The sequence below is a fragment of the Fistularia commersonii genome, chromosome 3 (assembly GCF_037954325.1).
Source record: "Fistularia commersonii isolate RoL2024-O1a breed Wild chromosome 3, RoL_Fcom_v1.0, whole genome shotgun sequence".
In the NCBI taxonomy this organism is placed as follows: domain Eukaryota; kingdom Metazoa; phylum Chordata; class Actinopteri; order Syngnathiformes; family Fistulariidae; genus Fistularia; species Fistularia commersonii.
This window is the reverse complement of record NC_141286.1, coordinates 3,928,642-4,072,820: the sequence shown is the minus strand read 5'-3', so window position 1 is coordinate 4,072,820 and position 144,179 is coordinate 3,928,642. Positions and strand designations below refer to the sequence as shown.

At 37.6% G+C, this 144,179-nt stretch overlaps 5 protein-coding genes across 6 annotated transcripts; 4 read left to right on the top strand and 1 right to left on the bottom strand.

Annotated features, from left to right (window-relative positions):
* Window positions 1-31,803: 31,803 nt before the first annotated feature.
* vps53 (VPS53 subunit of GARP complex) lies at window positions 31,804-69,625 on the top strand. 2 transcript variants are annotated; one of them, XM_086142011.1, is made up of 22 exons: window positions 31,804-31,969; window positions 32,330-32,410; window positions 33,323-33,372; window positions 33,487-33,553; window positions 41,101-41,187; window positions 41,678-41,793; window positions 42,876-42,995; window positions 47,148-47,226; window positions 47,352-47,495; window positions 47,617-47,759; window positions 50,191-50,332; window positions 52,279-52,374; window positions 54,270-54,364; window positions 55,319-55,561; window positions 58,342-58,489; window positions 58,643-58,725; window positions 58,846-58,924; window positions 59,414-59,562; window positions 59,640-59,709; window positions 61,075-61,212; window positions 66,267-66,371; window positions 67,762-69,625. In XM_086142011.1, exons 1-22 carry the CDS (start codon window positions 31,883-31,885, stop codon window positions 67,930-67,932), a joined length of 2,493 nt encoding a protein of 830 aa, XP_085998137.1. In that variant the 5' UTR covers window positions 31,804-31,882; the 3' UTR covers window positions 67,933-69,625. The 2 variants fall into 2 exon arrangements, with proteins under 2 accessions (XP_085998137.1, XP_085998128.1); XM_086142002.1 differs by having other exon boundaries at window positions 31,806-31,969; window positions 52,276-52,374.
* Window positions 69,626-70,626: 1,001 nt separating this feature from the next.
* On the top strand, window positions 70,627-73,818 carry rflnb (refilin B). Its single transcript, XM_086141988.1, has 3 exons — window positions 70,627-70,962; window positions 71,429-71,523; window positions 72,304-73,818. The coding sequence occupies exons 1-3, from the start codon at window positions 70,765-70,767 to the stop codon at window positions 72,620-72,622; spliced, it is 612 nt and encodes a 203-aa protein (XP_085998114.1). The 5' UTR covers window positions 70,627-70,764; the 3' UTR covers window positions 72,623-73,818.
* An 802-nt stretch (window positions 73,819-74,620) lies between these two features.
* Window positions 74,621-79,218, top strand: dus4l (dihydrouridine synthase 4-like (S. cerevisiae)). The gene is made up of 6 exons (XM_086178385.1): window positions 74,621-74,938; window positions 75,313-75,434; window positions 75,947-76,064; window positions 76,232-76,354; window positions 78,554-78,780; window positions 78,870-79,218. The coding sequence occupies exons 1-6, from the start codon at window positions 74,853-74,855 to the stop codon at window positions 79,133-79,135; spliced, it is 942 nt and encodes a 313-aa protein (XP_086034511.1). The 5' UTR covers window positions 74,621-74,852; the 3' UTR covers window positions 79,136-79,218.
* Window positions 79,219-79,697: 479 nt separating this feature from the next.
* On the top strand, window positions 79,698-86,275 carry bcap29 (B cell receptor associated protein 29). The gene is made up of 8 exons (XM_086141976.1): window positions 79,698-79,793; window positions 80,282-80,406; window positions 81,548-81,648; window positions 82,462-82,609; window positions 82,736-82,871; window positions 83,151-83,253; window positions 83,891-83,991; window positions 84,399-86,275. Exons 2-8 carry the CDS (start codon window positions 80,315-80,317, stop codon window positions 84,432-84,434), a joined length of 717 nt encoding a protein of 238 aa, XP_085998102.1. The 5' UTR covers window positions 79,698-79,793; window positions 80,282-80,314; the 3' UTR covers window positions 84,435-86,275.
* An 823-nt stretch (window positions 86,276-87,098) lies between these two features.
* Window positions 87,099-142,641, bottom strand: slco1c1 (solute carrier organic anion transporter family, member 1C1). The gene is made up of 15 exons (XM_086141964.1): window positions 142,312-142,641; window positions 131,639-131,811; window positions 116,192-116,333; window positions 111,117-111,249; window positions 110,121-110,242; window positions 109,829-109,975; window positions 109,165-109,263; window positions 100,126-100,362; window positions 98,568-98,732; window positions 95,375-95,570; window positions 93,079-93,244; window positions 90,637-90,809; window positions 89,014-89,078; window positions 88,738-88,855; window positions 87,099-88,310 (listed from the first exon to the last, which is right to left on the bottom strand). Exons 2-15 carry the CDS (start codon window positions 131,732-131,734, stop codon window positions 88,073-88,075), a joined length of 2,097 nt encoding a protein of 698 aa, XP_085998090.1. The 5' UTR covers window positions 131,735-131,811; window positions 142,312-142,641; the 3' UTR covers window positions 87,099-88,072.
* Window positions 142,642-144,179: the final 1,538 nt, after the last annotated feature.

The following is a 144,179-nucleotide window of genomic DNA, read 5'->3' as shown; positions in this document are numbered from 1 at the left end:
GCGGAAGCAAGAACACGCCGAGCAAAAGCCATGCACATATGTGAAGAACGTGCCAACTTAAAAAAAAAAAAACATGCCAGCTGGCTCCAGACCCCCCCATCCCCACCCGCTGCAACCCATTTGCTGTTAGGCTGCGGTATTACTCACCGCAGCTCCTCACCGCCGTCTTCCATTTTTAACCGGTGTACAATTAACTATGATCGCAAATGGCTTCTGTGTTATTACACCTAAAAATTGTGTGGCTTGATAGGAATTATCTGAGGGGGTGAAAGGCCCGGAAAATATTTTAATGGGCTTATTTGTAAAGGGAAAAAATAGGGTACCAAATAGACCTGCCAACCATTTTAAGCCCGACGGGAACCGATTAGGTGAATGTAGTGAACTATTGAACCTTGTTCTAAAAAAATAAAACAGGTCAGATACTTTTATTTTTTTACCGGTGAATCCTAAATAGGATTACTCATTACAATTTGTTTTCACATGTTCATTTAAGAATAAGAATAAAAACAACTTTATTTATCCCGAAGGAAATTGTTGTGCCAGAGTTACAAGAAAAATATAACAATAATAGATAATAGTAGAAAAATTGTATAAACAGTAGAAAAAAAGAATAAGAGAATAAGGGAGGATAAGAAATTGAAAAATACTCTAAATAAAAATAAATTAAACTAACCCTAAGGAAGGAATATGTGTCATTTGTAGCACACCCAATTTACTTTTGTCACGCTATGGCTACTCGAGAAAAAAATTAAAAATGAATACGCCTTTAAAAATAATTGCAAGTGTTTTCAATTGCCCGTTTAAAGTGTTAAGACAGCAGTTTTCCTTTTTAAATTCTTATATGGGGCAGGAAGAGGCGCGGCGGTTAGCGCTTCTGCCCAACAGCAAGAATGTCCCCGGTGCAATTCCGGCAGTTGGCCTTTCTGTGCAGAGTTTGCATGTTCTCCCCGTGTCGCCATGGGTTTCCTCCTGGTTCTCCAGTTTCCAAAAACATGCAGCATTTTAAGCGGCGACCCGTAATAGCCAAGACGCGTAAATGAGCGAGTGAATGATGGTATGTCTCTCGATGTGGCCCTGAGTGCAGGATAGTCAGTGCAGATCATGAATGAATGAGTGCTGACACGTCTTATTTGCGTATCTTTGATCAGGGCTGGAAAAAAAAAAGGTTACAGTTGCATCAGCATAAAATATCTGAAGCAGTTCACCGCTTAAAGTATTCAATTCAAGGTGAATTTAGTCAGTTAAGAAAAAAAATATATGTTTATTAGCAGTGAATGGATATCAAATATTCAGTGTTATCTCACTGAACCCACAAATGCACTTTTACAATATGGAGTGTAATGATCCTTTAAATTTTTATTTTCGTTTATCATTAATAGACTTACTAGCCCCATATTACTGGATACCAGTTGTGACCAAGTTTATTTTCAAATTTAACCTTTCTTCATCCTCATTAACATAATCTCCTCTCTGGGGTTCGATCAATCCTTTTCATGTTTTTTTTTTTGTTTTTTTGCCTCTCTTGCTCTATCTTTCCTTTCTTTCCCACTTGTGAAATAAACATGTCCACCCCCTTCTCTGTGCCTTTGGCTCGCTTTCACGACTTTATTTTCAACCGTGTGCAATTGTTTCTTTAGAAACCAAGCGTACCTCTAGGGAAAGAAACAACGGAAAGCCAGTCGGGATGACAGGTTATGGTGAAGAGGACGAATGTCTGGAGTACAAGGTGGAAAAATCGATATCGACGGAAAAAGGGTTAGTGGGGACGGGAGAGGGAGGGTGGGAAAAAAAAATTCAAAAGCGAAAAAAGGGAAAGGTGAGAGGAAGACACACGGGAGAAAATGAGAGGCGGGGAAAAAAAATTAGTTTGTTTTATGAATTCAATACCCGGAGCGCTGGGGTTTAGTCTTCGATTATTAAAACTTGCCCCTAGCGTATGTTTTCAGGGTAAGACTGAGCAAGTTAAACTAATCCAAGCTACATAGCATGGAATCAAACCTCTTTTTTTTTTTTATTTCTGAGTTTGCAAAATTATAGTATGCTGGTGGCTATGCAAGGCTTTTATTACATCTGCCTCTCTGCAGGGAAGTAATTTTTTTTTTTTTTTTTTTTTACAAATCTATCTTTTTTTTTCCCCAGTTTCAGTGAGCTACACCGTGTGCACTGTATCAGACACCTGAGTAGCATTTGACAGAAAGGCAGCAGCGAAGCATGTTCAATTTATTTTAATAGTCCCTCATCCTGCACAGGCAATTCAAAGAGTATCACGGTGAAAGTAAAGGAGAGAAACACTTCAAAAATAACAGTGTAGGAAATCACACGAGGCGGGTCGGTTACACAAACATGCTCGATTGGAAGTCCGGAAACCGGGAACTATTAGCTGATGCTTGGAAATCTTCAATTACATTCCACATTTAAAGATGCTTATTATTATTTATTGACCCTTTTTTTCAAACAATTTCAAGTTTTGGGATCGGAAATAATCTTGTCACTTCATCTTTAACGTTGCATCACAGCAAGTAGTCTTGAACCAGCTGACTTGGAAATTTTGGAGGGTGAATTAGACCCCAGGAGCCCCGGGGTACTGAGGCATTTGGCAGCCAGAACCCCCTACTAATAGGTTTGTGTGTGTGTGTGTGTGTGTGTGTGTGTGTGTGCGCGCACATGGACACACCTAAACATCTTAATATAAACATGACTTTCATCAGCATCAACATACCTCAAGTGTTCAAAGTTACAGTAATGCAGTGTTTCCCGACTTTTTTTGAGCCACGGCACATATTTTACATTAGGAAAATCACACGGCACACCACCAAATAAATATGTTAAAAACATTTTTTAACAAATTAGAATGAAAACGTACTCTCAGTTTACTCAGTGTGAAATCTGATATATCTAATATCTGTAGATTCGTCAAGTTGCAATGCAAATTTCCCACTGATGTGCAACTTTTCCAGAACACTTTGTTCAATGTCCGAAGACATGTCATCAATATGTCTGAAAATGGTATTATTTGAGAGAACTGGCTATTTCTTTATCAACGCCAGAGCCGAGCATTTCTTCTACAATGATTTTGCCGGCAGGTAGTATTAATGTTTTGCTACGGTGTGTGGCTGTTTGGATTTAGAGATGAGTTCAGCAACTTTGTAGCAGCTTTCACTGCTTTCTCACTGGTCTTGGTAGTTTTCAACAACACTGCCTGTTTGTTTACGCACATACAAGTACTTTTTATCTTAAAAATGTGTATCTTATACACAGGTTAATTCACTACCCGTTGCCATGGAGTGGAGGAGCATTTAATTGTTCTGCCTGTCACTGCACGCTGCCCACATAGACATAGGAAGACACATTATTTGCGTTGGATAAATACATTCCGGACCAATCAGGTGAAAGTGGGCATTTTACCACGGCACACTAATGTGCCGCGGCACAGTGGTCGGGAAACACTGCAGTAATGTAGCTTTTGTACACAGTATATGCTGTGCTATTATTGCAAACAAAAGCTTACGAGTGCATTTAAATGTAATGCGGAGAGCGGTACGTTCTTTCTGGGAAGTAGTGGAGAAGTCATATAAATCAAGTCATACACACCGCAAGGTCAAAAGAGGAATGAGTGCAGTCTGAGCAGGGTTCAGGTGGGATTTTGCATTTCAATTCACTTGGTGTTATTTTTTTGATGAACACCATAGTTTCTTCACTGTAGGACTGATTGAAAGAAATTCCTTTCTATTCTATTCTAAAGATAAGGAAACTTTGTTCTTTGTTCAAAATGATGGCCATAATAATCCCGAACAAACACCTCCCTCTGTAAAAAAAAGCAGATGTAAACAAGATATCATCGATATTGACTTCACTGATGGACAATGAAAAGCTCAGATTACGTGCATACTTAATACACAGTGGGCCAATAGCATACTGGAAATTGTTTCTTCATTATTTCATATTTGTTTAAAAGTTCTCAAATTCAGAGAGAACTCCCGAACTCCGTCTGGAGCATCAAAGAGACGCCGAAAGCCTCGTCTGACCTGCTGGTGTCCCGAGTTTCTGTTTATCCTATTTAAGTTACAAAACCCTACACTTCAGTTTCAGCTGAAATCAATTTTCTGAGCAACTTTTGTCAAGTTCTTATTACACTTTCTCCTTTCCCTTCTTTCCCCGTCCTCCTCATATTTGGCAGCCTTAATCCTGAGCCTGTTTTTTTCCCCACTCAAGGTCACCATCATCCGTATTCACCATTAACAAAACAACACATTGCATAGAAGCCAGATGTCAAGTGAATTTTCTGGCAATCTGACCGACCATCTCTTAATCTTAAATTATTTATAAATGTATTTATTTTTTGAATTACACTGAATGATATGAGACGTATTGAAATTGTTTTTTAATTTTATTTTATTTTTATTATCCTTTTTTATTATTATTATTTTATTTTATTTTATTTTATTAATTTAGTATTTCTCCCCATCAATATAACAGGTACATGTACAGTATATAATGAGATTACATGGCAATAGATAAATAAGTGGGAAATAGAAACAGATAAAAATCCACTCCACATAGGTCTCTAAAAGCATGTACAATGTGCAAAAAAATAAACACTTAAACAACACAATGCAACTTCAAGTGTTCCCTTTATTTTATTTGAGCAGTATAATACCTCATTGTATTATTAAAAAACAAGTAAAAATAGGCTTCTGAAGTCTTAATAAATATAGAATTTACTCCATCCGGTATGGGTCCCATATTTTTTGGATCCATATATTATATGCAGGGGGATTCGGTTTTAACTGCCTGATAGTTATGCCTTGTAATGCTGCTGTTTGCAATATATTTAGGTGGTATTTGTCATCCTTTCTGTGTATACCCACAGGGGTTGCTCCTAATAATGCACTTGCAGGGCTTTGTGGAATATCCCGATTGAAAAACGCTTTGAGGGCGTCAAAAACCTCCGGCCAAAATATACTTAGTTTAGGGCAAAGCATGAATATATGTGTGTGGTTGGTAGAATCTTTACCGCAATTCCTCCAACGTGCCGGCTCCATCTTAACTGTTATTTCTGGTCTTCTGAAAAACCTAGTAAATAATTTCCACTTGAATTCCCTCCGGGAGTTTGCCTGAATGCGTATCTCCTCCCAGGTGTCCACTGCTGCGTCAATGTTCATTTCCGCCGTCCATCTCTGTCTTATCTGTTATTTTTAGCAAAAAATATACTATACGACTTATATACTTATTAGTGCCATCTAGAGGGGTAGGTCTTCTGAGTTTTTCCCACAAGATGTTGACGGTAGGTACCTAAAAAAGTCTGTCTTCCCTCCCACAACCTTGACCAGTTGATGCAAATAGGTCAGACTATATTCTGGCCATTTTCTAAAGCCAGTATGTAAGTTTTTAGGGGTAAAGGTCTTCATAAGTGCGATGTTTGTTTGTGATGAGAATAGTTTTGGTGGCCAAAAGGCTGTTGTTTCTGTCCAGGCCGCCGCTTCTTTTACAAGAACCTGAAAAAAGGTAAGATTTCCAAGGTTATTTATTGCTTTTCTGCTTTTCTCAGTGTGAAGCGACGGATCATTCTGGACCAGTGAGATCGTCGGCTTCATTTGTGCAGCCCAGAATAATATTTTCTACTCAACCCAGTAGGGAGAGTGGGAGCAAGGGCCGTCTATCCAGGTCACTACAATATGCCGAATTAATATTTTTGTAGTTTATGTTATAGAGGCTATGTAGAGCTGGGGGAATGTAAATGCCTTATTTGGGCCATTTGAATCTAAACTGTAGCTCAACTGTTTCTGAAACCAGATCATTTACATCTATAGCTTCCGTTTTATCTACATTTACTTTATATCCAGAATAATATCCATAATTGAATATGAGCTCCTTTAGATATGGGATTGCTGAGCTTGATTTTGTTAAATATAATAAAGCACCATCTGCTGCGTACAACAAAATTTGTGTTCTTTTTTATTTATTATAATCCCTTTTATGATAATGTCATCTCTAACGACAGTCTGCTAACAGATTGCTTGCCCTGTTTCCATAGTCCTAATATTTTTGGTTTGTAAATCATAAACTTCCCCTCAATCTCATCCGATAATAAGCAGTTCAGTTGCTTACGAGCCGTATTTAAATCATTTGTGACCTTAATTGTTGTAGATTGTTTATGTTTATCTTCCAACTCTTTCATTTTATCTTCCAATTATCACTCTTCGGCCTCCCTCTCTCATTTCCTTGCAGTTGTGAATGAAATAATACACCCCAAGATATATTCTTAAGCATAATTCCACAGTGTCAGAGGATTCCTTTCCGGTGAGGTGTTGGAAATTTATCATTCAGAAGAGATTTATCAAGATTCTTTTGTTTAGTTGTTGGTCTCTGTCCTATATCCCATTTCCATAATGCAGGTGCATGATCAGAAATAGTGATAGGCAGTATCCCAATGTCTGTTATCCTATATAAATCTACTTTTGGAGAAAAGAAAAAAATATATTCTCGATTATGATGCACACTTGCTTGAATAAAAGGTAAAATCCCTCTCTCTTAGAAAAACTACTTCTTCACGTGTCTACCACGCCTGCTTCTATAATTTGGTATCTGAGCATTTTACTCATTCTATATCTTAATGCAAGTGATTTGCCTCTGTATAAGTTTAGAGACACGTTTCTTTCTCCCTGAGCGGTGAGAGGAATAGTACACTTTATCTGTCCATAACTTTAATTTCTCGTATTCCGCATCAGATCAACGGGTTTCTTGCAGGGACGCGATCTGACGCTTAACTTGTCTCAGCTGGTGCGATTTTTTTTTTTCTTAATTGGGTTATGAAGACCCTTAACTTTATGGCTTATGACTTTTAATGTATTTATTACGCAGAGATAGCTGTACTTTAATTCTCCGATACTGAAAACAAGGGAGACAGAGGCAAATACAGCATATGAATCATGTCCTATTCTGAAGGTTTTTGGGAGTGGGACCAGAGAGAGTGGAGCAAAATAACACTAAACTAACACTCTTACTGCAGCTGTACCAGGGTTTTTTAGCTTTGACAAAAAAGGATGTACCTGACAAAAGAAAATAATGTCAATGTTCTCATGCTTAGCACAGGATCCCCGGGGAACAGAGGGATCAAATCAAGGAAAACACAAAAACAGCTAAGACTATCAGTAACAAACATCTCAGATGGACGTTGTGGCCGAGTCCCAAGCTGTCAAACAAGCAGCAAAAGTGCACAGCCTAGATTGAAGTTAACTGTGCTTAAGTGAGCTGAGAAAAAGCCGTTGAAATTGAATAAAAAGAAAGCAGTCAACATTCTGGCTCCTGCAGAACCAACTTATGAGGTTTGTCAAATCAAACTAGTGTGTTCACGAAACTTAACTTTGTAAGACAATTATATCTTCTCTCATAATATTTGCAATATAAATGAGCATAACAAATAATAAGGGCGGGAGTCGTAAAGTGCTGGAACTTATCTGGCTCGGGGAGTATATTAGATCAGCTTATGTTCATCGTGAAAAATAGTTTGTTCCTCCTAATGTCCCGTCATGTGATTTCACCTATTAACCGGGATTGATACATAAGAACATAATGGAGATAACTTGTAATACAAAAGTCACAAGTCATAATCATTACTAGTTCTTTCTATTTTTGTTACATATGGATAAGGATACACTCTGTCTCTGAGGATCTTCTGGGATAAAAGTATTGACAAACTCAAAGGCTTTTTGGGGGTCCACAAATTCCTTATCTTATCTCCCTGACCCGGAGTCTGGCTGGGTAAAGGAGACCGCAGTGGATTTCTTTCCAACTTCGTAGCTCTTTTTGTACATCTGGGAATGCAGCTCTCGCCTGAGCTGCATTGGCGGCGTGGGCGGGGAAGGTAAGGTAAGGTAAGGTAAGGTAAGGTAAGGTAAGGTAAGGTAAGGTAAGGTAAGGTAAGGTAAGGTAAGGTAAGACAAGACAAGACAAGACAAGACAAGACAAGACAAGACAAGACAAGACAAGACAAGACAAGACAAGACAAGACAAGACAAGACAAGACAAGACAAGACAAGACAAGACAAGACAAGACAAGACAAGACAAGACAAGACAAGACAAGACAAGACAAGACAAGACAAGACATCCATGGATAAATAGACAGCATATAAATAGACAGCTGACAACAACAACATCAGGGATGAAAATGGGCAAAATCTAGGAACAGTGAGGGTGAAAAATACACAACTAGTTATGAACCACAGTATAAATAGAGCTACAAAAATTTTAGCAATGGATAAAATAAATAAACAAAAATAGTCAGGATGTGTGCAGGCTGGGACAAACAGAGTTAGGAGATGGAGTAGGAGAGGGACCTAATATGGCTATCTTTTGTCCTTTGATCGCAGTTTCTCACGATCTCCTTGGTTCCTGGTAGCAAACTCTCAGCGTGAACGGTCCGGCTGTAGGACTTCTCTTATAACTTGGGCGACCTATTTTTGGAGAGCTGGCGTTCAATCACTCGGCAACGCCAGCTATCCTGATGTTGCTCCGTCTCATCCTCCCTCCAGAGGCCGGTAGCAAGGTCACTTTGTCGGATCATGTTGAAAATCGGCCTTTTATATCATATTCATGTCTGCCTTCATGTGGCCGACTTCTGCCCGGACAGCTTACGCGTTATTGCCGACTTCAAATCTCATTCCTTGCTGTTCCGCTTTAAGTGCCCTGAAGTCCTCCGTCGGTGCACTTTTAAGTTCGTCTCTCATGATTTTAGAGATCTCCCCTCCCAAGGAGGATAAGATCTCTGCTTTAATATCTGCAGCTGCCATACTTGGGCATCCGGTCCCGGTAGGAGGATGCTGGTCCAGAGCGTCAGGTGCGGCGCTACGCTGCCCCGTCGTTCTTGTAGGCCCCGGAGAGTTAGCTTAGCCGCATTGCTTATATTTTCGGAGCTTTTCCGCCATTCAAATCGACGCTGTGCGTGCAGCTTGTTTGTTCGTCTCCTCGTATTATCTTTTGTTAACTACTGGGCTTGTTTTCATACATATGTAGCTGTTTTATGGAATAAATGTTACTGGCTCCGCAGGAGCTCTGGAAATGAGACCTACTCCGTTTTTGTCTGTTCTGAAACAATGTTCCCTCTAAGCTGCACAAGTGCGCAATTGCGCACTGCTCGCACACTCTCAGCGCAAAAAAAACCTAGCAAATGAATTAGATATAAAACATTTTTTTGTACTATTTTGCTGTGTAACTCAGTGACAGGTGTCCAGCCAATCATACGATACGATGCAATTACACGCTATATAACAATAATAACAGTGTGGCGGGGTTAAGTGATGCTAATGCTAACATGCTAACCCCTTATCATGGCGAAACGAGCAGTGAATGTGAAACGTCCACTCACCAAACCAAAGTAAAAAAGAAATACGGTTCTTTTAAGTTGGAAAGGCTGTCAGAATATGTGCAAATAAAAGAACTAGCGGCGAGATTTTTTTTCTTTTTCGAGCGAGAAAGGTCTGCTCTGCAAAACATGCGACGAAGCTAAGCTATGATGGAAAAATATGGACTAAATGGAAGCTATGATACCAGGTGTGATGCTGATGTGCGGCCACGGCGTGCACATCTAATGTTGCTCACAGTGGTCCTCAGTGCGCTCAGCAAGGTTGCCTGTATGCCCAGACATATGAAAAATTAGAGGGAACATTGTTCTGAACCCATTAAGTCAAGAACAAAACTTCAGTTATTCATGACCGGCATCTTCACATGGTTGACTCCCATGAACCAAATTGAAAAAAACATTATAATTTGATGATGCACATGCAGTTATTTCTCACATCAACATTTCTCATTATTTGCTGGAAGGACAAGCTGTAAGTCAGTCGGTTCAACCGACGGGGCTCCCCAACTCCCACACTCTAAATGGGTTTGGCTGCAAAACAACCTCAGTGAGCAGGTTCTGAGCACAAAGCCCGGAGCCTGAAATAAGTTTTCCAGAGATCCATGCAGTGAGCAACTTTTGCGGGGGTCGATGAGGCAATCGGACGAGAGGGTTTTTATTAGTCTTTCAGTGAAACAAATCAAAGGGAATTTGATCTACTATTTGATCTGTATACAGACTATCTTCTGTTCAGCCGACACTGTTTATTTCAACTTTTTTTTTACATATCCACTGAATAACTTTAGTTACCGGGATGAGTATGCCTGAAAAAACAATTGCTAATGTAAATATACCAAGAACCTGTGAGGGTGAAGCTAGTGGACAGAAGAGATGACGATACTGGCCTTCTCTACATTATTACTTTTACACCAAAAATATGTAAGTTTTATCAACTCTCCAATGAGCAGATGCACTCCGTTCAAAATGGGCTTGAAAAATTCTGATGTTACACGTAGGATTTTATATTTTATTTAACACGAGCATCTGAATGTTTGCTTGAAAACTAACAAAATATTGCAACCTATAGATTAACTCAAATGCATTTTGCCGTGCAACTCCCAAAAGTCTGACATTTATAGGTTAGACAGCAGGAGCAACATCAAAGTTGTTATGACTAATTGATGGGGTTTTTTTTTGCCAGAGGATGATCTACATTTAGTGAATGTTGCTCTGTGGAAATTAATCATAACTTTGCCAATAAAGGAATATGGTTTTTAGAGTTCCCCATTACAGACCCACTCATTTTTGATGAAAAGCCATGTTTCATCTTAAAGCACCGCTGCAAATCCAATCTTGTTAAAGTTAAATTTTCACCTAATGTAATATAGAAATAAATATTTTGTCTTAACCTTATCTCATATTCTAAGCAACTGTCGGACATCGACCGTCAACGACGATCGCTCACCCAATACCCAAAGTCACCGTCATCTTAATAAATTGCCAAATATGATGCTAAACGTACATCATTTCATATCAAGTGTCGAAGTTGTATTAACATATCACAAATTAGATTAACGGATAATATTATTAGCTTTATACATAATCGTATTACCTTGTATCAACTACTTAACTCCACGCATGACATCCAGACAAATAAGGGGCCACTGATTAGCGAAAAAAAAAAAAGAAATCATCAGGACAAGGCTGATTTGGATAGATGCTGATAGCGAAGGTCAAGCACATGGAGGACAAATTCATGATGTCGCCAGGGAGCAGGGCAGTGTGTTTTTATTTGCTGCAGAAGTGGAGGGTGACTCACAAGAGGGATAGCTTATATGTTGTGTGTGTGTGTGTGTGTGTGTGTGTGTGTGACAGTGATTATGCACTTATGCATGTGTACATGTGTGCAAGAGTGAGAGCATTTGAACATTTTGAAAGCAAAGTTGCTGTATTATTGTGGATACACCCTCTATAATAACCTTGATAATCACCTCCCGAATTTGCATGTTGTAGATTGATTCTAGGACCGTGTGTGTGTGCGCTGGTGTGTGGCACATGTGTATACACCTAAGCATCTAAATATAAAAAGGCCAATGCTGCATTTTCTGAGTTCAGTTATTGCATCACTGGCCTGGAAAGTAACAGAGAACTACTTTTTCAGCATACTCAACACAGGAAATATGAGCCTGCCATGCTATTGCAAGCACACACACACACATCCCCACAAAAACATTGGGTAGTAAATGTGCCATGATTAGTCTTTTTCTTCTTTATGGGTCTGATAAAACTGTGTTGTTGTTGCGGAAAGTAAACATCAGCACCATACCGCCTGTAAAGGAGGCCGCTGTTTCTCTCTGCACTAAAAACTTAATATTTTATGAGTTGAGCCTGACTGAAAGGGTAGTGCAAATTCGGGACAGTGACCAAATAATTCCTAGCATTCAAGATTGTTTTTCAGACTATTTGAATACGGGAATGGAATTTATACCAAAAATATATAACATTATTTTTTCGATGCATCTGCTGCGCGAAGCTTCATAAAACAAGCACTCCTGTTGCACCTTGGAGTATAAGTAACACTGTGTTTATTTTGGACTTCTTTTACAATCAAGCATGCTCACAATAAAAAAAAAAAAAAAAAAAAACATTTTAAAGGAGCAGCAGCAGCTGCCATGCATCATTGAACAGGGAGGTATCTAAAAAGAAACGGTATATTCAATGGCAGCGCAGCCACGCGGAGGTTAATGCCGCTGCCTCACAGCAAGACTGTCTAAAGCTTGATTCTGACTGAGAAGGTCTTGTGTTGACTTTGAATGTAGAGCCCATGTCCGGGTCCAAAAGCATTTAATAGCTTAACTGGAGACCCTAAATTGCCGAGACGTGAATCGGAGTAAATGTTTTTACAGGCGACCTGAACAGAGTATACCCTTCCTCTCGCCCGGTGACAGCCTGGATCAGCATCAACCCAGAGGGAGCCTGAGGACCGGATAAGTGATATAAACAATGATGGAAATTCCGCGTATTCGGCATTTAATTCGGCATATTCTGCAAATTAAATCTCGAAAGGGTAAAGGTTGAAAATTATAGATCTGTCCGAGGAAATATATGGTTTCAATATTTACAAAAGACCTGTGATGATGAAGGATCTTTGCCAAAGAAAAAGAGTTTTTCAAGCTGTCTCCTTGTCGAGTGAGGTGAAAATGTAAAACCCTAATTCGTGCACAGAATAGAGAACCGATGTGCTTTGCTTCACATACAGAATGGTAAATTCCACAGTGACATTTAAAGTTTAAATTCCAATAGTGGATTGATTCGTTGAATAGCCGAGGTAGACGTGGTTTGCTACGAATAATGTAATCTACAACCCATTAATTCAAGACTTTTCACCTTAATTGTATTAGCATTGCAGCGATAAAGGTAAAAGTAATTGAATTTCCATCCAAATTCAATCCACATTTGAAAAGAATTTTCAGACAAACAAGGCACTTTTTGTGATTCAACCCAGAACTGTTTTGCTGAGTTGTTTCATCAGTAAAAAAAATCCTTTGCAGATATTTCAGATGACGGTCCACTGTTATTTTTAAAGCAACATTGGTAATCTATTTGCACGTTGTATTACTCTAAAAAACATTATACCCTCTCACGTGCTCTTGAAATACCATATGTATTACACGTACATCCGTAGAGGTTATTTTTCATGCGTCGAGGGAGGACGTAACAAGCTGTTTCATTGCACTTCCATTTATATCACTTGAAAATCATAGCATGTCACCATTAAATGTGGGGCTGATAGTTGTCTATTTCAGGTCAGGTTGTTCTGTGCAAAAAGTGTTCATGCGAACAGGGGAAGAAGGGAAAAAGATCTTTTCTTGCTGATGTCTTTCTAAACAGTTCCAACCATGAAACACAAGGTAAGAAAACTGAAAATATAGAAATTCTCTTTTTACATCAATTTATCTTCACTGGGGTTATCTTCCCATTGCAGTATGTCTCTGAGCGAGATTATTCAAACACTGCCAAGCTGATTTCCATTTAACTGGGTTTGCCCAGGAAAGAACACATCCAATTTTGGGTCATATCCAAATCTTTTATTTTTCACATCCTCCAAAGTGTTGTGAACATTTTTTTTTTTTTTTTTTCACATTGAACTGCATTGAAATATTCCTTTGTATGACATGCTATATATCAAGGAAAACGTCGAGGATTTCAATTAGAGGATTGCTGGAATTACTCAAAGTGTGCTGCCTTCAAGTATCCTTTCTGGAAAAAGTGCATGATCTGTAATTTATAGAGTAAAAGGGTTCATTTGTTTTGGGACATCCGTATTTCGGAGAATGCATATATAGTCAAGTTCCAATCTGGGGCCCTGTTGAGACGCATTTTGTAATAACAGTGCAATTTGTAATAAACGTCCAAAATGTAATAACTTTTTCATTTCATTTTGTAATAAAGCCGCATTTTGTTATAAACTGCCCCAATGCATTTTGTAATAAATTTTGCCGCATTATGTAATACGTTATTACATTTTGAGGAGATTATTACAAAATGCACTTGCAACTTTTTTATTCTCTAGGAAATGTAATAACATGGAATTTATAGAATATCCTCTGTTAATGCAACCTTTGAATAGTGTACTGATAGTTATTGCTAAGTATTACTACTAGGCTAATACAGTGATACTAATAATAGGCCTAGCTTTTACAAATACTTTAAAGTAAAATAAAAAACAATTAACAAACAAATAAACTATGCTTTAGAATTGTCATTACATAATGCACCATGTTATTACATTTCCTAGAGAATAAAAAAGTTGCAAGTTGAGTTGTAATAATCCTCTCAATATGTAATAACTTATTACATAATACGGTAAATTAATCACAAAATGCGTTGGGGCAGTTTATTACAAAATGCAACAGGCCCTTTTATCTGTAAAAATGTATTTTCCCATTTTCCTGTTTTCCCCCTTGATGAGAGTTACACTGGTGGCTCTTGAGTAGCATTTACTATCTTTTCCAAACAACAAGCTTCCGTCTCTCAAGCCCAAATTTCCTGCGGAGGCCAAACATTTAACACGTTGCGGCATCAACTCAAGACTGTCTATTGAATTCATGGGGACAAACAGAATGTGTGATCCAGTCATCACAAAACTCTGGTATTTTCTGTATTTTAAAACAAATTTCTGGCTGAATGACAAGGGCAGTTTCTTTTATCTCATCCTTTTAATTCCAACACTAATTGAATCAATGTCAAGATGATAACTTGTTAACCGACATTGCCGTCAGACAGTCTTTTTGTTAAGTAAAACGACATAGTCACTTCTATTCTTTCTTTTGCTTATGGTTTTCAATGAAACTAAGAACTTTATGTTTAAATATCCTCTTTATTAATTGATATGCTGGATTATTAGATACACAGCAATGCTGGTCTGCAAAGGGTTCCTCCGTATGACCCCTTGAAACATCACTGGTTAAACTTTAATATTGATTTTTTTTTTTTTTAAACTGTAAGGTTGAACGGTGCTGAGAATAATAAGACTTTGGTAAAATCCATCAATTTATTCAAGGCTTTGAGGAGCGCAGGGTCACATCAACCCTTGGGTGTCCGTTGGAGACTTAATCCCAAGGCTGTCGGGGAATGGAATATAAAAACGTATGGGCCTTGTAAAATGATGCCGCGCCGCATGCATTGACTGTTTTCTCCCTCGGGGAAACGGTAGTTAATACTTTCTCACCTCCTGTCACGACACCAATGACGGCGCGATATTACAGCTCGGGGACGGACAGCGGCGCAGGAACCGTCTCGGACGGGCGAGAGTTAGCTGAAGCCAACAAATGAGCCTAATCTCTGGCGGACCTTTGGTACCTGATCATAATATGACAGACTCTAATATCAGGTGGTATCTTTTTGCCGCATTTTCATTCATAAGTTCATTATAAATACCCGGCAGTCTTGCACTCAGGGTCGCTGTGTCATGCAAAAGGGAGAGAATTTGCCAACTGTCCACGGTGCTACACGTTGAAGCAAACAACCATCGGACCATTGAACCGATGGGCAATTTAAAGTTCTCCATTTACACACACAATTAGCAACAAACTTGTAGAAAACGCTGGAACTACACACAAAAAGCCCCGGGACAGAATTCAAACAGGAAACCTTCTGTGTCGGGGTGTTATCATCACTTCGGTTAGTATAATCACATGCGAGCAAGAGTAGTAAACAAACTTTTCCGATTTCATTGGATTAGCAATAACTAGAACAAAAATGTAGTTGTCATCTGTGTTGAAAAAATGATGACGCTTTGATTGATTAGAAATGTTTTTGTCCATCGATTTTGTTTGGCTGAGCTCAGCTTTTTGAGGCAGCGGAGTGTGAGACTCTCTGCCGCGGAGAATCCGAACATTTTGCAATTCATAAAACGTTTTAAAAACCGGTTTGAAGAGATGACTGAAGAATGGCGTTTAATGGCGTTTCATGTTTGAAGGAAAAGACCCTTTTTCTGATATCTGGTTTGTCAGGTTTTCATGTAGGGATCACAGATGCTGCACTCCCATTTGGGACTCTAGTTTTGTTCTTTTGCGCTTTTAGGTTTTCATTTTGTCTCGTTTCTTTTATCATGGATGTTATCACGATTTTTAAACCGTTTTTAGTCAACAACCATCTTTTCCATCTCAAGCCTGCATATCAGTAATGCCTTCTACCTGGGAACGACGGTGGAAGTTAACTTTTAGCCCAATCGGGTTTGATAAATGCCAAGTTCTGTGACCTTTCCTCATGTGTCCTTGTTTGGTTTTGCCAAGGACCCAAGAGTTGTTTGCTGATTTTGCATGCTATAACGCTCCGCTTGCCAGATTTTCAAAAACGGCTCATTTGTCCCTCGGGCTGCTCCTGTCAGCCATGACATCTTTGGCCTTGTATTCATCCTTTCCTTGTTTGATCAACTTCAGTAATTAGGTGATAAACATTCCTTGAGATTGTTCCTCCCGAAGGTTGACTTACTGTAGGCACGCTTGATGTTTCCCCACATTTCCTCCACTCCTTGGCCTTCCCCCATCGCTTGTGCCGGCAGTTCTTCAGACTCGTATGCTTCGCCTCAATAATTGGGGCACGCCGCCGAAAGATCATTTAACTGCTTTACTTGGAACAGAATCTGGTCCTCAGCAGTATTCATCTGGATAGATTCCCTCCACGGGCACTGCAATCCAGGACATTATTAGGGAAATTTTGCGAGCGTCTTTCCTTGCCAGAAAAAAAAGTGCAATTCGACGCTCACTCGTCATCATGCGTTCTGAACCAGTCCACCTGCATTCAGACATGGAATATCCTGTTTGAACTGTTTGATTGGAATTGATAGCTCAATCTCTGTTGAGACGCATTTTGTAATAACAGTGCATTTTGTAATAAACGTCCAAAATGTAATGACTTTTTCATTTCATTTCGTAATAAAGCCGCATTTTGTTATAAACTGCCCCAATGCTTTTTGTAATAAATTTTGCCCCATTATGTAATAAGTTATTACATTTTGAGGAGATTATTACAAAATGCACTTGCAACTTTTTTATTCTCTAGGAAATGTAATAACATGGAATTTATAGAATATTCTCTGTTAATGCAACCTTTGAATAGTGTACTGATAGTGATTGCTAAGTATTGCTACTAGGCTAATACAGTGATACTAATAATAGGCCTAGCTTTTACAAATACTTTAAAGTAAAATAGAAAATACAATTAAGAAACAAATAAACTATGCTTCAGAATTGTTATCAATAATGCACCATGTCATTACATTTCCTAGAGAATAAAAAAGTTGCAAGTGCATTTTGTAATAATCTTCTCAATATGTAATAACATAATGCGACAAAATTTATTACAAAATGCGTTGGGGCAGTTTATCACAAAATGCGGCAGTTTATTACAAAATGCGGCAGTTTATTACAAAATGAAATGAAAAAGTTATTATATTTTGGACATTTATTACAAAACGCACTGTTATTACTGTATTAGCCTAGTAGCAGTACTTAGCAATTACTATCAGTACACTATTCAAAGGTTGCATTAACAGAGAATATTCTGTGAATCCCATGTTATTACATTTCCTAGGGAATATGCAATTGCATTTTGTAATAATCTTCTCAAAATGTAATAACTTATTATATAATGCGGCAAAATTTAGTAAAAAATGCATTGGGGCAGTTTATTACAAAATGCGGCTCAACAAGCTCTCTCCAGGTGTTTCCTCCATGATGTGCATATTACACACTCCAAGGTGGATGATTCATACACACTCCAAGGTGGATGATTCATTTGGGTTCTAAACTCCCAATGATGGTAATCTTGGGTTCGATATTGGCGCCCTACTCAACCCCCAGCCAATAGAGAACAGGTGTTGATTTTCATCTGGCCTTTTCCCCTTTGAGCCGCCCTGCTTAGTTAGGACTTGCCGGTAAACGGAGCTCTGCTGATATATTACTCAGGAGTCATTAAGATATTCAATTGACTCCATTACAGCTAAACACAGGGGGGCTATTTTGTCTTAGGACAACTTTGATTTAATGTCCTGTTTGGTTTCTTCATGGATTCTTTGAGATTTCAGTCATCAGACAGAAAAGGTCTTACAATTTGGGGAAGTATTTTATTCATCGGGCCTCGGGAACAGCAGATACCCAAACTGTACAAAGGTCATTCAATTTTTATACATCTAAATGCTGAAGGAAGAGTATTACGTTCAAAAAGCTGAGAAAACATATAATGGATTGTGAAAAAACAGAAAAAGTGAGTCAATGCTGATTAGAAGCAGAGAGTTAAAGGAGTTACGAATGAAAATAAAAGGAGAAGGAAATAAAGGTGACTTACAGAAACATTCAATTAATCTACCGAGATACAAGCTTTTCCTTGTTTTTAATCCTCTTGTTTTAAATGGGTAATAGTAAATCGGTAGTAGTTTTGTTTAAAAGTGTCATCATGTGTGCAGGTTGGGCTTATTTAAGTCCCGAAATCCTCAAAAAAGAGCTTCTTCTCCAACAGCAGGGTGCTTGTAGTTCTGTTTATTTGTAATTGGCATTTATATCAAAATACAAATACATTTAAACGACAAAGGATGATGAGTATTTGTACCTTTTCCGCCATTCGGCCAATGGGTTCTGCTGTTATCCGTGGTTTCTGCATTCATCTGTGAGAGTTACTTTTGGTGCCGCAAGCGGACAAAAAGGAAATCTACGAATATGACGGAACCAAGTTAGACTTAGTTTGAGTTGTTTACCTACTAATGTAACATCCTCCTCCTGATCTCAATGCAGAAGCCTAATGAATAACTGCATTTGATATATTAAATATGAGGAAACAGTGAACCCTCTCGCTTTCGAGTTGTTCTGTTTTCCTCAATATGTTGGCCTCCGATTACAAGTTATTTTATAAGTTGGGTCTTTAAATTTGAGTAGCTTGCGGATACAAACAATCTATGGATTAAACACCACCCTCTCTCCTTCGCTCTCTCCTTCATCCCCCCTTTTTGTCTTTCAGCTCGTCTTTACACGGGGTTGATATTTTGCTCCTCTTCATACTCTCGCTCCTGTTCTGCGGTGATTTCTCGGTCTCTCCCTGATTTAATAAAAGTGCCAGAATAAAGGGTTTGCTCCCAAAAGGAAATCATTCACGGGACCAGGAAAATAGAAATAGCCCGTCTTAATCACCTCGCGCACAATCATAATCACAAACGCATGCGCCTCTTCGAAAAGCACCCACACAGAAACCCATACCCCATATATCATTATCACCGGATTCCAGGCGGCAGATAATCCGGTAACAGTTGACATTTAGCACCCTGTTGTTCACATGGACACATTCAGTAAAAACCCTGATTAACACTGGGCATTAGCTCATTTTATGAAGGCGAGATTAACAGCAACTAGCAGAAGACATGCCCTCAAGAGTCGCAACAACACAGGGCACCAAACAATACAGAGTGTGTCCTTTGTTTCCCATGGAATAATTTGACAGTAATGCGTTGCAACAATGGTGACAAAAAGGACGGTGGCAATACGGAGAAAATTGGTTAAGAGGGAGAAAGTGGTACAGAAAGTGTTGGCGATATCGAAAGATGAGGGTCGAAAGGCATTAAAAATGCTATGCCGGTTACGGCACGTCTCGGTGAATTATAGTGTGATCGCTGATAGTAAAGGAAGCCCAAAAGAGTTATGCGAAAAGAAAAATGAAAATAGTATTTCATGATATGATTATGCACATGAATGTGAGGGTGTTGAAGGAGGGAGATAAACCCAGCCCTAAATAGGATTTTTTTTTCTCAAAAAAGGCAATATTAAATTTGTTATAAATTTATTTGAACTACTATATCAGCTCATACAAAATCTCTATCACTTTTAAAAGCTCGTACATTTTTTTTTTAAAGCATTGAGAAATGTTGACCACATTCTCAGAATTGTAAAATTAAAGCGTCATATATCGACAAATAATGTTTGCGTGTGCACGTGAGTATAGTTGATATAAACGATTTTAAACGAACCCGTCTTTGCTTTGTATTTATGTACATATGTATACACAATTTAGAATCCACAAACACAAACTATTCGGTTTTAGACAGAGCAAAGTAATTCTATATTATTCAAGGTCTGTCTTTATTGAACATGGCAGACTTAAATTAAAGTGGTAAGACGTTGGACTTTTTAGGGGACATATGCAGATCATTCCGACAATATTCTTTTAGTGCTGCATTTTACTTGGACAACACAAGGATATGCAAAAATAAGGTCACCTGGGAAAGTGGAATTATGTACTTATTATTATACTCAGCGGTGACATGCTAAAGATTTAAAACATCAAAAACCCTGCATAAATATTCCAACTTCATCAAATACCTCGAGTGATTCTTAATGCAGAATTCCGGGAAAGAGACTTCATCTTTATCTTATGATCCCTCTTCTTTTCTTTCCAATTGCTCGGGCGTCAAACTTCTTCTCCTTTTAAATTTCCGACAACAGTGCACGGATGTCTCCTTTGTTAAAGTCATTCTCGTGCATCCTCCCTGTCTCACTGCAATAATCTTAAACAAATAATAATCCTCCCAGCAAATGGAAAACAAGATGATATTGGGTTCTCACAACAGCTCGCTATAGCAAGCAGGTTAACGCGACCGTCTAATATCCGAAGGTGTGTTATTACTCGTTTTTTTTTGTTTTTTTTTTTTTTGGCCTTGTTCTCGATACGTAGAAAAACATGCATGATAGGAGCGTAACTAGACTCATAACAAATAACAAGAGACCACTGAGAAAGCAGCCCACACAGTCGCAAGCTGCCAGGATAACAAGCTGAAAACAGGCTCCGCTCTTCCCCCGGACCCCCATTCTCTTCTCCGGTGAGCTCGTACCCACAACAGGCTTTTTCAGATTTTTTGGCACATACATCAATAACACTCATGGAATATTAGCAGAGGCTACATCACAAAAAAAAAAAAAAAAAAAAAAAAAACAGCTTATCAAAGCTCACATCTAAGACAGCTTTTTTTTTTTTACCCAAGACACTGCACTTTAGATCATTAAAAAGTAGCACACAGAGTCAAGTTACTTCTATACTTTACCCAAAACAGTGTCTGTTAACCCTTCTGTTAGTGATTTTGTTAATACAGAAAGCCTATTTGTCTTTTCAGATGTAGAAAGCTTATTCTGAAGGACACTGAATCATGTAACTCTGTTTTTTGTGCAGTATTAGTATTATATAGAATACAATTTGTGTGTGTGTGTGTGTGTGTGTGTTAGTTTAAGAATACCACTCCACTGCACATGAGATGAGATGATGAGATGAGATGAGAACAACTTTATTAATCCCGAAGGAAATTGTTGTGCCAGAGTTTCAAGTAAAAAAAAAAACATAACAGTAATAGATAATAGTAGAAAGGAGGAAGAATAAGAAATATAATGAAATATGAATTGTCTTAACTGTTAGCAGTAACTACAAAGATTGAAGATTCCCTGCGGCTGAGGGAAGAGGAATTAAAAAATACATACAGAACAACTTGTAAATTTGATCAACTGCAGCCAATATAAGGCCAACTGGGAATATTATCTGCTAATCTTAATCACAGAATTTGTCTGAATATCTTGTATTGATTTGATTTTCAAAAAAAAAAAAAAAAAAAAAAAAATTATTTGAATTGCAAAGCAAGCATTCAGCCCTGTGTATTATTTTTTTTCTACTTCTCATCGGACTTAAAAAAAAATCTTCGTTCACGTTTGTGTAAGCAATCAAAAAAAAGTTCCATCGTCGGGCAAAGTTCAACTCTTTACGACCAGTTATGTCTGACAGCACCTTAAAAGTGCTTTCAGCTCGCAAAGAGTCCCACTGTGGTCGTTTGTATTTCATTCCAGAAATGGACTTTCTTTAAAAAATCCCAGATAACGGTCTGGTGAACTGTGCATTTGCCTGTGCTGCAGTGCGCTCGTGTGTTCGTGCATCAGCTTGAAGGCACATTTATCTGGCAACTGAAATGGATGAGTCCTGTGAACTAATTACACTGCTGTAATACACACATCAATATTTAAGGTTAATCACAGTCTTTACAGTCAGTGAGCAGGGGAGAGGTGAGGACAAGAGATAAGTCCCCCTTTTTCCATCACCGGGATTAAACAAAAAATTTTTATAGCAACTTTAAACGGCTTCTCCGATTTCCTCCCACGGTCCAAAAATCATGCATAAGGTTAATTGGAGACGCTAAATTGCTGAGAGGTGTGAATGAGAAAATGGATTTGTCTTCTTTATCTTCTTTCATGCAATTACAAAAACAAATATGACATACATTCTGAATTCATTACAAATCAACTGAAATATTGCAAGCCTTTTATTATTTTAATATTGCTGATTATGGCTTACATCTTCAGAAAACTCAAAATTCCTATCTCAAAATATTAGAATATTATCAAAAAGTAATTTTTGTTTTTTTTAATTGCATTACAGAAGATAAAGAACTTTATCACAATCTTCTAATTTTCTTAGACAGTCCTTTATGCTGATCTTTTTGTGAATATTGAGTTTGTCTATGTGATATTGCATACTGGTGTAATCTTATTTGTTTGTTTATCTCTGGTTTTGTTAACAGCTTATTGTACATATTGAACATTAACAGCAATCTCCAGTTTTTGTCTCGGAGCAAGATTTTTCCAAATATAATGAAATTGTTATATTTGTTTCACAGTTTGAAAGAGATAACTGTGGATTGTTTATTTTTTATTTTTTTTAATAGCACTTTATTAATCCCTTGCTGGCAATTCCTCTCTGCATTTACCCCATCATGGACGATGGCCCCTGAAAGTCAGGTAAGTGAGATACTGCTTGCACTGGTTACGTTTGAGACACAGATGAATTCATTATGTTTTTCAACTTCCCGAGCCAGCTTGCAAATTTGGATATTTTGGATAACAGAAAACAATACAGTTAAAATGACATATTACTCTTCGCAGGAGAAAATCCCATCTCAAAAATCCTATCTCAAAATATAAGAATATCATGAAAAAAAAAAAAAAAATTTTTTTCATTGCATTACAGGAGATAAAGAACTACTTTACCACAATATTCTGATTTTCTGAGACAGTCCTGTATATGTTGTCTTGTGTTCAACTGGCGACCGGTACCCCGCTTTTCTCCCGATGACAGCTGGGATAGGCTCCCCGGCGACACTGAGAGCAGGATGAGTGTGAAAGGTAATGAATGTATGAATAAATTACACAGTTTAACTCACCAACAGTAACGGGGCCATCAATTCAAAATGAAAGCATCAACTCGCCCCGGTTGGTAACGGAATACGAAGCACCCCCGACTGCCCGAACAGAAATGAAGTCCCCCAGGTGGTCACTTAATGTACAGTAATTATTTCAAGTGTGTCTGAATTAGTGCTTTGAAACCAGACACTGGAGTCGGGAGTCTATTTCTTTCGGGTCGGTAAAATGGCCATTTTGACAGAACCGGATAATAAAAACTCAACAGGCGTGTTACGTCCTTACTCTGCTGGACAAAACATAAACATATGTTTATAGGACTGTCTCAGAAAATTAGAATATTGTGACAAAGTTCTTTATCTTCTGTAATGCAATTAAAAAAAAAAAAACTTTTTCATGATATTCTAATATTTTGAGATAGAATTTTTGAGTTTTCTTAAGATGTAAGCCATAATCAGCAATATTAAAGTAATAAAAGGCTTGCAATATTACAGTTGATTTGTAATGAATCCAGAATGTATGACATATTTGTTTTTGTAATCGCATTACAGAAGATTAAAAAACTTTATCACAATATTCAAATTTTCTGAGACAGTCCTGTAGAACATGGGTGTAAAACTCATTTTGGTCCGGGGGCCAAATACGGCCTAATTTATGAACACTGAAATTCTCACCTAGAAGTAACACTAAGTCCAAGTTTTTCCTTTGTTTTAGTGTAAAGGAGCTGAAAAGATCAATTATAAAAATCTTTATATTTAATGAACTGTTCCTCTAAAAAATGCATGATGAATTAATATTAAAAATGAATATTAAAAAAGAATTGATGAAATGACACCCTAAAAATATTGTTGAGTTAAAAGAGAAAATCTTGTCACTGTGGGTTTGCCACTAGAATTTATTAGAAATTGATCGGTAGCATGTATAAGAGAAGGTATAATGTTTACAAGGTTAAGGGTGGCTATTCTGGTTGTTAAATCAATCTTTTTAATTCTGCCGTTTTATCTTTGGTTTTTTTTTGCTATCGTTTTTGTGGTTTTTATAGAAATAAGAAAAGGAAAGATTGTTTTAACAATGTCCCTAGATGTTTTTTCATCAAAAAATCATTTTGTTTTTGAATTTTGAAGCAAAAAAAATACATTGCAAAGTTACAATTTTTCCTCGCCCGTTTTTTTTTTTTTTTTTTTTTTTTTAAACCCACTGTATAAAACCTCCAGATGCATGTGAGAAAAAAACGCACGTGCCTCACTAACGCAAAGATTTGATTTCAGGCAGGAGGCCACAAAATATTGTGCCGAGGGCCGCCAGTCTGAGACCCCTGATATACAGAAGGTCAAGGTAACCGCAAGACCGAGAAGCAAACAAACAAAGGAAGTATGTTCAGCATCACCTGGTAACCCCAGAACTGAAGAGTTCCACCTGTCTATTTGTAGCTATTAGTACTAGTGCTGTCTGGTTAAGTTCCTGAGAGGTTAAGTTCCTCTCAGCTCCTCTTTGGGGGCAGTTTCTCTCAAAGAAGGCCCTGCAGGAGATACCCGGGGCTCTCTTTTTCCCTGCTCCCAAGACGGTCCAAAGTCCACATTTCTGCAGAATCGGTGATAACTCTGCCTCCGGGTAATTCCAAACAGGGCACTCGCTTCTGCTGAGCAACTGCTCCTCCAACGGGGGGAAAAAAAAGAAAGGGAATTCGGAACGTGGGTGCCGTCGAACTTGAGAAACAAAGACCCAACCGGGGTTCGCTTTACCTTCTCCTGGTAAAAGGTGCTCTGGTAAAACCTCTTCTCTTGCGGCAAGGAGTCAGCGGGGGGAATCTGCGCCTGCGCTCAGTGCTTCTTCAATTATTTAGTTTTCAAGGTTTTAAATTTCCGTTTTGTTCCGACAAAGATGATGGATAATGCTGGCAGAACACAAGGATATCTATGCTTTGCTGACTTCCCAGCGTAAGTTTATAGCGTGTAACATCCAGTTTTCAAGAAGAGAAGAAAATACCAGAGAAACCGGGAAAATAAACAGCAAGAAGATGTGGGAAAACAGAAGTGGTACTTGACCATGTTATTTTATAGTCCTTCTTGCATTTTCTCCTGAGAAGAGTAATATGTCATTTTAACCGTATTGTTTTCTGTCATCCAAAATATCCAAATTTGCAATCTGGCTCGGGAAGTTGAAAAACATAATGAATTCATCTGTGTCCCAAACCCAACCAGTGCAAGCAGTATCTCACTTACCTGACTTTCAGGGGCCATCATCCATGATGGGGTAAATGCAGAGAGGAATTGCCAGCAAGGGATTAATAAAGTGCAATAAAAAAAATAAAAAAAATAAGAAAAAAAAACTCCACAGTTATCTCTTTCAAATTGTGAAACAAATATAACAATTTCATTATATTTGGAAAAATCTTGCTCTGAGACAAAAACTGGAGATGGCTGTTAATGTTCAATATGTACAATAAGCTGTTAACAAAACCAGAGATAAACAAACAAATAAGATTACATCAGTATGCAATATTACATTGACAAACTCAATATTCACAAAAAGATCAGCGTACAGGACTGTCTCAGAAAATTAGAATATTGTGATAAAGTTCTTTATCTTCTGTAATGCAATTAAAAAAACAAAAATTACTTTTTCATGATATTCTAATATTTGAGATAGGATTTTTGAGTTTTCTTAAGATGTAAGCCATTATCAGCAATATTAAAGTAATAAAAGGCTTGCAATATTTCAGTTGATTTGTAATGAATCCAGGATGTTTTGTTTTTGTAATTTGCATTACAGAAGATAAATAACTTTATCACAATATTCAAATTTTCTGAGACAGTCCTGTATTTCCCTGGTCAATGAGTACAATCACCTTCTGTTTTCTAAAATGACACATTTCAAAACTGGATATAAATAATGTAATAGTTCACCTTTTTGTCACCCTGCTACTTATTCTAGTTTTTAAGTTGTTTTTTTTTACTTTGTTTAGGATTCTTTTCTGGTCCTCGAAGTATTAAATCTGCAGAATCTTATTGTACTTGTTGCAAAAGAGTATTTGCTTTCCTCAACATATGATTTGTTGATGTATCAAGCTCATCGTTCCCCCTTATCGCACAAAGCCTTCAAAAGATATGAATAAAGAGACGTAGTTTATTTAACGAAAGACAAACGATGGCATTAAGGGCAAAAGGAAGATAACAAAATTACCAGATATCACTTTTTTACGCTAATCAGAGAAAGGGGAAGAGCAGCGAAGGCAGTATACAGTTATCTAAAATCTAAAAAAACTATCAAAATTATAAGCTTGAGAATGAAAAAAAAAATTAATTAGGGCAAATAATCAATTTGCATTTTAGAAGTACAGTAGGAAAAAGCTGTAATCTGGAAGCATTTCATCACGTAATTTCACTAAGATTACATATCTTAAGAGTTAATCATGATGTAATTCATTTTGTGATGACAGACACACACACACACACACACACACACACATATATATGCATATGCGCAAGTCCAAGTTGTAACAGGTTGCTCTCTGTGTGGTCATGAAAAACAAGGTCACTCCCTACGTCTTGGGTAGCCCAAGAGCACAGATGACCATGCTAGCAAGGTTATTAAACAGCCCATCTGTCATCACAAAACAAACACACACACACATAAAAACACACACACACACATACAAACACACAAACACACACACACCAGTCTACATACATCTCATGCAGATACATGGATAGTCGTGAAGATATGAGCAAATTAAACTTGTCTTTGAACTTGTCTCACAAGTAATTATTCCCTGTTGGTATCGTTTTGTTCTTTTTCTTTTTCATTTTTATATCTCTATTTCATGATACAATTTGTCTATTCTATTTTCATCTATTTTTTTTTTCTGCACAATATTGTGTGCTGCAGTAGCTAAGCAAGTGTACAGTGGCATCATCAAGGACATCGAGGTTGTGTGTCAGCGGTGTTCACAGGAAATGTTAAGAGGCCTGTCCTCCAGTGGATATGTGGTGAATAATTCACACACCCTGATGCTTTGCATTTGAAGATCTGCTGTCACGGCGATATGTCATTCCATAAACATTATAGAACCTTTTATTTAAAAAAAAAAAAAAAAAAAAACAGCAGAAAAATAATAACTCAGTGATCCATAAAATGATTTTTTGTTTGTTCCAATTTAGCGCCGTTTAATTATTTGCTACCTTCAAAAGATTTGTTCATAAACCACCACTTGTTGACATGGAAAAGTGTGAGGAATCCAAAGGTTGATATAATCTATACTAATCCCACAGCAAGGGGCAGCATAGAGGTGTAGCGGTTGCACTAATACTCGTGCCTCACAGCACTAAGGTTCGATTCCAACAGTAAATATTACATTAGGCCACGTGTAAAATAGTGATAAAAATGATATACATAAGGGCAAGAGAAGACTATTGCACAATAGATGAACAAAACAACATTAGTTAATTCCTGTGTGAATCTTACATACCATTTTCTTTTAATATTTGAGATAAGAGGCTAAACATCTTGCCAAAACAATCTAAATAAATATAATTCAAAATGATCTAATCTTTATTTTGTGTTAAAAATTCAAAACCTTATTTTTCCATTGAACTTGCATGATTAAATTATTATGAAATCATCCTCCTGCTCCCCTTATAAATATGTTCTGAATTTACCTGCTACACTGTGATAATTGCCTTCCTTAAATCCCTTTGGTAGAATTTATTTTTGAGTGGAAATTAAACCGTTGTTCTGATTATTACCCTGTTCCCATAGCGTCAAACAAATAGAGCTCTAAATCCACCGTAACATATAATCTTGCCCAAAAAAATATGATTGCAGTGCTTCATTTAATATTCCTATTAAATTTAACCTTGACATTTAAATCTGCATGTTTATATTAACAGATAAGCAGGGTTAAAACCATTTGCAGCTGATATGCTTGGTGTTGCACAGGAGTATATAGACTCGTTTTTGTTCAAAAAGGCATTCAGGTTTGCTTAACTCTGTCAAAGCTGAATGCTTTGTGGAAGTATGATTTTAAATGTTTTTTCATGCAAAAAAAAAAAAAAATAGCTTACAAAGTATTTATTTCATCTATATGATTTTTCTTTAATGTGACAATCTCTGAAAATATACTGCATGTTAAAATGGTCTGATCAACTGAAGGATCACAGAGGGGTTGTGGGTAATCTTGACCAGAAAGTAATATAGACATGACTTGAGGATTTTGCAGCTTTTCCATATACTCTTGGATCCCTGCCCTCTTAGTTTTTCTCCACAGCAGCAGTTTCTCACCTGCAGTCATACCAGTGGTGGGATGCTATTTGTTCCACACCGTTAGCCACTTCTTTTTGCATTGTGTTCAACTCGAAGAGGCCAGGCGTTGGAAGGAGACAGCTGGAAGCATCTCATTTGACATTCAACAGGGGTGTCTCATGGGTCTGGTCCCAAAAAAAAAACACTTCTGAGGAAGTCTTATGTTCACGAATAGTATTAGCTCTTCTTACAAGTGTGTTCAGATGGTGTGTTTATCTCGGTCCCTCCTGAAGGCAAAATTCAGGGCATGAGAGGATGCAGTAAATGCTATTTATTTATGCAGTCTTGCTTCTATGTAGTGAGCTAATTATGGGCCAAATCTTCCAAATCCATCCCAATCTTTTTGCTGTGGGTCAGGTTTTCTTAAAACACAGATGCAAAATTTAAAAAAAAAAAAAAAAAGTTGGGGGTTGGCTATTTCAAATAGTAATGCTACAATGAGGATGGCACAGTAAGAACAACTTTGGTTTGATTCCTTTCTATATGGAGTTTGGGGATTCTTCACATGTCTCCCGGTTTCTCTGGTTTCCTCCAAACAACCCAAAAACATGCAGAGGGTTAATTTGAAAATTATAAAAATTGGTCTGTCTCAGTATGTGGCCCTGCGATCAGCTGGCGACCACTGTACCTCGCCTCTCGCCTGATGACAGCTTGGATATCCCCGCGACCCTGAGTGTAGGATAAGCGGTAGATCAAAAGTCAAAGTCAATTTTATTATCAATACTGCCATACGTTCACACATACAGAGCATTGAAATAGGATAACTCTGAGACCCACGTTGCAAAAGTACAAAAATTATAAATAATTTGTCATAGACAAGTTATGCTGAGGAACATATGGTTAGAATGCAATATTCTTTTGATTTGTTTTTAAAGTGAAAGAGATACGAAGGTGCAGATACAAGAAAAAAAAAACAGCAGTATGGAAGTGAAGTTGCATCAACAGTTTTTACTGTGCATTTTCTTTGTTGCATTTAAATGAACAAGTTAGTCCATGAAACAGTTAATGGTACTTGATGGCCTTCTTTTTTTAATCTTCTCAGCCATTTTCACTATGCACTGGAGGCTCTTGCGGCAGGATACAGCGCAGGCGGCGTAGCACGCTGGATGCATCTGGTCAGGACGCTCTCGATGGTGCCCCTGTAGAAGGCGGTCATGATGGGGGTTGGGGAAGTAGAGACGCTGGTGTGCTCTTGGTCCTTTGACACATGCACACCCAGGAACTTGGTGCTGCTCACCCTCTCCACCAGAACACGCTCTTTCCTGAAATCCACAACAGTCTCCTTCATCCCCATCGCCCCACACGGCAAGGTGGCTCACCTCGCTCCTGCAGTTGATCTCCTCTCCATCGTTGATGAGACCAACCACGGTTATATTGTCCGCGTACTTGATGTAGGTGTATGAGTTATGCGTCGGTGTGCAGTCGTGTATCAGCAGTCGTGAACAGAAGGGGGCTCGGCACACATCCTTGGGCTGATCCGTACCGCCTGTGGTCCAACGGCCGGTTGCACGTCGAGGCATCGAGCCCCAGCTGGTCCAGTTTGTGGGCGAGCTTCTGGGGGGTGATGGTGTCGAGCGCTGAGCCGAAGTCGATGAACAGCATTCTGACTTACGAGCCCTCGGTGTCGGTTTGACCGATATGCAAACTGGCAGGGATCCATGGAAGGGGGGGAGGGCCGACTTGCTCCATGACGAGACGCTCAAAGCGGGGGTGAGAACGAGAATGGGTGCAACTGGCCGGTGATCGAGGAGGCAGGAAGGGAACGACTTCGTCAATGAATGTTTTGATGCTTTAAAATAACTCAGCTTAGAGTGTGTTTGTGTGCGGCAGGGGTTTTAGATGCACAGAGGTCAATAAGAAAAAAGTTGATTTGTTCTATTTGAAATCAATCAATCAATGAATCAATCAATCGATAATCATATGAACTGCATAACATCCTCAATTTACCAGTCAGGAAACTGTTCCAGTCTACCAATCAATCAAACAAACTATGTATTGTTCATGTAAAACACCCGAGGAACCTTCAAAAGAAAAGACGATGCCAAAAGGGAATTTTTGACCACGGTAAAGCTGGGATCAAAATTTTAGAAAAACAGTCAAAATGATATAGAAATAAAACATAAAAAGATTATTGTATGCCAGAAACACAATCCAAGCATGCAGAGATTATAGTAATGATAAGCAAAAGGTAAATGAAAGTGGATTTTTTTTTTGCTTGAAAGGCTTTAAAGATTTCAAAAATAGATTGGGTTGAGATGTATTTTTCCTCACAGAATAGCTGTGATAATGGAGAGATGGTATTAGAACATGCTGCTTTTCATGTTGTACTGGATAAGATGCTGAGAGGTGAATCATGGACAGATTGTTAGACTTGAGAAAATTACCTAGGATGCCTTGTTTTTTTTGCATCCCATGGTGCCTCATAATGCTATCAAAGGACGGTTACATAACATAAGTAGACGCTTAATGAATGTGCTTCATCTCCCATTAGCTGTAATGTATAGAGATATGAACAAAGAACATTCTAGACACAAGACACAGATGTATTATGGGAGCAACCATATGAGGAAATCATGTCATGCGTGACATCTTGGATTTGATGGTTAGGCAAACTGGTTTTGCTTACATCCCCTCTTCTCTTCCAGAACTAGATAAACCCCTGGGCCACACTCTGAAATTTGACTGCAGCATCCACTCTGTAATTCATTCCCAAATTGTGAATCTTTGCCTGAAGCTGCTGATTTTGGATGAAAGGCACTCGTCTCGGCACATGTGGAAGGCAGTGGCGAACGGCGTCACACAGCACAGCTCCCACGTCAGCGCCCCACTTTCATCACAAAATGCAGACATAGAGCGTGGATGTCCTGAAGTGATGTGGTAACATGTGCTTTAACTTTCCAGGTTCATATTCACTGTAGAGCTACGGAAATAATAATAATAATAATAATAATAATAATAATAACAATGATAATAATAATAATTTTATTATTATAATAATAATTTACGATAATAGAATATAATTGATCATTAGATATAATAATAATAATAATAATAATAATAATAATAATAATAATAATCACACATTTGTTATTATTGTGATGATTGTTCTTCTTATTATTATTATTATTATTATTATTAATAATGTTAACTTCAAATATAGAAACAAAACAAACACATATACATATACAAACACATATACATATACATATACATATACATTCCCTAATTAATCCATAATTGTTTCAGGGATTCTGGGATAAAGTCTAGAAATAATTTCAAATTAGGAGGGAATTATCTTTCTGAGATAAATAAAAAATCCATACTATTTATTTTTATACCCCCCCCCCTAAAAAAGAAAAGAAATCATGTCAAAATAATTGGGAAATTTGTCAATACGCTGCGTTTTTGATTAAGTTTTATTTTTCCGATAAGCCTTGAATGCACCATTCTGTTACGTCATTGGTTCACCCGGAAGTTCTATAACCAGGAAGTGATATGCCTTAGTTTTCTGTGGTTTTGTTGACAATGATGGAAGAGGAGGAATTTGAATTTGCCGAGGATTTAGAGGCTATATTGCATCTCACCCCGGAGGTGCAACTGGCCATTGAGCAGGTAGAACATTGAAATCTTTAAAATCTTTAGTGCTTTCCAGGGCTTGTCGTTATCGCTCTTGCAGACATGCACTAGCATTATGAGACAACGCTATCTTGCAAACATTCACGTTAGCCAAACAATTTCGATAAACCTCGCGTTTGTCAAGAGCGGAGATTTACGGAACAACTTTATTAAAAAAGCGACATGAATATTGTTGTCAGTTGTAGACGTCTTATCCTGTTGTTAAGCTAACTTTAGTCTATAATTCCACCTGCAATGTCACAAGACTCAGTTCGAAATATGTAGCACTGATCTGACGCTTATAGAAGCCGTTAAGTGAAAGTGCACAACTCGTATGACTAAATATTGTTTTTCAAGGTTTTTCCGAGTGAAGACCCGCTTGACAGAGCAGATTTCAATGCAGTGGAGTATATCAACACTCTGTTTCCCACAGAACAGGTAAAGACACACTGTTAATATTTGTTCCTAACTGTTCGTGTTTGTGGGTTGTTTGGATATTCTTAACATTAATACAAATATTAATCACCTACATGATGTCTTTGCATCGCTACGAAGTTCATCCTCATTGCTTGTAAACTAAAACCTTGAAGTTTATATGTCGTGCTTTCTTGCACAACTTCCTATGCAAACTTCCCGGCAGTACTCTAGTAAAGGGTGAATTTACTCATTTCAACAAGTCAAATCTTCAAAGGGGAAGTATAGCACATTTTCACCAAGAAGAACACAGCTAAAGAAAAAGAAAATAAGTTAATGGATAATATCTATCGGAACTGATTGTCAGACCATTGCTTAAATTATTTCTTTTACATTGCACAAACATTGAAGTGCAGATTTGCGGTATTGCATGTTTTAGTCACAGATCTCCGACAATTTTGTCACATCCAGATGATTTACCACTCAAAAGCAGTATTAGTCACCACGTAGTTTGCATATTTTATGTCCACTTGGGGGTGCTATAAGCCCATCATCGCACATGTGGTGGCAAAGATCGAATTCATCCAAGATGTATGTAATATAAATAATATAATTTATTATTTGAATAATAATTGAAATCTAATTGTACAAATTTGAGATTTGTCTTGTGTTTTTTTTATCTTAAAATATAATGTTTAAAAACGTTAGAAACAAAAATATCCCCAAATCATGCATCCCTGTTTTTTAGTATTTTCCTTTCTTCAAGTAAAAGCTGGAAAAAGATCATGAAAATCTTGCAGTATAATCAAAGATAATATTGAATAGTTTAGACAGGACATCCTCACAGTGCTCCTAAATGTTTTAAGGGAAGGCAGAAATTGAAATCAAAACTTTTAGACAAAATAATTTTGAGTTTTTTATGTATTTCCCCCATAGTCTTTGGCTAATATTGATGATGTCGTCAACAAGATTCGTCTGAAAATTCGGTGGGTATAAGCTCGTTTACCTTTTTTTTTTTTTTTGATAGCCTTTTTTTTTTTTTTTTTTTACATAAATGCACAAATAGCATGACAAAGTGCCATGTTGTGTCATCTCTTCAGTCGTCTAGATGACAACATCAGGACTGTGGTGCGAGGCCAGACCAATGTGGGCCAGGATGGCCGGCAGGTGAGCTAAGCTAAATATTCCGAATGACCAAAAAAAAAGGCACGCCATAATTATTTTTTTGACATTGAGCAGCTTTCTCTAAATGATAAAAGAGATTTGAGCTGCACTTGGAATAGGTGGTAAAGTGTGACAGTAAATTATGATTGGAAATTTAAATGATGGATTGATGTCAATTGGGTGAAATGGGTTTTGTGTCTTCTGCAGTCTTTCACAAATGTAACCCTCCCTGCATTGCAAGGAGGGTTACATTACAGCACGACATTGCTCAGCGGTTATATCGTGATTTTGTTCCGCTCTCTCAAATTAGGATGTAAAGTTTTTCAATGTTGAATTTCTGACTAGAATCACTGTTTAATGACATTGAAAAATCTTTGAATTCAATATCTCCCCTTTTTTGTTAAAAACTTTCAAACATTTAACTCTTATATGACTCATTTGATCATTTGAACTCATTTGATATATTTATATGTAAAGAGGTATGATGATTACTGATGGTACCGTCTGTTAATGCGTTGTATATTTTGTATCTTTTTCTGCCATACATGAAGAGTTACTGTGATAAGTATCACTATCAAAAAGGCTTCAGAATATTTCTTTATTTTTCTCAAAGCTCAAAGTCTGCTTTCTCTGCATGTACTGGACATGCAGATGAATCAAGAAGACGTTTCTTACCATCCTGATTTTGTTTTTCAAGTCAGTTCTTCATTTTGTAGTTAATCACCATCATCATGCATCTTTCTCTTGAAGTTAGAGTGCAGACAATTGTTCCTCCCACTCCAGCATATTTCTCCCCCTCTCCTGCTCTTTTCTCTCCACACTGCTGTCCATGGAAAAGGACAAGATGACTCAGATTTGTCCCCAGCGCTCTCACTGCCCCTCTTTACGGAAAACATGTCTGGGAAATAGATTCCCGTATGTAAAACCTTTTTTTTTTTTAAGCCTGGGCTTTTACAATTTAGCCTTTTCTTCTGTGATCACGACGGAAAAGAACAGCCTTGTGTTGATTTATTCCAGGTCCTTCCTCTATCAAGCACTTGTGTTATAACGGGAACATGACACCCCATGGGTGAACCACGTACGTTCTGACAAGTTGACTTGATGAGGTGTGTGTTGTTTTTAGGGTGTCTGGCTTGGTGGCCCCGTCTCTGCCTGCTTGCTACCGTTTGGTTTCTGGAACACTCTAAATCCCCTCCAGACCAATAACATTATAGAGTTGCACACAATCATTTCAGTTTGTTTTTCCAACGCCACAGAGTCATTCCAACATTTCCAGAGGGAAAATCCTTTCTGCAGACGGAAAGAGGGAGAGGTGTTCATTTCAAGATGGTGATTGAGACATAACGACAGCAATAGAATAAAACCAACAAGATCAGCAGTTTAGTCCCTCTTGCGTTTGACTGAACTCACTGAGTGGGGCTAAATACAATCCCAAGGTTGAAAGCGAAGTACTTAACACTTTGGGCGAATGATGGAGAGATGTGGGTAGTGAAGAGTGGTGAGTGGAGAAGGCGATAACGCTCCTTTTTCCCTCATAGGGAGTCAGCCGATAAAAAGCTGCAGGACTGAGGGTGGAGCTTTAAGATTCCCTCTGGTAATGCACGGATATTTGCTTGTTTTTGATGGTTCTATTACAGATAATGTGCTGCAATTTCGCTCTTCTGGACTCTGTAGGATGAGGCGTAAACATAGTCGAGATTTCATCCTTATTCTTTGATAACGCTGGTGGAAAAAAGGTCAAGCTGAAATACCTATTGTCATACTGAGGATTGTCCCCTTACATTTGCAAAATAGCACTTTTTTTCCACTTAGCATGCTTGCCTGAATGTATACTGCATTTAGCATACTGTGTGTTTCTAGCCTGGTCTGCAGTAAACTGGTACCCATGCTATTGTCTTTTTCTAGGTTCTTGTTTTTCTATATAATTTGTAGATTTCCTTAATGTATGTTTGTCTCCCCTGTCAACACCTTGAGTTCCAGAGACTTGAATTGTATTGTTTCGTTTTGCATTAACATTCAGATACTTATCAACAGCAGCAATTGCAAAACTAAAATACTGCCTTCTACATTTCATAAAAGTCTTGGTATTGGTCGATTGCATACTTGAATACTTAGGACAGAGCTGGTTGTTATTGGATCTCACGTACACATGCACACAGGACTAGCAAAACTGACAAGAACAGTTGTCTATAACACATAGTTTTCATTGGCAAAGTTGGCTTATCTCTGAATGTTCCACACCAAATTATTCTTACCTGAACTTTGATTCATTTGAGTAACTTTAAGTATTATTTTTTAATCCATAAACCAAGTTATTGAATATGTATGGGTAAAAACATTTCAGATGTTGTTGTTTTTTTCTCTACAACAATAACCAATATTTAGTGTGTGTATTTTTTGGGGGGGGGCTGTGAAAAAAGATAAAGAAGAAGAAAGGATTGGCCTAATAATAATAATACATTTTATATAAATGATATCTATATAAATATAATTTATTATTATTATTGTCCTTATTATTATTATTATTATTATTTTCTTCCTCTTCATAATCAATCGTAGTCAGGGTACCTCCTACTAACCATACAATTTTATAGGCAACTATGTAAGATTAGTGTTAAAATCGATCATTGTTAGACCTATTAACGGATGAATATCTGTCAAAATGTTCAATTGTAATTTGGTGTGGATCTTACATTTTTACATTTTAAAGACATTGGATTTTGGTTACTTAACAACAAATCTTAAATGCAACTTAATATCAGTATCAGCAGCCATCAATATGTCAATCACATTATTATATTAAACGCTTTCATAGTGATTTCACAAACTACATTAAAACCACAATTTGAACATTTAGAGAGTATTCGTGTCTTTACTGGGTGTGTCATAAAAACATATATATGTGTATAATGTTACTATGCATTTACCTTTAATTTAGCTAGAAAGCACTTTAAATGGTGATAGCTCCACCTAGTGTTCAAGTGTTGTTTCCACCACTGATCAAATAAAAAGCAAAATTAAACTGGGCCACCAAAGACAACACTATTGCTGCAACCACCGTCAAAAAAACCCCACTATCATTCCTGATAATATTGGAGGGCTGAATGTGAGACACGACTGGCCGTTCCTGGCTGACACACACACACACACACACACACACACACACACACACACACACACACACACACACAAACAAACATGCTGAATCTGATGGTGAGGCTCAGGTCTGTCTTCCAAAGTTTTCCCTCTAATCACAGCTGCTGTTCCACATGTTGCCAGCTAATCGTGTGGATCCTGTGCGCACACCTGCCCCTCAGTCAGCCACAGAATATCATACTGCTAATGAAGAAGGTTTATTTGCCTTTTTCCCCCTATTAAAATAAGGGCTGTAAAAATATTTTTGTTGGAATTCATGAGAGGAAATTGTAAATTGGAAACACGCAAAAAAACAATGCTACCCATTTGTTATCAATCATCGTTTGCTGTAAACATTGCTGTTGTGTTGCGTTTCTCGGCAGCCATTTGCCTTGGAGAAATGCTTTGAACACAAGCTCCTCTTTCAGGCTGTGCCTGGTCCTTGCAGTGATCTCTGTCTTTGTGCGTGCCTATGCCTATGCCTGTGTGTGTGTGTGTGTGTGTGTGTTTGTTTCCTTCCATGACTGCAGCCAGGTACGGTATCAGAAACACAGCAGTTTGGTGGTCATCCTATAGAAGCTTCTTATGGAAATGTTAAATTAAATCTCAGAAAAGGCCATGAATGGTTTGCGATTTTCTCTTTTTTTGTTTAGATGGCTGATTGTTTGTTCTGTTTATTTCTGCCTCCACCCCTGATTGTTTCTATGTAGTATTTATCTGTCTTTTTGTGTTCTTTTCTTTAAAAAAAGTAGATCACACTACATCATGTCATTTAGGGGTTTGATTATTTGTAATATATGCAGAACTGTTATTCATAAATTAACAGTACAATTAAAGGAAAGAATCATTAAGAATAATCATTAGCTTTCCAGCACATAAAGTGAAAAAGGTGTATGGTGTATTTAGGGCAAACTCAATATGATTTTTGAAATAAAGGATTTATTAGAACAAGGTTTGGCTGCATTTTCCATGAAGCAAAACAGTCTGAAGTGTTGTTTTTTTTGCTCCAACCTCAAAAATAACGCTGCAAGGTTGATTTGAGTTATTGTTTTTGGCTTAACCTCAAAGGTACTACTTTCTATATGCCTCAGTTCAGAAAGCTAAAGTCATTTACGCAAGGAAGCGGTGTTGATTGTCTCGAGCATGTCGAAACATTGCAAAGACGAGTCTGAGGCTTTTATTTTTAAAACCTTCGGTACCGTCCCGATACCCTCTGTCTTGCAACATGTGCTGTTTATTGCATATTATAAACAGGCACATGCATTTGTGTGAATACAGATAATATCTCGGGCATGAAGGCGCCTGCCGGGCAGTGGTCTTTGCGCTTTCCTCACGGCTAAATACAGGAAACATGCACATGGATGCACGCCAGCTTGACTCAGCTGAGTCTGCAGGAACAATTGCAGTCTTGGAGGTTTTGCCTCCACTGGAGGTAGTTGGTTTGTGTCCTCCAGGGAGCCTCTTGAAAGATTCAGTGGCACTCTCCTCCTCTCTCCTCAGATCAAAGAGTGGGCACGTAACCTGGCCTCAATTTATTTCTTTACTCACCTGACAAGTAAAGTGCTGCATAAAGCATCAAAGAAAATCTAGTTGCATCTCTAGGCCAGCTTGATCAAGTGCTAGGCAGAATATTAGCCAATCAGAGCCCCACTGCCAAAGTCCCTGTAGTTTTAGCTGAGAAACGGAAGAAAATGTCTGTTATTTTTGTTTAGGGGTTGTTAACCGTACGGTGTTTTAAATCTGCACCCTATGGATCCGGAGTTAACTCTCTGAATCTTGCACTCTTTATCCTCTGCTGTGAATTTTATAATCGAGCAGGAGCAGTGTGACCTCCACCGGGAGCAAAGCTGTTCTTTCGAGATCTTTTCACTCAGGTTTCTTTTCATGCACAAATGAAACAAGCAGAAACATCTTCTCTCTACAAGGGTAAGAACTACCTTCTTTTCGACTCTCCCGCAAAGAGTGCTGTGTCCAGAAATCATGTGAAATGTATCCTACTTTGAGAAAATGCAGTTAGAAAATGCGAGTTATCTCGTGAATCGCTCATGTTTGACCGTCTTCAGTTGGATCCTGGCTCAGCAACGCTGCCGCCAACAAGCGTTGCCCTTTCGGGCTGCGCTGGATGGAAAAGAAATTCCTTGCCAACAAACAATGCCGTATTTGTGTACATTAGCGTTTGTTTGTGTCTGTGTGGCACTGGAAGGCTTCCAAAGTTTGGAGTTTTACTTACCCACTGTCCACTTGTTTCTTGTAGAATTAATGAATTCCTTGTACAGCTGCTGTCATTCCATTCATGCATGTATGTGTGTGTGTGTGTGTATGTGTGTGTTCCTGTATGGCTTGTTTTTTTTTAGAACCAATTTGAGGTTTCAAGCACATTAGTGAGGCCATTTAACCCTCTGAGATGGTTTCAAAGGACAGCTTGAAAGTTAAGAATTAGTAGTTGAAAGAGTGAGGGTAACAGTCTCAGAAATAAATGCCATGAATAGCAACTGGCCGTTTGTGTGTGTGTGTGTGTGTGTGTGTGTGTGTGTGTGTGTAATTTTGGGCTGAAGTTGTGTCTGTGGCAATGCCAGTACAGCACATGTAGTAGTAAAATCCCTGTGTAGGACACTCAAAGAACAGCTGCCATATCAGATTTGAAATATTAGCGTCGCACTTCAATTGGCCTGTGGAGTTGGAACTTCTAATGTCATCTAATCTGGCTTGTCTCTTGCGGCTGTTAAACTGCTAATTATCTCTTTACCCTTTTAAGTGACAACCTTTATGCAGAACGTAGACTTGCATCTTGCCACAACCAAAGACCTGCCAGTGGTAGATTTCTTGATTGTTTTTCAATAAGACGGCCAATTAGCAAGTGCCTGACTCGTAGCTGGATTAGCGGGATCATTTTTCACACACACACGAGGCCAGTGGCAAGACTAAATAAAGAATATATGCTGAAATTTAACCCAGAGAGGCAAAAAAAAAAATGAAAAGAAAAACAGCTGACAGATATTCAACCCGCAACGACAGTACTATTAGAATCCAAGAATTTTCTCGAACACCACTCAAGTCCATTAATATTATATTGTGTATATGATGTTACACTATAATTATACTTGGAAGTAGTTTTTGTTTAACAATCAGCTCTTCACCAGCTTTCTCGGGTTCATGCCTCCGAACTTGTAAACAGATTAAACATCAGGCTCATATTATTCCCAATCATTCTTTTCCTCCACCCTTGTCTAGTTTGATTTCTTGGTATCTCTTATTGCATCAAATCATCGTTACGCCAAACGTGAGAGCACCAACAAACAGAAGATTCCAATGCACTTGACATTATCTCACGGAAACAGAGTAGATTTTGTTACGTGAAGAGTCAAGTCACAGCAAAGATGGCCAGTATGGTCAAGCCCGATGAGAACAGAATGTGGGAGCCTTGTGACTCGGCTCGGACTCGACTTTCAGTCAGTTTCAAGTGTCTTCAAAAGTCTGGACGGCAAGGTGAGGGTGTTGGTACTGGTGTGAAAAGCCCTCACGCCATATTCTTTGCAGCCAATTTAAATATGACCTGGCATTGGATCAATTGATGTCCTCCAAAATAGATTGTGATCTAAAGTCCAATGGCAGAGTTGATACTCGTAAAAATTTTTGTGTGTTTGTCACGATACCGTTTCACAGAGACGCACATTTGTAAGGGGGGGGCGGTCGTGGCTCCGTTGGTAAAGCGGGAGGGCCGTGTTTGATTCCTGGCTCCTTCAGACACTGAATCCCCTGTTGTTCCTGATGGATCATCTTTGTTTTTGATTGCTTTTATTTTTCTTTTTGACTAATCTCTTCCATAGTTGCCAATTTTGACATCCTTTTATTCACCCCGAACACTAAATTGATGATTTTTAACGTCACAGAAATGCCATGGCAAAATGTAAAATGAGTTACAAGCAAATCACTTACCTGCAAGGAAATGATCAAGTTATTTTCTTGAGATAATTATCGGGGAAAAACTGCTGATTAATTAAAAAACGACCGTAAATCTTAGTTTCACATGAAGTCAATCTTAGTCTCTTTTTCTCTCCCCAATCATATTAAAACTTATACTAAAAATGATTATTTGGACCACTGAGACCGGATGTTCTCCACAAATACGATGAAAAAAATCTGTGATCCAAGTGAGTGGATACATTTATCATTAAGATGCAATATTTTGTTTTGCACAAGTTGAGAGTTTATCTCTTCCAAGTCCAGGCTTTTTAAAGATTTGCAATCTATCCAGAGTGGATGCAATGGTTTAAAGCAGCAAAATAATTTGACTCTGTTTTCACTCATTTCCAAGATCGACAAACGTATGAAAGAAACCGAGATGATGATCAGATTTTCTACCCTTCTTTTCAAGGGTTGTTGCAATAAAACACTGCTGTATTTGATTTATGCAGGCACTGGAAGAGGCCCAGATTGCCATTCAGCAGCTTTTTGGCAAAATCAAAGACATCAAGGACAAGGCAGAGAAGTCTGAACAAATGGTATGTAAAGGTAGAAACACCCCGACACAAAAGTGGCATTGCAAAGATTATAAGCAAGATTCATTTATCACAAGAGGTTCTTGTCTGTCTTTGTCTTCCTTTTGTTGCAAAAGAAGGGGCGAGGAAAGCGATTTCAAGTAGGGGTAATACTTCTTCCATCTGCCGCTGTGCTGAACAGCAGTACATGTGTGAGAATCAAAGGAAATTAGTGGGCGGGGTAAGCAAAGAAATTGTAATAGGAGAGATTGGCGAGCAGACCCTCCCTAAAAAGGCATGTCAAAGCAATTAATTCTCAAAACAGTGGGCGTATGTTGCACATTTCGCTCCCGTCCTCAAGGTAATCCAGTGTAATATTCACAGTTTGTTAGATCACCGCTTCAATTCTCGCTTCCTCCTTTCCTCAACCCCCCCCCCCCCCCCCCCCCTCTTCCCATAGTCATCTTCTTTCATTTGCACAACCTGTGTAACGTATTTGTCCTCCTTTTTAAAGGTCAAGGAGATTACAAGAGACATAAAGCAGCTGGATCATGCCAAGCGTCACCTAACGACATCCATCACAACTCTAAACCACCTTCATATGTTGGCTGGAGGCGTGGACTCTTTAGAGTGGGTTCACTTACATATAACACATAAATACTGCCAGTGTTTGGCATGAAAAAGTCCCTGTTCAAAATTAGGTTAAACTTATAGGTGGAATTATGATGACTATATAAATGCATTCACATCATTTTTCATGTGGAAAAAATACCAAAAAAAAAAACCTCAGTTTTCATAGTACTCATGGAAGGAAATTAGTAGAAGCTACTTTAAATGTCAGCAACAAACAACATTTAGTGGAACAATAACAAGTATTCAGTTTGTGACTATATTTAAAGGATGAAATCTTTACCCATCGACAGCCCTGTAACCTCTGGTCTTCAAAATATTGGTCGCAGCTGTTGGAGGAAAATTCTTCCACGAGGTTTTCATCTGTTCCAATTTTAAAAGCTGCAGATCTGTTGTTAATGTCAAAATATCAAATCAAAAGGCCTAACTGAGGACCGTGGCTGTCTATAGAGTAGCAAACCAGGTGTTCAACACAAGCAGTGGATCTGAAGATGACCAAAAAATGTCAAATCGACTCGAGTTAACTCTCTAACCTAATATTGTTTTTTTAAGCATGCTTTCAAATAAGGGAGCAGTGAATGATGGCAAACCATACAGGACTGTCTCGGAAAATTAGAAGATTGTGATAAAGTTCTTTATCTTCTGTCATGCAATTAAAAGAAAAAAAAAAACTTTTTCATGATATTCTGATATTTTGAGATAGTATTTTTGGGTTTCCCCAAGATGTAAGCCATAATCAGCAATATTAAAATAATAAAAGGCTTGCAATATTTCAATTTATTTGTAATGAATGCAGAATGTATGACATTTTTGTTTTTGTAATTGCATGACAGAAGATAAAGAACTTTATCACAATATTCTAATTTTCTGAGACAGTCCTGTATTTCATGAGTATAACGAAATGCCAGAAATGGATATATATCGTCTATAATTGCCATTGCATTGGACCACCCGATCTTCTCAGTATTAAACATATGTATATTTGTGAAAAGAGACGTTCAGAAAGATCTTCTCCATTAAACTATCTGAACTTCAAATGAGAGAGAAGATGTATATCAGTATGTCATGTATGTTTGTTCCAGGGCGATGACCAGAAAAAGACAGTACGGCGAGGTGGCCAACCTCTTGCAGGGAGTGGTCAATGTCCTCGAACATTTTCAAAAGTACATGGGCATCCCGCAGATCAGGCAGCTTGCCGAGAGGTAACTCGCAATTCGTATACCGCTACACGAACGCACACATCATGCTCACCGGGACGTCTGTCACAGAATGCTTTGGGGTTCAGTGTTGTGTCCGTGTGCACAAGGACTGTTTTTCAAGCAGCCGGTTTAAAAGAGCGGCTCATTTCCAGGAGCCGGTTCAAAGCCAGGTCTCTCCTTACAGCAGAAATGTTCCACAGCTTGTCAGCTGAACTGCTGAAAAGTGGTTACAGGATTTGACTAGAGGTACTTTGCGTACTACATCCTGCTTATGCACATTTTTACGCACGTACAGGAACACAGGAAGGAAACCCAGTGAATAGCATTGTATTATGCCTGAATGTCTTTCATTGTGTTAACTAGGGGTGTGCTTTTATAGGGGTGTGTTTGCACGTCAATGCGTGTCCCTGTTTTTTTTTTCTTTCTTGGAACATGCCGAATATTGATCGGCATTAAATTGATTTGCCCTGTGCTCGGAAGATGCAAGCAATATTATTGATACGGCAATCTTTTGTTAATTAAAGTATCATTTGCCTTTCAGCACTCAGAGAAAAAAAAAAAAAAGCGAAATAGATGAAAGTTACTTTAAGTCCGTGTTTGGCCACAAATCTATGAACCAATTTTATCATACTACAGTGAAATGACCAACTGATTGAGGGTTTCGTTATTGTCCGTAAAATATGTATTGCCGACAATATTTAGCGGGTATTATCACAGGGATAAAGACATCATGACAAAGATTGTGGTATTTAAACTCCAGAGCCCAGCATGACCAGTGCAGTTTCCTTCCCTGTATCGAAGTAGAAGACAACCCAGTGCCTGCAACTCAACCTGAAAGGTTGCCATGACAGCAAGGGCATTGACTTGTGTTGAAAGAGTTAAAAGCACTGGAAAATTGGCATTAGAAAATGCAGTTGAGGGATCTCCTTCATGAAATTAGTCACCTTAGACTAATTGGCCATCAGAAGTGGTTAGTCATCAGATGTTAGAAACATCACATGCTCTTTTTAAATCAAACCAATCCAGTCAAATCACACGACTCGGTCGTTGTTGATTCATCATCGAATTACAAATTTGATGACTTGCGACTATTGTTGGACTGGAGCCTTTTGATTGTTAAGACTTATTAGTCCTGGAGCCCAAGCTATTAAAGATAATTAGAACATTAAAATGTTAATGAATCAGCGCATTTCCTTTTGGAGCGACCAGAGTGTTCTGCAAAGAACAAAATAATAAGGTTTAACAAACATGTAATTTTACAAAACATTCCAGTTATTTTTGCTGTGGCAATGCTGAAAAAAAATTGTGCTTATAACAAACATCTCAGGGTATGTCACATTTTTTTGGGACTTGTTATGTCTCAACTTTGGACTTGCAAAACACTGACTGTGTTCCTCTTAAAAAAAAAAAAAAAACAACAAAAAAATGTATCAAGTCTTGTCATGTGTTGGTTCCCGCAACACTGCAGCTCTACTATGATGTATTTTTGCTTTTAATAATTTTTTTTCTTAAATAACTCCCAGCTCAGTTGGGAGCTGTAAGCTGGTGTTCAGGGTCAATATGGTGTTGAGCCCCTAAAACAACAGGGAATGACCATCTGTTCCGTTATGACCGAGGTGTGATCGTCTGTACTTGCAGCAAGCAACAGCTGCGTGGAAGAAGTGACTCTGCAAGAGAAACACATGAAAGGGGAAAAAAAAAAAAGATTAGGATGGAAATGTATGAGGAATGGCAGAGCAGCTGGACACAAACAGTCAATACAATTGAATCAAGAATACTCGAAGAAGACGTTGATAAGAAACAGATGCACAGAAAAGAAAAAGATCCGGGGGAAAAAAAAAAACATGTAGCAACGGACAAAAAGACAGGATAAAAGATGAGTTTGGGAAATCCCATTTATATTACTTTAAACAACTCTTAGGGAGAAATGAAATATAAAAGTGGTCCAATATAAAAGATAAGAGAATTTTCCCACGCTTGCTGTAGCTCTTTCCAAAGAAAAACATTTAACATTTAAAAAAAATATTTCAAATGTTTTATGCCTCCACCATTCCCTCAAATACCCAGGTGTGGTCTGTAGAAAAAAATCCAGATGTTATTGTTCATTATCTAATATGCATATCCGAATTTTAGGCGTGAAATTTTGGCACAACTTGAAGTACAGATACTTTCTAAAATGAAGAAACAGGAGTTTGTGATGGACCACCTCTGAGTTACTGGCACGTTTAAGCCTGAACTGGATCCTGGGAGAACCAATGCTGAAATCATGGCGTAAACTAATATTAATACATTAGTTAATATGAACATACATTAAGTACAGACATTTGCAGTAAGCTATAAAAACAGTAAAAATCTTTATCATGCAGAATGTCCACATCAGTGTTACATTTATGTTTGATAATAATTTGAAGGCAGAAGCCAATCTTGACAAAAAATCTGTTTTGACACTAAACCAACCACATGAACCAAACATCAATTCCCAATCTGACAAGGCATCAATTTAAGGTCATCACAATATCATCGGTTTTTGTCTGCATTTAAATTTCATGGCTAACATTCGATGCCAGTATTGTTAAAACCTCAATTCACCCCAAAAAATAACTTGCACAAAAAAATATTAAACTATTTGTAGCCTTCTGGGAAAAATCATACCTTATTAATGAATGAGGTGTTGTATTTCAAATCACGTAACAATGTGCAGGTCTCTCAAAAAAAAAGTCTCAAACCTTTACCTCAGTGTGTCAGCTTCTTGTATCAAGAGAGAAAAAATTAGAGTTGAAGTGCATGAATCATCTTTATCTCAGATTCCCTCTGATGTTTTTTAATTTCAGTGTTTAATTTTCCGATTTCATTAGCACAATTACCCTTTTGTCCTGACAGTAATTTGAACCATGGCTCAACATATGCAGTGCAGCTGTCATCTTTGAACAGGCTGGAGTTTGATTATTTTTTAATCAGCTCTTTCTTAGTCATCATGAAACGTTATTCTGCTGCCCCAGTTCAGCTGTCACAGAAAGATGCAGTCCTTGATTTAAAAAAAAAAAAAAAAGAAAAAAAAATTCTCTTTGCTCGCCATTTATATGCGAAACAAACACACAGCTGGACAAGACTCAGTAAAGGAAGTGACCTTCGGCTAACCGGCTGCAGACAGCTCGGGCTCAGTCAAGCAAAACATCCAAAGGCGTGGTTCCAGACCTAATAAAACATTTTGACATCAACCTGTAAGCGTGAGATACACAGTCAAAACAGGAGCTGCGGAGTCTGTGATTTGCAGCCTCGTACGGCTGCTGGCCAAGCGTAGGTGGGTGGTCGGGTGTTTGTCCAGCAGCAGGTGCTTGAAATAAAGGCTGCATAGATTAGTTGGCATCCATTTGTGATGGTATCTGTCCACTGTCTGCCGTTTATTCTTGGAATATAATTGCTTCGGATGCTGTCCTTGATCGACCCAGCCTGTGGGGTCTCTGGATGAACACTGGCAGTCTGAGGACTGGTCTCGCACTGTCGAGTAGACTGTGTTACATAAAAGCGCGTCTGTCCCATTTCTTTCTGGTTTCTTTATTGACCGGAAGGGTTTTCTTTCACATTCATGGATGTTTTTTTCACTATTCTTCTTGAACACTGTCAGATGCAACTATAACTGACAGTATAAAAAAAAATGTATGTGTATATATGTATGTGTGTGTGTGTGTATATATATATATGAAAATATATATATGAAAATATATATATGAAAATATCAAATATACAATATATATGAAATATCATATAAAATATATATGAAAATATAAAAAATATGTATTGAGATAGATAGATGTTTTATATATATATATATATACATATATATATATATGAAAATATCACATATACAATATATATGAATATATGTGAAAAATAAAATATATATATGAAAATATAAAAAATATGTATTTAGATAGATAGATAGATGTTTTATATGTATATGTATATATATATATATATATATATATATATATATATATATATATATATTAGATTTTTCTATATATAGATATAGAAAAAATTATATATATTATAGAGAGCAAGAGAGAGAGAGCGGTTATAGTGGCTTTATAATGAAATAAGGTGAAAATATTAAAATCATAGAGAAAGACTGTCTTTGCTCTTGTGTTTGTCTAGAGTAAAAGCAGCACAGAGTGAGTTGGGTACTCAGATCTTGGCAGACTTTGAAGAGGCATTCCCCTCTCAGGGCTCTAAGGTAGATAATTAATCTTTTTAATCTATTTTTTAATTATTTTAATATTTTTTCTATTTTTCTACATTACCTTTCTGGCATTTTATATTCATAAAAGCTCAGCTGCTATCTTCTGTTGATTTGCACAGAGACCAGGTGGACCGAGTAATGTGTTAAGAGACGCCTGCCTGGTGGCAAATGTTCTTGATCCACGCATCAAACAGGAGATTATTAAAAAGTTCATCCGGCAGCATCTCTCTGAGTACCTGGTGCTCTTCCAGGAAAACCAAGATGTGGGTAAAAAAAATGAATGAATAAAACTGGCTCCGACCTTGCTTTCTGTTTGTTATTGATGAGATCACACACACACACACTCCTAAATTAATGAACGAGCATCCCTCCGTACTTTTTCAGGTAGCCTGGTTAGACAAGATTGATCGTCGCTACGCCTGGATCAAGCGGCAGCTTGTAGATTATGAAGAAAAATATGGACGCATGTTTCCCGAGGAGTGGTGCATGACCGAGCGAATTGCAGTGGAGTTTTGTCACATCACGAGGTAAACCAGAGGGCCAAACTACCATCTATCAACCTATTCTGTTTGAGCTATCTATGTTTGTCATCTAATTTATGGAATTGCATTTACTCATTGATTTGAATTTTGCCTTTTTTATTTTTTTTAATCTGTTGTCTTTCCCTCTTTTCAAAGGTTTCGCTCTGTACCCCTACAGATCGAGAATCTTTGAAAAACGTGCAGAATATGTCCAAATAGTTATCAGATTATTGAGCATCAAATAAGTTTAGGTTTTTTTCCCTTAATTGTTGAAAATGATATTTCAGCATCCCATCAATAATAATGCATTTTGTTCAAAACCTAGTCAAAGGCTATCTATCTATCTATCTATCTATCTATCTATCTATCTATCTATCTATCTATCTATCTCTCTCTCTCTCTCTCTCTCTCTCTCTCTCTCTCTCTCTCTCTCTCTCTCTCTCTCTCTCTCTCTCTCTCTCTCTCTCTCTCTCTCTCTCTATCCTTTTTGATGTCTACCATTACAAAAACATTGGACCATTTTGGCATTTCATAGCTTTAATTACTTCTTTTTCATTTTACTATAAACAATATTGGTGTGGTTTTTTTCTTTTTTTAACAAAAAAAAAATTGATGCTATCATTATCACATTATACTAAATGGGGACTTTTCTATATGCTTTTATACTGAATGTTTATACTGATATACATATAGCAGTATATATTATATATTTATATATATTATTATATATTTATTCTGAATGCGTTAAAGGAAAAAAAAAAAACAGCCTGTGAATTGCAGAGTAATCCATGTGAAGTAGAACTACAAGAATACAACAACACTTTCTCACAAGCGTTCTAGTGTCCTCATAGGAAGGGATCATGTGTGATTCAAGACCAGACTCAGTATTCTGAAAAGCCTGCACTGGCTTCATGCCACTGGAAAGGCTCATGGGGGTGAGGGATTCTACGCGTCCACATTCTCCTCTATCTATTATTTTCTCCTGCACTCAAGGATGAGCCCAGGTATAATTGGGCAAGAGGCTGAGGTGCCAGCCGATTGCAGCGCCACGTAGAGAAACAAACAACCATTCATACATCTGGGCAATTGAGTCTTTGCTACATGTTTTTTTCCTGTGGGAGGAAATCCGAGAACCTGGAAGAAAAAAACGGCAGGCACAGGGAGAATGCACCCCCTGGACACACACACACACACACACACACACACACACACACACACACACACACACACACAGAAGGCCCTCCCACTTTGTTTTGTGGAATTGAACCAGGGACCTCATTGTTGTGATGCAGAAGCTACGACAGTTGTCATAAGGGTCAACGTGAGAATCAAATTTCTCAGTCAGAAAAGTTTTTATTACAACCATGATATGTCGCAAGAACTTGCTTTCTAAAATTCCTCTGGAATATGAACAATAAATCTTAGCAAATACATGTTGCTTTGTCCTTGAAATAGGCCTATTGCCTGTAATTGCCTTAAATACCTTATTTAAGGGGATTGTGAAAGGCTGCAATGCCCTTCTGTTTAGTTTTAGCAGCTGTGCAATCAATTTCTGCACAATTTCTACTGTATCTGCCTTTGAGCTGTAAAGAACACACATACACACACATGCTGTTTATTTGCAGGCATGAAGGCTAGAAACCAATTCAGTCTAAAAAGAGAAGATTAGACATGCAGTCTTTTCATTAAAATGTAATTTCACTTTTGCTCTTTAGCCCCCCTTCCTGTGCAGTAAAACATTAAGCCTTGAGTTCCTTATTCCTGCTCTATATCAGCACATTAAACACTGATGAAAAATCCATACTTTGAATTATTAAATATGATAGACATCTAGAAAAATAAACAAAATAGCTTGGGCCCCACCAACATACACACACATGCAAATTCTAGTTGGAAAGCTTAGTACAAAGTACGAAGTACAAATGCTACAAATGACCTTATTTATATATAATAAACATTTTTGTTTAGTAATGGAAAAATGGTAGTTTTGATTCGATTCATTGGACCATACAAGTCAATCGGAAGTGAACTTTAAGGCCAATTGACGTAGGCGGCCCACATGAACGCTGACCTGTTGGTGAAATGTGTCAGTCTTTTCTTACCAGCAAGATGAGGGACAAAACAACCGAACAAAAGCCGCCCCTATTTAGAGTTACTGGGACACCTGATAAGAGCAATGCTGTTTATATTTTGTTTTGTATTTATCATTTTTTTCAGGTTGGTGCGATTGGACATCCATCCATCTACAGATTTTTTTTTTCTTTATTACGTCAACTCAAAAAGATCTACCCTTATCGTCATTCTAGAAACAAATCCCCATATTTATTTTTTTATCCTAGAGTTACCTGTGCCTTTGAAAATGTGTGTGGGTGTGAGATTTACAAAACAGAACATCATAGTTTACACTTTTACACATGTTATACATCTATTTTCTTAGGGTGGAGCTTGCCAAAGTAATGCGTACACGGGCAAAGGAGATTGAGGTGAAACTGCTGCTGTTTGCTATCCAGAGGACCACAAACTTCGAAGGTCTGCTGGCCAAACGCTTCAGTGGATGCACTTTGACCGACACTCCCGGAGTGAGTACAAGCAAAAAAAAAAAAAAGATGTTTAATGATGACAGAACTCAAATTTGCCTGCTAAGATCCTCTGCCAACTGACTTAATCTCCCGAGATGAAATGTTCCACCTAAGAAAAAGCAGTAATGGAGTGACACTACTTTTATTTTCTTCCAAGCTACCCTTGATTTCTAAAACAATGCGCCTAGCCACCTTTAAAAATGACCAAAAACAGTACCTAAAGAACACTTTGTCACAGATGTTTATATATTCAAAGAAGCACATCAGTCTTTTATATCAGATCTATAATCACTTAATTATAACATTTTGATAAAACAAATTAAAACTACTTCTTAATATACAAAGGACGCAAAGGTCTTTTATAGTTATGATTCTTACACATGCTATTCATCACCTAATCAGTATAACCAAACATACTGGCTTATTTCTCAATCACCATTATTGAAGTCCTCTTTTATTTGGCATCCGAAAGTGAATGAAGTAAACCAGGAAGGGACACAAGTTTTGTTGTGCGACTCCAAGGTCGATTTAAATGCCCGGCTGATAATGTTTTTGCTGGACAGGCCCTTTTGTCGTTCCCGTCTTCGTTATTGCTCTGTACAATCAGGGAATTGTGTTGGTAGAATATTATAATTGGCAATGTAGTTTTATGACACATCTCTAGAGATGTGTGGTGCAAAGATGAAATGGGATTTTTGGGGGGAAATTATCCAGAATCTATTCTTGAGGAAAACAAATTGTCAGTGAGCCAGAAGGTTATCTTATTATTATTAAACAATTTAAGACAAAGATTTTGGGTCAACCATCTAAATGTTGTGTGATCTAAACTGGAGCAGCATACATTTAAAAAGGTTGATTAGTTATTCAGGTAACATTTTGGGAAATACAACTGATGAACTTTGCTTAATTTGTTAAGCTGTAATTATTTTTTTGTAATTATTTACTGGCTGGAATTGGTGAGATTCACTGGGATTCACTAACTTAAGTTAACATAAAATCAGCCACCACATCATGAAAAGTTATTTCATTCCCAAGAGAGTGTTTTTGTCAACCCCAGATCCACATTTCTCAGACACATTTGACTGGTTTCATAGTTTTCAACTTTTCCTGAAAATAAACATTGTACTGTTCATAACGGTCATATCGACATGGAACCTGGGTCCATTTACAAAATGTTATTATTCGGCATTCTCCTGCCACTGTCTTGTCAGTAAAGTTAAGGATTGACCGACGCGATGAGTCGCAAAAAGCAATTTATACCATAAATTAGTTTTGCTTTCTTGTATTTGTCTGTCATTTAACAGTTAAAGGTTTTCTGTTGTTTACTATACTGTGTTACTTTAATTTCTTACTAAAAATGTATTACAGTGTCAGTTGATGGGTATAAATATATCTATATGTTTGTATGTGTGTGTGTATATATATGTATGTATATGTATTTATATATGTACACACACATATATGCACTACACAGCAATCAAGAATATTATACATGTGTGTGTATTTTATATATATATATATACATATTTATATATATATAATATATAATATATAATATATATATAAATAAATATAATTATAATTAATATAATTATTATTAAATATAATAAATATATATAATATATATATATATATATATATAAAATATGCGATATATAAAATATATATATATATATCCAGAATGAAGATTGATGGGGCCTTTACCTGTGCTAATTCAAAACAACTGTCACTTACAAAACCAAGATTAATCGTCATAGAGCCAAAAGAGAAAATAATGAGGTATCATTTTCGCAAATAAATCATGGGGAAAATTTGTTGAATGAAACCCATTCTATTCAACAAATTAAAAAAAAAAAAGAAAATAACCCTACACAAGCACTATTGTTCACATAAGCTGTAAGAGCTGTAGCAAAAGTACTCTAGTTATGTCCGTCCCTATACAGCAGAAAAAGCCAGAAACCCCTCTGGATTCCACTAATCCTTTCCTGGAGGATGAGCCAGGTGAAGATGTGGGTATTGAGAAGGATGAAGATCTGGCCAAGGTGAGATGACTTCTAGCGATTAGAACGAAATGTGTCTCTTCCGCCTCTCTATGCTAACCAATATCTGTATCTTTCAAAATGTAAATGCTGTTTTTTAAGGTAATACTAAATTGCTCATGACCATTCAGTGGCAAGCTAACAAAAAGAGCAGGCTGATTTGCTTACAGTGCACAAAATCTAACATTTCATACTTGGCAAAGCTCTTCAATATTAAGAAATGAGTAGCATATTACTGGAATAACCAATAATAAGACGATCCATTTTTAGGTTTTGGACAAAATATTGTGCAGCTGCATCACTGTTAAATGTCACATGCTGTGCATGTTACCACTTACGTTTGATTGTTAACAGGCTGACACAAAACCTCAGGACTGCCCCTGCCTATTGGCTTTTCTTTTTTTTTCAGACAAGTTCTTAAAAGTTTGCTTTTTGTCATAAGGGATTTGATAATGGGATTACGACAACCCCCCCCCAATAAAAAAAAAATACTGCAAACGTTACCTTTACCAATCATATAGATGATAGGAATATGTTACTTACGCCATAATATGAATATGACCATATGAATGGTCCCTGCAAACGTCAGTGCCGACATGGGGGATTGTCATTTCAGGTCACCGCAAGATCCGTGAACGTTTGCTCGCAGAGTCACCTTCTTTTTATTGTTCCCTCTCTTCTTGAAATGGTGTCACACAGTAAAACCGTACTTCTTCCACCCTCCGAAATCGAAATAGCTCTTTGACTCAGTGAAAGAATGACTAAATGGTCATCCGATATCGCCTCAAACCAACCTGTCTCTGAGCTGTCATTTTAAAGTATCATCCTCCTTGCATTTGGAAAACAGTGACCACTATTTTGACAAGGCACACGGTGATGGTGAACCAGTTAATAGTCGGGAGACGAACACAAATTCTATTGTAAATTATTGATAGACAAAGCTAATCAACTAAACAAAACACTGAACTGAAAAGGGAAAACAAAAACAAAGGAACAGAGGCAAATCAACAGCGAGCCGAGGGGAAAACCGGTGATCCAACAAGATCAGAAGCAAGATGCAAATGAAATATGAATATCACAATAGAAGAAAGGTGATTGGACAAGAGACAGGAGGAGAGAAGCCAGCCCGAGACAGAGTGATTACTAACAAGACCCAAGCGCTCTCTAGACAAAGAAGAGAAAACATGAGGGAGGCCAAAGAAACAGATGAGAACTAAAGCACTTTGTGAAAGACAATAAACAACTTTGAAAGTCAAACAGGAAATCACAAGAATGTGACTTGACAGAAACACAGGGGCAATGAGCTAAAAGCTAAAATTGAAAAGTTATGGAAAATCACAACAAAAGGGACATGAAGTGGTCAGGGGGAAGCGGACTACATTACCACAGAAGACTTACAGCAAGGTCAGAAAACAAGGGGCATAGAGAGTAACAAAGTTAAATATGAAGCCAACCAAGGTAGTCAAAACTCAAGAAATACAAATGATCAAAACTCAAATATACCAGACCTGTTTATGACATTTTTTTTATTGACCTGTGACATTTTGGTGCAATGAAAACTGGGTCAACCAGTGTTTGGTCCACTGTCCGGGGGCTGAGCCACATATCTGACTGGGGGATCTTTGTGAAACTTAGTTAAAGGGTAAGGCACAAGTGAAGAAAGAAAAAAACACATTAAATGTCAGTATTTTTATTTGACCTTCAATACAGACTCCTTTTGATTTTGTAACTGCTTTAAACATCAAACTTGATGCTTGTTTTATCAAATATATGCTCTTTAGGATGCTTTTAATTTCTATTCTTAGATTGAATGTCGCCGATTGGTATTTAATCGCGAACTACCAAAATGTCAAATGAACCTTTTTTTTTTTTTTCTTTTGCTTCTTCCATTCTCCTAGCCCAAGAAGCCCAAAGTTCCTGACAACCCTTTCCATGGTATTGTCTCCAAGTGCTTTGAACCTCATCTATATGTCTACATTGAATCTCAAGACAAGTGAGCAGCAAACATACACACTCAGACCCCGAATCATGAACAGAAAACAGGTTGTGTGTGACGTTGGTCGTGCATCTTTTCCATCTTAAATTCATCAATCATGTCTCTCGCCTCCCATTCAACTTCCCCGCTTCTTCTGTCTGTCCTTCTTTCTTTCGTACATGCCTCCGTCTCCACTGTGGGAGAAATGTTTCCCATTAGCTGTACAACCACAGACGCAGAGAAAGAAAGAGAGGTTGAATAAGGGCTGCCTCAGCAGATCTGCTTTTTTTCATTCCTCTCTTCATTACTTATTTGCTTTTGGTGCCCCTTCTTAAGTCTTCGCTTTCTCTGTCATTTTACGTTCTTGTTATTTTTTCCCTGTTTAACGTCTGTATTTTTCTCTCAGTGTTTTCCTCCCGCTTGATTTTTCACCACCTTTTGTCCGTCATTACCGTCATACCGCAATTCTCCCCGCACCCCCAGTCACTGGGGATTGCTCCAGAAACTGAATACACTTTTTGCAGCACCGCGCTTACCCGGTGCCACTGGCTTATGGTTCTCTGGGGCGTTAAATGCTGTTTGTCCACTGAAGGGAATAAATCTGACCTATTCTGCAGCTACAACCTCATTACAGTTCAATCCAAAAGCTCTCAACAGGCAGTGGCCAGATCAGCACGTCCCCAGTGCAAAACAGGAGAAGACAGTGACCTGCTTGTTCTGTCTTTGGCAGCGCTTCCGAAATTCAGTAGGTCTGACCCACAGACCAACTGACTGAGGATTCTAACTTGGGGGATTCAGATGCATTTATCCGTCTGTTTGTTATTTTATTTATTCATCGCAGTAGGGCACCGACACGCGTTTCAGATGTCGTATTTAATCAATTTCATCTCGTCATTGCGGCGCGGTCCAACAACCACCCCCCCTTCTTTCTCTTTGTGTTTCGTGTGTGTTTCCCGATAAAAAATCCCGCAGGAACCTGGGCGAACTGATTGACAGATTCGTGGCTGACTTCCGGGCGCAGGGGCCACCCAAGGCAGGCACAGAGGAGGGAGGAGCAGTTCTTCCCAGCTGCGCTGACCTCTTTGTCTACTACAAGAAGTGCATGGTGCAGTGTTCCCAACTAAGCACTGGGGAGCCCATGATCACCCTAACAACTATTTTTCAGAAGTTCCTCCGAGAGTATGCCTGGAAGATTCTCTCCGGCAATCTGCCGAAGTAGGTTTTGTCCTGGAACTTTCATATCATTTCTGCTTTACTGTTTGTTTGGTTTTTTTTTTTAAACCAGGGTTTGAATCTAAAATTCAATTTGCTGGCTGGCTAATAACTTTCAGCCCATTATAACAATTGTCGCGTTAAAGTAACGACAAATGACGTGGAAAAAATGACAGTTTAACACCTATCCAATATTTTTTTAATGAAGTTGTGCATCACTGTAAACCAGAGGTTTTAAACTATTTTTAAAGAGTGGGAAACAACAAATAGAAAAAAATTAAATAACACTGAATTTCTTCGGGCCCTGCATTCAGGAGTCTTTCGAAAAAAGAAAAGAAAAAAAAAAGAAAAAGGGTCATTTACTCGGGTGTTTCCAACATGTACTCAGCAGATATTCTTTTGGAATTTAGTGAAACATCAGGAGGTGGAAAAAGATCATTCAGATCGTGCGTGCTTCGATGAGGAATGTTTTTTTTTTTCAGCTGAGAATCCTAACCAACTTGCCCTTGCCTTTAATTCTGCATACGTATGTCTCGTGCAGTGTCGTGAAGACCACATCAATCAAACAGGCCACAGCGAAAATGTTTTAATAACCTAGATTAATATGTGGGCATGATCGAAATATAAAAGGGGCTGAATTTAACTCGTGCCTTAAGCATGGCACGTGCTGTAGGTATCTGTTGTCCACGGTTTTCAACGGCACTGCTTTTATATCAATATAATTGCATTTTGACTCGCTAGCTGCAACTTCTGTGGCCTTTGTAGGGTTTCAACACACTCTTGGGGGAAAAAAAAGAAGAACTAAGCACATACCGATCATTACTGTCAACATAATATGTATCATTTACCCAACTTTCTGTTGTGATGAACTCTTTAGTAAGCCAAGAAGATTAATGGCCCATCTCAGTGTGCGTCACATAACCAGAGACCCCCATCCCACAACAATGAATAGAACCCTGTTCTGTAAATGCGCATCTCAAAAATGTAGAACATTTCATGTTATAACTCACACACTCGTACACTGAGCTGTGAAACTGCAATGGAAAGGCTCAGACAATGTGATCTTCCAACTATTCATCGATAATGAAAGCCCTCTACGTTTTCTTAAAATGGTATATAATGACATATAACATTTCAGTGGTACTGATATAGACAACGTCATGAATATCAGAATATTATTTCCAGCTTTTTCATGTGAATAATATTATAGGCAAGCAGCTTTTTAAAATAGATGTTCTCTGAATGGGGTTCAGGACCAGTGAGTCTGTGTATGAGCATAGAAATGTTTGAGTTGATTCAGGATTGAAAGAACTGTCATCTTGGAACTTCATCATTTCTCAACAGCTCATTGAAATGTGCATTCAATTTCATTTGACTGAATTATGCCGTCAAGTGTCAAAGGCTATCATTCATTGTGCTAAGCTAACTATCCGGAGCTTGTTTTCAAGCTCGCCCGTGTTTGATATAGGCGTTATCCCAATAGTTTGCGTATTTTGCATTAACTTTACTATCGCCATAACACTTATTGCTTTCATCAAACTAATTAAAAAAAATATTTAAAGTCTTTTACAATATATATTTTTTTGTAACAGAAATGGTAATTACTAAAATACCTCTTTTGATTGTACATCATAGTTCTAATAACCAAATCTGCCAGCAGACTGCTTACTGGCTAAATGCTAGTAAAGCCGCGTGTCTGTCAGATGATCCAGACCTCTAAAGCATCAACTCTGTACCGATAATTTCATACTTGATTGGTTTTGCAACCTTTTATTATCATTATCCTTCCAAATGTTGCTGGACGCGGTAAATGGGCTTTTTTCAAGGCTTTAACTCTGCTTGCCTTTCACTTGAGCAAAAATTATCATTCGCTCATCATTGGCGCTTTTATGTTTCTCCACTTTGTTTATTGTAAACACTGCTCTATATATAATTTACAGTTCCATTTATATTTCGTGCCCACATGTGTTCATTCTTCTGGTAAAGTGATGGGGCTGTTTGTGACCGAATGTCTCCAGGCCCCGTGTGTGGGATCGATTCGGGTGGCAGATTCTGTGGAATCTGGAGCTGGTTACATTGTGGCAAAAAAACGAATATACTTGCAAGTCCTCTTTGGCTCATTGGCCACATCAGAACTCATCCCTGAGTGTGGTGCACGTATGCACACACACACACACACACACACACACACACACCCACACCCACACACAGGCGTGTTCTATTTCCTTTTCAGACATGCATACTTGTTAATTACACACTTTCACCACCAGCTGCTATATTATCTGCCATACAAATGCACAACCTTGCAGTCTTGCGTACTTATGTACATGCACACACATGTCCGGTATGATATTGCTTTGAATCGGACTTGCAAAGTTTAAAAGAGACTCCTGAAAGTAACTTGAATAGTGCTCCTGTTGTAATCGTGTTCTTAATGTTTATTAATGACTCGCAGTATATTCGCCTGAGGCTCCACAGTTTTTTCTGAAAGATCAATAGCAAAGACGTACACCTCAAACAAAAAAATCAGAGGGTCTCTTTGGGTTCATCTTTGCCTCTGTTCCCCATTACTGGTTTACAGTGAATAAGCATTCACTATCTTGACCTTATAAACAAGGAGGGGGCCCGCCTCAAACTTTTATTTATTTTTTTATTTTTTTATTTGTTTGGAATCAGTTCTCATGCAAAAGCACACTTTTTTTTTTTTTACCTGTCCGTTCCTTTTTTTTCCCTCCTTTTTTCATTTGACCACCCCCCCTCCCTTGTTCTTTCTCCTTGTCTAGATCTAGCAGTAACAGCGGGGGTCTCACCATCAGCAGTCTCCTGAAGGAGAAGGAGGTTTCAGAAACAGCCAAGTTCACTGTTGATGAGCTCTGTCTCATCTGCAGCATCCTCAGCACTGCAGAGTACTGCTTGGCTACCACGCAACAGGTAACAATACAAGTTTGTGTAAGCAAGCGGAAAGGCAAACTCAGACATGTGTCAGTACACGTGAAGAATATTAACATCCTCATCAATGCATTTTGCAAAATGCACATTCAGGGGAACGGTGTGCACGAATTATCTTATTTGTTTGTGTTACAGCTGGAGGACAAGCTCAAGGAGAAAGTCGATAAAGTCCTGGTGGAGAGAATCAATCTAACTGGGGAAATGGATACATTCAGCACGTAAATGACTCATGCGAATACAAATTCTTCTACTTATATATGATTTTGCTCAAAAGTCTATCTGACAGTTATGTGTTTCGTCTTTGACTTTTTTTTTTTTTTTTTTAACATCTTGCTCAGTGTGATCTCAAACAGCATCCAGCTTTTGGTGCAAGATCTTGATGCAGCTTGTGATCCTGCACTCACCGCAATGAGCAAGGTCAGGCACGCAGTGACGTCATGATCCACTGCCATTCAGCCACATTGTTAATCCGCACTTTTAGACCCAGAGATGATGACTGACTGGGGTAACTCCCTAAAATTAAATTGTTACTAAACCTAAATCACGCTCATATAAGCAGAAGCATTTTAAGCATTTTATAAATACTTGAATTAGGTGACATACTGTTTACTATAGTGTGCACTTGTCTTTGTTACCATGAAAAATACTTTTTTTTTGTCAGTTTTATTTATAAGACACGAGGAGGAAACACCAGAAAGCTCTTATGTGCATTAGAAGGCATACATTTGAAAACTGAAATATGAATAAAATATTCACGATAGTAAGAAATGAATAAGTTAAAGAAGACATGCACCCCGAATGCCTTCGGTGGCTTTTATAAATGTACCTGTATGTGGAACATATTGACAGCAGTTGTGTCCCATTTTCGAGTCAACCTTTTCTTGTTGGCTTACCTGTCCTCCTTAGATGCCGTGGCAGAGTGTGGAGCACGTGGGTGACCAGAGTCCTTATGTGACCTCCATCATCATGCACATAAAACAAAACGTTCCCATCATCAGAGACAACCTCGCCTCCACACGCAAATACTTCACACAATTCTGCATCAAGTTCACAAAGTAACAAACGTCGGCAGACCTTTAATTTCTCTGTACCTGTAAATTCAACTAAATCAGTGTCTGCTCTTTCTTTCAAGCTCTTTTATCCCCAAGTTTATCAATCACCTGTTCAGATGCAAGCCGATCAGCATGGTGGGAGCTGAACAAGTGAGTTTAATTTCCAATTGTATGTCTAAAAGCTCCAAATTAGTTTCCTGAAAGGAATTCATTTTGTTTTTTTAAGTTTCATTTCTGCACCTCAGATGCAGTTGAAATAAACTTTCAATTGCACATTTACATACCATTTCAAAGTCTTTGGTGGTACAACAACATAGAACACAGTTTGTTCCAAAAATATTTTTTATAACAACATGTGTATTGGAAGATGGCAAAGGAAATAACAGAAGAAGATGTCATGGAAATTTGTCTGCCTTAAAATTTACCATATGTTTCTTAAAATAGATAGCATTACAATCCATGCAAGGTTGAGTTATTTAATGCAAAGAATTAACAAATAATGAAAGTTCAAAGGTTATCTTGGTAAACATTAATAATTATGATGAAAATAATAATCATCAATAATATTTTTCATTATTATTGATTTTTTAAGTGTTATTTCTGAAGATTTATGACAGCTAATTAATTGAGAAGACTGATGTATTTTCAATTTCTTAATTATTCGACACAATGAATCTCCAATAGTAAATAACGGTTAAATGCTGGTTGGACAAGTACAGAAGATCCTGGACTATAGATTATCTATCAGTTTTCTGTCAGTCTAAACCTGGTATTACCAGAAACAGAGCATCTGAGGATCTCAGAAATGCCCCAACAGATCTGTTAAATGAGCAATACTTTAAGCAAACTAATAAGATCCAAACAAATATTTCATCTCAATATTTAATATACATATTAAAAGGTTGGGTTTCTGGCTACCTGTCATAATGCTCATTTTCAATTGAAATTCAAAAGTTAAATAGGTGGGCTGTAAAATTGAATTAATCAGAACATTTGAAGGTTTTTTTTTTTTTTTTTAGTAAGGGCTGAGTAGCTTAATTAGTTTAGGTGGACATGATTGAGAGCAGAAGAAACATTTCAGTATTTAACAAATTTAACAAATAGAAATAACCTCATTTGTCATTACACTTTAAATCGAAAAAAAAAAAAGCCACTGACAAAAACAGATTGTACTATATCCGTAATTGCAATATTGCCACGATATTCTGATTTTACATTTTCATCATTTTTATGAGAGCACCCCAAATTTTTTGTTTGGGGTAAATTTGGTTATTACGGCTGCTTATTCAAGCATTGGTGCGACCCTATGCTGTCCTGGAGAAGCCAACCCTTGCATAACTTAATCGGATGGAAATAAACACATATTATTTCATACATTTATTTAGTATATATATATATATATATATATATATATATATATATTTTTTTTTATTTTTTTTTTTTTTTTGCGGGGGTTAAAATGAATGACATTATGGTTTGCACACAATCTAATGCTCCTGTCTCACGTCCTGCCAGCTCCTCCTTGATACCCACTCACTGAAGACAGTCTTGCTGGACCTGCCGTCCATCGGCTCACAGGTGCTCCGGAAGGCCCCTGCCAGCTACACCAAAATTGTGGTGAAAGGCATGACCCGAGCAGAGATGATTCTCAAGGTAAGGAGTTTTGGGGACGTTGTGTAACTAAAAAAAAAAATGTGAAAGGACCATTCTTCTCCAGATGGATGCAGGGTTGAAAACCACTCAACCCTGCTCCCACCGGCCAATTGAGATAAACCTAAACAGTTTATATTCCAGACGTAGACAAAAGGGTACTGCATGACTGATTTTAATGCCCTCTTAGTAAAGTCAAGTTTAAACATCCTTATCAGAGCTGTTGGGTCTTTATGAGACACTTTGGGTTTTATGGCAATTATCTGGTGTAATTACATTCATGCTTGGCATTTTCACAACCAGGGTTCACTTTTTACCCTTTAAAGGCTCGCAGCTTCAGGTAGACCCTCCCCTTGGATGCATGGTTGGACCGAGAACACTTCATCATTTGTTTACCTTTTAACAAATTTAATGTTGAAACTCTGACATGTCAAATGTGACCCAGCCTGCAGCTAACTGCTTTTTCCACCACTGCAAGAACAACAATGACATTTTTTTTTTTTCTTTTAAAAGTAAGTTTGCCTGACTAGTCTATGTTTATATTGAGTCAAGTCAGCACATTATCTAGTCTGTGTTTTTGGCAGAAACGCCCCTTAATTGTGTCTTTAACCTCTAAATAGCACCTCCCTGCCTAATACGAAAGGGGGGGATAGGCAATACACACACACACACACACACACACACACACACACACATACCTTTGCAGAATATGCTGTGTGGTTTTTATAAATAAGAAAATTGATGCAAAGTTGCATCCACTCATGAAAACACACAGTGCCTCAGGTGTGTATGTGGGCTTGGGGGTGTTTTAAATGTTGTTTTTTCAAAGATAGAGCAAATACCAAAGTGAGGACCTTGTCTTGCAAATTACCTCATGAGACCCTGGAGGACACTGGTATGAGATAGCCATAGATTGACCCCACCCTAATTATGAGACCCTGGAGTGTAGAAAAATGCACACACACACACACACACACACACACACACACACACACACACACACACACACACACACACACATACACTGACACACTTAGTAACAAAAACAGTTTGCTGTAAAAATGTTCACAGTAAGATACATGATGGGCTCCCGGCCACACCAAGTATTATCTCAGTCTTTTCTCACAACCCAGCAAAAGCATGTGTGATAATGGAGACATCAAGCAGTCATCTGATTAAGGGGTCATTATGTTATATATAGATTTTAAAATAGAATGATTCAACTGCACAAACATTAGCACTAACAAAATATTCAATTTATTTCTTCTTTAAGTCTTTCCCTTGAATTTTGCTGAAGTGTTTCCAAATTGTCTTTTTTTTCCCAAAATGTTGAAATTAACAAATGTATGTAGTGTATGAAATTAGCCAGCTTTCACGGCACGCCTTCTAAGGAGATGACATTAACTTACACTCCTTACGGACGTCAGCTCACTCCTAACCTTAGATGGGACACTTTCGCTGCTTAAGAAAATGGAAAAAAAGGCCCAGTGAGCACAAAATATTGGTCCTCAAATGTTTGGGACTTGACACAATGACCAGTCCCAAGTGATAGTAAAAACATGCACACATGTGCGCATTCACAAACACACTTGCATGTACACACACGCCCTACTGGACTCCCAGGAGCACTTCTTTCCTGAAGTGAAGTTATCACAGTTCTGCTGTTTGTGATGTTAATAGCAGTTAGCGTGACCAGCTTTAATCAAGCTATCCCAGCCCTGCCCTCGCCGTGAGACACAATGTGTCCCCATTAACCAGAGAAACATCCTGGGTTTAATGCGAAAATGCTGCATTCCAACATCGTGCACAGAAACCGAACAAAACCCTCTCCGTCATCTCATATTTGGTCATCTCTCTCCGGTTTGGGAATGCACCGTGTTCCATATGGCCTGTGTAAAAACCTGTTCCTTGGAAAAAAAAAAAATCCCTCTAATGTACTGTATATACAGGAATTCCCAATCATCTGCCTCACATTAAAGGTACTTTCACAGTGAGGAATTGTAGAATGCATTCAGATCATCTCTCTGTCTACTTTACAGATTTAACTGCCAGCAGGGCCTTTCAGCTGAAATATGATCTATGTGGCTTCAGCGAAACTCTCAGACTAAGCTGACACTGTGTGAAGGCTCGCAATTCATGCACGACAGTGACAGCAGGAGATGCATAATAATTGCTCGGTATAGAAATTTGATACCAGGAAAAGCACGCACAGGAAATCCCACATAACAGAAATCAAACAGAACTTAAGTCTAACTTGTATCCAGCAGTTTTTTTTTTTTCATCAGGCAATATCCTTTTTATTTATCAGTGTCGTATAAACCTTGTGACATTCACATGTCAATGTTGATTGTGATTGGTTAAATGGGTTTGAAAGTCAACCTCATTTTCTGTCCCAATTTATTTATTAGCAGTTGCTTGAAGACTCTCTAATAGCATGTGATGACATTCGCTAAATGAAGAACATTTGAATGCAGCTCCAATAGCAGCAAATGTAATAATGTCCGACCTTTTTATGTATTTTGATACACTGCTGTCTACTGTATCAAAAATGCTCTTTTGGTAAGGCTTCATTTATTTTCATATGTTTTCCAAAATAGCTATAATGCTATTGTTTCTATAATGCTATTGTTTCCTTTAATTGTTTCTATAAAATAACCATTTTTGTTTCTGAACAAACAAATCCCTTGCTACAATATCCCCAAAAGGTTAAGACTGCAGCCCTGAGAAAATATGAAATGTAATAACCTATCCTTGACACTGTCCTGAGTCAAAATGACCAGCTTCCCTTCCATCTCCTTGCCAAAACATGCAAAAAGCTTGCACTTAGTTCTCCACTGTTACTGTTAGTCAGCCAAAACATCAAATGTCAACATTTATTTAAGTTAATATTTTAATAGAATTTTTTTCTGACAGGTTGTTTAAAGTCTAATATTTGATTATTGCGCAAAAACAATGTCTGTACAACTTTGAATGTTTGTACGAAGCTCAAAAGATATTACTGTGAGGTTAAATTACAAGTACAGTGTATTGTGTGTTTACAAGAAAAAAAAAAGCTAGACATTGACTTTAAAATGCTGATGAAAAATCAATTGAACTACTAGACATCAATACATGATCAATAAAACAATTATAGCAAAATTCACATTAACGAGTATTTGTATATTTTATAATTATATGTTGCTTACATTACCCATGTATTTAATATCAAGAATACCAATATATTTTCTGATGTTTGATAGTACCTTTAGGACAACAAATGGAACAGGTTTCATCGTAATTGTATTAAAGATCTCATCCTGGCACTAATAAGGCATTATTTTTCTGGACCAGACTTTGATTGCCCTTTTAAAACTTCTTTTCTGTGAGATACACAGTGATTTTCTCTTTCCTCAACCTTGGACAGAGAAAGCAGTAACAGTAAAGGCTTTTCTAATGTGGCTAGAATTTTAGCCATTGACTTAATGCAACATCAAGGTTCTTCACAGGTAATTGCTTCCATCTTGGGCTGAAACTGAAGCCCTTGAAAGACAAAACCTGTAGAAAGGAAGGTCAATGCAAGAATTCATCAAAATTTGCCTCAACAGTAGTTTTGAATTACACTCTTTGATGCCATGACTGGAAATTAAATCTGACTCTGGCTTTTTCCTTCTAGAAAACACAGCTTTGGACAATTGGACTGCTTAAAGTTTTAATGCTTATTTTTAGATATTGTGCTGTGGAATTCCTTAAGTGAGATTGTTATGGGTGTTTTTTTTAACTTTGGAAAAATGTGCATCTAGCATTTTCCTTTTTTTTTTTCTTTTTTCCACACAATATAAATATACCGGTTTGTAATTGTTGTTCTTTAAAACTAATCTTTATTAGTTGGCTTTAGGTTTCTGTGGGCATATTCTTCAGTTCACAGGCAAAGAATAGCCACTGTATTTTTCACCTTTTTTCCCTCCGGTCTCATATCTTAACTGTTTGTTGCTCTCATTGTTACTGGTGTTTGAGTAAATAAGAGTGAAGGCTAAGCAATGTGAGCCAGTTTCCCATTAAGTTTAACGTAAACGGGATTCTTTGTGTGTCTGAGTCTCCTGTCCGGGACGATGCCTGTGAGACGTGGCTGTTTTCCACACTCCTCCACGCCAGGCCGCCATTACTGCTGCTCCCAATCCCACCTCTGGAGTTCTGTGGAGTAGTTAGAAAGCAGCCCCCTCCCACCAACCTACCCCCTTTTCTGTGCCCTAAAAGTCCCCCCCCCTCCTCATTCTATTGCTCTCTCCCAGTTTTATGCCCATTCTCATTCTTAAACTCCCTCTTCCCCATTTTACAAGGTCCCCACAGGCCTTTCCCTTGGCCGGGCTCCAGGACAGTTGCTAAGTAAATCACTCAGTCTGCAGTCAGAAAGCACAGAATTCCACACAATCCTGAGCCTTTCATGCCTGCTCATCTCTCAAACCCTCGGCCGTTTGCGCCTCCGTAACTGTTTCCTCCTGAATCTCACCTTCTCGTGCATTTGTGTGCAATTAACAAAACCATACTTGGAGGTTTTTGGAAAGTGGGAAAAAGTCGAGAAAATATTGTCCCTGTTTGCATGCTTGGGATGAGAGAGAGGTCTCTATCAGCCATGTGTTGGTCTGCCTGCTCTGTAGTGGCAATAAGAAATGTTATCTGGGCCACATTTTCCACAGTTTTATTGTTTAGAAAAACAATAGAATCCAGAAGATTTTTACTGCCACATTGATTTTTTTTTTTTTTCCCTGTTTCCTGTTTTTTGACCGATGCTGATTTTTGCCAAGACTCATTACGCTCTGAAATAATTACCAGTGAAACTAATTTTTAGCCGGTCATGCATGAAATAATTGCCATGCTAAAGGAAAAGAAAGTTTGCAGTACGGTTCTAAATTTGGATCTGTCAAATGGAGCACCCCCCTTCACCTCATTTGGGTCGTAGCTGCACCATGTGGGATCATTTAAAGATCTCTCGACTTGTCCCATGATGGTTCGCAGGAAAGGGGGTGGTGAGGAACAGTAATGGGGGTGGTTGCAACCAACATTAAACTGTTTTTCCGCAGGTGGTGATGGCCCCACATGAACATCCAGTGGTGTTCGTCGATAACTACATCAAGCTACTGGCTGATTGCAATCCCGAGACCTTTCAGAAAATTCTAGATATGAAGGTCAGTAGGTTTTATTTTCAATATGGTTTCAAGGAAAATTTTGCATTTTTTTTTTTTGCTTTCTTTTTTGCTTGTATGTTGAGTTTGCAGCCCTTGAGGTAAGGTATCTGTGTCATGGTAGTAAGATGTTTCCACATCACTCATATGGAAGCAGAAAGTCAAGTTTAAAAAGTAAAATGCTGTTATTGTTTGTTTGTTGAGTTATATTTTGGGGCGCAGAGCAGAGTGCATGTAACAGTACTTGCTATGCAGATACTTTTAAACCAGCTGTTGCAAATCATGGTCAAAGGCTTAACTTTTATTTAAGTGCAACAATAACTTAAAAAAAATAAATAAATGAAAAATACACGGCATATTTTGGCAGCATTCACGTAGCAAGCCTCTATGCTCAATTTTGATTTATTAATCAGAACGTTTTTTGGACTAGGCTGTTCCTACCATTATTTTTCAAGTATATCCAGACTCATATTCAAGTGAGAACTGGTTACAGTCCTGATGTGACCCTCAACGTCACTTGCACAACAGAGGCCTCCTTCATCTAACACCACCATTTTTGGAACAAATAACTGCACAGGATCTTTGGAAATATGGACAGGATATATTTATTTGGCCAAAATCACCATTAAAACGTAAGATTCTATAATATCAGATTGGATGGATGGATGGATGGATGGATGGATGGATGGATGGATGGATGGATGGATGGAGTGTGAATATAATAATGTAACCTTTGAGCTCAGGTCTATTTAAATGCATGTCTCATTGAAGAATTGGCTTCCACTGCAGGTACAAACCCACATTTACATTGACTCTCCTCATTTTATAGGAATTAACTTATTTTATAATAACGCTGAATATGGATTGCTGTAATGCAGCCTTCTATAATCACATCTTCTCCTATTGGCCCTAAAAGAACTGTCCTTTCCTTGTCTATGTCTATGTTTAACCAACAGCCACACAAACACTTTTAAAAAAAAATTAAGATAAATGTTAGATCATCAAAGGGCAGCCGGTGTGCCAAGTCACTGCCAAAAATGAATTTTAATGGTGTCTAATATACTGTAAACTTTGGGATAACCCACTCTTTGGTTATTTCCCTGTTTGTAGTTAAAGCCAGTGTCATCGGTTGGAATGTACTCCAGTGAATTTAGCTGCAATAATCTACACCTCATGTTTTATAAACAGCCAAAGTTGACAGGTTCATTTTGCCCCCCCAGGACAGATTGTCAACAAATGTAGAAAATAGGAGTTTTTTGGTTTTTTTTTTAGTTTCTAATGTTGATCCTCCTCATTTTCAACTTTTGGACACTTCACGTGTATCCGACCCATGTACAATTTGACCAGGATATTGCATGAGAAAGCTTTTAATGTGTTGTAATCTTGTGTGTAGGGTTTGAAACGGAGCGAACAGAGCAGCATGCTGGAACTCTTCAGGCAGAGGTTACCTACACCACCCTCTGGGGGCGATGGTGGCCCCTCTCTGTCTTTTAGTGCCCCCACCCCAGAGCAAGAATCCTCCCGCATACGCAAACTCGAGAAACTCATTAAGAAGAGACTGTGAAGAAGATCACACGCTGAAAAAGCTGCATACTGGAATAACGTTCAAGTTAAAGACTCAATTCTAGAACTACCGACTCTCAACAATTCAAGACGATGCTGGAATATGAAGAAACTTCCTCAACTGCTTCTAACGGTTCAGATGTTATTTGTGTTGTGCTGCAATTTCCTATGTTTCATTCCCCAAGTCTGTTTGCACTCAAAGAAGGAATGCAGTACTCTAACTAGATTCTGTGCTGAGAGCAGCTAACTGCTTTTCTGGGATGCCCCTAATCCTAGATGATTACAGGCAGCTTGGCTTTAATTAACGGTGACGTTTTCAAAATCTGATGTATTTCATGGGTAGTCAGTTGATTTAACTTAAGATAGGCAACGCTAGGTTGAAATGTGTGCTCTTCTATGGCATCCATTACAGGGTACAGCACAGCCTAGCCTGATATGGGTGTTTGTTAAATTTGCTAACTCTTACCTCCTAATTTTGATAAGAGTTCAAATTTGTCTTTATGATCTAAGCTTCTCTTTTGTGCTGTGCTCTCGCAAACCCACAAAATACTAACAAAATGACGAGATTACTACGTTGTTCTCGGTGTTTACTGTAAATGATCTGTTGCATTTAAACTCAAAAAAAAAAAATCAAGAAACTGGAAGTTCGGTTAATCTCAGCACTTTTGGCAATGGCTCGACCTCTGTGGAGCTACTCTGTCACAAAATCTTAACTAAGGCTGGGTAATTTATATGACATTGGCTCACTCCAATATCTTCTCATGTCTTTAATTTATTCTTTTTGTGATATTCGGTTTTACCCTTTGTCTTTAACCAGACAGGGATCATCTCTGACAACTCGAATTGTTGATTGTGGGGAAAATGCCAAGAGTAAATTCACATGTCGCGTTCAGAAATAACCTAAAAAATTGCCATTAGTTACCTGAAAGTCAAAATGACAGGATGTAAAATGCTCAAGATATTAGTCAAACAATATCAGTAACTTATTTGAAAGTATGTATGGAAATTACAAGAGATTTAGCTTCAGATACCCGTAAAAGATAAGAACTCACCCGGAAAGTAGCAAGAAATGTGTGAGAAATCACTTGAAAGTTAGAAATGCATTATCTAACAAATATTTAGAAGATACAAGCTGAAATTGGCAAAAAAGTACCTGGAGTTAGGCCAAAAAAAAAAAGGAAAGATGGAAAACAGCAACAAATTCCCCAATGGCTTGGAAATTAGCAAGAATACACCTCTTTTTTTCCAAATGGTTGATATAATAGATATTTAATATCAGATCGGTGATAGCTACGGAGTTAGTTTTCATTTGTCCAAATACTTGGGAAGAATTATGAATCATTTGGCTACTTTCAAACTTTTTCACAAACATTTAAAAAGAGAAAATTGCAATCAAACTTTAATGGAGACGCTAAAGGCTTTGCGTTGTATATCCCATGCATGCTTTTCACAACCTGAGCCGTTTATGTGATGCATATCAATCTTGAAAAGACAAGACGTTTCCATTTTCCAGGCTGTTTTGTTCATCTAAAGTCTGAAAAACTATTTCCGATGAGACATTCCCGTTGTCAGGGTCCAAAAGGGTCAGTTGTCCATATTTTCTGAATTGTATTGTATGGAGGCGGTTGTTGAACACTATTAAAAGATCATCACAATCTCTTGGTCTTCATTAAACACCTCCAGGAGGAAAAAAATAGGTATAATTATTAATTCAGAAATGTAAATAAAATGTATCCACATGTTTCAGGAACCATTGTGACAGTAAATAAAACGAGGTTTTACCATTTTTGTTTTAAGATCACCGAAGTACATATCAATTGGGTAATTAACTAAATTTTCTGTTTTTATTGTGCCATTACATGTTTGTCTTTAAGGAAAAACCTTAACAAAGGGACATGGCCATATTGAAGTATTTATATTATCCAAATGGCCAGTAAAGGAATATTTCATCTTAAGTAGCATCAGTACAAAAATTTTGCAATTTTTTGTTTTAATGTCACTGATGTAAATATCAGTTGGTTGAATTAAATTAAATTGAATTTCATTTTTATATCTTCCAATATAACAGCTCATTCAAATCTAACATCCAGCTCTCATTAAAAAGCATATTTTAGTTCCCTAATTACAGTTTATAACTCCCAAAAAAATAAATAAAAAAAAACTAACACGGCAAAAAAATTTAAAAAAAGTAAACTATTATTTTTTACGTCGTTCGACGGATCTGGGAAGTTCGGTTAGTCGCATTAATTTTTATTTTATTTTTTTCTTAATTATTCTCGTAAGAATTATTTTTGTTGTCTTTAAGCGATGGAAGTTGAGAATGAGATCAAAGCTGGAAAGGATCCCATATTTGGCCTGAGTCTCCGGTTGCCGCTCGCCTCTCATCCAATCACCGGCAAGCCACTCGTCTGTCATCCAATCAGCAATCGAGATCGGCTTCAAAGGCGTTTCTTCGGGCTTTAAAGCGTCTGAAGGCTCCATGAAGGAAAAGTTTGGAGGAGCTGCGGTCGGGGGTCGACCCTCATCCAGACTCCACATACACGTCTGGAATAAGTATTTTGACGCTGTGTCAAAGAGGTATTATATGAGCTAGAAAGGCTTTTTTTTAAGAGGTTTTTTTTTCCCCCTCTCTCACGGTGTTTGAAACGATAACACCGTGGCGTCTAGGAGTTAAACCGCCCCCCCTGGTAGAGGACGCTCGACGCGGGCAGCTTTGTATGCTGTCCGGAAAGAAGTAAGCAATAACAACGAAGACGAGGAATCACAATTTGGAAATAGTTGTCTGGTGCAATAAGGCTCTCGCACGCCGGAGTTTGGTAACTGTTAACCAGAAATGGTCGGCAGGTTGAACTTGCCCAATGTGTGTGAAGAGGATTCACTGGATATGAGCTGCAGGGCTGACAGAGGACTTGACAGCCCGGACTCCGGGTTACCCCCTAGCCCAAGCCCCAGCGCCTGGCTGCTGCCTGCGCCTTCGGATAAAACCGGAGGGGTGAGCCCGGTATCCGAGGACGAGGAAAGGGGCTCCCTGGTAGGTAATTGCTTCGCTTGTGATTGCAACAGTAAAATACTTTGCAGAAATCAGTGCGTCAACATACTGCAGGGAATGTTCTGCAAAGGATGTACCCCACAGTCCAGTGTGGGGAGTGCAAAGTAGAACAGACTCCTGCATAATGTATAAAACACAATTTTTAATCCAATCTTGCTTGTAATGATTGAGCATCTGATAATGCATCAATGATCAGATATTAAAAATGCCTATATTTCAAATTTACAGGTAGTTCCACGGTGACTTTCAGATAATCCCTTATTTTAGGCCTTTTTAAACAACTGTTGACAACAACAACAAAAAAAAAAAAACACTGTATTAACTTGCACATGAGAACGGTTAAACTTGGACATCCTTAGCTGGCTACCTGTTGTGATAAAGGGAAGTGGGTCAGTTCAACTGTAAACAGGGTCAAGGAGGGGCTACCAGATTTTCTTTTTCTTTGCAGGTTCCAGTTCAACCCCAAAGGTCTCTCCTGGGGCTCCAACCGTCATCCTATGGAGAGGGTATATCACTTGATCCGTTACCTCCGAAGGAAATTCGGTGGGTAAACAATTTAACCGAGAACCGTCAAGCATCATGGATTTCCGAATAGGATGATTCTATGAAACGCAAGGAATTATTTCCATCTGACAGATACTGATTCAATTCACATTTGTTATCAAAAGACATCAGATCCTGTTAAATCTGCAGCTACCATATCTGCATAAAGTTGAGCACACCTCAGTACATCATATTGGATACTCTGTAACAACAAAATGCATCAAACATCAATTCAGCAAAGAGCTATCAAGTAACAGATTTAACACAGAAATCTGTGCACTTAATATCAGACAGACGTTACATTTTAAGTTGGGAATGGTCAGGTTGAGTTTGAAAAACAAACCAAAATTCAATAATATAAACTTGTCCGGTGGTGTGGACAACAAATTTAGGATGTTTGGGATTTTGATTAATCAAGAGCACACTTGAAGGAAGGAAAAAAAAAAAAAAAAGATAATAAGTATCAGCTGTTGTCGCCATGCCCAGTTTGACTTGTTGCATCAGAAGTCCTGACACTGACCTCACAACTTGCATTCAACCAAATCAGCTCCACAGCATTGGTGGCCTTTAGATTGACTGGTAAAAATGTAGAAAAAAACAAGTTGATCAAATGTTTCCTCATGCATGTTAATTGTAAAGTTTTCTTCATTGTCAATAATCTATTCCGAAAAGGCTGATATCGCTATAAACAACTTATCTGCAACATAAGAGAAAAGACTAGTGTGAAGTTCCATGCCAACGTTGCTTTTCAATTAAAGCAAGATTACACTCACTTTGCAGATACACGTCATCTGTGCACTACGACGCAGACCGTCACTTCATTCAGAATGTGGCTCTTCAGCCATGGGGTCAGGGTCTTGAACTCTGCAGGCAGACCATCATGGCCGTATCCCACAGTACCTGGCGCCACTATAAGACACAGTTGGATTTCCAACCTCGCCATCGGCCGCAGCGCTTCAAGAGCACCACCATCATCTACCCCAAAAAAACCAGCACGGTGTACTCCACAGAGCTGAGCTATGACTGCCACCGACTAGCCAGACGCTTCCTCTCGAGCGTGGAGCTTGAGGCAACCGGCAACAGAAAGCTACCTCAGTGAGTGGTGGGGGGCAGGTGGCTGGGGACATGTCCATGATTCCTATACTGTAGCTCCCCAGGCTGGTTGCCATTGACCTGCTGTGTTGTTTTTGCAGTTGCAATGTAGCCTGTTATGTTCATTAATAACAACCCTGCACGATTTATAGACTGGGAGCTGCTGTGCCGTGATGTTACCCATAGCAATAATGAAAAGATATGGAATAAGTCCGAAATAAAAGTCACTCCATGCCTTTTAATTGTGACCTAATTGATACAGAATTATCGTAACCGTCAGTAGATGTTAAAATGCCTTGCTGTATGAATGCTGACATTTTAACAATGTTTTAATTCAGTGAGCACCTCAATTTCCAACTATACCAGATCGACGTCAGCGTACATCAGTATCAAAACAAAATGGTAGGAAAGGGACAAGACACGAGCTAATACCGAGGTGCGTTTTGTAAAAGACCAATTTACAATGATGAAATCAGCTGAAGAATAAAGTGATTGGCCTCCGGTTTAATGGCTGATTCATACTTAGTATTTTTTTTAAATTCCTGCATTAATAAATCGACTTTAGATTCATCGCCCATGGATCGAGATGTGGAAAATGCCCAATTGTATTTGTCATATGTCAGCTTGGTCAACCGCAGAGACTTGCTTTATTTTTACTGATGCATTTGATACAAACTTAAATAAGAGGAATTATTTGCTCACATAGGATACTATTAAAGGCAACTAGTTGACCAGTCGAAGAGCAATGAGGTTTTGGTGTATTCAGCAAAACTACAAAAAATGATTCACACTGTAGAAGATAGGGTGAAAATAATCTTACACTTGTTTGTTTCCACAGGGTATTGTGTATTCTTGCACAAATGAGGTGCCTTTCAAGATTTTGGTCATGATTCCTTTTGTGTTTTGCAAATTAAGCTCACACAGGCCAGTTTTATGTAAACATAACAAGTTTTTTTTTTTTTATATGTATCACTGACTGATTTCATAGTGAAAGTAACAAGCTGCATTCCACTGCTATCACTTTCTATGGCTTGATTTGGATTGCAAATTATATTTATTCTCTTGACGTTTTGAAGCCTGAGATTTTATCTGATTAACGGGTCTCTTCGTTATTATTTTTTTTTTTTGTGCCTGATTGATACATCTGTTGATGTCTCTCTTCAATCTTTTGTGCCAGTTTGAAATAAAGTGTTAGTTCAAAAATCTTGCACCATTGTTTATTTTTCTGAAGTTTGCATTCAAGGAAGAGCGTTATTTTGAGCATGAAATAACTACTTTTTTTTTCTTTTATTTTTTTCTTTGTCAACCGATGGTTTTATCATTCTCGTGGTATTTGAGCGCTCTCCAGTGGTCAGATAATAAAATACACCTGCAATGGTCTATAACACGACTACGCTGGGCAGTTTGCATTATGTTTACTGAACCCCACGGTGACCATAACACATTCCCTTCAACAATACCCGTATAATATGATAAAGGAATTAACTGAGGTTTGTTGAATTTATTCATACAAATAATGAGAAGTAAAGAAATGAGCTATAATGACAATTTGTGCAAGGATCCCAAACCATTTACCATTTAGAGTTTGAGGAAAAAGAAATAGACTGTTCAATCGTTCAACATATTTAAAGCTGCATGGGGATTTTTTTATATATATATATATATATTTTTTTTTTTACTTTACATCGAGACAATTATGGTCTTGGCTCTCGTTGGGTAAAGAAACTGAAAATCATTGCACTGCGGACACTTGCGTGTCAATCTACACTTTTCGACCGAACGTGAACGCAGCATTGATAAAACCTCTCAATTTGGTGGTCTTATGCGGTTTTTTGGCCCTTTCCCCCGTGAATTTTAATCACAAATAAAAACTGCCAATTCATCGTGGTAGTCACTCATTGTTGGATTAATTTAAATTCAATTTGAACAAACGTTTTGCTTTGTATGACGTAGAAGTTCAAAGGTTATGAGCAGTACTACATCATTTTTTTGCTTCCCGTGTTAACCGGCGCGTTGGCAACTATATTGTGCGATGGTGTTTCCAAAGCAAAAGCTCAAATATCTATCCGTTCTCTCAAAAGTCAGTGTTAATCCCAGACATTTACGGTAAATGCTTTGTTTATCCTATTTGAAGTTAAAACGTATGTGTTTATACTAGGGCGGCACAGGCTACCTCTTGACTGTGGGTATTTTAGCTTGTTATGCTAGCAGCTAACATTAGCTACCTGTGAGGAAAAATGAAGACAAACGGGAGCAGCGTTGTGGAGATGTTTCAAAGTGGCAAAACTGTGAAGATTTGCGCCCCAATGGTCCGATATTCAAAGTAAGTTTAACCGTCTGTATGATTTTTGCTTTGTAAAATTACATTGACTCAATCGCACTATTGCCATTTACTGTAGGAGATCTGATCACAGCTAATCAATGATAATTTTTTACTAGTCCCTTGACAAACAACGATAAAAAAGGTTAAACCAGTATATAATAGAGATATATGAAAAACCAGAAAAAAAAGAAAAAAGTATATATCTTGGTGTAGATTGTGATATCAGATCATTAGGCATAACATTAGGCAGAAGATAGAAGATAACAAGACAGAAAAAATCCACAAATAGACAATAAACAACAACAACATCAGGGATGTTGTCCACTCCTCAATATTTAAGTATGATACAATAATGTGAAATGTTTTCTCCGAAGGCTGGCTTTCAGATCTCTGGTGAGGAAATACAATTGTGATATTTGCTTCACTCCGATGATCGTTGCTGCTGACTTTATGCGATCAGTCAAAGCCAGAGACAGTGAATTCACCACAAATGAATGTGAGTATCAAGATTTCCCTTGAAGACGTTGTAATACAGATTTCTAACACTGCCTGAAAAAATGAGGAAATGGTGGAAAGAATATGTCGTAAAGCTTAACAGCTTGGGAAAATGAATGTGTTGTTCTGGAATGGCTTTTAATCTTTATTCTATTTTACGTTCAGATATCTGGATACCATCGTTATTACATTCTCAAATGAGAACGATAATATACTTTTATGATACCATGATTAAAACTAGATTATTTAAAGTTCTTGAATGACAGGATAATTTATTGAATATTAGTTTTTAAATATAAAATCGTCAATACCTTGAACTGTTATTAACAGTGACCACTTTGCTCTTCCCAAACAAGGAATTGGATTATTGTTGCCAATATTCTTTAAAGTCTTGGAAAACTATCTCTAACTGCTGAAACACTATTTGCAATGAAAATGAGTGTTAGAGTGGACATATCTTTTTAATATATGCTTTTTACCCTGTGATAATGCCACGATGTTTCATTTTATTAGGTGATAGACCTCTGATAGTGCAATTTGCTGCCCATGATGCTCAGACCCTGGCTGATGCTGCCTGTGCTGTGGCCCCTTTCTCAGATGGAGTTGACCTCAACTGTGGCTGCCCCCAGAGGTGCAGCTACTAACAGTAGGCCCTGATCAATTTTGGCCTCCACTCTTGCACAGTCTCTTAATTATTTCACATTTTGTTAATTTCAAAACACATTTTGTCAAGCTATGCGTTCATCACTACATGTGTTTGTTTGGTTGTCTTTATGATGCATTTTGTTGTGTTTTCAGGTGGGCCATGTCAGCAGGGTATGGGGCATGCCTTATCAACAAGCCTGAACTAGTCAAAGACATGGTTAGACATGTCAGGAACCAAGTGGACAACCCCAACTACACAGCTTCGATTAAAATCAGGTAGATGAACTCTGTCATAGTTGAATTATTTAAGCTATGGGTCCTCAAATAGACGATTGCAGAATCTGAGGCGATGCGTCAAGTATAACATGAGGATGTGAAGCTACTAATACCATGGTGGTGCAGTGGTTTCCACTCCCAGCTCAGAACAAGAAGGCTTGCTCAATTCTGAACCGGGGGCCTTTCTGTGCACATGTTCTTACTTTAGCAGCACGGGTATTTTCCAGGCCCTTTGGTTTCCTCCCACAGTCCAAAAATATGCTCTATATGTGGTCAGTGATTGGCTGACAACCGTTGCTGAATGAAGCCCACTGGATTGGCTCCAGTACCCTCCAACACTGTGTGCAGGCTATACAGTACCTTGTAGACAATGAACAAATGACAAATAGTCAACAGTCTGTAGTCATACTTCCCTTTACAATGAAATTCTTATTTGCTGTTGACAGTGAAGCCAGATAGGTATCAAAAAAAGCAATGAACAATAAATGTATTTTTGCAATTAAATGGTGCAGAGAAATGTGAACAGTATTAGTTTGATGTGCAAGCTGGAGAAAAAGTGCAAATTCAAATACAAACAGTTGTGTTCACAAGATGTGTAAGTTTGTGTAAGATTGAGCGTGCAAACTCACAAAGTCCAGGTTTTATAAAGAAAGTTAGATGAACAGTTAAACTAAATGAATAGTTGAGTACAGCACTGTCTATGCTGAATGTAGTGTAGAGAATTGAACAGTCAAATGCATCTAATTGTTCTGAGGTAGAACATGGTTATTGATTCCTGTCAGTTGTTCAGCCCTTTTCAAGACGGACCTTCCAAGAAAAACTGGAAATTGTTAAGAAAGGTTGGGTAATTCCAAAGCTAGCGGGCCTGTTACAGCAAAGAAAAAGATGTGTTCGTCACTTTCAGTCTGCTAACTATGAGCGGCACCCCTTGCTTGTTTCGCTGGGAGTGCTTTTTATTTGCCACTGATCAACATGGTGTTCGGAGCCACACTGGGTTTCTAAATTTGACTTTGCCAAACCAAGGCAGCAATGAGACCTCAGAGCGCTGCCGGACACTTAAAAGCAACAGTGCTGACCAAAACTTTTGGGGAAACCAGAGAGCTGCTGTACAAATTTGGTGTTTGGCGCTGACCATCCCTGTGTCCACAGCCTCTGTCAAGCAAATTAAAACTTAATATGACAGGGCAGGCTCGACTTTCAACGCTAACTTTGATGGCGATAGAAAAGGACTGCTTGATGGAGCTGAGGGGCATGGATAATCTATACAATAGAGTAATTGAACTCTGAGTAAAGAAGGGCGGATAGATTTTGTGTACAAATAATCTGAATTTTTGGCGAGTAAAATGTTTCTGTTTTTCTAAATAATATTGCAATTGTAGGAGGGTATTATTGTTGGTTGTTTATGTGTGTTGCAGTTGTAGCTTCAGTAGAAGGAGACGTGCACTCCCGCTTTGTTTCCTCAGCAGCAGCATTTATTGTGGTTATCTCTGATGTAACGGCTCTTTATACTGTATTTCTGCAAAATAAGATGTTTTTGATAGCCATAAAATGGTTATTGTGGAGTGGTTTGAAAAATGGAGCATGACTGAAGGCTTAGGGGTGAAAAGCATGGGTCTGCCATTGTTAAAACTTCTCACCCTCTCTACTTCGAGATCCACGGATAAACATCGGCTGATGAGGTCTTCTCTCCCTCTCATGTCCATGATTATATCCTTCATATTGTCTGTATTGAGGGTGAGGTTGTTGTCATCACACCATGACCCCAGACTGGCCACCGTCATCCTGTAGGCCATTTTATCCCCACCAGCGATGCGTCCTATCACTGCGGTGTCATCTGCAAATTTCACGATGTTGTCCTTGTGGGAGGGGACACAGCCGTGGGTAAACAGGGCTTAGAGGATGGGGCTCCACCCTGTTCACCCACGTTTGCTTTTTTTAGGTAATGTAGGCCCGCTCCATGTCATCGTAAATAAATCCTGTTATTTAAAAAGAAGGATGGGCTTCACTGGACCCTAGAACTAAAACACTAGTTTAGATTTGGTGGTTTAAGGCCTAATTGCAAAAGTAATGAATTTAACCTCATGCAGGGTATACACTGTTATTTTTTTTCATGATACATCTGTTTAAAGCATTTCATTTTGAATTAGTAAGCACAATTATTAGAAATATAATTGCAAAGTTTACATATTTTCTTCATAGAATCCATAAGGACCTCAGACGGACCGTTGATCTGTGTCAGAAGGCTGAGTCAGCGGGTGTATCATGGATAACTGTTCATGGCCGCACCTCAGAGGAACGTCACCAACCAGTCCACTATAATGCCATTAAGACAGTCAAAGATAGTGTGTCCATTCCTGTCATTGCCAATGGCGACATAAGGTATCTACGTGATATTGAATCCACCTACCAGCTCACGGGTGTTGACGGTAGGTTTGATTCCATCCACCTCAAATCCATGTAATGATGAAACCATTATGTTGAAAGTTAAACATATCTGTTTTGATTCATTTTGAAGGCGTAATGGCTGCCCGGGGGCTGCTTGCTAATCCTGCCATGTTTGCCGGCTATGAAGACACACCGTTGGAGTGTGTTTGGGACTGGGTGGACATCTCTATTGAGCAAGGCACTCCATTTACCTGCTTCCACCACCACCTCATTTACATGCTGGAGAGAGTTAGCTCCCAGCCTGAAAGAAAAGTCTTTAATTCTCTGTCCAGCACCTCAGCTGTTATAGACTACCTCCAGAACACGTATGGGTCAAATCCTGATCTGGGGACATGAACATGTTTACTAGAGGTTCATTAAATTTTATCTGTAGTTTTATGTTGTTTTTATGCTCAATAAATAATTCTTTTATCACTGTATCCCACCAGATGTTTTATTTAATCCTTATCTCAATTTTGCATGACACAACTACAGCCAACAAAATCCTGCAATATTTGTCGATCATTTAATCACAGTCAGGGGGCAAGGAGTAAAGAAAATTGCATGGGGAAAAGGAAAACATTAAAAAAAAGTTCACTGCGTGCAATGATCACCCACAAACATTTGGAGACGAACAAAATAAATGCTTATGGTTGCAAAAAGGCCAATATCTGTATTTCAACCTAAAAAGGTGTTTCCTTCTTACAGACCGCTTTACAGGAAGTACATTTATATTTACCTCTTGACACTCACAATGCCACTAAAGGAACTGAACCGTCACGTTTAGGTTTACATATTTTATGAAAACTATATTTATCTGAATATTTATCAGTTTTGAAGCGGATATTAATTGAAATCGTTCACGCATGAATATTATTTTGTATAGAAAGACCGGAAGTGAAAGTACTTCACAGCAGGATATTGACAAACTTAACAGCAGGAATTCAGTAAAACTTTGGGTTTGTCTGATGTCACAAGCCGCCAGCAGAATATCTTTTGAAAGTGTTTATTATCGGTAAGTTTATCTTTAACATACTGACTGGTACAGTAATATCGCATTTTATCTCCGTTTACGAGACAAAATAAAAGACGGCAACGTGTTTTGAAAATACCTTTGTTACATTAGCTCTGTGGTTCACGCACTAACACAAATTAACGTACGTCTGGATTTATTATGCACAGAAAGTTTTATCAAAAGTTAAAGAAAACAACAACAAAACAAACAAGAATCGATTCAATTATCAAATTTAGTAAAACTTTATTCACGTCTGTCACATTATTGCTGACATCACCTGTGACAACGGAGCTTTAGCTAACGTTAACGTTTGGCTGACGCCAGTTCAAGCCGTATTTGCGCCAAGAAATGGAAACGTCGCAGCCCGCAGCTTTAACTTGTTGTTCTTTTCTAAGGAGTCGTCTCGTTGCCAAAAACTAGCCACGCTTTCTACTTGAAGGTCCTATTTATATCCCTTAAAAGTCCCTTTTGACATCTGTCGTTACTAGGTTTTCATTTCTGCATCTTCGTCCCCTCCCACGATGACTCTCCAGTGGACTGCCGTGGCCCTCTTTCTCTATGTGGAAATTGGCATTCTGGTCATTCTTTGCTTGCCATTCATCTCTGCAAAAAGGTAACAGTACTGTGTCGGAACCAAGTTTATTTAGATTTATGTTACTTCATTCATTCATTCATTATCTATACCACTTGTAAACCATTATATTGTTGCCAGCTGGGGGTTTGCAACATGTCAGGGATGTATTGTTCTTTGGATAATGCTCTTTAGAAGAAAGTTTTAATTCGACAACCAACAAACAGGGGGTGTATCTCATAATGCAAACTCTTAAATTAAGGGTGCACCCCCTGGTACAACAACTAATGGTGCAGATTAGTGTAACACATCAACAACAAGATTGTACAACTATTTATATGACGGAGTTCATTAACTCAGAACCATGAGAAGCTCCCAAAGGTCACTGTTGGCGCTAGTAATTCTGGGGTTCTGCCAGCCAGCCCCCCAACCACACGCTACAATATATACGACACCAGGGGTACATTCTGCACCGCTTGCCATTCGAACTCTGGGCCACGTTAAGAGAAATAAAACTTTGCACTCTCGAGTCCACACGTCTGGATGATTTAGGGTCTCCAGCAGAAAGTAAAAGCAGAGAACGCAGAAGAATCCCACACAGATGCAGTGAACAAACCACCAATCACACAGAAAAAACACCTGTCAGAATCAAATCGTAGACCTTGTCACCGATAGATGGAAGCGCTTACCACATTGGCGCAGTGCTGAGAGCTTTCCTTTTTAGAGTAAGAAGGTTCATGTGTCATTTGCCTCCCACTGGTTTATTTGTTTATTTATTTTTTAATTTCTATTGTTTCAATGATCAAGAAAGTACCAAAATACTACCATGAGTTCACCAAAAAATCCCTAAAATAGAATGAAATTATCCACAGATAGCAAAAGAATTGTCTAAAATATATCAAGAAACTGTGTAACAAGCAGTGATCAAAAAATGAATTGAAGAATTTTGTTAATTAATGTCATGTTTGTCAGATGCATGTATTTTCTCTCTGTAAAGTATGTAAATACAAACAAAATCCTACAAATGTTTTCTTTTTCTACATATGAAGCAAAAGGGGGTTGGATGTTTCCAAATCCTATCTACCAACATTTCAAATTTGGATGATTTTTACACGTAAGATATGTCTGACCTACCAAATACTTCGTACATTTTAAATGTATGTATGTATGCATGTGCTTGCAGGTGGTGGAGCATCTTCCAGTGGAGGATCTGGAGCAGTCTGGCTACAGTCTGGAACAAAGTTTTTCTCACAATGATCATAGTACTTATAATTCTTTTCCTTGGTAAGTGAAATTACAATTCCAGCCTAATCTCAAGTGCAAAGTAACTACTTTGTTCCAATCAGAACTACTTTAGCTCTTGTGTTATGTAATAATGTTGCACCATACTAATCGCTGTGTGCTTGGCTAGTCACCATATGAGATGAGTGTACTTTCTTTTGCAGTATCCAAGGTTGTCTTAACAAATTTGAACGAAATTAATAAAAACACCACTGAATAACCAACAAGTAGCAATAACCAATAAGTCTGTCTTTAAAAGACATATATAATATCTTTGTTTCAAGGGAAGTGCTCATATTTTTTAGATATTGACTTATTTAACATGATCCTTCAAGTCAAATAGGTTTGTTTTGTTTCTGCCTTCAATGGGTAAATGTAGACCTACCTTTTAGTTCGTAGAGCATGATGAATGATAGTCTATGGAAGTTGCTGACTTCACATTGAAATACTGAAATGCACGTGCCAGCAACTCAAAATACTATGTTAATACACCATCTCACCATTCTCATGAAATAATATGAAACTTTTCCTCCCAGATCATAAACTATCCGAACTACGTATCTGTAAAAAGAGGGTTACGTGTGGGAAAATATAATCTCTTCAGTGTCAAAATAATAATAGTGTCATATGAATTCATACTTTGTCATGTGGATATGTTGATTTCTGGGACATAATTATATTTTATAACTTTTAAACAATCTGTAATTTGCCATAAGGTCCACAGCCTATGAATAAAATTGTAGATATGAATGATGTGATTAGCAGAGGGTTAAAAGGTTTCTCACTCTGCAATCCCTTGTACTTCTTTCAAATCAGACGCAGTCCGGGAAGTGAGGAAGTACTCCGTTCAAGAGTTTAGCAGTAATTCCAAGCTGCAACCCAACATGTTTGACCACTTGCACATGAAACTGTTCAGAGCCCAGCGGAATATCTACATTTCTGGCTTTGCTGTCTTCCTCTGGCTGTGAGTCTCCATTCCCTTTTACTAATGCAGAAAAAGGCAAAAAAAAATTACATGAAAAAGAATATTTTTAGCTGTGATTCTGAATTCGTTTTTTAGTTATCCTCTGTCCGTCTTAATTTAATGCAGGGTGATGAAACGAATGGTTACTTTGATCAACCAGCTGGCTGCTGTGTCTGACACCACTGCCGCCCTGCAGCTGCAGGCTGACTGTGCTAATGATGCAGCCAAGCAATCCATGGAGAAGAATGAGCGGCTGAAACAGGTAGGATCCACTGATGTAAAATTAAAGATGATGAATTGTGTGGAAAACCCTGCACAATTCAATAGGGATTGTAAAATTCTTCAAGCACATCTAAAATCTTTTAATTAGTTGAATATCTCTCCATTGTTACATATGTCCTAATACACTCGTACTTCATTACTGTATATTATATTCATTTTGTGTGTTTCCCTCATTTGCCAGCCTGAAAGAGCAATAAAAATATATATATGTGTGTATATAATTTCTCTGCACTTCAGTATCTTGTCATTTGGTTTTCAGACTCTGATTGAAGGGAAGACAGATGTAGCTACCAAAGTGGGTGTGGAGCTGTTGAGGAAAGAGTCAGAGAAACTGAAAGAAGAGCTGGACACTGTCAAAAATGGTTGGTTTTCATTGAGCGAAATCAATGGCTGGTTGCTTAGCTTTGTTTTTTTTTTTTTTTTTTTTTTTTTCTTGGAAGAAAAGAGAATTCTGCCAGGCAGCAAACAGATTTGGTCATTTCAGATTAAACCCGGATACCTGAAGAGCATCAGGCTCGGATGAGATTTTTTTCCCGCGTGGACAATCTGCACAAGTACCATTCACAGCACCCAAAAAGTCTCCTTATAGACTTTGACCACCAAAAAATGCAGTTTCAAAAGTCTGTACTTTTTTTTGAAGTGTCGCAAACTATGACCTTTTGACCTTACGACTAACTTTTTCAACTCTAATAATTTTTCTATTATTTTTAAGTCTCGAAGCGCTGCATACTTAAATAAATTCAAGCACCTTAGAATGAAAAATAATCTTTGAGGCTGAGGTCTCTTCTCCCTCTCTTTATCCTATACTGTGCAAATACAAATACAAATGCAAATAGTCATAGCATTGGTTGACTCAGAAAATGCAAGAGCCATTAAAGACACTTATATTTTTATTGTTTGTTTTTTTTTGTTTTTTTTTTTCTTTTAATTTGTATTTCAGTAGACTTTTGTGCGAATATTCTGATTGAGTTTGTTTTCTATGTTTTTGACCAATTCTAGCCTTGAAGAATTCCCAGTCTGAAGCAGACGTGATGAAGAAGCAGATGGACGGCCTCGCCAGAGAGTACGACCTATTGTTAAAGGAACATCAGGAGCTACAGGTGATGCTTCCTCTTACAGGCAGTAGGACTTTATCTCTGCTTTCCTTCAGTATTATCTAAGGCTTGATTCTCAGAGCCCTCTGTAATTATGGCGTCTCATGGTAGCCTTCAACCCGTGAAAATCAAATTATTCAGGACAATTCAAAAAAGTCGTTATGCAAATTGATTACAATTAGTGAAATATACTTGCTTATGTAAAGCTAAATTAAATGGATAATGCTATTTTTTTAATTTCTCATACATTCAATTATTATTTTGCTTACTTATTTGGTAATGTACCCCCAAAAATTAAACAAAACATTGTCCTTTTTGTAGAAACCCAACTATCCTCACACACTTGAAATTATCTACATGAATGAAAACAGTGCTCGGTGTTCAAGTTTCTCTTTATTTTCTTTTATTTCCAGAACCTTCACGATGGTTTAGACAAGAAGGTTGACTAACTCTTATGCAATTTCTGGAGCAGCTCAGCCCCACAAGAAAGCCATAGAAGCACCTCCATGTAACACCGTTTATCACCGCAAATTATGCGGCCTGTCCAGACTCTCTGCTATCAGTAATGCTTTTTTTGTGCACTTCACTGGTCTCCTGCTTCTGCCCCAAAAAGTCTAACTAAGGTTAGTGGTTGATTGTGTGCTGTTACTGATTTAGTTTGGCATTGCTTTGACTGAATTCAGTCAGTGATCAAATCCAGTTTAATCACAGATATGTTGAAAATGCTCCACAGGGGAGGATTTTTATTGTTTTTGAATGATCTCTTGGGCAGACAAATACGGTGTTGAGAGTAAAGTTCCATTTTTGATCCTAAGATTGAAAGTCAGTTTTTGATGGTTCCTCTGGGTTCATTGTTCATGGTTAAAAACAAACTGCTCCATTTACTCCCGTGCTTTGCGTTCCCTCATTTTTCCTCCGCTCTGAAAGTGCTTGGCTCTTTAAGAACACCCCCAGTCTCCCTGTATTAAGACGTCTGAATCCTAATCAGGTCCACAGCAAAGCTGGAAGCCTGCTGTGTTACAAATTGTACTGTACTAAACAGCTATGAATGTATTTTGATACGCTTGCATTAGTTTGTAGTTGAAACACCAGCTGAATTCAAAAAGTCCGATTCATCTTGTAAGTTGTGTTAGTTAAATTAATCATCTATGTTTTTATATTTTTCCATAATTGAATATGTTTTTCAAGTTTCAGATTTACAGCAACATGACATGCCCATTTGATCCACCCCTTATCCACAACATCCAAAATGAAAATATTGATTCCAAAATTTTATTCTGAGTCTTAATATTGATTTAAGTGTGGGTGTGTTGAAGCCATTTGTAATAACCACTGATAACACCATACAACACATTGGATACCAGTAGCATAATTTTCCTGTGCATGTGTGTGTTTTCGTGTTTGTTTTTTAAGCTAATTTGAAGGAAGTAGTTTGTCATGGATGAGACTGAGACATAAATTGAATGAAACATTTCATTATTCATATTACAGTATTTAATGTAGTTGATACATTTTAGATATAAATGTATCACATTTATATTACGTTGCAAATCATTAATCAACACCAATAATTCTGTGCATAATGTTTTGGTTGCTTTCATTGTTGTCTTATATTGCATTAAGAACAAAAAGAGGTAGTACTACATATGTCGGTTTTAGATTATCAGTAGTTATCACATAGTTGGCTTCTGCAAGGTGAAAAAAGTAAAATGGCTCTCTTGTATTTGAGAGTAACGGCTAATAATAACAGCACTGAGTTGCACTGAATGCATCACATTGTTGATGCTTTTTTTTTTTCCACTTTTTTTTTTCACTTTTTTTCACAATTCTTATATAATTTAATGTGGAATTATTGGGTTTACAACATATGTATATTCACAAATGCCATTATGTTTTATATATATAAAAAGAAAAAGCTTTTTATAAGGTTTTCTATGTCTGCACCGGGAGGCCAGTCGGATCTTTAGTCTCAGTTGTTAATGTACAAGGGAATTCGTTCCAGTTTGATACTAATGGTTGTTTGGGGCTGGTTGAATGATCAGAAGTCACACCAAAAAGTCCAAAACCTTTAATATCCAAGGTGAAGTTCCATCAAGACAAATAACTGTTCCTGTCATTGTTTCACATGTAGTGTACATATTATGATGCTGGAAAAGTAAGCGCATTAGCTGCCGTTGGATTGTCGGGCGGCGCAGGCAACCAGGGTGGTGCTTCCACATAAACATTTAAAAATTGATGAACTGAAAGTGCCTTGTTGTTCACTTAAATAAAAACAAAATTGTTTGTTCAAGTTTGTCCCGTAATATTTTGAACCAATTAAAATAATGCCCACACGAAACTTGATTGGATATTAAAAGATTTATTTTCGTATCACATTTAAGACGCTCTTTTAAATTTTACAAAAATAATCCATGAAAACTCTATGCATTCTGATTTCTTAAATGCAAGTAAATGTCTTACATTATTGAGATCACAACTTCCTCCCAGCATACCTGCTCCTTTCTGAGTCTGAACGTGGCCACCAGTGCCGAAAACAACCCGAGGTTTTAAAAGACAGTACAGTCACAACTTACGCCTACTTGCCAAAATGATACATAACCACTTTTGGAAATAAAGACTTACAAACAGTAATATTTTATACATTTATAACGACAAAAGTCTTCTTTTAAACGATTTTCTTGAAATACAGTAGCAGATTTGATTCATTGTTTACCTTCAGAAATCAGTGGCAGATTTCAAGGAAAGGCTGATTTTGGAATGCAGCTCTTCACATGATATTGGTTTTGTCTAAAACCCATGAGCAAAAAGAACTGATCCGTGCTACAGTTAAGTAATTTGAGAACAACAGATACCTGGGTCTTAGTGAGGGTTTGCCAAAAAAAGAACATTCAAATCTATTTTGCACATAAAACAGATGATCCATATGTTCCTCAAAGATTGAAGTGCTGTATTGAAATTAGCTCCGTAACAGCAATAAAATCCCCTGTCAATTCTAAGGAGGCAACGACTATTACCTTCAGCCATTTTGGAATACAAGTATAATAATTAATCATACCTAAAATACATTTTACAGCCAGTACTTCAGATATAATGTTGACATGTATACTTCTTGAAATTTTTTTTTTTACTCATTATATCTACTTCATCCTTGAACAGTTCAGTTCAACTTCAAAGCTTGACTCATCCGGGTCAAGGAGTGACCTCAATTCATATAAGAAGCCAGAGGATTAAACATTTAAGGGATATTTCAGTGGAATTCTTGTCTCGTCTTGTGTCGCACAAGCAGACAAAACATGGCTCTGCCCCCGTGTGGGCATGAGGGGTAGTAAAACCTTCGACGAGCAGGCTTATTTATAAAAAAATAAATAAACCTGAGTGTGATCACTTAAATCCAGCCACTACTTATGGTAACTGATTAGAAATGAGGCACATGAATCAACCCTGCCAAGGCCCCCGAAGGTCACAGTTTAAAAATTATTTCTAAAATAATCTGCTTTTCCATTTATTTTAAAAGTCCTCTCTATTCGCAGGTCTATTTTTTTTTCTACCTACCCATGATTTTTTTTTCTTTTTCTTTTTTTTTTTTTTTTTTTTTTTGTGTTTCAATATTCAGCGCCTCTTCTTTGTAAGGCCACTTCTGTCTACTAAGGAACCAGAAAATAAATATTATTTAGAAAGAAAATCCCTAAAGAGGCAGCTTAGTCAGTGCTGGTGTTCGGAATGATACTATTCTTGCAGTCACTTTCCCCATTGAATCATTCGTATCACCAATATAAGGAAAAAAAAATTGTTATACTTTGTAAGGAAAATATCAGCATGTACATTCAAGAAAAAAACATTTCTGTTATTACAAATTCCTGTTCACAAAGCCTTCTCTTGTCCAGTAGTACAAATATAGAATTTTTAATAATCAGATATATGTGATTCCCTGCAACTCTTATGAAGCTGTGTGCGTGGCTGTATATGTGAATGGATGCGTTTGTTCGTCTGTGTGTGTGTGTGTGTGTGTGTGTGTGGGTGTGTGTGTGTGTGTGTGCGTGTGTGTGTGCGCAAGGGAGACGTGGGGTCTGCACTGTCACAGTTTCTGTCACAGCCGTGTCTCGCGGTCTGTGCCGTTGTCTGCCGTTCGCTGCAACTGGTCAGAATTGGAGATCACAAACTCTTCCTTTCGAAGCGCCTCCAGCTCTGTTCCCCCATTGTCCAGGGATCCATGGATGTTGTTTCTTTCCTCCATCTTCAGTTGCCTGCTGAGCAGGATGAAGCCCGGGATGCAAATAAGGAAGGAGATAGTCCGCAGGCTCAGTGTCAAGCCCAAATATGCTATCCTGAGAAGCATAAATGTAAAAAAAAAATAAAAAAAAATCAAAGTTTTAGTCGAAATGTGTTGAATAGATTTCAACATGGCGCAACAACAAAACAAAAAAATAAACATCTGGCCACCAAATTGCAGCTGATTTTTTTTTAATTTTTTTTTTTATAATTTTATTTTTTATAAAAAAATTGATATGCGTGATACTTTCATACTTTAATAACCACACTCCTAGTGATAAAACCAAAATAGAATTGAAAAGCAACACTATTTAAATGACAGTTAGGTCCTCAAACCAAATCAAACAAATGCATTTGTAGTCTGACTGACATCACAACGTACATGCAACAGAGTATACACATCTAATATGCATTTGTACATTAAATACACGTAAATCATATGGAAGTTAAGTATTTAAAATGAGGAGGTGACTGTTCTGCTACCTGTAGGCAGTTGTATTGTAGATTCTGCAGGCGCCGATGCCTCCGCATCGCTTCTGACCCCATTTTAGACAAGTGGTGTCAATGATCGCTCCAAAATAGATAGGGGCCGGGATTCCTGCTGCAAAAACCAGAAGCATCTTGTAAAAAGTCACCTCCTCTAGAGCACAGCATCCAAACACATTCCATAGTGGTCTTTATTTAAATTATTTTTTACAGTGAACAGTTGTTGTAGCAAGTATGTATATTATATCGTACTTAAAAAAAAAAAAGACTTACCCAGAGTACGTGTTGCCAGAGCATGGAACCCCAAGGCAAAAGATTTTAATTGCGGTTTAATACACCTGAGGAGAAAAAAAATAAAACACATATTTTGTTAAGAAATGCAGCTTCAGACAGAACACATTCAATGTCATGCAGAATCAATTGGATAGTAGTTACAAAAATGATGAATCCAATGAATAAATAAAATCATATATATATATCTATATATATATATATATACAATCATACATATCGAGAAAAATCATATATATATATATATATATTTATATATGCACATTTTCCCCTTCATCTTACCAGTGCTTGTCTGAAACGTAATAGTTGGAAAGGACTCTTTAGAATTGCGAGTTATTTAATTTGTTAAAACTATTACTGTCTTGTTGCCTTACGACTTAAAGTCTCCAACTAAGAGTTTTCCTAAAAAAAAACTCTTGACCGCTTGTTATTAACGAAAGATGCAAGCAAGTACTTTCAGTTGCATTCTATAGAAACATTAGTTTTTCCCTTCATCCGTGTGTTTCATCCTTTAGAAATGAGCACTGAATGCAGATACGGTTCTATATTTAGATCTTGAGTCAAAAATAGCAAATTGTTCTGAGAAACAGAGACTTAACTAAAACTATTTATTAGTTTTGACAATATCATAGGGGTAGAATGACTATGTTGTGTTGCACGAGTACCTTAAATCACTATAAGATCATTATCAAGGACTTTCTACTGACAAAGGGTAACCATGGAGGGCATCTACATGTGTAATCGCAGAATTCATTATCTCACATTAATAAGAGCTTAAAAGCAAAAAAAAAAAAAAAAATGGTGCTGTAGATTTAACTAGATTTAAAAGTTAGAACTGGCAAAAGGAAAAAATATTGAATCATTTAACACACAGATGCACATCAAATATTCCATCTGAAATACATGAAAACCCGATGCCATAGTTGATATGAATTTATACCACAAACGTCTTGGTTCACTTTCTCTCCAGACTTAATGGTTTATAACTTAATTACGCACAGTTTCCGACGAGACAGAAGGTAACTAAACGTTGTTTCCTGTGCTGAGAATCCTTAAACTGTGCAGCCTCCCTGACCCTAATTTCGAACAACGGGGTTTTAAGCGACCTTTAAAGATCTAACTGAGAGCATATGATAGGAAAGAGACCATTTTAGTAATTACTTATTACAAACCCCGTTGCCACTAACAATTCCAGTAAGTCTATAAACGTCTCATTTCATTGTTTCATTGTCTGGCTGTTTTGATCCTGAAGGCAACAATACAAACATTCACTTCCCACCATTCAAAATCGAATTAAATCTCAACAATGTGGTACAATTTCTTTCCTGTCCAAAAACCATACCTATGATTCATTTGAAACTAGTTATACGAGAAATTTCTCCTGAGAAAAAAAAAAAAAGTGTCTCAAAAGGTGTTAACTTATACTCAACACACTTTTTGGGTCACTTTTTGCTTTAACTAACTCGGCCAGAACTGTTTAAAATGTCAAGTGGTTGAATTGATTCAATTCCGATCAAATGTCAGGCGGTGTGCAAACGTATGTAAAAGTTCGAGCCAAATTGATTATTTTATCTTTATTTTTTATTTTTTTTACACAAATCTGACCTGATGAGGAGCATGTAGCCCGGCGTTCCCCCGAGGGAGATGATAAAGGAAGTGATGACAGACAGAGCCAGGAAGTACGGGAACATTTTGTCGCAGTCGTCCGTGTTGGGGCACTGGCCCGTGCTGGCTGTAAAGTTACCGGCCACGCCGACGCAGCTGCAATTTGAGAAGACCTGGAGAGACACGTGGAATAACAATTACCGTCAGAGTTGAAATTTAAAGTCCTCTCAGTCGGGAGAGTCAACTGTGCATTTATGACATTTCTTGCCATTTTGAACTCTTGTGTCCTGAGCTGATTTCTATACAGACCATGCTGTTTGGGATCAGAAGGATCAAAATAGGTGTAAACATTTTTTTTTGCTTTGTTTTGGAAGAAATCGCAGAGTGTTTTCGGCGACAAAGAGGATGAAACAGTTATACCAAAATATGAAATACATCCATTTTCTACCCCTTATCCTCATCCTATCCAGACAACCTTTCGCCCGCTCGGTCGCACATTCGGGCAATTTTTCAAATAATCTGATGCATGTTTTTGGACTGTTGAGCAAACTTGATTGAAAGCTGGTTCCTTTGTGGTGTGTGGCTGAAGCACAAACCGCTGCGCCACCCTGCCGCCCAATATAGATAGATAGATGAATCAATAGGGTGATTTAGTAAAACTAATAAGATTACACAACATATTGTGGGGTAACGGAAGGGGCCTGCGGGATATGATTGGCCAGAGGTTGGATATGTAAATCAAGGACTGTGAGATGTGACCTGGGCTGCTCCATGCAGGACTGTTAGAACTGTTTACATGTGGTTGTGTCTCTGTTGTGTTGTCATAATCAAAACATTAACATGAAATAGAATTTGAAATGGTCAAATTGGGCTTATAGAAACTGACTTTACAACTATTATTATTATTACCGCTATTATTATTGTTATTAGCAGTAGTAGTAAGATAAGATAAGCTTTATTGATCGCCATATGGGTTATTCTTTTGTCACTGCAGCGTGATATACAGGACTGTCTCAGAAAATTTGAATATTGAGATAAAGTTCTTTATCTTTTGTAATGCAATTACAAAAACAAAAATTTCATACATTCTGATTCATTACAAATCAACTGAAATATTGTAAGCCTTTTATTATTCTAATATTGCTGATTATGGCTTACATCTTCGGAAAACTCAAAAATCCTATATCAAAATATTAGAATATCATGAAAAAGTAATTTTTGTTTTTTGTCCTGTATACACACACAGGACAAACACACACACACACATATACATATATATATATATTATAATATACAGAGAAAGACAGTTAAAAGATAGCAAAAGACATCCACAAATAAATCGACAGGAGAGTGAACAACAGCATCAAGGATAAGAATAGACAATAGAATGGAAAAAAAAAACAGTAAGGGTGAGAATAGACAACCAAAACAAAAACAACAAGGATAGGAACGTAAACAGAGTGACAAGAGCGATAGATAAAACAAATATAAGCAGGATGCCAATAGGCAGGGACCAACAAAGATAAAAAAAATAGACAACGGAGCTAGGGGGGGGGATGACGTGAGAATTGTTGGTTGTGGTAGCACAGGTGCACCTCCGGCCGGTCAGAGTTGTGTGGCGTCCAAACTGCTGTTCCACAGTCTGATGGTCGCGGGCTCAAAAGAGCGTTTAAAGCGCTCAGTTCTGCAACGAGCCGTGGGCTGAATGAGCTGCCCGTCGTGCAGCTCGTCGTGCAGGACGTGGGAGGGATTGTCATTCGCTCTCCCCACAGGAGTAGTAGTAGTAGTAGTAATAATAAAAATGTTTTTTTTATTATTATGATTGGCAGTAGTATTAACCTTATTATTATTTTTATACAACAACCAAGCATTATCTTTTGACGTGACGCACTTTTACATATATACATATATACATATATACAGTATAGAGTATACATATATACATATATATATACACATAGTTGTTGTGGCCTGTATTGTCTGGTGGCTGGATTGTTTACAGCATTCAGTTTTTCAATGGGGAGAATGAATGCACACAAACATTTGCAGCAGTGTTATACATGTATAACAGTTGAGAAAAATGCCATGTTGTTTTTTTTTGTTTTTTTTTACTCTCGCCACTATTTCCTCTTTAGAGAAAGCGTAACTAATAACATTGACAGTGTCTGCCCCAGTTCACCATGACATGTGACAGTGAGCCTGCATTCGCAAAACCAATAACTTGCAGTCGGAGCCACTGAGCAGACTAACGTTGTCATTCATTTCATTATTTGCAGATACCTTGTCTTCTTGCTGTGGAAAAATCCTTACTTTTCCAAGTGGTATGCTAGATTATGCTAGATCACTGCAAGTACCAGTGCCACCTGGACTAATAAGGTATTAACAACCAATTCATTTTGAATTTATACAGTATTTTTTTTAACAAGTTTGAGTACAACTTACTGTGTTTTTCCCTGAACCAGTGGAGCTGGTGCAGCCAGCAAGACAGGGAGAAACATATGTGATGCCGTTCTCTCCGCAAACCGGGTCCCAATTATTCCCTGAACAGAAGCATTCGGAGTTGCAAGCTGTAAACACCGATTGTTTATCATAAGAAATCCCTTCCATGCTGAAAGACAGAGAACGAGATAAAAACACAAATGAGGGAAAAGTGTTTTTTGTGCATGCACTCTCTGAGAGTTGGCGTGTTGGTTGCGTATGTGTGTGTAGCCGCTCGTAAAACATCAGTATAACCAAATAATGATCTTTAGGATTATTATGGTTGATGTCACATCACTTGCCTTCTATCCAAATGCTGGAAGGTATCTTCTTTAGTTTCCAAAATCACAAATGTTCCCTAAATATCTGGGATTTGGTTAAACCTGAACATGGGGAGTAGGACCTTAAACATTGCCCAGTCATTTTTCATTTTTTTTCCACACCAAACCTCAATTTCAGGGAATTTGGAGGTTGATGGACCTTCTATGATGCGGATTCTCAAATCAATGGAAAGCTGTCGAATTAAAATTCCAAAAGACTTGGAAAAAAAAAAAAAAATCACCAGCCAACTTTTTTTAAGACTATTTTCTATTTCTTAGGGTATTCATCACACGAATTTTCACATTGCATGAGACAGAGCAGGTAAATGGTCTTGACTTGTATTGCACTTTCACACCTTGTGGTTTCAGAGCGTTTTACACTAGATTGTAGTTCTCCATTCAAACCGATGGCAGCAGGGTGACCATGCAGGGTGCTAACAAGAGCTACTTGAGTCACCACTGCCCAAAAGTACTTTAACCACCTAGGACTCAAGCTTTTATGGTCAGCATTTTAAAACTTTGCTATTTGGGCTTATTCGGACCCGATAAGCATGAAAAAGTTTTTTCTCTCACAAGCCTATGAACATTTCAGTCCCATATTAATAGCCTCACCTGGTCTTCATAGTCCCAGTCCCCCAATATCAGTTGATCCCTCTCAGCCACGTCACATCCCGTACCGGATTACCGAGAGGACTTGGTTTTCCTCACAAATCCCTCCATTAATTGCATGTGGTCCAAAATTCAGATTTTGTTTCCTATTTTTACCTTTGTAAAGCCTCCTTGAGTGTTTAGAAAGGTGTTGATACATCTAATGCAGGGGCGGGCAAACTACGGCCCGCGGGCCACATCTGACCCGTTGGTCTTTTTAATCCAACCCTCTCAATATTGGTACACAATTCATACTTAATGTGAATGATTGGATTGCAATGAATGTTGGAGCTCAAACAGCAGATTATTTCATTTTTGAGGCTACTGGAGAATTTTACTGAGCTGAATGACACGGATTGGTTTTGTGATTTAGCCTTTACGGTCGACATACTGACACACATGAACAAACTGGACAAAAACGGTTTGTGTAAGAAATGCAAGCAAACGTCAGAGCCTTCAAAACCGAGCTGGTTTTATTTTAGAACTGTTAACAAATGCGTTTTTTTTTTTTTTTTTTATATATGTATCGTATTTTGTGCTGACCCGGCCCGTCTGTCAAATTTTAAAAGGCAGTGCAGCCCCTGAACCAAACCGTTTGCCCAGCCCTGATCTAATGCATATTATTATTATTATTATCATTATTATTATTATTATTATTATTATTATTATTATTATCATCATTATTATTACAAGAACTGAGTATCATCTTTTGACATGATCCCGCATTTGAGAAAAATAATGTTCACGTAGGGGTCTTAATTTCCATACAACACAAAATGTCAATTGATGTTGATACTAGTACTTAGAATGTTATTTTTTTTTTATTTCTTTAAGTTCTGTTATCCAACCTTAATGTATGTTGATAATGTGCCATTTTTAAAATATGTTTTGTTTTGTTTTTTTCCTTCACAACAATAGCAAGTGCGTGCAGTTAATATTGAAAAATACATATAATACCGGTTGACCTCAGACAGGAAATATGCAGTTACATCACTAAGCTGACATCTTGTTAGTATTTCCACACTTACTTGAACGTTCCACCTTAAAAACCATTTTGCTGCACCACCAGGGCATGAGAAGGTCTCCAGAAATATTAGACCAGTGCGGATACACCACGTATAGTTTTGTTTATCATCAAAATTCATTTTCAACTCACCTAATTTATGATGCTTCTCTTAACTTTGTCTTTTTTTTTTAAATTTTAAAACATTTTTTTTATCCCGCCAACAAACATCCCCTCCATTCCTCATATCATTTTTTTTTATTTCATTGTAATATTCAAATTTGCTCACCTGTTGTATGAAAGAGTCACACCGGCGACTTTGGCATTCTCACAGCTCATGGCAAAGAAGAAGAGTGAAAGGATGTAGCCGATCAGGGATGTGCCAAAAGCAAACTTTGCTGCTCCCATAATGTTCAGTTTCAATCTCTTCATCAGCAGACCACCGGAAAAGATCCCCAAGGCAACGGCCGGGATGTTAATCACACCTAAAAGAAATCAGAAATATGAACGCAAAAGATCGATATCTCCTGAAATCACATTCTGGATTAAAGTAATGACTTGAAGGAACACTGTAAATTTAAAAATCAAAACTGCGTTTGCTGTGTGTAAATAAACACAAGAGGGAAAAAAAAAAAGTCACTACCATAAATTACTATTTGCCTCCCACAGTGTGTTTATATGCCATGCATCAACGTTCGCCGTCAGTCTGTGGGTAAATACTTACTTACGCTTTCGTTTACTTGCAGCTGAACTGTTTTAAATTTCGCTGGCAAATTGACAATCATATAATTGCACACAGGAAATGGTAGTCAAGGCTGCAATGAGCGATTAATTGATTATCAACCGTTTCAACAACTTGCAAACATATTCCTTTTTGTAGTAAAATGTCAGATGGTGAGGACAATAATTCAGAAAATGCCCAAATTGACATTGGTTTTGTCTGACCTACTGGAAAAAAAACAAACAATACAGTTATTAGTCTGTGTCTGTTCGAGGTGAAAACAGCGTTTTTTACAATTAATGACTCAAAATTGTGTATCATGAGGTCACAATGTTGTTTTTGCGTGCACAGACATCGAAAAAGGAAGTGACGTGCTGGGCAAGGAATGATGTTTAATGTACAAATGTTCCTTCCGATGACTAGAACTACAGTCACTGCATAGGTAAAGGGTTGCGAGGGTCATAAATGGAAAATAATCCTTGTGTTTTTCACAGAAAAATGCTGAGACATGCTGAAACAAATACTTTCCCAATAACTGCAAAAAGATATTATGTGCAATACTGATGATATGAATATGTGGCAAAGATGCATTATCAACAAACTGACCACCTTCCATCTTAGTCAACAAATGTGAAAAACATGGAAAATGGAAAGAAAGGACAGAAATGTAACAGTTAACATCAACTTTGAGAACTCTCTGTACTCCCTTTGAGAGAATCTATTGTTATTTTTCAAGGAGAGACGCATCCATCCCAAAAGTCTCATCTCAAACATCGGATTAAGCCAAATGTTTTTATTGTGAATTTGAGAACGTTAGAATAATTCCTAAAACAGGAAGGATTTTCTGGGCAAGAGATCATGCGACTTCCCCTGAGTTTTCCTCACCACTAAATACTGCGTTATAATCTCTGACGTCAAGCGCATCTTTTCCAAGAACTTGGATATCCTGTCTTGTGTTTTTCCAGCTTCAGCTTGTAACTTTTTACGACGGAACCTACATTGTTTCGGATGCTGCCAGAAAGACTGTCTAAACAGGAGACGTGGCCCATTTTCATGGCCATGTCCTTGCCTGAGATAAGAGAGGATATGGATTGGTTTTTGTTACATCCACATTTCAAAAAAACGGTCATCCACATCACTGGCGGCGAGGTAATAACAATAAGTGATTGTGGTTTTCGACGAAAGAAGCAACTTGTAGCTCCGGAGCCAAATTCTAATATTTTGTTCTTTTCCCATGACTCTTTTTATATTTTAACATTTTCTTTTTAATCTGATTTACCTTCACCTTTACTGAGAATCTGCACGTTCTTTCTGTGTCCGCATGGGTTTCATTCAGTTTCCTCCGACAGCCCGAAAACATGCAGGTTAATTGGAATAAAATGGAAAAAAAATTGCCCAGGGGTTTGAATGAAGGAGGTTGTTTGTCTCTATATGCCGCCTGGCGGTGCAGAAGTTCCCCGCCTCTTGCCTAATGACGGCTGGGATAAACTCCGGCATCCCCCTGGCTCTAAGTGCAGGAAAAGCAGCAGATTATGGATGGATGGAATAGCTGAAAAATATCACTTTCTAACGCCACCATTTGGCAAAAAATATCTTTTTAACAAGTCGTGATCTCATGAATGACTTGAGCAACCCACTGTTTCTTTGGGTTTGTTGTGCTTTATGCTATGAGACTTACATTGAGATTTATATTGAGAATTTCACTGAAAACTGAGAGATAAGGAGAGAGAAAGAGAGAAAGGCATGACGTGACACCAAACTAAACCGTAAATAAAAGCATGCCAACGCAATCGCACTCAAAGTAAACCATATATTCATGTTCAACATAATTATTCACATGCGTTCTTAACACTGGCTTATTATGACTACTACACTATGATTTTGATATGAGATGAGATGAGATGAGATGAGAACAACTTTATTAATCCCGAAGGAAATTGTTGTGCCAGAGTTTCAAGTAAAAAACATAACAGTAATAGATAATAGTAGAAAGGAGGAAGAATAAGAAATACAATGAAATATGAATTGTCTTAACTGTTAGCTGTAACTACAAAGATTGAAGATCTGCGGCTGAGGGAAGAGGAATTAAAAAGTATATAATATATAAATATTAATATTATATTAATATTAATTCTCAATATAATATGAATTAATTAACTAGGTGATACATATTTTTAATGGTGCCTCATTTCTATACAAATATATCAAATATGATTATATTTTCCTTCACTCATTTATTGTTGATCCTGCACTCAGAGCTAATCCCAGCTGACCTTTGACCCGAGGCTCCAGAGCCAGTCACATAAAGAGACATACAGAACCACCCGTCACTGTCTCATTCACACCTATAGACAATTTGATGCTACCGCATATTTTTGCTGTGGGAGCAAGACAGAGAACCATAAAAACATGCTTTTATATGCATTTATATGCTTTTATTTCACCCCATTTTTGCATGGTTGGGGATGGCAGTAGTTGTATGTTGCCCGGTCACATGTCTCTGCAACCTGACCACAAAGTTAAGAGTGTTTTGTACATAATGGACTTTCATCATCTGTCTGCCGGACCATCTTTGACTAATAACGTGGACAAAATGAAAATGTAAATTATGTACATTAGGACTGTTAGGAAAGTCCCAAACCTCTCCATTTCACGCAGCATCAAAAGCAGGAAAGCCTTCCCCGTGTAAATTATGTACTGATTTCTCATCTTGTACTACATCAATAATTTACGTGAAAGTGCAATATTCATAACTTCTTACCCATCAGAAAGTTGGCCTTGGACGCAGACTGCCTGAAGTGCTGCTCGATGTACTTGGGTTTGTATGTGACCATGCCAATGAGAGAGTTCAGCTGGATGATTGTCACGCACAAGTAGATCAAATACACCGGGTGTCCCAGCAGATTTCGTAGAGTGGGAATAAAGTCTGTGAAGGCACAGGAACATCAATAAAACAGAACATTTTAATAAGCAATGTACTGATGCGGGGATAAAGAATGACATGATCTCGAAATACTGCTTTACCGCTACCATCTGATGCCGTCTAGCTTCTTCTCTCCATATAAAGACTAACGTTTGACGATTGAAAACAAAATTAACGCTGTCATTTGGAAAACACGGCACTGTCCGATTGGTGGTTCTTGGAGTTAAGCCATTGCGACGGCGTATCACAAGAATGACAAGTCCCGATGGTATTTACGTATAATCAAAATTGATATTCCCCTTCCTTATTGTACCGGTACTCCGATGCCGTGTTGAGACGTTTAGGTTGTGCGATGTAATGCGGGACACGTGCCACCAGGGGTCACGATGTATTCTCCACTATATTAAGTCGCTCAAGGTGATACAAGAGCAGCGGTTTGCACTTCTGCGTAGGAAATACGAAAGGGAAGGATAGCAGCTCGACTTGAGGCTAAAGAAGCCTCTCGGTTGGCAGGTCAAACGTCTTCGAGGGAAGAAAATCAAGTTCAGTTGCGTCAAGAAGGAGACTTTGACAAGTATTGACCCTGACCTGGATGGTGGTTTTTAACCAATGATGAAACAATCGGCACTATGTTCTTTCCGTCTTATCTCAGAGAATCCAAAGTTTGTTTTTAGCAAGTCATGATCAAAATTAACAACAGTTGTGAGTCACAAACAAAGAAAGTCCTGTCTGAAGATGGTAATACGTCAAATCTCCATTTACTCCACATATAATATCAACCGACACCTGTTGTTGAAAGTAAGAAAGAGGTAATACTTTCAAGTCGTGGAAATGAAAACAATAATGAGGCAACTTCAGTGAACCCATGTCTGGAAAAAAGGCCTTTTTGGGTTTGGTTATCTGCAGATTTCTGCTCTTGATCAAACAACCACATATCAGCACCAAAAGGTTTATCTCTGCAATATTTTTCTCTCTTAATCTCAATAGCATTCCAGGAACATGAATGTGGTCCCCTGATGTCTAATGGGGATCATTTTAATATAATAATAATAATAATAATAATAATACATAGGATTTGTATAGCGCTTTTCATGGTACTCAAAGACACTTTACAAGTGAATATATTTAAGAAATGTGCTGGATTCTGAATTAAAAAAAAAAAAGAATTATATATGTTGTTTACTAGGAATGCTTTGTCGTTATTCATTACAAATATTGGTGCGAGACAAGGAATATGAGCGAATAAAATACAAATTAGTTGAAATTATAGGCTAGATTTATATATTTTCTGAATATATTCCCTAAAATTAAAATTATGTTTTTTTCAATACTTATTTCAACAGCGATATCCACATCTTCTCCACACACATTCATCCATTCTGCGCATTAGTCTTACCTTTGGCCATTTCTATGAAACTAGTTGGTTCATCCACTGGATACTTGTGCTTCTTAAGGGGAGAGTCTTTAATAAAACCTGTCTGCTCTGGCTTTTCAGGGCTTTGGGCAACGGGCAAAGAGCGAGGTAGAAACCAGAATGGAATTGCAGATAGTAGGGTGATGACCCCTGCGATGAGGTAGCCGAGCCACCAGGCCCCAACCCAGCGGGAATCCGCGGGGGTGATGGTGATGGTTTCTAAATTAGTAATACAAAAGAAAAACAGCAAACGCTTATAAAACAAAGAAAGTAACACAAGTGGAATCGGTTACATCTTTCTTAAATGAAATGCTTCTGCATGTGTTTTAAATATATTAATGCAAACAATTACAGCATAAGGGACAATGCTATATACACTGCTCAAAAAAAATAAAGGGAACACTTAAAAAAACACATCCTAGATCTAAATGAATGAAATATTCTTATGAAATACTTTGCTCTTTACACAGTTGAATGTGCTGACAACAAAATCACACAAAAATGATCGATGGAAATCAATTGTATCAACCCATGGAGGTCTGGATTAGGAATCGCACTCAAAATTAAAGTGTAAAAACAAACTCCAGGCTGATCCAACTTTGATGTAATGTCCTTAAAACAAGTCAAAATGAATCTGTGTTGCTTCCTGAGTGGAAACTATGATTTCACAGAAGTGTGATTGACTTGGAGTTACATTGTGTTGTTTAAGTGTTCCCATTATTTTTTAGAGCAGTAAATATTATCATTGTTACTATCATATATATGTTGTGATCATTATCATTGAGTCTTACATTGTGTGTTTAATTGGTTTGTAAAATATATGGTTAAAACATCCAGCAAAATTGACCCACTTGCAACCCGCTTTAGCTCGAATGACCCAATTCTTTCAACCAGCCGCTCGTCTTTTAAGGTAGAATCTAGAAACTGCACATTTTGCCGCTCGCTGCTTCTTCCCACCATGTAAGGGAAGAGCAGCCGCCCTGCAGCCTGCTGCCGCAGAAACAATGAATGCCGGTATGGCTTTGCAAATCCTCGCCTGCTCTCGGGGGAAGCATTGAACAAGTAACTTATGTCAACACTTCACATTTAATATCGATCGTGCTTGTGTACTCTTGAAATGTACGGGATGTTTTATTAAACCGAATGTATTTCCGTGCAGTTTCACCCTCCTTCTATCCATCCATTTTCATCCAAAGCTGCCAGATAATGAGAGGCACGACACCCCGTTTCTCAAGCCAGCTGAAGTGAATAAACACACCTTTACCGGCCGTACCGAAAAGGGATTCGGGCTAAGCTACCACTCTGCTGGCAAAAGCTGCTGAAATCCAGATCGGCTAAGATTGCTGACCTTCTGGGCGCAAGATGACGGAGCGAAGGCCGTTCCTTTAGTAAATGAACACAGGGGCCACGAGACTAATCCTTTTTTTGCCACGTCAAGCCGAGGGGTTTGGTAGCTGACCGGGATACGTGATGCTACTCATTAGAGATCAGGTACACACGTATGTATTTGATACACTTTTTATTTACACCGTGACTTCGACAAATGCATTGTTCTGCATCACATTTTTTTTGGAAGCTGGAAAAGACGAGGTCTTTGTCAAACTTTGAACTCACTTGATCTTCTTTTCCTTTCGGCTTTTCGCTTCAGAAATCGCGAATCAACCTTGTTGAGACGCATTTTGTAATAACGGTGCATTTTGTAATAAACGTCCAAAATGTAATCACTTTTTCATCTCATTTTGTAATAAAGCCGCATTTTGTAATAAACTGCCACATTTTGTAATAAACTGCCCCAACGCATTTTGTAATAAATTTTGCCTCATTATGTAATAAGTTATTACATATTGAGAAGATTATTACAAAATGCACTTGCAACTTTCTTATTCTCTAGGAAATGTAATAACATGGAATTTATATAATATTCTCTGTTAATGCAACCTTTGAATAGTGTACTGATAGTAGTTGCCAAGTACTGCTGCTAGGTTAATACAGTGATACTAATAATAGGCCTCGCTTTTACAAATACTTTGAAGTAAAATAAAATACAATTAACAAACAAATAAACTATGCTTTAGAATTGTTATTACATAATGCACCATGTTATTACATTTCCTAGAGAATAAAAAAGTTGCAAGTGCATTTTGTAATAATTTTCTCAGTATGTAATAACTTATTACATGATGCGGCAAAATTTTTTACAAAATGCGTTGGGGCAGTTTATTACAAAATGCGGCAGTTTATTTCAAAATGCGGCTTTATTACAAAATGAAATGAAAAAGTTATTACATTTTGGACGTTTATTACAAAATGCACTGTTATTACAAAATGCGGCTCAATAAAACCTTCTCCATCTAACCCTATTCTCTGTATCCTCCTCTCTCACACCAACTACCTTCATATCTTCTCTCCCTACGCCCATAAATCTTCTCTTTGGTTTCCTCTAGACTTCCAACCTGGAAGCTCCAATTCCAGCATCCGTCTACCAATACATCCTCTATCCGTCCACTGTACATGACCCAACCATCTCAATCTGGCTTCTTTGACCTTCTCTCCAAAACATCCAACACGTTCTGTCCCTCTGATGGACTCATTCCTGATCCTCTCCATCCTGGTCGCTCCCAAATAGAACCTCAGCATCTCCGTCTCTGCGACCTGTAGCTCTGGCTCCTGTCTTTTCGTCATTGTCAGTGTTTCTAGTCCACAAAGCATCGCTGGTCTCACCACTGTCTTGTCCGCCTTTCCTTTCATTCTGGCTGATGGTCGTCTATCTCATAGCAGCCCTGACACTTTCCTCCATCTGCTTGAACCAATTTCATTATCTCTTTTCCACACTCTTCCTTGCTCTGGACTGTTGACCCTTAGTACTTGTAGCCTCACCGTTCCACCCGAGTTCCTCTCCTTCACACACAGATCAGCAATAAGTTGAGGAGGGATCCTTTAATACAGATGTCAATAAAACACACTTCTACTTTTTATTGTTATTCACTTTTTTTAGCTGTTTACTGAGTACCAGATGTAGCGTACGGAGATCTTTTAGTTAGATGACACCGTCTTTGGTGCAGCAAAAATGATGCTCAACTTGGAGACACACGATGAAACGCGCACAATTTTTATTATTTATCTCCTTTATTATCATTATCTTATATGTATCTGTCTCTCCAATGCCTACTACTAATGTGGGAGCCTGGTTTCTTCGCACAAGGAATTTTAAATCAACAAACAAGATGTATAAAGAATGTCAGCATGGATATATATGAAGGAATATTTGGTGTTAAGTTCACAAGTTAATAAGCTTAATTTTGGGGCAAATATTCATTCATTTTTTAATCATTTTAATCATCAAGTAGCCTTATTGGTACACAAGCACCAACATATGCACCACTAATCTTGTGTATTTTCTTTGACTAGATACTACTTTGTAGTCTACATGTCAATATGTAGAGTGAATTATGTTATTTAGAATGAGTGTCATGCAAAGTCATAAGAGGCTAGCATACTTTTCTACGCAATGCCGCCATACAAAAGACACACAGGACAGTCTTTTCAGACAAGATACTAAATAAAAATTTGGCTGGGTGCATAATAAGGTATTTGAAATGTTTCCCCCCCTGAATGGGGCTTGTGTTCAATTTCAAGCGTTTATATGTGATAGGTACAGCTGATTATCACCGGGACAAAAATGCTTTTAACATTTGCCACATTTAATACAAGCTATCACACACCAGATCCAAAAATAGCTGATCCTCAGAAATGAATAGCTCTTCTGAATTAAGTTATGTGTCCTGATGCAAAATATACACAACTGTATCATCTGCAAATGTGGGACGACTGCACTTTTCTCTCCAAAACATGAAGTCTTTAATAAATGTTAATTGCAAAAACAACAACACTGGGGGAATTCATCCTGATTCTGAGAGGTTGGGACACGTTATCTTAATAGTTTTCAGTCTCCAAGGTGGAAATTACTTTCCATACCTTCGGGCAGGATGTCACCTGTGCTCGTTTTGGTGGCAAGAACTTGTTGCCACTCGGATTGAGATCAAAATGTCGGTGGTTGAAAAAGCAGGGGGGGAATGGAAGGAGTTGGAAAATGCCTTTTAGAAGGGCACTTAAGTTGGCCTCGAATAAGTCTTGGAAAACTGTTGGATGATTGAGGAAATGCTGCAGGATTTGGCGCAAGGTGTTTACAGCGCGGTGGGAGAGCCGGGGAGCTTGCGGATGCGGTTGAAAGAGAAATTCAAGGATCTCCTGAACTCATGTGACATAATCTCTATGCTGTTGGGAAGGATGTGAATTTTTTTTTTTCATGACATGTTCCTCTGATTTAGTGGTGGAGAACCAGGGTGAACAACCAGGGTCAAGGAAAGTACATGTTTACACAGAAATTTCATTTGCTTGGTTTAACTCAGGTTAACAGGCGCAATAGGCGGCATGCATTCTTCTTTACAGTCCCCTTATTTTACCTTCTGCTGCTGTGGCCTTCGGCTTTCCTCTATGAGGTGCATTTTACTCTTGTGGCTTGTTAAAAGACAGTTAAATAAAGCCCAGAAACCTGTTTTCGCCATGCACACTTAGATTTTGCGGTGCAGACACTTCCAAATACAGTGATCCCTCGCTAGAACGCGGTTTACTTTTCACGGTTTCGCTACCTCACGGATTTGCATCGTGCGTTGTGTTCTGCATTCTGATTGGCTAAAAAGTCACTCCGCTTCTTCTCTACCTGAGCGTCAATAACGTTGCAGTTTAATATGTACACGTACGTAAAACAGCTTGCCAAATTTACATTACGTACGTGCAAATTCTCTTGCGATTTCGAGTTTCTCTAAAACCCATAACGTTGACAAAACGCTCTGGACCGACAAAAGGGCCCAAAAGGCAGCGGAAGATGCTATCTATCGCAGATAAAGTTAAACTTCTGGACATGCTACGGGAAGGTAAAAGCTATGCGGCTGTAGGTCGGCATTACGGAATGAATGAATCGTCCGTTCGTTCCATAAAGAAGTATTGTATAATAATTGTAAAAAAAAGTAAAAGTTTCTACTTCACGGATTTTGCCTATCACTGGTTCTTTTTGGAACGTAACCCCGCGCGAAAAACAAGGGTATACTGTACGGCCAACCAAACTAAGGGTCTATTAAAAGGGTTACTTGATATTAAATAATTCTCACATGCTTGGTAAATCTGGCATTATACGTCTGCTGTTCCTAAAGCTTGAAAACTGCTGATATCAAACTTTGTATGGCACTTTGGCAAACAGAGGTTTAACATTTGAAGATCCCATTGAAATACAGAAAAATTCCCTTTTACTGCTTAAGTTTGATGGGAAACCATGACGATATATTTCCAATTCGGTCTTTCCAATTGACATTTAAACTCAATACCAAAGCTTAACAATATCTCCTATGTGCATCTATCTCCAATCAAGGAAGGTCCAGCCCCAAAGCAGAATCTACTTTTACCAAAGACAGTTTTGTTGTACATTGCATGTTTAAGAACCCTCAAAATGATAATTATGTTGGGTATTTTAATGGTTAAAAAATTAATGGTACCTTTTACCTGTACCTTTTGGGTAGATAAGAGTAATGTTGTTTCTGAACAAGCAAAATAGGTAATTTCATTTGGCGTCTAGATGTCAAGCTGAATTGGATCTAGCGTGAGTTTTCGGATTTTTTTCCAGGACATCCTTTGGCTGAAAACAAGTTGATTTGCGTCGCTTGCAGGGTTTGACAATCCGCAAATTCAGGACTACCTCATAATTTTCATAAATCATTGAATCAAACTACAGTTTAAGTTCCACTTGCTGATCAACATGAATGCATTACAAAAAAAAAAAAAAAAAAATCAGTGCCACTTTTTATTTTTACTATCTCAGAACCAATTGGCTAACTGTCAGACATTTAGCCTCTTGTAAGATACAGTATTGCTTGTGTTCTGGGGTCGCCTGTGGATTTCTGTTAGTTGCCTTGTTTAGGCTCAGAGTTTACAGTCCGACTCGGAGCATGTGATGGCCAAACGGAGATGGAGTTGACAAATAACACACACCAGGATTGTTTCATAAATAGCCAGCCTACACTTAGTAAGCAGTTTAAAAACCCCTGCAGCCGCTAGGAAATAGATAAATGAATAGGGAAAAAAAAAAAACGATAAAATTAAGTCGAGGAAGCTGACTATGTTGCTGCAGCAATTCCGACCCTCGGTTCTGGCTTGGATGCTGTATATCTGCTGCCAAGTCAAAGTGAGTCAGTGATATTTAGTTGGCAAAGTAAAACCTAAGAGCTTTTAGTACATCATCCTTCTCCTGCATCTGCAGATTCTGATGTTATCAGTGATAAGTTCGTTCAAAAATGTCCATCATGTTCTTAACAGATCACAAATTGTGTTGAGTTGCCCTCACACTTAAAACTCTGATTGAGGTGTGAATCCAAAAATAATAATCCTTCCATAGAGCGTCTATATTAGTATAAATTCTCATCTGAGTAATTTATTTTTTTTTGTTATACCTGTTTTAAATTGGTTCCACTTGCCCCGTTTCCTTTTTAAATGTTCTTCTAACATCATATTGTTTATAAGACTAAAAAAATTACAGCTATGCATTCAATTTTTTTACAAAATTGCGAACTAAATTTAAAAAATTAATGCATAGCTGTAATTTTTTTTTTTTTTTACCATACTATAAACATCCTCTTTCGAGTTGTCAAAGCTTTTTCGAAGAAAACATTCTGACTTGGGAAATTGGGGGGGGAAGTACAGCTTTTGGCCTGCAGAGGCCCGAGTCTGAAAAGACAACAACTTAACAGGGCCGTCTTTTAGTGCAAAGAAGTCCACCTGTTCTCTCCTGGTTCGGTGTATCAAAATATCTGCAGCCCAATTTCGTCTCCAATCATTCTCCCTCCGTTACGCACCTTATTCTTTTGCTACCGGTATTTTTCGGTCCTTTCAGCCGGTCTACGATGGTATATTTACGTTATATTTGGCTTCTCCGTGTTCTGCAGCACTCTATTTAATCGCAATATGTCCTTCTTCATTAGCTAATTGATACTAATCCTGAACACCTGTTCCAACTCACTCATCTCTTTATGTATGTCTTTTAATTTTACTTATAGTATCGGATGACATCGCGCCTCAGTTTTATGAAATAGGTCTTTAACTAACAGTATTCCGCTTTATTTTTAGGTCAAACTCTGTTCATGACTTACATCTGGCAACACGATATGACACGGAATACGGAATACGATGACAGTCAAAGTATTAGCGGCTCTACTGACACAGCAGACAAATAACATTATGTATAAAATGAGGTTAAAACGTAACAACAGGGCGGCACTTGTTTTTGGTTTGTCTAAGGCTCTCTATAATCTATCAAATGATAAATCTTGGATTTTTTTTCAATCTGGAGTCTTTTCAGCTGCATGTGTATAAGAATGACATTTGGCACATAATTACTGAAACTGGTCCAAAATGTGTGTGTGTGTGGGGCCTATCAAGACAAATTATCTCCTTAAAAAGATCATGCACAGCTCCTATAAATTTTATGGGACTAAAAGAGCAGAGCAGAGATTTGTAGTTGTATTTGCCCCCCCCCCCAAAGAAAAATCTAAAAAAAAAAAAACAAACAATTATATATATATATATATATGTGTGTGTGTGTGTGTATATCCAGGACTGTCTCAGAAAATTAGAATATTGTGATAAAGTTCTTTATCTTCTGTAATGCAATTACAAAAACAAAATATTCTGGATTCATTACAAATCAACTGAAATATCGCAAGCCTTTTATTATTTTAATATTGCTGATTATGGTTACATCTTAAGAAAACTCAAAAATCCTATCTCAAAATATTAGAATATCATGAAAAAGTGATTTTTGTTTTTTTTGATTGCATTACAAAGGATAAAGAACTTTATCACAATATTCTAATTTTCTGAGACAGTCCTGTATATATATATATATATATATATATATATAACTGATAGTGCCATAGCAGTTTGGTAAGGACAGAAAAATAATAAAATCAAACAGGCATATTTGCTTGTGAACTGTGTTTACACAGTGCTGTTAGTTCAATTGCTCACAAAACTATATTTAAAAGACAGAAACACTGAGACACTCTTACACGTGCATAAATATGTTTGTGCGTCAGTCGTTCATGACATTGTACAGAGATACCGCACAATTATTTGGCTCATGTAACAGAAATTCACATGTATCATGTGTATGCATGTATTACCACAAGAAGTCTACTGTGTTTTGTAAAATTAAGGTGTTGTTAACTCATCACAAAATCAAAAATGGAAGAGTTTCCCTCCTTATCTATAAAAATCCTACTCTTAGACCGTATCCTTTGGAAGACTCTGCAGACAACCTTGAGCTGCAGTCTTGCAAGAATAATACACACACAAAGCGGAGTGATCCTCCGGTCTCGCTACTCAGTTCATCGGGAACATTTCCACGACGACAATGAATCATGATGACACTTATTCGCTGAGTTCCTGCTTATCAAAATGTTTCCTTTCACAGACGGTATCTATATGCAGAAGGGAGTGGAAGCCTGGCAGTAAACTGTGTAGATGTGTGTGAGGGCGTGGGTAGATTTGGCACATTGAAACGTCTGTATTATAATATTATAATATTATTATAAAAAAAAGGAATCACACTTTTGTGACAAGTATGTCTTTATATAGGACATGGACTAAGACATCAATATCAATTAATTGGAAAACAAGTGTCGAACAGCAGCTCATTGTATTTGTAATTATGTATATTCATCTTAACTAAACAATGTGATATCTCAGGCCTGATGGCTCAAAAGTTCATTGTTTTCTACATTTTGAATGTTACAAATAATTGTTACAAATAACATGTATCAGCTTTTAAGTTAAATATTTTACCGACATAATCTGTTCACATCACAAGATCAACACCAAGATAATTGTTATCTTTATTTAGGTTAAGTCCCTGAGGGCTGCCAAAGCTACAACTAGAACTAATGTGCATACATGTGCAGTCGAGTGCTGACTTACCCATTTTTACAAATCCAATATCCACATAAATTTTGGCACAGAGGGAGCCCAAGAGGTACCCGAATACTGGGCCAACTACCGAAATGGTCTGCACACAGCCTAGGGTACATGCAAAGAAAAACAATGCACGAACACACACACACACACACACACATATACACATACACATACAGATGACAGGAGAAAGAGAGAGAGAAGTGACTTAAATGATCTATAAGCCAGTGCCTTAAACTACCTTTCTTAATATAATCAATCAATACTAAGTGAGCACTTTGAATTCTTAAAAATGATGGAAAATCTTTAAGGTACTGAGGATTGCACAAGACCATAAAAAGCCATAAAAAGCCATAGAATCCAAGAATATCAATCAAATTGCTTCATTATTGGCATGACCCTTACACGATAATGTATATGATGCTGTTGCGCACTTGCCTTATCAATTGACTTTAGAAAAGAACCAAACGTCGACTCACCCCTAAATTTGATTTTTTTTTTTTTTTTTACTGACATTTTACCCAGACATTTTCACCCGAATGTTTAAGGGTCAAGAACAGACGAAAAAGTAAACAAATGCAAGCCAGATATTTGACATTATTTCAGGTCGGGCTGAATTGATAATATGGCAAACAATATTAGTTGTTTTTTTTTTCTTTGACGGTCTTACCAACATACAGGGCTGCATTCTCCTCACTGGCAAAGTCGTCTATATAAGAGATCCCAAGCGGCTGCACCGGCGTCTCTCCGATGCCACGCAGGACATTACCCAGCAGCACGTAGATCCACATTGACAGGTTGGAATCTCCCTCACAACCTGAACGGAAATAGTTAATAGCAAATACGGATGAAACAAAATATACATGCATGTGATAAATGCTTATGTTTCCTTACGTGTGTGTGTGTGTGTTTGTCCGTGTATGTGTGTTTGTGTGTGCATGTTTAGCCTTGTACATACGCACCTGTTGCTGGCATTTCAGGCAGTTTACCATCTTGAACGAGGTTAACCGTCGAGCCCGCTGGACACGGAGAAGGGTGAAGGGTTGAATTCCCTTCCCATCGCACTGATGTCTCAAATTCATATCTGTGATTGGAAACACAAAGTTCTGAAAACCATTTAGTTGACTTACTTTTGTCCGTACATTAGGATTTGTGGTGTGAATTTAAATTGGTTTCCAAATGCAACGTGGCTATGTGGAGTCATTAGCATCTTAGCACTACTGTAGCATCAGCTGATATATCCATTCATTATGATTCTGTCTAATTGTGATGTTATATCATGCCATTTTTATGTTTTGTGACTCAAACTAAATCACTTACTTCCACCGTAATTCTTCGTCATTGCAAAACAGCAGTTTTAAAAATGCTAATTACTTTTAATTGAAAAAAAAGTGCTTCAAAATGACCAAATATATTCTAAGCTACAGTCTATCCTGAAATTAAAAAGATCTTGAAAATAAATGTGTGAGAAAATTTTCAAAAACTTCAAAAACATCACTCAGTAAATACCTGAAAATAACATAATTGCCAAATTGAAGATTTTTTTTTTTTGTACAACTGCTCAAGAAACTCCCAGAGAAATATTCCAAAATCTGCAAATATTACAACCAAAGATTCATAGATTATCTACAATCTTTGGAAACGATCGTAAAAACTCATCAGCGAGTCACTTCCAAACTAAAAAGAGAAAAAGAGAAAAAGACCAGAAAATTGACGAATGTTTGCAATCTTAAAAATCTTAAAGTCTTTGAATGGCTGGTCTTGAGTGACGTTGTGCTTTGTGTCTTTGGTTCCAGACAAAACTATTGTAAACAATCAACTGGCCCAACTGTATGTTTTCAATTTGTTTTTTGAAACTAAACATGGAAGATCATTAAGGAACTGGTAAAATCCCTGTGGTTTCCTTGACAACTATAAAAGTAGATATATTGAGACGCTAAGCTTAAGCGGAAACTTACCGTCCAATCACAAAGTGAGGCAGAGCAATGATGAAGGTGCCGATGGACATCAGCACGCAGCCGACCGCTATTATCTTTGGCCGATGGAGTTTGGCACCGAAATAGCTGACGAACGCTATCACAAACAAGTTACCTGGCAAAAAAAAACAAGAAGGGAGAAACATTTAACCACGCTCAAAATTCAATAGAATATTACCTTTCTTCATTTCTATTCAGTGGTCAGAATTCAAAGTAAGCTGCACATTTTTTTAAAGGGAAAATAGATAACATAATATCTCAGTTCTTCATTTGATGCATTGTGAGAAAATGTATCAGATATGAAAAAATAAGCATTTGATTGTCAGTATTTGCAAAGGTTCCTGTATTCCACATATTGTGCACAATTTTTGCATAAAAATAGCTTTGTATATATAGGAAAGCATTTGCAGTAGCATCACAGCACTAACAAGTGAAATCAAGAGCTCAACTGTTTATTTGGCCTTCATTTAATTTCTTCAATGATAAAAAAGGTGGGAAACGTGTACGTCGGCTAGATTCTTTTAAATCGCTAACTTTGAATGGAAAATCCCAAAAAGATTTCCGTAGTTCATTGCATTTCTGACCTCCGTTTTTTTCTGATACTCTGTGAAAGTCACTTTATTTGAGAAATTAGACATCGCTTCTATTCACCCTCCATTGTTTTGGTCCATTTCTACATAAATCAATCGTTATCACTGTTTAGTGTTACATGCTACAGGTCCAATTCCAGTAGAGCTGAAACAAATGAATCTTGACGATCTTCCTAACTGTTTATCATAAGCACAGCAACCCACATTAAGCAAGTCATTTCATAAAGATAGAAACAGATTTGGGGGCCAATGGGGATCGTGTATTTGCAATTCAATTTTTTGACCGCTATAAAAATCTGGCGCTGTACTCGGATTTCTAAATAAATCAGCCAATTTCTGATTTGTCCGCTTTTGTCCCTGGTAAACACTTGTTCCACCCTTCATCAACTGCCTTGAAGGAGCTACACCATGTTGAATTTGCATCAATATTATGACTGATAATTGATGGATGAAAATCATATATGGGAATCAACAAACATTTCATGCACACAAGCATATAATTAATGAGTTGCAACAAGAGAACTGGAATGATTATACATCAATCGGTGTTTTAAATCAAATACCGCAATAAGAGCTTAGTTAAACGCATGCGGCAAATACTTGAATCAAATCTTCAGCCAACCAGCAAGACCCATCTAGCTGACGTTATCTCCTCTAAGATCACCGATTCATCATTAGCGCTCGCCTTTATCTTCTGGATTCTCGTCCTCCCCCTGCTCTCTTTGCTTTTTTTTTCCCTTACACCTTTTTTTTTTTTTTTCACGTTGCCCTATTCTGCCTCTGTGTTGCCCTGGCAACAGTTCTATAGAAAAAGCTTGTTGCCTAAGCCTCACGAGAGAGGCAGCTTTCATGGAAATCTGGGGTATCCAGCAATGCTGACCCTGGGGGTATATCATCGTGACCTTTTCCTCTTGCAGATGCAGTCGGTCTCAGCATCAACATTATTAACTTCAAAGTTTATTGTCCCTCTGTAGCTTTCATGTCACATCACCGTGTTTTTCCTAAGGGTGTTTAAAAGTGGACAGTTTGATATTTCAGATGATGGCAACTTTTGAATCGTCTCTATCTGAGTGACATTCCTTCTGCAAGCTGCATGATTTATACCCTGCAAGAGACGCTTTGGATCGAATGGACTAACTTTACATAACTAACCTAGAAAACCGGTCGAGGAACGGTCTGCTTGAGAGCCGTCTGGGCTTCAAGGAACATCATGTATTTTAAATAAGGCGGTGGTTCGCGCTTCAGCCTCGCAGCACGAAGGATCTTGGTTCGAGTCCGCCCGGGGGAAACTTTTCTGTGCGGAGTTTGCATTTTCTCCCCGTGTTTGGACCCACAGGCCAAAAACATGCAGTTGGTTATTTGGGGGGGAAAAAAAAAAAATGGGGAAAATTGACCCGAATGAATGAGTGGTTGTCTGAAGATGGATGGACGTTCTGCTGTAGCTCTGATATGTGTCCAGTAATGCTTCAAGATACATCAAACATTCTTACTGCATGCGTATCTTACTATCGTTTTAGTTAGATCAAAACCATATATTTATATATCTATTCCTAGTTTCACATTTAAGTATGTATCAAAATATTTGGAAGGATCATGAGCTCTAAACCCGGTTAGATTAACTTTGTGTAACTGTATAATCTTCAGGTCAAAGAGAAACTGTCGCCTGTACGTTTCAAAAAATATAAATAAAAATACTCAAACAGACGAGTCAAAAATGTTTTTACCTATTAGTGCATACTACATTTTCCTGTAACCATATAGTAATATTTTTGGTTTTAACCATTAACATTTAATTATGATTTCAGGTAATGGATCACTTTACTTTGAAAATCCTTACTGATAATTACTAATAAAGTGTTGGTCAAAAAAAAAAATCTAATTAAATTAAATTAAATTAAATTAAATTAAATTAAATTAAATTAAATTAAATTAAATTAAAAAACCTTTTTTAAATTTAGTTAAACTAAATATATGTTATAAGCTTGAAAATCAGTTTGGCGAAATTCCAATATATCATATTGCAGTTTGCCAACATTTTTCCTCAGGCTATTCTTTTTCGGGGTCACCAAAGCAAAACACCTGCCTCCGTCTTTTCTACTCTCTGCATCGTCTTCTCTCACATCCACTAACATCACGTCCTCTTTCACTCCCTTCATAGATCTCCTCTTTGGTCTTCTTCTAGGCCTCTGCCATCTGACCGTCTCCTTCCTGATCCTATCCATCCTCTTCACTCACCAAGAGAACCTCTACATTTTCATCTCTGCTACTTCCAGCTCTGCTTCATGTCATTTCCTCATTGCAACTGTCTTAACCAATGGTTTCACCATTGCTTGCACTCCTTTTATTCCAAGTTATACTATTTTATCAAAAAATAACACCTGGCAATTGCAGGCATTAGCCATTAGTTTTCATTACTAATTTTGAAAAAAAAAAAAAAAAAAAAAAAAAAAAACCATTTCACTCATTATTTAATTCATGAGTACTTCTTCTTTGGCCATATGCTTTGGTCAGGCCTTGTCCTTTTCTTCTGTCACACATGTGGCCTCACGGTGCGCTTGCAGATTGGCCGCTCCGAATTTTGCAAAGTTTTCATGTAGTAACTGGGTCAAAATGCATTCTGCCCTCTTGAATTAAAATAAAGATAAAAACTAAATCTTTGGTTTGCATGCTAAAATTGGCTCAGGGGTTCAGATTTGTTTTAGAATAAATTAGTTCATAATGTATTTAGGGTGATCATTCCGACCTTTGAATAAATCCTATTGGAACATGGTCATTGACACCTACAAGCCAAAAACAAAGTTTAACTTCAGCTAATATCTTCTGCTGCCATCTGAATTATTTATGCAACTAATAGCATATCTACACCCAACTATCTTGCAAAAGCTACAGAGGCTTTTCATTGTATTCTAAGATTAAATTGACGCTCAGAGGTGCGGTCCATGTCGGAAAATGATCCTTCAGACTTTGACAGCAGTGATGATCAGCTTAACTGTGCTCTTATATTGTTGCTTATATTTAACTATTTTCATTGAAGGTCAGAAGTTCTGTTCTCGTCACAAATTGTAACGATACATGAAAAAAAACTGGAAGCAAATGCCTACAAGATTAAATAATACTTTATTGATGGGTATTGGGTATATATATATCTTACAGGACTGTCTCAGAAAATTAGAATATTGTGATAAAGTTCTTGATCTTCTGTAATGCAATTAAAAACACAAAAATTACTTTTTCATGATATTCTAATACTTTGAGATAGGATTTTTGAGTTTTCTTAAGATGTAAGGCATAAATCCAGAATGTATGACATTTTTGTTTTTGCAATTGCATTACAGACGATAAAGAACTTTATCACAATCTTCATAGCTCTCCCTCACTCTCTCTCTCTCTCTCTCTCTCTATATATATATATATATGTATATATAATAAAATATAAAATATAAATATAAAATAAAAATTTATATATATAAAAATATATATACACATGTATATATTATATATATGTATATGTATATATATATATATATATATATATATATATATATATAGTATATATATCCACACACAGATTATAAATGATTGAGGTCCACTCCCATCAGGAGGGCCTTTTTGTTCGGTAAAAGGCTTAAAGCTCGACCGGGGAATCAGTGCAATGAGTCCAAATCCAAACATTCAAAAAAAAAAATTTTGTGCAGAGACATATTAGTTTGGAGAACATGCTATTTAAGTGCAGGGGCCGGATAATGAGAAAGACCATCAACCGTTGAAAAGCGCACATAAATCCATGCTCTATTTATCACAAATGTAATCTGTTTTGAGTATGTGTAATCAATTCAGCATTGTATTTTCAATTATATTTTATTCTCTCCCTTTTTTGAAATGGCCATTTTGCCATCTGTTCTCCAGGTTTTCAAGGCTATGCAAGAATCATTCATGTTTAGAGAGGGTAATATTATATGTGATTCACACCTTGTTGTAACATATAATCTATTCAGTAATCATTTATCTTCCTGTTTCCCCTGTTTCTGGTTATACTGACATTCTATGTGTCACATATTGTGTTTTGTGATATCTTAGTTTTGTCTTAAGGGCTAAGCTGCTTGTAGGAGATTCCTGTCATATAAAAACTGACAAATAGCTACGATCAAAAAGCAATAATGCATTAAACTTATTCCAGCAATTTCGTAGCCGTCAACAGAAAAAAAAAGACATATCTGAGCTGTTGCTGTCCCCATAAGGCATTATGACTCATCGCCCACTTTGCACACACATGCTCACACAAACACACAACACTTCCCATGCAACCTGATGAATCCTTTATCTACAGCTTACAGACTTACCTACATGCGAACCAAATATTCACATTTTCATCGTAGACCAAGAGGGTGAGAGTGGGTGACATTGCTGTGACACAGAGGCTGGAAACAAAACAACAAAATAATAGCGGTGACTGGCAAGGCTACTCACCAATCTCAAAGCTGCCATCAATGACACCTATTAGGTAACTGGGGATGTCAAAGCGCCTCTCCAACTGAGTTATTGTACTCTTCATGTAGCTCCCCGACAGCGCCTTTGCAAAATAGGCAAAGGACAAAGCCACCAGAAACATCTGGGAGAGAAAGGGGAAATAGGAAGAAACAAAAAAAAAAAAAAAGGAAGGTTTTACATTGATATAAACAAGACAGTTGAGATCCAGATGAAGAAGCATACATGGCAGTTCAGACAAGTGAATGGGTAAACTGAGGGAGATGAGGGTTGAATGCAGACGGATGGTTAATTAAACCGTTTTCTATTAACCACATGTTCGCCAGCTGTCTTGCCAAATCCCTCGCCAAACCCCCGTGGAGAGCTTAGCAAATTGAATGGTATTCGATCATATTGGTAGCTTGCCTTTTGGAGTAAACCAAATATAACCTCTCATATGCATAAAAAAAACTTTTAAATATGAATTACGAAACGAAATAAAAGGAACGGAGGAGTTTTTTTTTAATTGTCAAACCAAACGTAGAACAACTTAAGCACACAAAGCACCGGAACGGTGATCAAAACCCAAGATATAATCCTGTAGGATCGCGACATTTGAACCCATTTTGCAGTCAGTGTTTATATTGTCAGTGGGGTCGGATCGATGGGACGCAGACTTCACTATCCAAAAAGTTGCTATTCCCTCTAAAGTTGAAAGCAATAATAAAAGACATTGACGGCCAGTTACGATAGAGGTATGAGATGGTTAAAGAGATTAACCCTTATATTATGTTAAGGGTCACTTTGACCCATTGGGTCAATGGGTGAAATGGGTCAAATTGACCCTTAACATAATAAGAGGGTTAAAAAAAGAAATTAAATTCGAGAATTCTCATATGATTGATCGTACAAGAGTCAACAAGTTATGTGAAGTTGTTACAATCCTAAAAAAATGCAATTAATTACAAACATTTTGAAGTTTGTTCCGTCTCTTTTGTCAAAAGCTGCATGTTGATGATATTCACAAGAAAAAAAAAATCTAAATCGCTACTTCCTAAACCTAATTTCTTATTTTAATTTCCCTCACATTTTTTGCATGCATGCATGTGTGCGTTAGTGTGTTTGAGTTCCTACTTAAAATATATGATTTTTCAAGGATTTAGAGAATAATAAAGTAATCAGCTAAATAATAAATATTCAACTCACCTATTTTTGAAATTAATACCATATTATCATTGAAAATTTGTATCCATTTGTTTTTTTTTCCCCCCAGTTTTGTTTTTTTAAAGATCATCATGCACCCAACAGGAAATATTTTCCTGGCTACTTAAGATCCATTCAGACAGTGGGAGTAAGAGATACTATCGGTCACACAACCACAGAATCGAGAGCTTGCAGTCATTGTCATTTGCAAAGTTTCCCTTCCATGCCGAATCAAGGAAGCTGTCTCGCCCACAGCGAGACAAAGTCAGCTGAGACGCCCTTCTGTCTGTTGCCAAGCAACCGACATCACACCACTGAGCGAGCCTCTCGGGCACAGCTGCGTGACGAGACGGCATCCAGACGCGGCTGCCGCCCCTCCTTTCGGCAATCACACCGCATCTGTAGGTGAGCATTCACACCGTTTTCGCAGGAAGTCGATTTTCCCGATTTGTTACGTTAAATCCAATGGAGGAAGCTCTCCACTAACTCTGATATTACTCTAAAAACAATCATTAAAAGGATTTTTATGTATGACACAACTGATTTTCTTCATCAGTCCCTCTGGGTAGCGACGCGGCATTCATTCACTTATTCACAATAGATAATTGTTAGCTTGGGGAATTGATAATTCATAATTAGTTGTTCTGTACAGTGTGTCTCCAATGCGCTCCTGTTGACAATATATTTTAAATGTTGTAAATGATATTTTGATAATCATTTTCTTAGCAAGACAGAAGACAAAAAAAAAAAAGTGTTTTCCCCCCCAACTCTTTTTCTAGAAAGCATTGAAAAACTACCACACTTAGAATTCAGAGTAAATGTTTATAATGTTATTTGTCACAGTTTTGGTGTGGCAGTGCACACACGTGCACGCCAGCGGTCTCCAACCTTTTTTTTTGTACCAGGGACCAGTTTTATGCATAGGCTCCAATAATAAAAACTATTATCAGTTCACAGTTTTTAATCTGAATACATTACACTTCATATGAGGCAATTGCAATATTAATTGCAGCATTAAGGCGAAGGCGGAAACAGTCCTTTTTCCAAATAAGTGGAAGGTCTAATGCGAAAATGATCATTTGTATCAAGAAAGATTTTCTTTGCGGACCGCTACCAAATGATCTGCGGGTTTGGGAACCAGTGTTCTACGCTGATGTGGTAAAAGCAGTGCATGTGAGTCACATTACACCCAGTACAAGTGCGCTCTGTGGGTGAATACTGTAACAAACAAATTATAATTATAGTACTGAACAGTCAAACACATACCTGTTTGATTCCTCATAATGTTATGTAAGGTCAATATTTGATAAAATAAGAAAAAAAAAAACAAAAAGCATGGATTGAATTAAGTGAATGAACAAAAATAGTCTGTATTTTAATCGACTTTGGAGACAATGGATCTCATGTATGAGATATGATCTTAAAACATTTCTTGCCATTGCATGATTTGACTTACAGACTTTATTTGAAATGCTCATGCAGATATATTTAATGACCTCACAATTTCAAAGTATTTTTACTTTTATCAACAAATGGTTAACTTTCTATTCCTTTTTTTGAATTCCTCTACAGTGCCTCACTCACTCCCTTCTTTATGTACATACATGTTGAATATCAGCAAAAAATTCACCAGGAACATCTTCCACATGTTTCCACATGTGTGTGGAGGAGGTGTTTAATAATCTATTTATTTATCTTTCAATGTTTTATGCAGCTAATATGCAAAACTGAAGAGTGGATGTATCTATACTGATCCCATTTAAATCACAGAATCACATTTTTTTTACCTCAAATCAACTCTAATTATAATTGCTTATAGTGTGGGATGATCTCATGATCATATTTGCCAAACAATCTTGAACAAAATGATGCAGATTGTTTTCCAACACATTTAAGTAGATGACATAGGTGTTTCAATATCTTTTGTGTGGATTTTTCTTGACCCGTTTAACCAAAACTCTCCCCATTACTTTATGTAATTAAATACAAAAATTTACAGGAAAATTATCATTGAAAAAAAAAAAGCTTCTTTGATTTGATCTAGTACCCTGACACTGATATATAATCGAATTTTATTCAAATCGTGACAATACAGTTTAACATTGTTTCATTATAAAGAATGTAACTGGCGGCCCGTACAGAGTTTGTAGCTATTGCTGATTTTCTTGTATTGTATGGCTGCTTGTTGTACAGCTCCTATGTATCTATACCTTTTATTCAATATTTGTAAATTCGTCGATATTACATTTTAACACCAGATTGGGACATCTCATTTTTTTCAAAACAGGATTGGATGGATAGATCCAAAATGACCAACCATCAAAATAATAGAGCATGAAAAGAGGAAAAATATGACTCCAGGTAATTTATCAAGTGCTTATAGGACCTTAGTTGTGCCTTCATTTTTGCCTCAAAATAACACAATTATCAGAGCCAAATAAAAAAAAAAACCATGAAGGTAGAACTGTTGAAATAGCTCCTAAATTCTTGAAGAAATGGCCTATAAATTCCTTTTTAGTTGGCACATTTGACTCAGAAGTAAAAAAAAAAACAAAACAGAGGATCAAGCTAAAAAAGTTAAAATTCAAGTTAAAATTTAAGTTAAGTTAAAAAAATTTAAGTTAAATTTAAGTTAAAAAAATTTAAGTTAAAAAAATAAAAATATAACATATATATTCGTATGCGTGTATTTATTTTACATTTTATAAACTTTTTTCATCACATTCAAGATGATTGTACATTTTTTAGAATTAAATATTTTTTTTATTATCAGAAATGTTCAGAAAATCACTCACACCTGGTGGGAGGTGACCTCGACCCAGACATTGATGTGCACTCAATCGTGGAAGCGCTGATTGCTACAGTAGTAAACACTCATGGCTGTCAGTCTAAACCTGTTGAAGCTTTTACACTATGGAAACATATGCTTCTATAACTACACACAATAAAGAACAAAAAGGTGCATTATATGCAGTGTGAAATACCATGCTGGGTTCTAAAATGGCCAAACAGAACTCCATTCATTGGAAAAAAGGACTTCTTTTCTGCCTTTAGATGCCATTTGTTTATGTCTACCTGTTTTTTATTTATTTATTTTTTATTTACAGGACAATAACACAGTAACTGCTTATTGGATGTTAAATGAAACACCCATCAACTTATCCAACTGAGTACTACCTTGATCTGGTAAAAAAAAATTGTGCATTTTCTGACTTATGTGTACAATTTCATAACATTCTGACAGTGGATACCAGATTCTGCCTGATTAAAAAAATCAGGCAGTTTTGCTTTCGGAAAAAAACAAAATTGTCTTAATTGTTAAATATTCTGTAGATACATTAAAGATGATCATCAGCTGGGGATAGGGCCATTTGCACGGCAGAATAAACATCAGTTATGTACAAGAATCTGGAATAAAAAATATGATGCCAGTGCCTCTATAACTGAATCACCACAGCTGACAACTTTAATCAATTGTCTATTGTATGGGCTGAAAGCAGTCCTTCATATTTTCACATTGCACAGCCCCCGTCACTTTAGGCAATTAACATTATCATATTGCCATCATATACAGTAAATCTTGGAATAAATTTGAACCCATGTATGACGTAGAGTTTTCTTGGTAATCGGGGTTAAACCATTAAACATGTGGGTTGTATTAGATGAGCAACTGTCAACTGACTGGTAAAAAAGGGAGAATATTTTTGCTTGTCTGTTGCCAATTTGACCAGCAATGTTCCGGCAAAATTCTATATTATGAATAATTCTGACTGATATCAGAATATGTAACTTTTCAAAAACTGAATGCTGAGAGATGAAAATAATGCCCAAATACTCAAAGTCTATTTTTTTTTTTTTTTTTTTTGGTAATCAGAGGCTGGACCCACTCAAGTCCAAGCCTGAGGTCCTGAAAACTGCTGTCAAAATGATGACAGTTTCCATTGTGACATTTTTTAGCATTTTTTACCTAAAAGGAGCTGTAGCCAGAGGGAGATGAGAGAATGCAAAGTCTCCTCGTGACCTGTGGCCTGCCTTTGTTCTTAATGTTACCCATATTAATACGATTAGACTAAGACAAAAGACCCACACACACGCGCACACACTAGCATGCACACACACAAACCACAAACTCCTCAAACGCCTGTGTATTCATGTAAAAAGTAGCTTAAAAACTTACAGTGCGTTGAAAAAAAAAAAGGTACCCTGCGGAATATGAATGAATAAAAGTAAATGGTAACACTGTGCTGCAAGTTCTCCTTCAATTGGCGGAGTTAAAAGGAAGAAGGTAACACGTTAGCGCAGGATTAGAGTTGCAACTCAACCAAACTCAGCCGGTCAGAGACGCAAACAGTCCTACGAGGAAATGAGAGATGTTGAAGTCTGTATTGTGATAAACTGCTTGGACGCGAAAAAGCAAGGAGAGTATCTAACCTCCTCCTTGGCATTACTAACTTTACCGATGTCCGCAGATGACTTTCAGACAGTTTTTAAAGGTTGCTTGAGGTGGAGGAAAAGAGGAAAGAAAGAAAGCCCTGAGGTGGTCTAATAATAACAACATGATTTTCCCATTATGTTCTGCTTTATTTTCCTGCTCTTTTCTCCGGGAGAATTGTTAATAGCTACTCTGACGTTTTCACCATGGTAACAGAAGCACCCCTGGTTATCAACCTTGGAAGAAAGGTGTATAGTGCAGCTATAGGGGAGACACATTATGCTAAGTGTTCCAGATTTGACAGGCATTATCTTCAACCACCTTTCCTCTTCAACACTTCAAAAAAATCAACCGCGCTTACTTTCTCATTTTCAAGGAAATGCCTTAAACTTGACACCGACAGAAATAATATTACGATAATGGCTGACGTGTCAATGCCGAATGCGGCCATCAACATTGCCAAGAATAGCACTCAAGTGACACATATGGTATAAATAACTGTCTTTTCGGTTTAGTTCTTGAAAAGCAAAATACTTTAAGTGAGCAGGACGACACCAGATATAAAAGGACAAATTGATTAAACATTATGCAATACTTAAAACATAAAAGCAATACATTATAACTAGTTAGTTTAGTCATAATAATCATTAGTATTTTATTAACATTTTTTTCATATCTGGACATTTTCCTCTCTTTTCCACCTCAACAATACTCCTCATTTTCCATATTTTTTAGTAATATTTTACAATTATGATTTTGATTTGTGTAAAATGATGAAATTATGATAATAATAATAATCTCACTACTACTACTGCTATTACTACTACTACTACCACCACTACATCTTCGACAATTACTGCTACTACCACTTCTACCACTAGTACTACCACTACTACTACTACTACTACTAATAATAATAATAATATAATACACCACATACATATAAGTTATGAGATAGTAATGTATGGGCACAGTTTTGATTACATTGCTTTGTCAAGGAAAGCACTAGTGGCGTTATATGGCATGCAAAGAAAAATGTAAATGGTGTCTGATTACTTTATTGAGTTATAGCGTGCAAAAAAGATACAATATCAGCATGTTTGATATCTTGGTATGGCGGTCTAATGATTTAGAATGCGCTGTTTGCAAAGAAGTAGCAATGAAATAATGCGTAAATTCAATTACATGATAACATACCAGCGTTGTCTAAATGTCAGCTTCTGTTTGAGGAAATCTTTGTCCCCAATCATACAGAACATTATATCTGTACTCTTTGAGTAAGTGTATTAGACACTACATCACTGGTAGTCGTCAAAGGTTCATCCCTGCCAAAGGAGGATTATTTTTAGTATTATTCCCCTTTTTGCTGATTTATGGAAAAATAAATAATCTGTCTACCTGCTTTGCCTACAGTAAGTAAACAGTGAGCAGACTAATGATAAAATCTTGATTTTTTTTTTTGAAAAACCATGGGAAACATACAAGAACTTACATGTTTTGTTTTGGTTTTTTTTGGTTCAAACAGGGGGGAATAAAATGAAAAAAAATCTGACCACAAATTTGACTACAAGTGTATATAAGAGTACAGTGTATGCAAATACACTCATATTTGTAAAGACAATTACATCATATCAAAATGTTGTGTTTATCTGCACGGGGGTTTGAGGTGCCATCTTTGTTCATAAATTTCTTAGATGCTCCTCTGTTTGAAGTTTTCCAGTGTCTTGTCACTTTAACTCCACTACCATGATTTAAGCAGCGCTGAAAGTAGACTGCTATGGTTTTTTGCTCCATATTACAGGAGTTGTTGGACACATTTCAAATATTTGTAACCTGCCATAGTTTCAATAGCTTTATGTCAACATTGCAAATCATACCCAAGTCATTCACACCCTTATAAAATCATTTGATCAGGCTAAAGGACTAATAGAAATAAATCCACTGAAATTCCAAGCACTTTTGTGGGTGGCTTAAACAACGAATCACGTGTTTCTCTTGAAATTTGGAATAAATGTGTACTTTGACACGGGGAGTGGCAGGGCAGCGAAATGGTTAGTTCCTCTGCCTTACAGCAAGACGGTCCCAGTTTTGATTCCCAAAAGGAGTTTGTAAATTCTTCCTGTGTATTTATGGGTTTCCTCTGGTTTCCTCCCGAAGTCTAAAAGCATGTAGCCATTGGAGACCCTAGATAGTCCAGATAAGTTGAGCAAACAGCTGTGTGTGTCTACATGGTGTGAAAAATAATGGTTGAATCCCTCTCTATGTAGCCCTGTGATAATTTGGTGTATAGTCTGAGTGCAGGATATATGGTGTGGATAATGAATGAATACATATATTCTTGATTTAATTTGTTGATCAAAGATCAGGGTCAATATAAACGTCAATCAATGAAATTGTTCTGGTGAAAACACCACCTCAGAAAGGCCTAGAGAAACTCATGTAGACTTGTGTACTCAATGACAACCTGACGAGAATCTGACTGTCAAAGGTCAGATCGCCAAACTAGAATTAAAAAAAAAAAAAATATATATATGAATAGACCTAACTTGTCAAAATGAAGACAGTTGATGGTCGGCCTGATGATGTTAACATATTCTTTAGAATGAATATTTCTCTCCAGCCAGCTGTTAATTTTGTTTTTATTCATACTCATCTAAGCTGCTGATTTTAAATGATCTGATTTCATACGCAAATCAGGATATAGTAGCATTTTCTCCATTTGCTTCTATGAGTCACCTATTCAAATCTTAGTTTTTTTAAAGGTGTATATGCACGTATCCCACATGAGGCAGCCTCACATTAGCAGAAGAAAGTGTCTCTGAGCCCGGATAAATGCAGAGGGTTGAAAGGCAGCTAGCGTAAAACTTTGCATATTTTGTCAAAACCAAATATGTGAATTGAACCTAAGAATCTCATAAAACGGCCAATAAGGTGCCAATAACCTACAGGGTACCAGTTAAAATTGGGCTACTGTGGGTTGAAAAAGGAGAGGAGGAAGGTGTGTTTGGAAGCAGAGAGAGAAGAGGAAAGGCAAGAGTCTGGGACTGACAGCAGTTACTTTGAATATTAGGACGATGACAGAGTCAGAGTCAGAGCAGATCTTAGCATTTGGTATGGTTTCATGACTAATAAGAGTTCTACAGATGCAGTATTTGCTTTGAGAATCCTAACAGAGAAGTACAGAGAAGGTCAGAGGGAACTGGATTGCACATTTGTAGATCTAGAAAAAGCATACAACAAAATACTGAGAGAGGAATTCTGGTATTGTGTGAGGAAATCTGGAGTGGCAGGGAAGTATGTTAGACAGGTGCAGGACATGTATGTTAGCTGTGAGACAATGATTCATTGTGCAGTAGGTGTATTTAAAATCAATGACTCTTACAAGAAAATGGAGAAAATTCTTCTTGTTGAATGAAGAGTGAAATACAGAGCCCTTGTTTAGTTGCATGAATTAGTTTGAAACTAGTAAAATCCTTCTCAGATAAAATGCAGGGAATAAACCTCCACAACTTAAAGATTATAGTTGGAATTTGGAAGAACATAAGTTAGCTATTGAGTCCCTAGAAATATCATCCCCACTTCCAAAGTGTTCTGACTGGCTGTCATAAGTTACTTTTTGTAAATTTGCCAATGTAAGACTGATTCATGGAATCAAACATGTATATATGTTACATATGTATCATCATATGAGCCAGTTTGAGCAAATACAAACCTGCCTCCCCATGGGACCGATGGACATGATGTGCTGTACTAATAGATGGCTTTATGGCCATGAAGGTAGTCGAGGCAGATCAATGACAGGGCTATATGCTAATTTGTTTATCTAAATTTGTTGATTGAGCACCACACTGAATCTATTATGAATAATGACATTAATCAGTTACACCTTCGGAAGTGCATGATTTAACTAGCAAGAGGAAAACTAATGCCACTGAACTTTAAGGCAGTGGGAGTGTTTACACATTTCAAGAGCAAAGGAATTATCCAATTTTCTCCAACAGTGAGCGCCTTTACATGGAGCAATACATTTGGTTGTGACCAACAGTCACACGCACATACACACACACACGCAGATGCACCCATTTTCTGGTTATCTAATTAGTACTGATTTCCCTTCATTTATGCTCAAACTAAACTGAACCTAAATACCTATTAATAGATCAAACTTTTCTTACGTAAGGACCATCAAAGGTCTCGAGAGCAAACTCGTATCGACCAGAGACAAAACACTGGATGATGCATGATATGTGCTTTTAACTTTTGGAGATATAAGCTATGCTCATACTTCATACATATGTGAACAAGGTTGCTCTCTTCTCTGCAATTTTTACATCTTGTTGCAATAATATGCTTGTTGTATTTTCTTTTCTTTTTTTTCTACCGATCTGGCTTCACTGTGGACAGCCATAAGAATGTCATCGTACAGGGAAACACGTTTTCAAACTGCACGTATGACAATAAAAACACTGAATCTTCAAACCTATATTTTAACCCAATGTAAAATAATTTCATTCAAGAGCAATCATAACAGAATAATCATACAGTTGATTAGCAAAATTTCCTTTCAAAGTATCTTTTTTTTTTAAACTTAAATAATCCGGGTTATCCACTTCTATCATTTTATATTAAATGACTAAACCACTTCACAGATCTAGCAAAGCGTGGCCTGCTATCACGTTGTGAACTGATGTGCAATTGTGGTGCAATCAAGTGCACAACTGCCATAACCAGTGGCTATGCTTAGCTACTACTAAAAAAATAAATAAACACGCTCTGCTATGTTTAATATTAAAGTGTAAAAGTATAAGCTAGACTATTTCTGGTGAACACATTATTTTTCTTTTTTGGTATCATTTATGGCATTTTCATTTCTCCATTGCATTCTCCCCATTGGTAGAAAGTTCTGCGCTGTGCTCAGAGATACAGTCGTCTGCAATTACAAAAATACAAAATCAGATTTAATATAATTCCTTCAGTCTACGTGTGATGCAGATAAATTCCTTTTTTTTGTAATGCTTTTTGATTTAAGTGTCTCACACCAGTGGGAAAGTTAAGAAGGATTTCGTTTACTTTGAGAGGATTCAAGCTTAAAAATATACACATTTTTGATTTATACATGGCAAAACTGGACACCCCCAATTTCCAGGAGCCTCAATTTCCTACTCCAGTTTTGAGAGGTCGATTATTCTGGCTATAGAAACAAAAGTAATATTGCGTATCACATATCACTGCAATCATCTGATCATGATCCATTATGTCTTATTGGTTTAACTTCATTTCAGCTATGTAAAAGGAGCTACTTTGATCAGTGGAGTAACTAAACATTCTCACTCCCTTGTCTAAAAGAATAAAGAAATACATAAAACAAACAAATAATAAATAAATAATATCTAAATGCATAAATAGATATTCTGGGCGAACTGGATGTGAGAAAACTCCCAGTCCTGTGCAACTTTCCTTTATCCTATACAGCTGCAGAGACAGCTTAACAGGAATATACAGTAGTTGAAAAGAGTCCAAGAAATAAACTGTGAAAGCCAAATCCATAATTTTGGTATTAGAAATGCTAAGCTTTCTATAAGCCGAATGGATCAAATATGTGATTGCTACAGATCAAAGCATTGTTTTTTTGTATATTAAACCATGAGTAAACCATTTGTTCATGCATTCTTTGTTCTTGTGAACAAAGAATGCATAGAAAATGATAGAACGTTTGATATTCATCTTTAACATCAGTAGTGTGGTTATCAATATAAATTTTGTGAAATGTAGAAACAATTTGCCCGATGTGAACGGAACTTCTCAATATCTATTTTAAGATTCTGACGTCAAACAGGAATCATTCTTTACTCTTGTACAATGTTATTTATTTATTTATTTGTTTGTTTGTTTGTTTGTTTATTTATGTATTTATTTATTTGTTTGTTTTTAATTCTATAACATTAATTAGATTGTTATTATTTGTATGTCATAATTATGATAAAATTAATAATATTACTCACACCAATAATTATAATGATAATAATAGTAATACATTACAGTATCTTCGTATTACTATTACTGATAATAATAATACACTGATATATTATGAATACAATGACATATTTATATATTTGTATGCTATTATCATTATGATTTTTACGATTATTATTATCATCATCGACATTATTTTTATTATTATTGTTGGTTTATGCAATGGTTATGGTCCACATCATGGAACACATTTATGGGTCGGTATTACATGAATACTGTTGTGGCGGAGGCTTATTTACATAGATAATGTAATAATACACATAAAGACAAACAGAAGAATTAGAAATCCTCCTCATGGATAAGGGTGCGTAAGATTTGCGAGAGTAGGTGTAGAGATAATTGCACTTAGATATGTCACTCGACAAGGTCTTAAGCTCGGTTTACCTCATGTCTCTTACGTGTCTATTATGTGTATAAGCACATGGATAATGTACAGTAGATTTGAATAAGCACACAGACATAATGCATGTAGTTAAAGTATGTGTGGATGACCATATGGATAAGATAAGAGTGATTGCAGGTTATGTCAACAAACTGACTGGGCACGTGTGGCCAGACACATAGATAAAGTGCACGTGGTTCAACAAATGGGTATGGTACACATCAATAATACTGTTTATCCAGTAAGTTCTAGGAAAAAGGTACGTGTGGATAGGCACGTGAACAACATACTTGCAAATAAACACACATATGTGTCCCTGTGCATGTGAATAACAATCAGGTGATGAGGGGCAAAGCTATCAAATTTCTATCACATGTGTATAATATGATAAAAGTAGAGAGAGATAAATATGATATGCAAAGACCAAGTAGATAATAGTTGGATAAGTAAATGGACAAGGAGCATGTCCTCCTGGATATCATTTATCTTCCTTCTGTTTATATATTGTTTAAGTTAAATAAGTTGTATTATCCAAGATTTTATGTGTACCTTTTTACTTTATAACAACTTTATATGCTGCAATTGGAAACTTTATGGCACCGTATTCATTACAAGTCTTTTTTTTTCACTTAAATCCATGAATGTGCAATGGAATTACTCATTCCTGTCTGTAATAGCACTAACCTATGCACTTCCTTCTTAGCATGGGTAAAAGCCTGAATCTTGGCACTAGAAATTTTCAAATAATTAAAATGTCGTGAACAAACACATACGATACAGACTGATGATGCGTAAAAATACATATAACGAAACCAGTCAACTGTCTTGTTTTTGTAATACATACGTAGCATGATCAATGGATTTCAATCGAAACCAATATTTCAATATAATTCATAAATATTTTTAGACTAATTGGAAGCTCTGTAAATGTAAATGTAAATGTGAATGTAAAAAGTCACATAAATCAGGGATGATGGTCCAATCTCAGGAATCATTATGACTATATCCTCATGGGAAACAAGACTTCAACATTTGTTGAATTTGAAAAGCCAAGAGAATATCTAATGATCTACGAGTTAATAACCAAAAGTTCTCCACAGGTCACTCCTCAAACCCAAGAGAGTCCGTCATTTTGAGAAAGTGCTGGTGTTTAAGATATCCCATAATCCAAGTCAACTGTTTTTTGCTAAAATATGAGCCCCATAACATGTGACCGTCATCTTGATTTCTCAAAACCACAATCTCTCGAAATGCTGTCTTGCGTATAAAACACAAATAGCTGTAATTTAAGCAGTTAATAGTAGTTCATTTCCAAACTGCGTTTGGAATAGTTTGTTTTCTGTATGCTAACAAACCAATGAGTTATGGTAGATCAATAAGGTAACCTTCTACTTGTGCAGAAACACAAAATAATCAGTTGTTTCAAAACTACAGTCAAAATGTGGTGAAATATTGATTTTTCCAGACAAAAAATGAGATCTGCTCTGGAGCCCAGATCCCAGATCTGGAGCCCACCTAGTCATCGCTATTGTTAATGCAATTCACTGTGGAATATGATTTCCTCGAAATATGCAAATTTTACATATGAGCGCCAGCTGTTTCAATGACACATGGGGTTTCAGACGCAGCTACGGGCAGACTGGTACTGTACTTGTCGGCTAATGAGCATGACTGAATCATCATACACCTTGCGGTATACCATGTTGAATATATTGCCATAAACTTACAGCTGATGAATAATCCAGACAAATGACCTTCTTATTTTTAGATGTTGTTTTGGTTGGAATGTTAGAAAGCCACAATATGGAAAGCCAATATAGACAAATGCTAAAGGCGCCATAGCCTAGAGGGGGCGTCTCAAAATCAGGAAAAAAAATCCCCTTCAATATAACTATATCAAAAATAGTTATTACTTTTGGTTCGGAATGGAAAAAGCTCACATTGATTCAAATGTAAAGCAATGCTGAAATAATATTAATATAAATAATAATAACAAATAGGTCACTGCCTCAGCTGATCTGCACCTGTTCTGCTGGGAGAGGGGCGATTTATTATTGTGATCAATTGTTGTACTTATAATAAATAGCTATTATTTTTTTATTCACTTATTTTAAGAATTATTATTTTGTGGTAATTATCAATTTTTTCTTATTTGTAATTTTTTTGGGGTAGGTAAATTGGGTGACATGTTATCTAATGGATTCAAGTGGGCAAATGGTAAAGGCAATGTTATTTGATGTCTTTAGTAAGTGTGTGTAAATCACCAATGGAGGGGGCGCCATGTAAAATCTCGTCGCTTTTGGTAGAACCGGCGATTGTGAAATTGGGTGCTAATAAGACCCCGACCTAAAGGACGCCAGTAGTTAGCCATCTCCATTTATGACGACCAAGTAAATTGGTTTGGCAAGTCCAGAAATTTTGAAGGAAAAGGAAAAATAATAGATCAATCTTCTGCTTTTAACTTCCTCCACTTGTGGATGGATTGCAGTGATTACCGGGTGAGGAAGAATTGGACAGGTTGGAAACCGTGCACTGACGAAACCATAAACTATTCAACAGGGCGGCGGCAGCCCAAAAGAAATGCAAGGCGGTGCAAAAGCTTTTCCGACATTTGTTTGAAGGCGTTTTCACTTCGAAATGATCGCATACACTTAATCTGTTGGTCAAAATCAAATAATTAAGAGGAACCTTCCAAAAAGTCCATTAAATCTACTGCAATTGAAATTGAATAGAAATTGAAAATACATTCATAATATTTATTAAGATAGAAAATGCAAGTTGAGTTGAGCAAAGGGTGTCAAAGTATGCAATTTCCCAAAGACAGGGGATTGACTTTTTTTTTTCCCCAAAAAATATTCATCTAAGCCACATGAGGGAGCTTGCAGTTTTGTATTACTCACGTCAATCGCAATAACTAAGCGGTTCAGAAGCTAGCTCAGCCATAAAAGAAGGATAACTGACACTATTAATACAACACTAGGGCTTGCATTAAAAAGCATTTTATCTTTTTTTGTTTTCAATGTATCACACTTCAAATGAGATGCTGTGATTTCGCATATATCAGATTTTCATATCAAACACGATGTTCAAAATGAAGTTTATATATGCACACATTTCAACTTTACACTGTTGCTAGACATAGAAAACATATTTGAGGTGAAGCGTTTGTGTTTTAAAGCAAGAAAGAAAGAAAGAAAGACAGAAGGTCCCCTGAAAAAAAAAAAAAAGTTTCAGAAACACTAGAGTAGTGTGAACTTGGCTTAAGCAGGCATGTGACACACACACACACACACACACACACACACACACACACACACACGCACGCACACACGCACGCACACGCGAACACAAAAACACAGAGACTCGGGCCTCATGAAATGACACATGGCCGTTCACCTACCTTCAGGCTGGAACAGGGAGAGGAGCGCCGCTCTCCGACTGCGGCGCTGCCACGTCCGTTCTCCTGCGCACGAACTTGTTCGGCTCCCACCTCCATCTTTCAGGAATATCACCGAGTCTCTTTAGAAGTAGTCTACCACGTAATGCAATTTCTTGGCACTGATGCATGCAACCCTGCAAATGGATAATTCAAGCATGTGACCCACTTCTCATTCTCAGCACAAAAAACAGAAACAAAAACAACACAGAAGCAGGCAGAGGGGGACTAACTCATGCACACACACTTAGTAGTGCCTATATTTGATTCACAGATCTAGACAAACTTTCTTTGTATACTTTTCTAGTGACAAAACTAAAAGAAATTAAGAGAAAAAGGTAAATATATATATATATATATATATATATATCAAAACCTGGGGACACATCCGGCCTGTTTTGCTTCTTCATCCGTCCCGCCAAACTATTTTCTTTGAATATCTTAAAAAGTATTTTCAATCACTATTGAATTTAGAAACTCCTTACTTTTTCCTTTTGTTTAATTTTTGTATGAAGGATTACATACAAAATAATGTCGGTACATTCATATGATCATTAATGATTCTAAAGCTGGAATAAAATGCCAAAACATTTAAATATTTATATTTTAATTTTCTTCAATTTATATGATACCTAGTTGGCCCGCACATAAAAAATAAATGCAAAATGTGGCCCGGAGGCCAAAATAATTACCCACCCCAGATTCATATGTATATGCTCATATATACATATTTGTATATATGGGCAATATTTATTTAATTTTGGACTATCTATTTACTTTTGATTTTTGATTTTTTTTTATTAGTGCAAAATATGGATGGGGTACAAGCGGCGACATAGAGCAAATGTATAAAGAAAAGTGGATGGGGAAGAAAGACAATAAAAAAATTACCCTACAGTGAACCTGTATTCAAATGAAAAAGTTTTTGTTTCTTTTTCTTTTTTTTGGCTGCTCTTACACTTTACATCAGAAACTAGAATTTTTTTTTTTGTTGTTGTTGCTGTAGCTTATTTTGTTTCATTTGTTTGCTTGTTATTGTGGTCTTTTCTCTTTTTTTGTGTTTGCTTTGTTTACCTCAGATAAAACTGAATGAAGTTCCACATATATACATACTTTCCACTGTCTTTCAGTCTTACAGTTTAGGGTAAAAGTCAAACCTATTTGTGACAATCTGACCCAGGTTCTTTTCCTTTAAGACCTTTAAGTGTGTGGGTAGACAGATCAACACAAATGCAAACACACACACACACACACGGACACAAACACAAGGACACACACACACATATCCACAGATCAATTTGCATCCAGTAATACAACGCAAAGAAGTCGACAACCCAACGCAGGCTTTGGCACCTCTTTGACTCTTATTTTCTATCTTTCTAGTCTCCATTCTTGCTTTTGCCAATTGGGAAATATTAGCTTGTGGAGAAGCGACAATGCCGCGACTTGACTTGATTGCTGGAAAATAAATCACTGTGAAACACCAGCAGTACGGTAAAAACTAGATATGCGGTCCCTTTCATCTAAATCCATACTGATTCCCCGTAATCGCGGGTGTCTGAGCGATTTCTTGGAGGCTTTTCTTCCGGTAATACTGTTCATGCTTTGTTGAACGCTTTGTCATCATCCAATACATCCCGCTTGGTTATTTAAGACAACAACCAAATCATTTGAATTCTAATAGCACTGGCACATTCTGACCAAATAGGTCTCCGGGGTGGAGTTAGTGGGTATTTATGGTAGTGTTTAACCCAGTTTTTAATCAGTTTAACCCATCCTGGAACTTCTGGCCCACCCCAAATAGTCTCCTTGCAAGCCCTGCTGCTACGGCACAACTTCCATTTAAATTGATTTCTGTGTCTTGAGAATGAAAAGTGCTGAGCTTTGCTGTGTAGCTTTTTCGGGCTGGTTTTGATGATCAAAAACCAGTGTCGTATTTAAATCTCCACTACATTAATGATCTCGTCATCAAGTGTTTGATCTTGAAGGAGAAGCGGCAAGGTTAGATTGTATGAAGGGTGGATATTTGCAAAGCTGTGGAGAATAAAGAAAAGGCTAAAACCCTGCAGAACACACTGATGCATATAAATGAAAATTAACGAGGTTATGAAGGAGAAGAAAATTTTTTTGCCAGCATGGCTATAAAAAAACATGACAAAATCATCATTATTTAGAAATACTGGCAGTTGAAGGCTCAGCGTCTCGTGACATATAGTCCATACATTACTGAAATCATTCTTTTGTAATCATATAATATACCTGAGAGTTTACGAATTTTTACAATCTGGTAAGGAACTCTACATTTTGGAAGTCATTATTAAAAAAAAAACAAAAAAACTCAAATGTGGCATTCAAGCTCTAAGGACAACAATGCAACAAGTGCAACAAGTATAAATAAAAAAAAAATCAATATATAATATATTGAAAAAAAACCAATATATAATATTTTTAAAAAAAATTAATATATAATATATTAAAAAAAGAATCAATATATAATATATCTGATGGATTTCAGTGAAAGTAGCTCTCATTCAGAGCATCTGTACAAAGGCTGCTAAATGGGAGCCGAAGCTCAGTAGAGTTCATGCTGCAAAAATGCCAACCATTTTCAAGCATTTGAAGTCATCTCTCCCCCAGGCACCTATCACAACTTGTGGAATCCTGTCAGTGACTGTAAATGTGAGAAAGAGTTCATCATCTTGTCAGACGACGGTCTGGTGAATAACTATTCGCACAGCTTTTTGTCATCAAACACTGAACGCGTCTCCGACCTCGAACCGGCCGAACAACTTCACCGGCGTTTCATGTCATTTGATTGCGCTACGTCAGACAGGAGGAACACGCGTGTGGCGCTGCTGCTTCACAGCAAGGCTCCCGGTTTGATTGTGACTTAGGTCTTGCTGTGTGGCGTGTTCTCGCTGCGTCTGTGTTTGTTCTCCGGTTTCCTCCCACTGGCCAAAATCAAGCAGTAGGTTATTTGAAGACTCTTAATTGCAACAGCGCGTGAATTAGAGAGCAAATGTTTTTGTGTATCAATGTATCTCCGAATGATCGATCGATCAAAGTTAGTGATGACTGGCTTCGGACGAACCGCGACCCCCGGTGCAGGATAAGCGGTATATTCGATAAATAAATGTATGAATAATTGCACTTCAATGGTGGTTAAAGTTCAGCTGATTCATAATTTTGTCATTTTAACCATTCATGCAAGTTTACACTGCTTACACCGGATAAATTCATTGACCTCATGACCTCAAAGATCTCATGTAGATCTCTGCAACTTCTCAGAAGAACTTCCCATCGACTCAGGAAACAAGATATATCGAAACCCAAACTATCGTGATAACTTCAATGAGAGGGATATGTGTTCACGTTCCCTGGCTCTGGAATAAAAAGGTCAACATGGCAGAGACCAACCGATGTTAAGGCATGAAATTAGCAGTTACAGTATAGGCTTGATTGAATCACGTTGTGCTCCGGAAAACAGTCAAGCTCCTTGTTTTTAGCCAAACCAATTTATGTAGTCAACCTTGACTTGGCAAGTGGGTAGAGCGTAGAAATAAAATCTAATCCAAAGAAAAAAAAAAAAAAAAAAAACACCATGCAAGTATATATATTTATACTTGCATGGTGTGTTTTTTTTTAATAATAATTATATATATATAATTATACATAATAATAATATATTATTATGGCTCATAATTAGCTATCACATTAATTTCAAATGTATACTAACTCTTCACATGTGATTTATAAATATAGCCACATCACATGAATTGACATTGATCGTATCAAACATTCAACAAAAAATATGTTTCCTATGGGGCATAACAAAGTATGAATGAATGTCCTCCTGAACTTTGGTTGTCTTGCTTCTTTGCAATTCATAATTTTTGATAAGATCCTCAATAGCGCTGTTCGTGGCGCTAAAAGCGTGGCTAACTATGACATATAGCACCTTGCTGATGATCCGTCGGCTACCGAGGCGAGGCGCTGGTTTGATCCATCAATCTAAACAAAGTACAACGGTTTATGGCTTTATAAGAAAGTGGATCAAATCCCCTGCAAGAAATTCTTTCTCTAACACCTCACATTTGTCTTGCTTGTTTCATTAGCCTTGTCACCCCCCCCCCCCCCCCCCCCCCCCACACACACACACACACACACTCAGTACTTTTCCAGGAGTCATGTGAAACTGTGAATGTGATTGCTAAAGGGGATAGAGTTGATGGTTGCAACGCTGATGTATTTCAGCATTGACGACAAACACAGCGGCGTCGCCAATGCTGTCGCCGAAGACGCGGCCAAAGCCTTGAGCAACAAGTTTGCGATTTTCTGAAACATAGAGGCGTTTGAAGAGAGCTGGCTAATCACAACAGGTTTGACCTACATTCAAGTTATTAGATCAACTCTGGCAGCTCGATGAAGGCCAGTATGGCAGCTTAGGCACTATTTCTCGTATGATTCCAACATACTGTGTGCGGGCTGAATAAAAATGACGCCGTAATTCTAACAAAAATCGTAATGCATTTCAGAGAGGACTACCAGTGCCTCCCGATACAGTCTGTTTTTTGTCAAATTGAATCGAATGTACAAATAATACACGCTACCGTGTCTTGACGCTGTAGGCATTTCCACGTGCGGGCTAAAGCTATTGCACGAGGCCAGTTTATTTCCTGTAAATAACATTGGTCTGAATAATTTTGCACCAAACGAAGGCACAATCGGCATCATCTCTATGTTGATATTGCTGTAACGCGACGCTACATGGAGCTTTCTTCAAGATCACAATTTTACCTGAGTTATTAGAAAGTCAGAAAACATCCGCTCTGATTATGAGGTGGAATAACCTAAATATTAAAAGTAAACCGGAGAGTAATGCTCAAAGGGCCTTTTTTTCCGAGGGGAGTCCAACTGGATCTCTTTAGTAGGAAGGGAAATGAGATGAACGCGGCGCTTTGAGTGAGTTTAACAACAGTTTGCCTTTTGGCTTGTGATGAATATAAAGCTGGAAGTATGCTCCGTGTTTATGGCTTAGCACACAGAGCCTCAGTCAGTGAAAAGTTTGCCTGCAAAAATGTTGGTGTTTGAGGGTATCATACAACAGCAAACAAATTAAAATGATATACAATACACTGTCCTTAGAGTGTCACAAAAAGCAATCAGTCATGAACCGAGATGTGGTTTGTTTCAGCGGTGTGATCTTTTAAAATACAAATGAAGCATATGCTATGTTTCCTATGCTTAATGGCAAATTTCATAGCAAATTTTGGACTGTTGAAAATGGTAAACTATTTAATAGACAATCTTTTTTTTTTTGTGTGTGTGTTAGGACATGAGATCGTCATTGTTAAAGAAAAGCAGATTTTCAGTCAGTTTTCAAACATTGAAAATGTCAATAGTATACGTTCGAGGTCAATTTTTGACTTCCTTCGATGTTGACTGGACTCTGAACTGTTTCACCACTCTTTTTCTTTGTCGTTTCATGTATTCTTTTTGTATCCAAGACCGTAAGTCTAAACATTCTTGAAATGTTGACAACATTAACCACCTGGCCTAAATGGACGTCTGAGGGTACAGTAAGTGCAAGCACTCGTGTTTAGTTACTAGCACGGCAAAAATAGATTATTACAGCTGACCTCAATACATCCACCACCAAGACGTACAGTTAGCGTTCAAATACTTTGAGGAATATTTCATAGTGAAGGCATCTTACCTTAGTAATACAATCCTGTCCTCAGGGGTATTATGATGATGATCGCTATTAGTTTAAGTATTAGTTGATGAATTATGAATATTTGGGGTAAGCTGGTGGAGCAGATACCCTTCCAATTGGAAGGTTGGTAGTTTTCATTCCTGGCTTCTCCAAAACCCCAGGTTTCTTCCTGATCGGACTGGTTTTGCGCTTTACGTGACATCACTGCCGCCACTGGTGTGTGAGTTTGTGTGTGAATGTAATCTTGTGTACAGTATCTGAAAAACTCCAAGGTTTGATAATTCCGATTTGACTCTCTACAGAGCAGCACGTTTTATAGTCAAATGTCTATAGTCTATAGTCTATAGTCTTTATCTCCCTCTTTGTATTTCTGGTCAAAACTCACCGATCCGAGAAAAAGGTTTTGATAATTATGTCTCTACCCAGGTCGCCCTTTTAGTACGTCATGTGACTGCAGGTTCTCGATTCCGTCACCCCGTGCACATTGATTGCACTGAAATCTGACTGAGCTGCTAACTTTTTTTTCTGAAGCTACTAAGAGTCAGTGCAAACTGTCATAGTTGTAAAAGTACCAAATAAAAACAGCGACAGTCTCGTAATTAAGTTGAGTCATTCTAAGGCCTGTTTTTTCTCTTGGTGGAGCAATCAATTCTACACCGTCTGCAGATGCTAAAATGATAGAAATCGGTTAATATATGATCACTTTACATACTTAGCTAGAATCAGCAGCGCAAACCTGATTTCAAAACTACCAAGACAGTTATAAACACTGAAAAGTGATTGGCAATCGCCAATCATTTACTTGTCCATCACATCAAATACAATTAAATAAAAAACAAATCAAGTAATGATTACACTGACTCTGACTTTTTTTTCTCTGCAAACTATATGGAAGGAGTTTTTCAAGTAGCCCGACACGAGGAGGGATTGATTTGACGTGAATTCAGCTACACGGAAGCATGTATGGCTTAGCTCTTTACTATAAGAGCATTTTTGGTCTCTTACATCACCTCCTGCAATGTAGAACCATATAAATCACACACTTTCTTGCATGAGGGAGATGTATATCATCACTGTGGTTACTACTTATCAAATCCTAGTATTGCTAAATATATAGAATTGAATGAGATTCTTTCTAAACATATATCATTTCTCCCTTTATCTGTCTTACAGAAATACATACAAACACACACACACACACACACACACACACACACACACACACACAGAATCTGCTCGGACAGCATCGGCTTAACAGTCGTCAATATGCTGTGTGACAGCGAATAAACACAAGCTGATCCAGCCTCAGCGTTCATTCCCGGATGTTTGTGAGAAAGAAAATGTCAGAAAATAATACGGACATTTCTCCTTGAGGGCATCCATATTCTATTAAGGATCTCTTCACAGGTTCTCGTCTATCCGAGAGGGTGTTCCGCTTCATCAGAGAAAATAAGCCTATGGCTACATCCTCATCGCAGTTCACAAAAGATGTTATCTTTTGCTCCCATGGTTTGATACGCCTGCTCGGAAAGAGATCATTTACTTGTTTGTATGCGTTACTTGATATCATGCCGAATTACAAAATTAGGTCTGTGAATTAGCTGGATACTGACGTTTTTATGGCTCGTCAAAATTCCTGGAGTAGAATGTCATTAAATGATTTTATAAATTGCAATATATGGATATATGAATATATATGTGTGTGTGAGTTTGCGTGTGTGTCTATTTGTGTATATGCATGTGCGGTTATGTATGTATGTGTTTATGCACACACACATATATTTATATTCATACAGTGATAATTAAGTTAAGAAAAAATAAAGAAATCACATCTTGATTAATTTGCAATTAATGCCAGCAGACAGAATATATTTGATTGAAAAACAAACAAAAAAAAGAATCATTTATCTGTCTTACTACTGCAAAGACTCTACCTTTGTACAACAAGCATACACACTCAAATACACACACACACACACACACACACACACACACACACACAGAAGCATTCTGAATGTGACTCCCCCTTATTCCTGCCGAAACAGAACTTACAATGAATACCTGCATACCTCTGTTTGGTTTATTTCCTATTTGTTTTAGTAATCTTCTATTCTTTACTTTTATTATTCTGTTTATGTATCCAGGTTACAGGTTTGAAGAGAATAAATGACATGTAAAAATGCTGGACATGATTTTAATGACGGCGCCAAGTCGAAATTAAAGTTGCTTTTAATTTATTTGGAATTTCTCATACATTGAGCGCGATGGCACCAAGCTTTCTAAAGTCCGAGAACAAAACTCAGTATTGCAAAGTAGTGTCACGTTGTTAACATAAACCTACAAGCCCAGTATAAGAAAAGCATTTGACGTCGAGTTAAAAGACTGTAACGAAAATTATCGTTTTTAAATAAATTGTGACCGCTTGAATCTATAGCAGATTATAAAGCACGATGCAGAGAGAAAGTAGGATGAAGATACTGCGGCAACTACCATTAATCATAACATCACGCAGACAAGATCAATGGCTTGAAAAAATAGATCCGTGTCCCCACAGGAATTTCGGCGGGCATAAATGTTAGAAGTTCATCGGAAAATTAGCGCAAATATGTCAACTGATGTCATTTTCTTGGGAAAAAAAAAGTCCGGTTTTAATTCGATGGGGTTCACCGGTGGTCTATAAAACATCGAGATCATTTGCACACACAACTAAATGGGTACGCAGGTTTTAGGTCTAAGATTAGAAAAAAAAATTAAAAATGTTATTCATGTGCGGGAACGAGCAATGTTTGAACGTTTGAATGTTGGAGTGATGGGTTCTACTGGAAGATATGACCCTATTCGAACAACTTTAAACTTAATCGCTATTTCTGACAGCCGGCAGTACAGGGGATGCATTTTACAGATTCCGACCTTCTCCGAATTCATTTCCAATTAAGAAGATTGGCACATCCTCACCCTGCGCAACAGGAGAGGACTGCGAAGAACAGTTTAAAGCATTGTCAGCGACCACGATTTATAAATCGATATAGCCGTCCCTGAGACCGGCTTAACTTCTAATTGCGACTGTCGCTGTCAAACAGGATTTCTCACACCCCGATGAAACTGCGGCGCCTCGGTGGGCGGATGTGATGGCCCGTTTCAGCATTTTTCTTTTTTTTCCCTTCTCTTTTATTCATCCTTTTAATCCTTCTGCTGCGTGTCGGTTCAATCGGGCAGAGTTGATCCACGTTACGTTGAACTAAGCGATGCCCTGCTGTTTTACCCAGAATACATTCACAAGTCCAACAAGAAAATGAATGCGCATTGATTGATTTACAGTATTACTACTGAGTTGGATTATACATAAGAGAACAGGTTGTATTATTGACTCACTTTTCCTCCCTTTACAATTATCAATAACATTTCCCGAGCATGAGATCATTCAAGTACATCTCATCTCGTCTTAAGTCTCACTATGTTTCCGATGTAACCCTATCCGTTGTTCGCCTTGCATCTTTTTATGTATGAATAGATGAAGCCTGACCGACCGAATTGAATGGCTAAAACGCAAATATTACAAACGTGGCGTTGTGGGAGGGGAACACGTTTTCAACGTAGACAATCGCTCATAATGATGCAGCGACAGAGCTGGAGAAATGTAAACAATTGTAAGGAAATAAACCAGAAATCAAATGAAAGCCAGCTTGTTGAGGTTTTGCGGAAATGCTTGGCCGAAAAATGACGACCGCGATTATAATTTCAGATTGTTATGATATGTTGCGGCGTGTAAAGGCTTAACGAATGCCCCTGAGGTCATTTCAGCGAGGTCAGATTGAATCCAACTTACACACCTCATCATTTGCCATTCATTTTGATTTACACGCCCGCTGTTACGTCCTGAATCAGGTTTTATTGTGAATCCAACTCCAAGTGCCTTTCTCACAGAGAGCGCGACTGACTTTTGAAAAGGCCAGTTGCCGTGGTCCCCTTCCAACCCATCTTGGAAACACGCAGCTCGGCGAATATCCAACGGACGTGCACCCAAATCTTAGTCAGGCATCTATTGGCAGCACACACACTCACACTCACATGCATTTTATGAATATATATATAACTATATATACATACATGCACAGATAGATACATATATAGACACACCTATATGTAGATACACACATCAATATGCACAAACATACATTGAACTATACGTACATATACAAGTGTAAATATAGAACTTCTTTTAACATTAATTTTTTTAACTTTTTTTTTTTGTATTGCATTGTATATGTACATTCTCCACTTCACATAGACGTATGTTGTGATTTGAAATTTTTACATTTTTTTCTCCTTTCTCATATTTCAACATATATACTGCTCAAAAAAATAAATAAAAATAAATGGAACACTGGGAGTTACATAGTGTTCAGTGTTCCCTTTAATTTTTGCACACTGTAGATAGATCGATAGATAGATAGATAGATAGATAGATAGATAGATAGATAGATAGATAGATGGCGTTCGGGGTTGATGTTCAACCTGATGCCAAGGGTGCACCGGTGCAAATGTGTCGTATCGTTCCATCGCTTATTTCAATCCCATTGTCAGAGTCTGCTGTGTGCGCGTGCGCGTGCACGTCGGCGGACACGGCGTCCCGCCTGTGCGCTCTTTTCCTTCGCGCCTCACACGGATTTCTTATCCCTTCCACACTCGACCCGCTCCTGCAGCGACCGTCAGGTGTCGAACCCGCTTCCAAAACCCCACCTTTGCACCCATTTATCGCCAAGCCAAGTTGTTTAACAAATAAGTTAACAAAGAAATATAATAAAATGTTTTTTGTTTGTTTGTTTGTTTGTTTGTTGGAGAGGGGATGGGGGGGTGGGGGGAGTATAAGCAGCAGAGGAAAAAAAAAAACATGAGGTTCTTTTGGAAACAAACCACGTACCTTGCTGTCACGGTCCGGCCGGCTGGAGCTCCGGTGATTTCAGCGGCGGAAACGCATGTAAAGTCCCCTCCTCCTCCCCCCTTCTTCCCCTCTATCCTCCCTCCCTCTCTTTCTCCCTCCCTCTCTCTCCTCTAAACCGTCAAACTTCTCCCTTCGGATGGGAGAGCAGGAGACGAGGCGCCCTTTCCGATCACAAACGTTGCGAGATGCGCGTCTTTCTCCCCGCGGATCATTTCCGATTCCCCACTACACGCGGGGAGCTGATACCCCACCCCACCCACCCACCCCCCCCCCCCCCCAAAAAAAAAAAAAAAAAAAAGAAATAAAAAAGGAAAAAAATAACGAGAGACGCGTCTCGTCTCGTCCGGTCCGCCTCGGAGCGCAACGGCGGGGCTGCTCGGCGGAGCGACGCGTCAGATGCGCGGAGAAATGTCCTGAGCGCTCTGCCTCCTTTTCTTGGAATATCTCTCTTTCTCTCCCTCCCTCCCTCTCTATCTCTCCCTCCCTCCCTCTCTATCTCTATCTCTCTCTCTCTTTCTCCCCTCCCTCTCTCTCTTACTGTATGTCTCTCTCTCTACCAACTCCCTCCCTCTCTTCTCTCACTTCTGCACAATCCGCTTCTATACCCTTATATAACCACTTAATATCAGTTAACTAAATCGTTTAATGCATCAAACAAACCAAAAAAAAAAAGATAAAAATAAAAATAAAAACCACAATACTAAGCCTGGAGTTTGTCTTTAAGAAAAGCTGCCATGCAGGATCTGGAGTCAGTAAAGTTGCATTTTTATAATGAGGATTTATTCTACCCCCTGATTTAGACCATGTGAATATAATTACCTGCGCCCTCTTCATTACTCTGTTATTTTGATTATTTTTATCTGCCTCCGTTGCTCCCGACAAACCCAGTGGCCTCTTATTCAATACGGGCACAGGCCTCATAAATGTCATGTTCCTAATATAATGTCACCCCCTCAAGCCTGTTTAAACACATGATATGGGATGTGGCCATATAGCCTATTCAGTATTATTTCTAATTGTGTCACACTGTATACAGTTGTTAAATTGACACACACACACACATACACACACATAACCAGCAGAATTTTTAATTCAACTCCCCTAAATGATCATGCGGGGGGGACGTTTAAAAAAAAAACACGTAGATTTGTATCGGATGTGAAAAAAAAAACAAAAAAAACAATATGATGGTGCTTTGTCTCCGGAAGTTCATTTTGTTGATATAGAATCGGTTAATTGTTAATTAGTTAATTTTCAAATATGAAAGGGTTCATAAGAAGGATCCAATGACATCTGGCAGGAGGTTGACGGATTGCAGGATTGCAACACGACCTGGACTCAATCTGACGCCATTTTTCCACCAACCACATTACGTGTGAATTTGGACTGTTTCCGATAAATATTTCAATCATTATTTAATCACTTTTCAGTTGTTCCCTTGACTCCTCAAGTTGTTTATTGGGCTATTTAACGTAAGAACTATAGGTACAACTCAAGAGGACACCTTGAGTTTTAGACCTCTATTATATCTAATTTATGGTTGCAAAAACTGAAGAAACCAGAATATATTTACATTTGAATGACGCATTTTCTCTAAATACCACACAGAGTGGATATTTCAATTGACGTCAACTCATCGTCTAATCAGCCCGATGCTTTATTTGTAAACTGGTTTATTTGATATGAGAGCCAGTGGTTAATTTCCCATTTTACTGAAAAGCCAAAAGTGACTTGTTCCCTCAAGATGCAGTAAACACAAGACAATGTTGCCATGTTTAGCGCCAGCGTACGAAACCGAGTTCGGCATTCATCGGGTGTTTCGGCCTTGACGCTACACGACCTCAACC

Bases quoted from the DNA above. Each gene is read 5' to 3' on its own strand.
- bcap29 (XM_086141976.1), top strand. From the start codon at position 80,315: ATGACTCTCCAGTGGACTGCCGTGGCCCTCTTTCTCTATGTGGAAATT. The intron at 81,649-82,461 runs GTAAGTGAAATT...CTTTCAAATCAG, and splicing joins ACTTATAATTCTTTTCCTTG to ACGCAGTCCGGGAAGTGAGG. The intron at 82,610-82,735 runs GTGAGTCTCCAT...AATTTAATGCAG, and splicing joins TTTGCTGTCTTCCTCTGGCT to GGTGATGAAACGAATGGTTA.
- dus4l (XM_086178385.1), top strand. From the start codon at position 74,853: ATGAAGACAAACGGGAGCAGCGTTGTGGAGATGTTTCAAAGTGGCAAA. The intron at 74,939-75,312 runs GTAAGTTTAACC...TTTTCTCCGAAG, and splicing joins CCAATGGTCCGATATTCAAA to GCTGGCTTTCAGATCTCTGG. The intron at 78,781-78,869 runs GTAGGTTTGATT...TTCATTTTGAAG, and splicing joins CCAGCTCACGGGTGTTGACG to GCGTAATGGCTGCCCGGGGG.
- vps53 (XM_086142002.1), top strand. From the start codon at position 31,883: ATGATGGAAGAGGAGGAATTTGAATTTGCCGAGGATTTAGAGGCTATA. The intron at 47,496-47,616 runs GTGGGTAAAAAA...GTACTTTTTCAG, and splicing joins TCTTCCAGGAAAACCAAGAT to GTAGCCTGGTTAGACAAGAT. The intron at 59,710-61,074 runs GTGAGTTTAATT...ACGTCCTGCCAG, and splicing joins GCATGGTGGGAGCTGAACAA to CTCCTCCTTGATACCCACTC.
- slco1c1 (XM_086141964.1), bottom strand. From the start codon at position 131,734: ATGGAGGTGGGAGCCGAACAAGTTCGTGCGCAGGAGAACGGACGTGGC. The intron at 95,571-98,567 runs GTAAGAAGTTAT...GATTTCTTTTAG, and splicing joins CAAGGCCAACTTTCTGATGG to GTGTGATTAACATCCCGGCC. The intron at 93,245-95,374 runs GTGAGCAAATTT...TCTGTCTTTCAG, and splicing joins GTGACTCTTTCATACAACAG to CATGGAAGGGATTTCTTATG.
- rflnb (XM_086141988.1), top strand. From the start codon at position 70,765: ATGGTCGGCAGGTTGAACTTGCCCAATGTGTGTGAAGAGGATTCACTG. The intron at 70,963-71,428 runs GTAGGTAATTGC...TTTTCTTTGCAG, and splicing joins ACGAGGAAAGGGGCTCCCTG to GTTCCAGTTCAACCCCAAAG. The intron at 71,524-72,303 runs GTGGGTAAACAA...CTCACTTTGCAG, and splicing joins TTACCTCCGAAGGAAATTCG to ATACACGTCATCTGTGCACT.